Below are 141,094 nucleotides of genomic sequence, written 5' to 3'. Positions count from 1 at the left end.
ATGAAATGATAGCATTGGGATAACACACCTATGTTCTAGGACCAACATCATGGGCAGAGGGGCAACGGCTTCCAGGTGGGGAAGGGGGTGGGGGTGGCGGTGGGGGTGGGGGGAGGGGCATGGCCGGGAAACATGGTGTGTGTGTTAGACTGACATTTAGTCTCTGAAATGAACAGTCACATATTTTACAGAAGAGGCCCAGTTGTTCTTTTCTAATCTAGACTTGCCTGATATTATAGACTTGTATGGGCTGCATTGGATATATTTGTTTCAGGGTCTGTTTGATATGACAGACAATGTGTGTGGACGTGGATGAGTGTGTGGATTGTCTGTACGTGGATGAGTTTGTGTGGATTTGGATGAGTGTGTGTGTGTATGTATGTGTAAGTGTGTGTGTGTGTGTGTGTGTGTGTGTGTGTGTGTGTGTGTGTGTGTGTGTGTGTGTGTGTGTGTGTGTGTGTGTGTGTGTGTGTGTGTGTGTGTGTGTGTGTGTGTGTGCCTGGATATGTGTGTGTGTGGACCTGGATATGTGTGTGTGGACCTGGATATGTGTGTGTTGTCCTGGATATGTGTGTGTGTGTGTGTGTGTGTTGACCTGGATGTGTGTGTGTGTGCGTGCGTGCGTGCGTGCGTGCGTGCGTGCGTGCGCGTGCGTGCGTGTGTGCGTGTGTGCGTGTGTGCGTGTGTTGGTGTGTGTTGGTGTGTGTTGGTGTGAGTGGGTGATAGGATAAGGATAATCTCGTTACATAGAACTGTTGGTAGCGACAATAGCAGATATTTGCATGATCACTTACTAAATCATCTTTATCTCAGCCGGGAGTTTTTACCGTTTCTGAACCACACACGTCCCAGTCACGATTCTAACAACTGTGCCATAGCAAAGGAAAACTGTAATCACATAGCAATTTCTTTTCAAACAGGGTAGGGAGAATGAACTTGGTAGAATACGCGCAGAGTACAAGGGGAGATAAGTCTGTAGACGCGGCGCCTACAGTTATGGGCGCTGTGTATAGTAAGGTTTCACGTTTCCATGCAGATTATATCGGGTTATCAACAGCGTGGAGGGCGTCTTCTGTATATACACGGGGCTGACAGTAAGGGGACAGGACCAGACAAAACACTGTAAGCAGATAAACCACTTAGACTGGCTAAAGTAATACGGAACCTAGAATACGTATATCTGTACGTAGCGCTCAGAAACGGTGCAGTAACTCTTCCAATGTTGGTTCACTAGATTGTAACTGTATCTTGTCGTCTCTACCTCCCATCCTGAACAAACAATAGCACTGCAGTTCATCAAACTGTGTATCACACGTGTATTTGATATGGGGAGTATTTTACAACCAAACTCAATTTATAGCTCCAGCATAGATATAATCTGGGAACATGATATGGTTTATATCCCTGGCAGATACAGCGGTGATACATACACGGAGCTGATGGAGATTTAATACCAGGGTCAGATAAATGTATAGTAACAATATTATCATGACACTAAGTAAGGATTCACGCTAGAATCTCAGCGACTCTCACAGCGGACAATACAGATCCAGTTTGACATCACAGAGGAACACACAAGTAGTGTGTAGGAAATCATATAGTCTGTGAGCCTAAAAAAGCGATTTATTATACGTGTTAATACGTTTGAATTTCGGGAGTATCTGTTCCCTCACTGACAGAAATATTTAGTGAACTTTCCAAATTTAGTGAATTTCACTGTCCACACTGACACTAACACGTCAGTAGAGCTTACTAACTGGTTTGTACAGTTAGTGTAGTGTAGTGTTAGTGTACTAACCAGTTAGTAAATATGTGCTCATTAGACAGGTAGGTGGCCTTTCGTAGATTAGTACAATTTACTAATCAGTTAGTAGAGATTGCTGTCCTTATTTGAAAGAATCTTCTTATATTAACTAATTACGATAGTATATTTCCTAAGCTTGTTTATAAGTTAAATAAAGGCTCGTTTCTTGGTTCTTTTGCGATCCCTGTTGACAGCTGCTGAATATAATTTGCCAAAAAAAATCAACATTAACAATACAGGTGAAAGATTTTCAGTGACACTTTAACTTATTTACACAATACAGTGTACTACGAAAAAGTAATTTATAGGTAAATTAAACAAACAGTCTTTGTTTTACACTGGCAAAGGTAACAAACCTTCCTTCTTCCTTCAGTTCAACATTTCATGAAAACAAAGCATTAACAACTATACAAAGCCAATGTATACCTAACACTCTGACTCATAATCGTTTTCTTTCTCAACATTGTGAGCGTGACACTGAACAAGGCGGAAGTGAGGAATGTCACGTGGCCTTGACGCCGAAACTGAACTATGATACCATTCTCTGCACCGCTGTCGCGTGATATCTACCAGGCAGGATATGTTTTGTTTTTTGTTTGTTGTTTAACGCTGCACTCAGCAATATTCTGGCTATATGACGGCGGTCTGTAAATAATCCAGTCTGGAGCAGAGAATCCAGTGATTGACATCATAAGCATCGATCCGCGCAAATGGGATCCGATGACATGCATCAACGAAGTAAGTTCGTGGTTTACTAACGTTCTGGTCGCGGTTACTAAGTAAGTTAGTAGCATTCACTCGACATTTTTCTCAGTGCTGCTACCTATGTTGGATGATGTAATGGATCGAGTGGTCGGGCTAGAGACTTGGTTGCCTGCGTGTGATCGTTAGACATGATCTTATACCGGAGCTGTGGGTAGTAGCAGTACCATTGTTGCTTTCATCGTTAAAGAGGTCGCCTTAGCAATTTCGGCTGACCTGTCCCTCTTTGGGACTCATGTGAGAATAGGGTACACATATCTGATATGAGTTTTAGTATTCATAAAATATCTGTTTTTGTATTCATACAATTTCTATTTTCGGATATTGAAATGATTTCATTTTTTTATCTTCGGCTGCTCTGTTTATAATGCATGTGGTGTACTACATACCACGGTGTGTTGACCTGAAACATCTACCGGAGCTGTAGGTGGCGGCAGTGGTGGCATGTGGCGTACTATATACCTGGGGTGTTGACCACACACATCTACCGGAGCTATAGGTTGTGCTGTACCTAGCATGTGGTGTACTATATATACCTCGGTGTGTTGACCTGGCACATCTTTCTGAGCTGTAGGTAGCAGCAATACCAAACATATGATGTACTATATACATGGTGTGTTGACCAGACACATCTACCGGAGCTGTAGGTAGTGGCAATACCTTTCATATTCTGCACTATATACCTCGGTGTATTGACCTGACATATCTACCGGAGCTGTAGGTAGTGGCAATACCTGCCATGTGGTGTACTATATACCTCGGTGTGTTGACCAGACATATCTACCGGAGCTGTAGGTAGCAGCAATACCTGACATGTGGTGTACTATATACCTGGTGTGTTGGCCAGATATATCTACCGGAGCTGTAGGTAGCGGCAATACCTGCCATGTGGTGTACTTCATACCTCGGTGTGTTAAACAGACATATCTACCGGAGCTGTAGGTAGCGTCAATATCTGACATGTGGTGTACTATACGTATAAACCTGGTATGTTGACCAGACGTATCTACCGGAGCTGTAGGTAGCGTCAATATCTGACATGTGGTGTACTATATATACCTGGTGTGTTGACCAGACATATCTACCGGAGCTGTAGGTAGCGGCAATACCTGCTATGTGGTGTACCATACACCTGGTGTGATGACCAGACATATCTACCGGAGCTGTAGGTAGAAGCAATAACTGACATATGGTGTACTATATATACCTGGTGTGTTGGCCAGATATATCTACCGGAGCTGTAGGTAGCGGCAATACCTGCTATGTGGTGTACCATACACCTGGTGTGATGACCAGACATATCTACCGGAGCTGTAGGTAGCGGCAATACCTGCCATGTGGTGTACTATATATACCTGGCGTGTTGACCAGACATATCTACCGGAGCTGTAGGTAGCGGCAATACCTGCCATGTGGTGTACCATACACCTGGCGTGTTGACCAGAGGAAAGAGAGCACATGTTTGGATGATGGAAGAGTAAATAAACACCAAATTCTCTCACTCCCCCTCCGAGATGAAGTGCTCTACTTGTCAGGGATTACCAGCTCTATCCCCACATAAGCCACACAATTAGTGAAAGCTTAGGAAGGTGAACGGGTAAACATAAATACTAAATTAATTTCAGTCTATATAATGAGTGATAAAGACTTCCTATTGATGTTGATGAATTCATTGGATTTAGATATAAGTAGATTATGCTTGCTTCCTTTCCGAGAGCTATTAACAATTACCAAGCGCCCATGGACCAGCATACTTCTAGGACGCACTGCCGTCGAGTTATGCTGACGATGCCGTTTCTCTCGTGTAACTGACTGAAAGAAATATCATATTCATAGTATAATTAAAAATAGATTATTCCTGACTTCATTAATTATTTAAAATGTGCACATTAAGATGAATCTAAATCCGTGTTGAAAATAGCCGCCTCACTGTCTTCTGAGAACAATTAATTAACACATGGTTCTTATCTCATTGGTCAGAGGAAATCCTTCACTCCATGGAGTGCATATAATGTTTCTCTTGGTCAAACGTTGGCCGAAGTAAGGTCAAAGGTAACAAATGAGGAACGTCCTTTTACAATCAGAGACCTGGAACATGTGGCTCTGATAGGGGCAATAACTCTTAAATGTCATGTTATCGCCGACAGGTGGCGCTGGACATCACGTGACCGTTTGTTGCAGTCCACATAGTCTACATCGTTGTAATAGTCTCAACACATGGCTGTCTGTTGTAGACCATAGATAAAACAAATACGGTAATAGACTGCAAGGGTAGAATGTCTCTCTATTCAGTGTCTCAACTATATCATATCCTGTCTATTTATTTTCAAAGAAACATCTTCCCATCGATTCTATTTAGATGTTGCCGAGATAAACAAACACTTATACTGCTGCAAACAACTGCGGACAACGTGCTTTGTAAATGTTGATGTTCACAGTTTTAGGGAGAAAAAAATCAGTTGTAAAGGAGGGAATCTGGAACTAAGAACTGAGTGAGTGAGTTGAAAAATGTTCCACTTTATATCACGGGTGTCAGCTTAATGTGGAGGAAAGCCCGTAGTGATGCGGGTCTCAGACGTTTACCACTTTGGTGAAACCCACGAGCATGGGTATGATGCTGACAAACATGATTCGAACCCACAATCATAGGTTTCTTGCGTGCCCAAGGGACGCAACTCTGCACAGCGAATTGTGGTTCTTTAGACGACTGGGCCCCCGTGCCCCTGGTACTAAAACAAGTTTATGGTATAGAAAGTGTGCTTCACTCATCTGAGGTGTTTCTACTGACTTAAAAGCGGGCCTTCCCCGAAAGTATAAAGAGAGATGTGTATATTTGTATGGCGTCACGAAAGGATCAAGGTTGCACAACGTTATTTACACTGGTTTGTTGACCAATAAATATATTACCCTTGAAATGTAGACAGTTCAAAACATCGTTTACATTGAGTATTCTAATTATACAAACCAACACATACCAGAGACATCGTAGGTACAAGATCGAAACATTTGCACCAGCCAACTGTAGATGTATCCTGCGGAAGCAGTATATACAATGGTGCGGGTTAAAATATGGAAGTAAATCGGGAATCCGACACGTAAATATCACACAACAGAATAAAAGCGACAAAACCCTTATCACATTCATAAGAAATCTCCACCAAAAGTAGAGTCGTTTGTTATTCCAACTTTTCCCTGGGCATGTGAGAATTATCTTTGAATTTTGTAACCATTTTAGCGTAAATGCATGATAAACTAGGATTTACCCGCTACCGTAGCCCGAAAGATGGTCAGCTGTTCTGTCATACATGTACCTTTACGGAACGTTTCTGAAGTTAGTTAAACGCTACACTTATTTTCTGTTCAGTTCAACGTGAACAAATGTAAAAACAGCAGATATGATATTTCAAAACATTCTTGCGTGCCGAAACCTTGCGTCAGCACATATAAGACTAGCTGGAACTATACCAGCTAGAACTATGGTGGAGCCATGTTGGAACTGCGCTGGAACGTTGTAACCAGATGCATGCCGGTTTTAGTCTGTTTTTACGAAACTCTTAATTACTGCTCTTCACGCCTGTCGGTGTTTTCCTGTTTTAAGAAGGTGGGTTACACGTACAGATATATATCATAGATGTTAACGATCTACGATGGCTCCCGCGTATCTTCAGGTGTGAAACTATGTGTTAGGTAAATAAATAAATGGCGATATTTAACCATCAATTCCCCAATGTAAATAACGTTTATTATATCTGTATGACTGTGACGTATGAGATGGCGTTCTCCCAGAGTACAGTTCTGAATGCAAGGTAAAACTGGCGGGCTGCTTCCAACAACCATTTCTCTGCATTCGTGATCACTCGTGTCATTCCGGGACAGGCCGAAAGGTGACATTCAATTCATAATTAACATGATATATTGCCTTAGACTATGGCCGTGCATTACAAATTAATGTGATTCACTTAAAGTTTTGTTGAATGGCAATGTTAGTGGCAGTAGCTGTAGCAGTAGTGTCAGCAACAGTAGTAGCAGTAGTATCAGCAAAAGTTAGTAACAGCAATAGTAGCAGCAGCAGTAGTAATAGTAGCAGTAGTACTAGTAGTAGTAGCAGCAGCAGCAGTTGTAGTATTAGCAGCAGTATTAGTATTGGTAGTAGTATAAGTATAGTATAGTAGTAGTAGTAGTAGTAGCAGCAGCAGCAGCAGTAGTAGTAGTAGAAGACGAATTTCGGGCCAGCTTGGACTACAATGAGGCTTACAATTATTACAATTATGTTAAACCTCCGTTTATATTTTGTGCTGTCTCTTATCATAGCTTTGCGACACGAAATTATATATTTTTTATATCTCGTAATATTTCACAATTTCCAGATAATAGAATTTATTCTAGAAACTTATTCAGGGTTAGATATTGACAATGCATTTTAGAATTATATACCTCAAATGTGTTGGGTTTAGAACCTCACTAAGGTATGAAGTCTAACACAAAACGAAGTGGCGCCCAGCTGCAATGTAAGTCAGCAATGTTTATACAGAGAAATGCGATTCCCCTGCCCAGTCAACTACAGACTGACTACAGACAGGTATATATGTAGATATATCTGTTTACACATACACACGTCAAGGTAAGCTCTTTAGCTTGAAGGCTGGACGCATTTGATGGACAGTGGCTATCGGGTTGTTAGCCGGACAGTGACCAGCGGGTACTTGATACAGTGTCTAGTTGACAGCTGACAGGTTGGTCAGTGTTTGTGACAGACAGACAGACAGATACACACACACAGTGGTCGGTTGATGGACGAGGATGACAATATCAGTTTCGCCTTGTAATGTACGCCCCTGTGAAGTGGTGGGGCGGGTGTCTAGAGGCACCAATGTAGATATATCATTTGTCACGCTGCGGACAAAACATGGTCAGTAAAGTTGATTCTTTAAAAGAAAGGAGTGAGTGAGTGATTGAGTTGGGTTTAACGCCGCTTTTAACAGTATTCCAGTTATATCGCGGCGTGTCAGCTTAATGTGGGAGGAAAGCCCGAAGTGATGCAGGTCTCCGACGTTTACCACTTCGGTGAAACCCACGAGCACGGGTATGGTGCTGATAAACCTAGAAACATAATTGGGTCGAACCGGGATTCGAACCCGCAATCATAGGTTTCTGGCGTGCCCAAGGGAATCGCGGCGCCTTAGACACTGGGCCACACGTGCCCCCTAAAAGAAAGGATATGTCAAATATAATGTATCACATCGAGAAGATGGAAGGATATTATTTCCTCGATATTTAGCACTTAACATGTAATATGTGTTGGTATATATTTGACGAACGATTAAGTAAAATGATTAATTTATTATTTTGTGCTCCAGTTTTTGGTACACTGACAATCAAAATCAATATTACTTAAATTATTCTAGTATTTCAATTGATGTTACGAAAATGCATTAATTTTTGTTGTTATCCACCCGTAATTAAATTTAATTATATCGGAACTGGATATTACATAGTCAATATTGATAAGCTGCAGGCCCTCTGATGTTGTTCATATACACTCATGTCTGTATGTTGCTTTGGGTTAGTCATATACTCCAGACTTCTACGTCCGTGGGATCCCATTGACATATGCACAACATTGGGTTATATGGTAAAGGTCGGATTTCACAACCACTACAAAAAAGACGCTCTTAACTGGTGTTTTTACAAGACTCGATTATCCGTTAACTACCGCATGTCCATACAGTTAAACGCAGTACGGGCGTCCATGGGAGATTTGACAACGTCAGGATTTATCCACTCAAAGAGATCCTGGGTGTTTGACAAAGGCAGTGCGGGTTAAGGCGGGGTCATGGTGTGTGTGGTGTGGTGTGTGTGTGTGTGTGTGTGTGTGTGGTGGTGGTGGTGGTGTGTGTGGTGTGTGGTGCGGGTGTGGATGGGGTGTGGGTCTGTGTCTCATATGGGTACTACAGTTAGACTAAGTGTTATTGTGTGAGGCTTTAAATACTCGCGTGTTAAACAACAAAAAGTGGTTACTAGTGTCGTAACTGCGCCCCGGCTGCCAAGGGTCCCTGCAACATTTACCTAGGCGTATTGTTCTAGTGTTCTTGAAATGACGTAAACACTGAAGGACTACTTTATGCCCTCGGAAACCCCTGGAAATTCCTTTGCACGAAAACATATAGTCTGTCTTACAGACCCTGATACAAATATATCAAATACAGCCCATGCAAGTCTATAATGTTTGGCATGTCTAGATTACTGCAGTATCTGAAAATGAAGAGAGTCTCTGGGATCCTTTTTATTACATTTTTCTTAAGATAATTCAACAACTGTTTTTTTTTTGCTGTACGATATGTTCATTTCAGAGACTAGATGTTAGTCTGAACATGAAGAGAGTCTCTGGGCTCCTTTTTATTATATTTTTATTGAGATAATTTAACAACTGTTTTTTTCTGTACGATATGTTCATTTCAGAGACTAGATGTTAGTTTAGAAAACATACAAAAGCGTTGTTTCTGATTATTTAGACTCTTTAATCTTGAACTGAGCGTTTTAGCATACCGTGCGAAACGGCGGAGAGTTTGAATGTATGATCTTTCACGAATATCCTCGCTACGACCCATCTTAGTGAACAAAACGTAGACATGCACCTCTACTAGGCTATTGTAGTATCGACTTGATCCGTGTCTGGACTGACAGTTACAGTCCACAGCAATCTATCAATTTACCTTCTTATCTATTTAACACATCTTTATAATTACCTTTGAATGATCACCGTAAGCTCCGACGTTCAACAGCTTGCCTCGCTCCATGAAGGTAATCTCCAGTGAACTCATACAACGTGAAAGTCTATTCTTAATTTAGTGTAAAAAGTAGAACTAACCAGTTTCAGTGGCTGAGTGGTAAGTGATGTCATTTGTTTGTGACGTCATGGTAACCGATGACAGCATACTTTTTGAAACAATGTTGAAACAAATAAAGCAACAACTGTGGTTCACCTTTCAACACAGACAATAAGAGAATGGCGACCCGATGCAAATATGTTTACGTCCCGAAAATGCTATTTACGTGATGATATTTACCGTTATCATCGTCTAAAGTCTGAACTGTATATAACATTGCGAGCGGCCGTGATCAGTGCCATGTTTTTGGACAACATAGACATTACCTTTCTGTCGCCTACTGTACATATGGAGATTTTGATTTGAAATAAGATATTTTGGAAAAAATGCGTATGAGAAAAAAGCTACCACATGTGAACTAAAACATGGCCGTGCCGTGGGTCCTCTGTTGTAGCTATTCCAGCCCTCGCCCCTTCTCTGCAGTGGGCTAATTGTCTTGGGTGGGACTCCTTCAAGTGTAGTGTTACCACTTAGACGGGTCAGAGAACAAGAGACCTTTGTCGACCAACAATCGTATAGTTTCAAGGAGACATATTCTGTATTAGCGCTTGGAATGAGGGACGGGAGTCTTAGGGAATGCACCAGCTTGGACGTTAATAGGTTTAGGGTACGGGGTTGAGATAATCTGGCGTAATTTCAGTAGATGTTGAAAGCTGATATTTGTCTGGCGGCCAAAGTTCAAGAAGAACAATATACAATGCTTTGTTTGTTTAGTATTAGCACGTGTAATATTAATCTCAATACATCCGATGTAGATTAACATGAAATAAAAGTCAACATTGTTTTTTGTGTAATGATAGCTTATACATATCGTTTACGTATACGATTATGTCTTGCAATTAAGAAGTGTTTATTATTACGGGATTTAGGAATTGAGGGGGCCCACTGTATAAACAATTCATGTAGATTCACCACTTGGGGCGCAATGCGTGGGACTTCAGACAACACCTGGCCAGTTCCAAACACGATTAAACAGTCTTACAATTAAATCATTTGTAATAAACTAAAAAATACCGTTAAACCAAAAAGTCTTGTGAAATCTTAAAAATGACTATTCTGATTCAAAAGATCACGGCTACTGAGTTTTCATTTACACTTATATGGTCTCTATATTTTTCCGGTAAGCGAATCAAAGTGATTTTACTGTTACAGTAAACTACGGTTATAACGAACACGCTTATAACGAACTAACGGATATAACGAACTAACTATTTAGTCCCGATTATTTGCTGTAGCTATGCTGTATATATGCTTATAACGAATTACGGTTATAACGAACTAAAATTAGTAGTCCCTTTGAGTTCGTTATAACCGTAGTTTACTGTATATAGTTTTTTTTTGCACAGACAGTCATCGTGGAGATCCTGCTTGGTGCAACCGAAATGCACAGTCTGCATCCACAGGGGTACGTCTTTGTTTCTGTACATCCATAAATGCAACAAAACCCTTTCCATGATGAAAAGAAATGGAGTGAGTTTGGTTTACTGTCGCATTGAAAAAGTGTTCAGTAATACCATGGCCTTCAAATTCTACGATTCCGACTATTCCATTAGCATGTCATTATGAATTAATGTCAAATAGTGATGCCACCAGGTGTTCTCGAAAAGATGAACGTATCCAACCCAGTCGGTAGCACTATCACAAACACATGCAAAGTCAAGTCAATTGTTCACCTGAAACCAATAAAAATAACAAAAGAACATGCAGGCTCGAATCCAGGAACGTGTCTTGAACAGCCAAATATACACAACAGAGCCACCCAACCTGTATTGCGCGGGGCAGAGCAACATGCACCCATTTATTACCCACACAGATGTATGAAGCCGCCGTTTGAAACACACACTGTTGGAAGCAATACATTACATACTCCCATCATAATAAACATGCCGACATGAATGATATACGTTCCTGCCGCCGATACAAAGGGATGGACCATACAGTTAAGAACTTTGAGTGCACGCTACTGGATCTGGCGCGCACCTGGCACATTGCAACATGCTCTCCGGTGCAGACCGCTAAGCAATCAGCGGGACACTAAAGTGGCCCAGGATCTGTGTCGTCCATTCCATTTAACACTTGTGCATACTTTGTTTTCCAGTCTATGGGTCGAACGGTAAGATAGGCTTTCTTGATTGCAAAATGTGGAATGAAATACACGATGCCTTGTCCCTGACCCCAATCAGCCGAGGGGCGGTCGGGTAGCCTAGTGGTTAAAGCGTTCGCTCGTCACGCCGATGACCCGGGTTCGATTCCCGACATGGGTACTATGTGTAAAGCCCATTTCTGGTGTTCACCGCCGTGATATTGCTGGAATAATGCTAACAACCCGTGAAAAGAAACTCACTCACTCCGAATCAGCCGCATAGTGCTGTTATGTAGACGAAGACCCATAAGGCTGATTCTTAGTGTTCCCATCGTCATGGCTGGAATGTTTCCAGATGCGACGTAAAACAATATTCAATCATTCCCGGTCAGCTGTTTAAGTTTAGAAAGAGCATGGTCACCATTGGAAATTTCAATTACAGAGCACAAAACAAGGGTTGGGGTGTTTAGAAGTGAGCGAGTGAATATTATTTTACGTCGTACCAGCAATTTTAATCTATTCGGGGGATGTTGAGGCATTTGGTACATCTTAGGAATCCATGTAGTGTAGAAAGCAATACACCCAACAAGACTATGTCCCACAATTATATTTCGATTGCATGAAGCCAAGGTTGATTGTTAAAGATAAGTGCATGTTCTCGTTAGCTGGCGGATGTTTTGAAGTATCCAAAATAATATGCCATGACATTTGGAAAGCTGTGGCACTGGATAGTAATAAGTGCCGAAAATACATTTTGTAGCATTTTATCTGCATGTGACTGACAGCTGTGTGCCTGTGTGTTGTGTAATGCTTGTATAACCACGGCTGGATCTATTTCTGGAATGTTACTATAGGAACACGGGGCACAGATATCTGAGTCTTCCATGCAGTTTGCAGAGTTGCGTCCCTTATGCCTACCAGAATCCGATGATAGTCAACAGACCAAACTTCGTTCATCTGGGCTTTCCTCCTTCACTGAGCTGACACCACATGAAATTATTGAAATAATGTTCAAAGTGACGTGTAACCAAATTTACCCACACTCTTAAGAGAAGTGGCGACATGACACCACTAGGGGCCACCCGAACAAGGGTATGTAGTTCGGGGTGAGTGAGTATGGTTTTACGCCGCTTTTAGCAATATTACAGCAATATCATGGCGGGGGACACCAGAAATGGGCTTTACACATTGTACCCATGTCGGGAATCGAATCCAGGTCTTCGGTGTGACGAGCGAACGCTTTAACTATTAGGCTACCCGACCGCCCCGTAGTTCGGGGAATTTCACTTAGTCTAGTACATTCTCCGATATAGCATTTATGCATGGATGGCAATATGTTTAATTTCTCCGCCCTGTTCCAGTGAACGGAGATTGTACACTTGATGGTACGCACATTACATATTTAGGTTAGTTGTGCCACTGTGATAATAAACACAGGAAATTGGATCTTCAGATTATATCTGTTTTATTTTATCCGGTTATATCACTTACCTAAAACTGGGACAGTTTATGTTACCGTCAGTTTCAATGTAAACAATACCAATATTATGAAAACGCATTGAGTTTACAGACAGTTCAGCTGGGATATGTTCAAGATAATCTGATAGACATACACCCAGTTTTTAAAAACAGCGCTGCTGGCGTAGGACAAACATATAGTTTTCATAATTTCACAAAATTATATATCTATTTCTAATTTGTATCAATAATTTGCAGTAATGCCAACTTTCGAGATAAAAGTACAAAATTCTATCGTCAAGTAAAAGAGATTGTGAAATGTAATGTTATCTCGATTTCGAAAAGTGCGGGAAAGTTTTATAAACAAATGTCAAAAAGAAACTATACCCAGTAAAGTGTTTTCAATTTTGATAACTTAAAAAATAAACATAAATTAAGACTTAAATATATGTAATAGATAACCAAATGTATTCGGTGACAAAAGCAGTCTAATTTGACCACTTTTGTGAAAATCGAGCATTTTGCCCAAACGACTTTGGGCTACGTAGACTGATATGAACGTGCAAAAATAACTGTATAAAACTGATGACAAGGCACGTTATGAACACATCAATCAAGAGCACCAAGAAGATATGCCACGTTTAAACGCTATACAGAGGAAGATAGCCGGTATGGTGCAACGGGGAGCCACGCAATAACGTTTCAATGCACCCGTGTCACCATCATCAGATAGATGCAACGTTTACAACAGATAGGACAGACATCAGACAGGCGTAGAAGCTGGAGACCACGGGTGACAACGCCCATTGAAGACCGCCACACCCGGACTCTGCATCTCCGAAACAGCTTCATTACAGCGACGGTAACGACAGCGACGGCACAGAGACACAGGGTCAGTAGACAGACAGTGTATAAGATATCAAGAGAACGCGGTATATGGTATATGGATATAGATATGGTCTCTGGTGGTACAGTGCATTACCCTACCGAGGAGTAATGTTAACAACTCAACACCGACGTATGAGGTTGACATTTGCCAAGCGAGTTCGGCGTTGGCAAGTGCAAGACCATGAACGCGTCATGTTCTCTGATGAGAGTAGATATTGCTTGTACAGAAATGATGGCAGCGAGGATACAGACGAGTAGGTGAAAGTTAAGAGCCAAATTGTGTTCAACAAGTTCAACCATTTGGAGGCGCTAGCGTCATGGTCCGGGGAGGTATCTGTGGTGATGTCAACACGAAGCTCGCTATTATTCAGGGAAACCTGCATGTCCAGAGATATCGGGATGAAGTTTACAAACCCGTTGTGCAATCATTAATTCAGCAACAGCCACGTGCCTTCAACACAGCTAGGGTCACACATAACTTTCTGAACAACAGGAACATTCACGTTTTTCTCTGGACGACATGGTCTACTGACATGAACCCCGTCGAACATTTATGGGATCACCCTGATCGACAGATCGGAAGACGACCAGCGGCACCAGTCAACTGTCAGGAACTGGAACAATGTCTCCTTGAGGAATGGCAGCGGATTACGTCAGTGCGTCGCCGTGTTCTGACGTGCATTAATGCACAGGATGGACATATTCTCAAAAAGTGACGAACACAGTCTGTCTGTTTGTTGTTTAACGCCGCACTCAGCAATGTTCCAGCTATATGACGGCTGTATGTAAATAATCGAGTCTGGACCAGACAATCCAGTGAATGACATCAAGAGAATCGATCCACGCAATTGGGATACGATGACATGCATCAGCCGAGTCTGCCAGACTGACCACCCGATCCCGTTACTCGCCTCTTACGACAAACATTGGTTGCTGAAGAACTATTCTAACCCGAATGTTCACGGGTCGCATTAACTCTTTGTGAATCAAGTATATTTACGTAAAAGACAAAACGCGGCTGCTAATAAGTCAATCATTTATTATCAAAACCGCTCACCATCGTTAAAGGACATATTTTTCAGAATATTTACAACTATATACATAATTACACGCGATGAAATACCACATAAATACAGGTATGAGATACATTATTTTTGTTAAAAAGTATAGCGAGAATAATCGAAATAAAATTAGAAAGTTTTTTTCTGCTTGGGAAGAACACACGTTTATATACAAATACGCTGGGCAAAGTAAAACCCTTTTTCTCTTACTACATATATCTATAATAGCTAAAAAAGGATATTTAAAACAGACAGTGAAATTCCTCTGAAAGAGATGGACAGTGTGGCCTGAGTAAGCTTTAAGAGTGTGAGTGAGTTGGGGTTAACACCGCTTTTAACAGTATTACTGTTATTTCACGGCGTGTCATTCTAATGTGGGAGGAAAGCCCGAAGTGATGCAGGTCTCAGACGTTTACCACTTTGGTGAAACAAACGAGCACGGTTATGGTGCTGACAAACCTAGAAACATAATCCGGGCGAACCGGGATTCGAACCCACAAGCATAGGTTTCTGGCGCGCCCAAGGGACGCAACTCTGCACAGCGAATCGCGGCGCCTTAGACGACTGGGCCACCCGTGCCCCCTAAGCTTTAAGAACTGAGTCAACCATTAGCCTGTCTTTGTTTCTCAGCATGCGTTACACGTCATGCCCAACCCTCGCCTATCCTTTGTTTGTAGGACATTAAAATTGGCATTTCGGGGTCCTGGCACGGCGGTAAAATTGTGTAATTGTACATGTATACATTTGATAATTTTGACCCTAGAGCACACCTATCAAGTTGTCTCAGATAAAAATCGGATAATTAGAATTATTAATGCCTACAATGTTAACTTAAACGAGTGAGGGGACCGCGTGTTTGGGGATATTGAAATATCTCTAAAGGTTTGACATTTTGGCGAGTTGTGCAGCACACGTTTTCCCCACACTTAGCTCACACAGCTCAGCCTTGACAGAAATACGTAACATTTGTTGCATTACTTGAATGCTATATGCGCACATGCTGTTTTCATTGTGTTTTTTCTTAACACCAGAACCAAAGGTGTAAGTTTGAGATGGAGTCGATTAACATGGAGGCGAACAGGCTTGGATAGACTAAAAGATGGGATGGTAGCTTGTCCGTATGCTTGGAGGGATCCAGCACACAGCGAGATAACATTGCAAGGAGATGACTGTTCTTTGTAGATATAGATCTTGAGAATATACCACCGTGTTAGTCTTGCTGATTAGTAGGGGTTTACACCCATGCATGATTCCGCTTTGGGGCGTTAAACGTGTGCCAATTTACATGTGGTATATTAATTACATGTGATTGGACTGGATAATTCTGTTTTAAAGACGGTGATGATTCTCTCGAGGAATGGAATCACGGTACATTTGATGAACAGGAAATTCACTTTAGTTTGATTAGACTCGAAGCTTAATTTTTGTGAACAGGTGTCATTTTGGCCTTTTGCAATTAGTTGGTGTCCAAACCATAGGGTCGGTGGTCAAAACAAAATTTGAAAACTATGTTTTAATGTGATGTTTTGAATAAAGAACAAATTAAGAAGTCAAAGAATTTGGTAAACAAGGGGATTATAATTCGCCGGGGTAAAAAAGTAAACACTTGGATTTGACCAACAATTTTCGAAACGTTACAGTCGGTGGAACACTGCAAGCTTAAGGTCCATAATGAAACTATGATACCCGTATTACATACATCACTATTGAATAGCCATTTAGCCACCATTTGAATTCTTTATTTTGCCAAGCACTTTGTGTAGCATTATCAGATATGGGTATGACTAGTCATGACTACATCATCCCATGACAATTAACAGGAAGAGGAGTGTCTGGTGATTGTAGCAAGAAGTTACATGGATGACCATCTAGGAATACCAAGTACCAGCTGCCCGCTGGTTGTGTTAGTGTGTCATCGTACCCCGGCGGCTTGTGTTGACTGATTGATTTATCGATGATTGTGCGTAAGCTCTACTCTCATTCGTGGCCATCGTGATAACCAATCTCATTTAAAAAATTGATAAAAATAAAACATAATTATGTTTTAATTGTATTGTCCTGATGTGCTGACTGTAGAGTACAGAAGAGCTACACCTGACAGAGCCCAATCCGGCGTTCACACAGCTGGTTCCTAGCTGTTGTCTGTATAAAGAGAGAAATCACCCAAGTAGACGGGAACACCAGCAGAGGCTGAGTCAGAGGATGTTCTTTTATGCCGCAGTCATCAATGCTACAGCTATAACTATATCACGGCGGACTGTAATCAACCGAGCAACCCAGGATAAGGAACTCGGGGTACGATGTCACACAATCAGGCACATACTTTAACGACTTAATTGCCATTTGTCGACTCTTAGACAAACATACGTAGCGATCGTAGCGCTAAGATGATCGTAACTTCCATACTTAACATAAACTTACGACAGTCGTAGCGCTACGATCGCTTTGTAGAATCGGGCCCTGGTTACCTATCTAAAACTTAGTAGTCGTTATAGGCATTTTGTGAGTGAGTGAGTTGGGTTGGGTTTAACGCCGCTTTTAACAGTATTGCAGTTATATCGCGGCGTATCAGCTTAATGTGGGAGGAAAGCCCGAAGTGATGCAGGTCTCCGACGTTTACCACTTCGGTGAAATCCACGAGCACGGGTATGGTGCTGACACACATAGAAACATAATCGGGGTAAATGGGATTTGAACCCACAATCATAGGTTTATACGTGCCCAAGGGACGCAACTCTGCACAGCGAATCGTGGCGCCTTAGACGACCGGGCCACCCTCGACGCCTATAGGCATTTAGAAGATCACGAAAAGGAATATAATGTATAATATAGACGTTGTTATCCACAATACCCCATGTCGTTATCTATAACTTATATATATAATTCAGTATCCACGCAGACAATAAAAGAGGAATACACCCCCATACCCAGGTGTGTGTACCGGAATGATAAAGAGACGATATATGGTTACCGTATATATACTACAAAGACGAGCGTATGTGTGAAATGTTTTAATAAAATGACGACAATCATACGTGTGCATACAAAATTAGTCATGAAATCACAAAGAAAACATATTTTACATTAACATTTAATGATATTTACATGACTAAAAGTGGTGTGGTTCATTGACGACGCCACAGTGTTCACTGATTCGTTTGGAAACACAACACCCTCTGTCGAACGATACTGAATCCGCTCAGCTTATGCTCGCCATTTCGTGTAAGTCCACACCCTACCAAAGCCTCCAGCCAAAGTTCGCGCTGATTCATGCAGCATGTACACGCTCTCGGTACAGGTCACTCTGTATGACATATCAGGCGAATAGGAAAGGATTGAAGCATTGAAGGATTCTAATAGATTTATTGAAAGACGTAATGAAGTTGAACAAAAACATTTTATGTGTGCACCGAAGGATTAAGATAATATATTCGAGTCCTTGCAACCAAGGATTACCATGATTACTGGATATCAAAACTCCAGGGGATTCTGTATACACTCGAATAAACCATCATAGATGTGTTGGTCGAACCTTTGGTCAAAATTGGGGAGCTGCCAGATTATTTCTTTACAATGACAGCAATATCCTCTAGAACGAGACACAATATACTGGCTTGGTGTAGGCAACGACCTCCTCCTATAACACATACTATTCCTGCTCGGTGTATTCGCCCTTTGCTATTGTCCCAGATTGTACTTAACAGAAAACACTATTTTTTTTGTGGATTAACATGGCATTGTGTGTCTTATCGTAAATCTCTAAACATGATTAAAAACAATGTTAAGGTCGAGGGCAATGTTTATGAACACATAATCAATTTGATTGTAGCGTTAACTTATTTCAAATGATAACCTTGCGTAGATAAAATACCTGTATGGCACACGATGACTTGGTTCTTTGTGAGATCTGCACCGTGTCTGGTAGATTGGCCAATAGATGATATCTGTAGTAGATGAGGTGAAATCGCGTCCAAGATTATTGCACTTATATAGCGACATGCATACGTGCGTGCGTGCGAGCGTGCGTGCGTGCGTGCGTGCGTGCGTGAATGAGTGTGCGTGAGTGTGTGTGTGTGTGTGTGTGTGTGTGTGTGTGTGTGTGTGTGTGTGTCTGCTTGTACTAGTCCGGACTAATGCCGATTTTAAAGAGCTAGCCCACTAAGATACCATGACTCAGCTTAACACGAATCCCCAACTCATTCACAGTTTTTGTTTTTTTATTATTTTAGGCGGGGATAGGGGAGGGGTATTGGTGGTGGTTGAGGGTCAGTATCGATGTTTGTGTTTATGAGAGCAGAGGGTGTGCTGGGTGTACAGTTAGAGAGGTCATGATGGTGATGCATGTGTGCGTACGGCGGGTGGATGGGTGGGTTGTATGGAGATTGATGATTGTAAATTAAGGATGTTTGAAAATAAAGGCAGAGTGGTTGTTGCTGGTGAATTCTTAAAACCACTAACGCTGCCTCCACGGGGAATAATTTAGTGCCACCGTGAGCACAAGCGGAGGTCATCACATGAAACCTTGTTATGGAACAATAACAAGTCATCGCCATAATCCCACATCAGAGGTCAGGAGGTCTGGGTCTGACGTGGAAACAGGACGCTAGGTAAATGCCCGAGCACGCGCCAGACCAAGTGACTCCCGCTATCTGTGACCCTCCAGTAGACTCAGCCATCTGTCACACAACCACTGCTGACTGCACATATCAGGGGGACGGGACAATAGGTATGACCCTCATTACATCCAGTGTCCTCTACCAGTCCACGTAGTTATTGTAATATCCTGCCATGGTGTGTGTAGGAATACATTCAGAGATTTTATATATTGTAGCAATCTGACGAGACTATCAGTTAGTCTATGAAAACGTTTCTTTAAACTAACTTTTTTTTCTTCAAAGGAATCTTTCCTCTTTTGCTGTTTTCATGTGGATTCAAGGAAACTAGACTTGGCACAGTTTGATCTAGACTTGCCCAGGCTTTTAGTACTATATATGGCGCAGGACTACATTCTGACGTTAGCAGCGGGTTAGATTTTAGTATTGGGATACGTTGCCATGCATCAACCAAATCAGCGAGCCAGACCACCCGATCCCGTCAGTTGCCGTGTATGACAAACATGGCTTGTTGAAGACCAATTCTAACCTGAAATCTTCGCGGGTGAAATATTGTCGGGGATGTAGTAAAATAAAAACAGTAAAACCTCAGTCGTGTTACTCATAGTTCGAGATAAACGTAGTGTTAATTTTAAACCAAACAGTTACAACATGTCTGCTTACCGATATATAAAGTCGAGTTTAGGTGGATTCACAGCATTGTATATATTCTGGTTATTCCATTAATTTCGCTACCTTCGTTTAAACTCAGCGAAAATGACCCTCGACGTACGACTGAGTGAACAGCGGTTATTTATATATAGTAGGCTGGACTAAGTCTCGCATGCCGTATAGTTCACCAGTGGTGTGAACTCCATGCTGAATACTTGGAATTATTTCTACAACGCCCTGGTAACCGCCACGCCTTTCAGAAAGTATTAATGGTGGGAAGCAAAAACAGGAAATAGTCCAAGTGCATATTTTATGGTTATCAATAAAAGTAATGAAATGATAACAGACTTAAGTGTATATCGCTGAAAATTGGGTTACGCATAACCCTACGCGCCATGGCTGATCGTTGTGTGTTTGCATCTCTGTGTGTGTGGTTTTTGACGTTTAGTACCACAAATAAAGTTTTAAAATATATTATCAACAAAATAAAAAGTAAAGTCAAAAGGATCTAGACTTGTCAAACCATTCTAGACTTGAGTTGGATCTCTAGAGTCTGGGATACAAACTACTAGAGGGTATATGATAGGCGCGTTAGTTGAGAAATTGAAATGAACGTAAAATTGTTGATATATTTGATATAAAGGTTTATGAAGGGTATATTATACATGTACGCCTTGTCGTGTTTAGTGTTAATGAGTGAGTGAACAGTATTTCAGTTATGTTACAGCGTGTAAACTGGATGTGGGGAAACATCCCGTATCGACGCAGATCTTAGACGTTTACCACTTGGATGAATACACGAACACTGGAGTGGTGCTGACAAACCAAAAAATCAGGGTCAATTTGGGATTCGAACCAAGGATCATAGGTTCCTAGACGACTAAGGGGCGCAATTCTGCACAACGCATTTACAGACCGGACACCCGTTCCCTTACATATTAAGTACAGTATATACAAAAGTCATGTAAGTTGGGTATTAACACAGCGAAAGGCAACGGTAGTCTCACTTGATCTGAAATCTCACCTCACATTACTCGTATCCAGCTACAAGTATAATATATGCCTTGAGAAAATGAGCTTTTTCGTTTCTGTTGTAACAGATTAAATGCTCTACTGGCTAGAAGCTAAGGAATTTCACCCGTTTTACCATTTAAATAGCACTGTAACTATGAAATAAAGTGAAACACAATACAGGCAATCTCGTATTTACGTAAAGAAATGATTTTCGCACATCTCTGAGCCTGGTTCCCTGAGGGCTAATAGCCTCCCTCTGCACTTACAAGCCAGATCCCGGCCGCCCATGCTGTGGCGTCAAATAAACACATTATCATATGTTAAAGCTGCTGACTCGCTGACAATCAACGTCGGTACTTGGCAGACAATTACTCAATGTTTAGATGTGATAATTTGTAACTTGTGCCATGTGAACTAGTATTTGATGTGGTGTGCTCATGTGAGTTTGTGTTTATATAACATGTATTAATCGGGTAATGTTAGTGTCTCATAGTCCTTGAACCATATTATTTTCCCTTCAGCTCAGCCCACCACTGGGTTTCTTTCAACTTGAAGTGCACAGTTGAAACTAGACTAACATCTAGTCTCTGAAATCTTATATTACACAATATCCTTCTTGACTCTAAAAAAAATATTTCCTATGCTGATTAAATATATTCCACGGTCATGGTGCAGGACCAAGTTGACACTTGAAAAGATAAATGTAAATGGTTTCATAGACGTTATTTTATTAGGACCAGTGTATCAACAGCTAGTACTTGCTAGATTGTGAGAGACGGGGCAAGCTGGCCTATGGCTACTAAATGTCTCATTAGTTATCTAGTTGTTCACGGCAATTGAACCTTAATCCTCGCCAGTCAACTTTGATGCGTAACTCAATCTGGGAATCAAAATATGCTGACAGATGCAAAATAGTGAACTGCACTAGTTTCCAGACCTGGGAGTCTACCTGGCCGCTGGAGCTATCATCATTCAGGCGTTGGTAAGCTACTTAGACTGGTGCATTAGGAGGTAACGCCAGGGTAACGGCGGTCGAGGGGAGATGTAGAGATTGAAACCACTTGTCACTTGAGATACGTACTCACAACCATCCTTGCACTAGCCGTTCTGGTTAAGTCATCATATTCAAACATGAATGGCGTATGTGTGGTTTGACTTGAAAGAGAAGTGAGTCTTAACAAAGGAGCATTGACGCTTCAGGCGCAGTAGTGTGAAAGATGTGTTAATTGAATCATACATACCGACAAGTATAGGCGGAAAGCCCGAGAACAATTCAAATGGCGTTAAGAATGAACGTTAAACCATTCCAGATGGAAGAGTTATTTCAACATCAGAGGCTGTATGCATACTTTTGCTTGTGTTTTCACATTTGTGGTTTAAATACAAAGTCCCAGGTCACTATATGACATAAACTTGAAACTAGTTACCGTCACTCCATAGACCTAATAAACTGTTGATTCGTGTGTAGGGGTGGCGGGTTCGCAATAGCGTTTACGAAAATCAAACGAACAAAAAAACTTATCTACAGATAATTCTCCTGTAATTATTTGGCCACCGACTATTTGATATTCGGGTGGTGGGGGTGGTGAGAGGGGTTGGGGTTGTAGATTAGTTATCTTTTTTCAAAAAGATATTTTCAAAAAATAAAACTATGAGCCTGTATGTTTAATTTCTGAAAAAACACCTTTGCAACAATGTCATTTTTGTGGCAGACAGATTTTTATCAACATTTTATAGCAAAATACCCCCCCCCCCCCCCCCCCCTCCGAATATCAAATGGTCAGCCCCTTGCATTTTATCGCTGTGCGTGGAAAGGGAACACATTCATTAATGTGTTTCAAATTACTGGTTAAGTAATCTTAAACAGCTTTTGTACAAAACATATATTTATCATTCTGTCCATAAAACAAAAACGTCTAATTATCATGATTGATTGCAAGGAGTCAGCCCTGCCTCTTTAAACATGTGCTTAACACTATACATGTGCTGAGAGGGAAACAAACACGATCCCCTACCTCCGTTTAGTCACACATGCCGATCAACGTAATAATCAAACTCACACATCACCCCGTTAAAAGCATTTATCTTGCAGATAACGTCAGATGTTCAATTCTCACAACCATCTCCGAAGCGACCATGAAGCAGGGGTCTGAAGATAAGAACAGTTTCACATACGGACGTAACTCAATCCCGTTGTCCCAGCTTGCTAGTCAATATTTACCGATGACCTTTGTCACTCTGTTCCTTTGATATGTAATAAGTGTTGACGCTCCTTCACATCGCGATCCGATACACTCAACAAGTAATCCACTGAACGGTTCACCCCGATTAACTCTAGGTCGATCCTTTAAACGTTCTTGTTGCGAACACACGGGCCACAAGTGCTTGTTCTTCCTGTTGGCAGAATATCAGAGGAATGGCATAAATGCTTGTGGGAATAAACAGGCACTTCAGTTTGACATGATAATGTTATAACAAATGGAAAGTCTGCAATGTCGAGTTTTCATTGTACGTTAACAGTCCTGGTCTATTGGCAATAAGTCAAGGTTGGATGAAACAAACACTCGCTGACTATCACATATACACATTTCCACTGTTGTTCAATGATATGAGACAGCGAATGATGACGACTCGATTAAACTTCCTCCTTTTCGTCTAAAAACCAGCTTAGAATGCGGCCGTTAACTCGAAGAGTCTCGTTAACACCTTGACGCACTATAGTCCTGGATACAAAAGGAAACTTGTCCATCAGAAGCGAACATGGCACTGATTTCCTAAATAATGACGGAACTGAATTTTCTCGTCTATGGTCATAAATATTAGATTCACACGTATCTGGATTGTAGTTTTGGTATAAAAAAGATTCTATATCCCGCGGTGCAGGTATTGTCATATCTGCGAATGGGCGCATTTTCAAGGGGAATATGATGTCTTTGTCATACACGAATGTGTCTGAATAAACAGGATCTCCATCCCAAATATGAGTGGAATTTTCCTCGAAAAAACTTATATCCAGAAATGGCCAGTCCCAGGTGTAGCCCCTGATGGGCCTGGACAACACGGAATAGAATTTCCATCTTGTCTTTTGTTTCACGTCCAGAAAATAATGTGGTTTTAGTTGGCTCAGAAGTTTATATACCAGCTGCCTCTCACGCCTTGAAACAATGAAATCTGCGTCATCATCCCAAGGTATGACGTCATGGTGACGATAAGAACCAAGAAGCGTTCCTCCGTACATGAAATAGGTAATATCGTTGTTATACATCACACTAACGAAGCGATGGATGATGGAGGAAAGAAGTCGAGATTCCTTCAAGGTCACCGTTGGTCGAAATGCCTGTAACAGCCTTAATATTTTCTCTCTTTTAAGCAGTAAGTTTCTGTTACCATGAAAACGTTTTGTATCATTAACAAGAGGTATATGTAAGGAATGCGAGAACATTGGAATCTGTCCTGAGGAATGTGGAATGACGTATGGCCCTTCCTGGTGAGCATGTGCATTCTTTTTAGAAGAATGCTCTGGCAGATGCAAGTTAGTTGATGATGCCTTCTCGATCAATTGAATAGAGTTTGCTCTCAGCAGCCATCCTGAATACAAACACACAAAATTGGTGACCGCCACAATAAGAAAATATGTGACAGTCTTCGTCCACCTCAGAGTCCGCATGGCGGATGGTGTGGTCGCTGACACTAGAGGTATGTATGTACACGCAACACTAACTTACTACAGAGGTACTCCACAGGTGTAGACGTACGTTACGGGACAGCCCAGCAGGGGTGCGTCAATTCATCGCCGTCATGACGAGCACAATAATATCCAGTGTGCACATGATAAAGCCTACGATTAATGTCCATCATCTTCCTCCTGCTTCGCGTTCATCGAGCAGGCAGGCACATCTTCCTCTTCTTTCACTTCTCCACTTCAGAATATTCCGCATCTCTATTCATCATATCGGAACATTTTTTTATGTCTGGGAAGCAACTGTCCTCAAACAGAGTAATCCGATTCCATGACATCAAGTTGCGTTTTAAAACAGCATGTCATCTATAAACTACCGTATATAACAGCAGTCATGCTGTAACATCGCTGATAAAACATTAGAGCTGGACATTTTCTAATCTGTCTTCGTGTAACGCAGCATAGGGCAGATCGTATCGGTGTTCATACACTACGACACAACTGATCGCTTACACACGTGCAGACTTCCTCCCGCCCGCCGCTTCCTATCGTCTGCTGTTGTCGGCTGTTTCTGCCACAAGCAGACGACTCTCCCGCCTCGCGCTGGCAGCGGTCACGTGGGGTCCTGCGGTGAGAACATGCACTCGCAAGGGAGATCAGAGGTCACTCAAGGATTGCTGACGAGGAAATAAGATAATTGAGTGATTATTTTCTCAGCATTTGATTGGAGATTTACTATAATTGTGTACAAAGGATCACATTTCGTGATAAAGTTCAGAGGATATTCAGTGTAACACCCATAGTCGTCTCTCCTTCCTTCCATTTCAACGCCGAATTCCCGCATTTCCTGTTTTCTCTCCAAACTTTGAGTTTGACAGTCAAATATTGTTGTTTAAGTTGCATGTTAAAGCGTATTCTCTCCACACTATCAGAAAACAACAGATCGCACGGAGAGACAGAATCGGAGACAGGTAGTCTTCCTATTACAAGGTGGTACATCACTTGCCATGTGTCTAGGAGGGCTATATTTAGTGTCCCATTACCAGTGTGGCAGTTCATCAGTGACAACTCTCTACAGTTACATCCACCCCCCTCCCATCCCTACCCACCCGTAGGAGGTGGGTGAGGTGAAATGGGATTTAACGTCGCGTCAAAGATTATTGCACTTATTATGCACGTGTGTGTGTGTGTGTGTGTGTGTGTGTGTGTGTGTGTGTGTTTGTGTGTGGCTGCTTGTACTAGTCCGTACTGATGCCGATTTGTAGTGCTAGCCAACTGAGATACCATGCCGCAGTTTAACATGAATGCCCCACTCAGACACAGTAAACTGACTCCGAGACGACCAGTCCTTGTGAATGCACGGTATGTTATTTACAACTCTTCAACTCTGCTTCAAACTCAATAATGATAATAACAACAACAACAACAACAACAACAACAACAACAATAACAACAATACACACATAATTCCAGAAACATGACGCAGGACTAGGTGAACCCCCTTGTGGGTGTCCTGCACCGTGTTATAGCTACGTAAAGCGGCGTAAACCTCAACTCACTCACGCACATCAACCAACCGACAGCAGATTGGCGATAGAAGTACTAATATATTTATACGTAACTGACCGACCTTTGGAAAGTCAATTATAAAACATTGCGTTCCCTTTAGTGATTTAGATTATATTGACACTGATGACAAATGTGTAAATTTTATATGAAACTTTACACGAAAAGAATCTTATGTAAATTCGATACCACTGACATACCTCTCATGATGCCACCCTCTCAGTTAACGCCAATATATCAGCAATTTAATCGAATACCCATAAACATGTCTATTTAGAAATATAGTATCTTCCTATAGGGTAAAGATAATTTGCCTCTGAACAATCATTAACATACATCGGCCGAATATCAGTGAGTGCTTAAGACCTACATAACCCCAACCCCTCAGCATGATCATACGCCCGTATACACTGCATTGTATAGGGCCGGGTCAGTTGAATAAAAGTTGCTGGCCTAACACAGAACACAGAACGACGTATCGCATAATTATGTATGATCGACAACCTATATCTGAATGAGGCCAACAGTTATATTCTACCTGTACCGAGGTAGCTAAACTACACACATAGGCAAATACTAACACTAATAGTACATATAAGACAGAAAATAAATAAATAAATAAATAAATAAATAAATAAATAAATAAATAAATAAATAAATAAATAAATGCGGTGATAGACATACTCATATCCTCTCACCCCTTCGCGCACCCAAAGACAAATTAGTCAGCCCTATAATACGTAAAATGACGTCCTCGTCAATCAATTACTTCAAATTGTAACAATCCCCATTCATTACACACAAAGCGAGCCTTATGTCCCCAGTGTTCCACTGCTGCTGCATTGTGTGTAATCATGGATGATTGTTGAACAGGCCAACCCACCACCGTCAGCTACTGTAACACAATAGGACAGTCACCAGCAGATTACTGGTCATGGGGACAGGGGACCCCCTTTCCTGGTAGAGCTGCTGGGGTGTCCGGGTTAAGATGAGTCAAACTGATGAATAGAAACAATCGTTTATCCCGGTTGACTTCCTATTGCGTTAAACTGACACATAGGATGAGGCACACTGTGTTCTCTCTCAATGGACTATGTTTATTTCGTATGGTTTGTCTGAGAGACAGTGATGCACGAACATTTTATTTCTTAGACTGAAGTATCATCTTTGCTTTAACCATTTAACGTTGTCTAAGTTCATTTCCATCCCGATGTTTCACGTATGACAGATTAACTATAGTAATATGAAAGAGTCAGGTGTTTTTTTAACTTTTTTTGAGTAGTATATATGATGTGATTGGAAGTGAAATAAAATAACCAAGTTTATACACCAATAATGATTTTAATTTGTCCTGTGCTTACAAACACCTCTGTTCTGTGCTAACGCCATCTTGCGCCACACATGTAGATATTTAACGACATCAAGATAAGCCTCTGTCTGAGGTCCATCACAGCCGTAGGATGAATAGTATCTGCATCACCTATATCAGGTACAGTTATCACACGGGGGCAGCTGCGACACCACACACATGCACACACAATAAACACACATCACATGCACACATACGGACCACACACATACACACAGGTACTACACACTCACTACACACACATGCACCACAGACACGCTATATACAAACACACACACCTTATACACACATACTACACACACATTAAACACATACACCACACACTTCACACGCTGTACACAACACACGCGGACACAACACACACACACATACTATATACATCACATAGACACACTACACACAAACCCACCTCAAACGCGCAGCCACGACACACATACACACATACACCACACACCCACACACACATTACACCCCCCCCCCCCCCCCCCCACACACACACACACACACACACACACACACTACACACAAACACACACACATTACACACACACACACATTACACACGCAGACACACACGCACGCACGAACGCACGCGTGCACGTGCGCACAATCATATAATAGCCTTTTGGTATTTCATGACGGTGTAATATTAATGACATTTTCAGTTGAATGGTGTGTGAAACATAATAATACACCGTCTAATCTAGTTACATGTAATGGTCGATACTTGCTCTCTTCATAATAAAACCACACATGAGTAAGTTTGTACTGTGAGTCCAAGTGTTTGTCTTCTACTGCTGTGTTTACTTGTGTTAAGCACGACTGAAACTTACACTGCAGACATTCATGATGTCTTCCATACAGGGTAACGAAACAATGTCACACGGTAGAAACCATTCAGAATAACCTGAACATCAGCTAATATGTGAGAAACTCGCAGTTACATTTACCAACGAATTGTGTCTAGCATTTGTTTCTCACGAAGTGGACCTTTGAATGTATACCTTACTGTAACCATCGTGCAATGTCAATTTTCTGACTATTGTCTCGTTATCATGAGATCTACATTACAGCTGGTCGTGATTGAACTTTAAGAAAGATGTTATTAAATATGCATGTGTTTGTGACGAGTGCCACCGGTGGGGCAGGACACACTCACGTTTTCGCAACCACCTGGTATTATCACTATTTGATAGTGATTCATAAACACATGCTCATGTTATAGTGGAAATCGTACAATGGACTCTGCGTTCGGCAAAGAATACTAAGGACTATGGTAAGGGTTCTCTCACATTTAATATTAACGGTAAACGTGCTTCACACACACACACATCTGGGCCATATCTAGGTTAAACCGGTTCGGGTAATTGTCAATGATATAGCGTCCAGTTACCTGTAACGACTGTGAAGCGTTCCTCAGTGGTCATTAGGGTAACCGATACCATATAATTGTAGTTTTTGTAGAATTTGAGCAAGTTGAATAATACGCAATCCATCAAAAGAACATAGATGCGGATAGAGTCTTTTTATCTAAATGAACAAGGCAAATAATCCAGTGACTGACATCATGAGCATCGATCCACGCAAGTAGGATACGATGACATGCATCAACCAAGAAAGCGAGCCTGTCCACCCGATCACGTTAGTCGCCTCTTACGACAAGCATAGTCGCCTGTTACGGCAAGTTTGGGTTGCTGAAGGCCCATTCTACCCCGGATCTTCAGTGGAGTAGTTACATAATAATGAAGCATTAAACACTGCTGGAGAGACATTGCAGTCTAAATGTAGGCTTAACCATCTTGATCTAACTCGCTTCTAGAGATGTTAAGATACCCTACACATATTGGACGTACACACAGCAATAATGCAGTGTCACTTCTTTCTCAACAGTCAAATACATCAAAGTTTAAGTGCTTCAAATCCATGCCGCTATTTAACATAAATCATCACCATTTCAGGCAGATAACAAATTCTCTTCTTCAAAACATAAAGTAATTACAGGCTGAAGTAAAGTCTGCCTCCACCAATTGTGCTCTTCCACATTCCTAAACGAGCTGACACCCTGCTATAGTAACCATTAACAATCAAATACGGATTTATGTGATTGCGGCCATTTCTACGTTAAATAGCATTATTACAGCCGTCCACACCTAAGTAGTAATCCCGCAGCTGGGCGTTACGACGCTGGGCGTCCTGCTCACAGAAGCGGTCAAATGAAGCTGTAGGTCAGGACTGGTCAAGTAGGCCAGATTATGACTCTTCTGACACCTCTGTTCACTGCCGTGGCGATATAAACCACTGTAAGAAGATTGGCTTGTAATAAAGCGTGCTGTGATAATGACTCGGTCGAATAAAACGTGAAAAGAAATGAAGCTTTGTCATATTATTATTTCACTCTCCTGTTTTCTGCTACCGCATTGAATGTTGCTACTGAAATGTGTGCCTTCAAATTCGGGAAGGAATTCTTTAAGCAGGTACATTGTTTTAGACATACGCCATATTCCCGCTAATAACTCACTGGCAGCCACAGAACTGAACAGGCAAATGCGATGCAAGGTATGCTGATTTCAGGGTTTCTACCGAAATGACTTATGACGGTTTGCTCTGCACTTTGCATGCCGTTCAGATAAACATATGTTCTATGCCTATTGGCTCCCACCACAAAGAAACGCCAGAGCAGACAATAAGGAATGGACAGGAATGCCACAAAGTCTGTGATGGTTGCGGAGAGGGTTCACGTTTTCATGCACATTCTATTCTGTTTGACAGAGCCTTTCAGTACTTTACAAAACTACACGTGTGCATCGTGGCATATATCGGAAAAACAAAGTCCTGAACCGATGTTTTAATGTTGCTTAATGAAGTAAACAGTGTTTTCATTTAACAGCAAGTTTATGTCAAATGACATAAGGAAATCTATTTGAATAACTGTTGTGTTGCCGATAAATCAAACAATGTTATTTGATGCGGTCTGTTTATTCCAAGGATTGAAAGTACTCACAACAACCATCCGTCATAAGCCAAAGTCGTTGTTTTCACATCCATCCGAAGGTTGGAATGAAAAAACCGACACTGAACGTCATCATAAACAACATCAACAGAGACTACCACAACTTTGAACCCTGCTACGGTCAATATATTCCGTTCATATATAACTAAAAACATGTTAAAAGAGAAGTTCTGATCACACACAGACGTCACGATTTGTATCGTAGATTCTTTAAAGGAATTTTGTTCGCTAGGTTGTGTGTTTCTCTGACCCGACACACTGGAGTTTACTAATTGCTGTATGTACCTTCAATATTGCTGACGAACAATAAACAGTATGGCAAAAGAGAGTATACACTCATGTTTGATGGTGGCTAAAATGAAACAAACAAGAAATGGTTCTTCGATGGTGATGTATTTGATACGGGTATCATAGCTGAGTTTTGGACCTTACATTTGTACTGTTACGGCGACTGTTTTCAGCATAGTAACGCTTCGATAACGTTTATATTGTAATTTTTGGTTAAGTCCAATTTTCAAGTGTATACTGTCTAGTGCCCAGCAGTCTATCTACAGTAATATTTGGCCATATTCCTTGTATCATTTAGCCAGTGGTCAGCTGATTGTGTTTGGAGTAGGTATGGAGATGATCAGACTGGTCAGTGCAATAACCTTGACCATTCCTGTAGTAAGGAGGGTACATAATATACAGGGGGAAGCTGGATGAAAAACGGTGTGGCAGGAGCACTGGGGTCCTCATCAAACATAGTGAGAGGGATGATTGTGTGGGAGGATTACTGTTCGTGCTGGTTATGTCGATGTCTGAAGACTATTATGAAGAAGAAGAACAATAAGAAGTTTATTCGGTATGATGCAACATGGCCAAGAGTACAATAAATTAAAAAAAAAAGAACAACCTTTGTACATGGACAGGTGGGACAAATGCTATATTATTTCAATAAAATATTTTGTTACATTGAACAGGCAGATTTCATTTCATGATCAGGTATATAGCAATGTTTATTGTTGCTAATAGCTGATTAAATTTGTTCGTGATGGATACATGTACTAGTAACGAGGGATGTAGACTATCATATATCTTGTCTATGACGTGTAGAGGACGCGCATTGTACATGTTTAAGTTTTGAAATAAACCTCCTGCATTTACTATTTGATGAGTGAGGCTCGTAGTATCATTATCGACGTTACAAAAGTACTAAATAACCACCTTTTAATCACAAATATAGACAAGTTCAGACGGAACCACGAAGTAATATCGCCTTAACGATTTGAGGAGTTATAAACGTAATTGGGTTTAACTCTATATGCTTTCCGTGACTGTGTACGCATACCGAGGTCAGCTGTGCTTATATAGAACCAACAGTCAGCCATCGAAGCAAGACACATTCAAGGGGCAAGTTCAAACGCCAACGTTTCATAAACTTTACTGAATTAACTCCTCAGATATCAAGAACCCATTTCCTTTCTGGTTTTTCTAGACATGAGTTCACCGGGGTAAAACATTAAATCTCGTAAACTAGAACACCATTTCCTCTTTATCTCGTTTATTACGATATAACGTTCTTAAAGTCAGTATTGGATTGACACAATGACTTTATGTCGGCAATCCGCTTAAACATTGCCATGTGTTCGATGATCCTGAGGACAGAACGTCTCGTTTTGCCAATGTATGTGTGATAACTAAGTTCCCCCGTGGAGATTAGGTTAGAATGGGTCCCCGGCAAACCTTGCTAGTTGGTTGGTTGGTTGGTTGTTTAACGCCGCACTCAGCAATCTTCCAGCTATATGACGGCGGTCTGTAAATAATCGAGTCTGGACCAGACAACCCAGTGATTGATATCATAAGCATCGATCCACGCAATTGGGATCGATGACATGCATCAACCAAGACAGCGAGCCTGACCACCCGATCCCGTTAGTTGCCTCTTACGACAAGCTTGGGTTGCTGAAGACCTATTCCAACCCTGATGCATGTCCTCGTATCCCAATTGCATGAATGATGCTGATGATGTCAATCACTGGAATGTCTGGTCCAGATTCGATTATTTACAGACCGCCGTCATAGAGCTGGAATACTGCTGAGTGCGGAATTAAACAACAAACAAACAAACAAACAATCGATTATTTACAGGGGCCATAAAGCTGTGAGAGTGCGGCGATAAACAACATAAAAAAACAAATTGAGACATGTGCCATAACTTTTCTTTGAATGAACTAAACAGCTGTTTGCCAATGCCACATTTCGTGTCATTTCTGTTATCAGGGTTATATGTGTTATCAGCCGTTGTTTTATATACAAAGAATTCTCTTATTTCCAATTATTGCACGCAGCTGATGGACGCATGGGGGAGCACACGTGTCATACAGTTCGCGCACCCACTTTACTGATAACATCAGCAGTAGGATGCTGATAGTGACATCGTCATCACAGACATTGTAGTGCACTGCTTGCAACAATGCAGAGGGACAGTGGTACCCAAAGTATGTTGGATATTTGGGCGAGATGAATAGCACCTTTCAAAAAGTACTCTCGTCTAATGTCAATAGCGACACATGCTGCCTACAAACACGGTATATCTCATACCATGGGCAACCCGCAGTGGCAGGCAATTTGTACATTCAAGACAAATGACCACACGTTAACAAATGGCTTGAGTAGCCGATCCATTCATCTTTATATGACAAAACATCTGACGGGAACATTTGGTAAATCTATATGGATGGTATATCATACACGTTGGAGTGTTGAATGAAGATCACGAAGTGCCAGCTTTATGTGAGGGAAAGACCGAAGTGTCGGGTACGGTGCACAAGCATGGGTATGGTGCTGGGAAGAAATTGTAATAAAAAGTAAAAGTACATCCAGTAAAAGATGGAACGAAATAATAAATCCTCGGGTTTAACCATAGACATATCTCGTTCTTGGTTGATGGTTAGTAAGTCAAAAACATTTTTCGTTCATCCTCCTGGAGAGAAAAATGTATGGATGTGTAAAGCGCTGATTTATATTTTTTAGGCTGTATCAGACAAAGCAAACATCCAATACCCACTTTCCAGACATTTAACAAACGGCACTTTGGAAAAGTGTATTATATGTATATAGTACATATATAATACATGTTTATTATCTGGTACATTATTGCTTGATGCATGGTTAAGTGATCAGTTGTATTATATAGTACATGTACATTATACATAATGCTTAAGTGCATTATATGATACATATACATGATAAGGTTTATAGAAAGGGACACAAATACAGGATACCTGGTAAGTGTATTGTGCAAACATGATACATAACTGAGTGATATATATTACAGCTTGGCCCTCACTCTATGAAGGTTCACACTCCAATGAACTCACACAAAATCAAATGTTAAGTGTATTATATGGGTCATGTAAATATTGCACAGTATAAATTATGTACCATGCGATACATTGAGAAAGGACATGTGCATATTAGTTTGTATGCTACGCGGATCCTACAGTTTGCACGTCGGTTTTTCGATTCAACTCAATGAACCGAAAATGTACAGTCAATTCTTAAATGATACTTAGTAAAATGGGTTACGTGGTAGAATAAAGGATGGATTACCTATGGGGTGACTGGTGGAGATTTGATTAATAACATAAAACTTCTGAAATTGCTGTATTGAGTGTATGTCTTGGTTAATCCGAGAGAGTTAACATTTAGTTTTGTTCAAACCATTCTGAAGTTTTGAAGAATTTGATATAAACATGAAATAAGAAGTTAACGTACACACCAATACCTGTGGCCTGTTCATGTGGACGGAGTTCTACCACGTGAAGGCGCCCAACTGACACTGAAGGGGAAGCTGGCTACTTGCTGTGGTATTTGGCAGCTCATTATATGGTAACAGATACTGAAGACAAACACACGAGATACTAGGTTAATGAACAGGTAAGTGTTAAATACTGAATATATTCCACTGTAGAAGAGTAGGTGTCAGGAAGTGCTGTGTTTAGATGGTGTGGAATGACTGAACTACTTAAAGACTGGCCCAACGATAGTCAGGGAAAATACTTACCGATGCCACGAGTGATAGATGATTTGTATTCTGCAAGTACTCTCTGAGCCTATGTTGACTTATACAAGTCATGGTGAATATGTGCTTACTTATATTCTTGATTGCTTATCAAGAATATGAACCGTCAACACCAGAGATTAACCAGTCTTGATTATCGGCCGAAGATGATTTCAGTGGGCGTGAAAGACAAAATCGCGGTGACAGTTCTATGAAAGGATCATTGGAAATCAGTTATGACACCAGGTGTTCGCGAAGAGGGTAAGAGTGTCCTGCCCTACCAGTAGCACCCGTGTCCGAACTAACAAAGTCCGGATTAACGAGGTCTCACTTTATACAAGTACGCCTTCAATGCCGAGATTACATAGTTGTCATGGGAGAAGGGTGATGAATCTGTTACTCGGGCACTGACAAGAATCCCCATAACAATAACACAGATGTGAAAACACAGGGCTCCTGCACTGCATAAGGCGGAATATTTCTTGCCATTATTATACAGAGAAAATATACCGTCAGAAGGCAACAGTAGGATCCTTATAACAACACTGGAGTTGAAGGTATCACCCTGTGACATTTGATAATGATAGACACGTGTGGACGTGTACCAGGGTCAGTGGAAACGCTATAGTAAACACTGCGCCCCTATTGAGTAAGAGGTTACCTACCATTCAGTCTTTACAAGAGTCACCAAGTTCACATATACTGTGGTGAACCCCATGCCTCGGCTTCAGTTGTGCATATTCCGTGGTGTGACAAGACAGGGAGGTGTTTTGTTGGGAACCAGTTTACATTTAAATATAAAACGTCCAGGGAATGTTCAGTTTCGATTATTTTTCGAAACAAATTCCATCTGGCGTAAATGAAGAAATAGCTGTATGACTAAAAAAAGTGATGACACCAGGTGTTCGCGAAAAGGGTAAGCATGTACCGCTAGCACCGCCACTCACACGACCTTTATGTGTCTATGTTTAGAATCAATTTGTTTACAGATAACTGTCAGGACAAATCCACATTGCTTAGCTTTTGTGAAGTCATTAAGTCATATCCAAGTCATTGATATCATGAGCAGCGATCCACGCCGTCAAACAAGTCAACGTCCAAGTCCAAAGAATTATAACAAATGTCACCAATTGCCACGTTGGAATTTATGGAGACCTTTTTAATAATCTATGACCCTGGATGTTGATGCATGCGAAACCCTTGCGAAATATATGCGTGTCTTTGATTCATGATAGTGTTGAACTAATTTGATCTTGTCCTGCCATATGGGCTTGTCAACGTGTGGTCTGCTTCCTTCAGATGTTCACACACGTCACAGTCTCCAACCTCTCCCAATAACTTTCCCACAACCAGAGACGAAGGAGAAACATTATACGAGCACATATAAATATTCCCTGTTTTGCATAAACACAACAAGGAACACCAGCTGGTGAGGCATGGGAGTCTTTGAGTCTCATCTGAGTGGTTCACACCTTGCCCAAACTTCCGTATACAGAGTCCAACGTTCAAGGTTCGTGTTTTCGGTTTGATTTAAAGACACATTGCCCAAAGCGAAGAAGTTTAAGGTCAAATTCAATTTTGGATCTTTAGCATTGTTCTGAAATGAGTTTACTAATCGAGGGGAAGCCATAGACTCCAGAGGTTGAGCCATCACAACATGGACAAGCCACCACTGAGAGTGGATGTTTGTGTCAGGAGATGTGTTCCCACTTTGCGCCGGTGGCGGTCAAGGGAAAGGCGACACCAGTGTGCTCTTTCGTAAATTTCTCCCACTGTTTTACAGAAATATTATGCTCGACTCCAACAAATAAATGACCGATTTACTCAGAAACCCACCATCTGTGGGACGACTCTACCATCTGTTAAACGTGAGGGGTGAAACTTGATAAAGTCACATCTTGTCCTGCTCCCACAGCCAATACCGGTGTCTGATTCTCAACTGTGTCCGATTCCCTACTATTCCCGATTCGCCTAGTGTGACCCTCACACCCGTTGTGCTCGAGACGCATCTCCGAAGCATGTAGATACGTAACTACTACCTGTGATTTAATCACAACTTAATAAAATTTATTAGAAAATAAATTGTTTAAATCCACGACATTGCTTTCAACTTAATCATGAACACTGAGCAGGGATGGCGGGAGATATGTGGGTGACACTTCATTTATCTAGGTCCATCACTAACTTGACAACCGTAACCCAACACATGCACACGTGCACCTCATTACCAGGTGTGGGTTGGCTGTGCTGTGGTAACGACCAGTACTTGTTGTAAGACTGTCTGTAGTAACGCTTTCTCCAGCAGTGCCTGAACGTCTGATGTGAAGAGTCTTTCATCTCATTAGCTGTTTGTTATTGTATGCTTTGTAGTCACGATACCAACATTTAATTCTTCATTTTCCTAATTATAGAAATGGTTCGTGTTCTAAACGGTTTATGTCCCATCATTTCCATAGCAACTTCAGGCATCTTTCCAAACTACTGGTATTTACAAAGTATTAACTTAGTGTCGACAACTTGGTATTCATTCTACTTGCCGCAAGTCACTTCCCCACCCCTGTCGGTTCACACCTCCTTCATTCGCACCATCTGGCGGTCTTTAATCGTAACAAATATACCTCTGTGTTCAATGCATTACATTTCACACACAGCTGCATTTGGAACATCAGCACCTCCTTATCGTGCATTGTTTTGCTCTCAGGTAATCTAGTGGTGTATATAGCGATTTTCTTAAAACTGGTATTTATAGGCGTGTCTACAGACTATTAGTGTTTTGAATTTAAAGCATCATTGGCATGTGAATGTTTGTAATGTAAGGTGCAAACGTGTATTTGCATTGCTATTTTATGATATATCTATCGTTTGTCGGAATCTATTTTTTTTAGAAAGTGTTCCTCTCAGAATAACACGTTAGAATCAATCATACGATGCGACACGAAGTAGCCAATGTACGGAATGACACAAAGAAACCAATTCTCGAAATGACACGAAAACGGTTTCCAAATACCCGGAAGGACATAAAAGGGGTCAATCAAAGCCTGGAATGACAGGAGAAGAAACCTGTGCTCGGAATGACAAAGAAACCAGTGCCCGGAATGACACAAATAAACCAGTGCCCAGAATGACATAAAGATACCAGTGCCCGGAATGACACAAAGACACCAGTGCCCGGAATGACACAAAGACACCAGTGCCCGGAATGGCACAGAGAAACCAGTGCCCGGAATGGCACAGAGAAACCACTTCCAGGAATGACATGAAGAAACCAGTGCCCGGAATGGCACAGAGAAACCAGTGCCCGGAATGACACAAAGACACCAGTGCCCAGAATGGCACAAAGACACCAGTGCCCAGAATGGCACAAAGACACCAGTGCCCGGAATGACGTGAAGAAACCAGTGCCCTGAATGACGTGAAGAAACCGGTGCCCAGAATGACACTAAGACACCAGTGCCCAGAATGGCACAGAGAAACCAGTGCCCAGAATGGCACAGAGAAACCAGTGCCCAAAATGGCACAGAGAAACCAGTGCCCAGAATGGCACAGAGACACCAGTGCCCAGAATGGCACAGAGAAACCAGTGCCCAGAATGGCACAGAGACACCAGTGCCCAGAATGGCACAGAGAAACCAGTGCCCAGAATGGCACAGAGAAACCAGTGCCCAGAATGGCACAGAGAAACCAGTGCCCAAAATGGCACAGAGAAACCAGTGCCCAGAATGGCACAGAGACACCAGTGCCCAGAATGGCACAGAGAAACCAGTGCCCAGAATGGCACAGAGAAACCAGTGCCCAAAATGGCACAGAGAAACCAGTGCCCAGAATGGCACAGAGACACCAGTGCCCAGAATGGCACAGAGAAACCAGTGCCCAGAATGGCACAGAGAAACCAGTGCCCAGAATGGCACAGAGAAACCAGTGCCCAGAATGGCACAGAGAAACCAGTGCCCAGAATGGCACAGAGAAACCAGTGCCCGGAATGACGCAAAGAAACCGCGAAGATGCATGTACTTTCCAAGTAATGGATCTCATTTCTGTTCCAATCTTACGCATGGGTTAAAGCGGAGCCAGTCTTGTGTAACACTATACAATCACACAGATACTGACATATCTAAGTGTTCCTTCGTATTTCTCGTAACATGATTTGCAATTAACGATGAAATTTAACAGAACTGTTCATACATATAATCGCCTCTCCTGGCCACCAGTATGGCAATTCTAAACAGGTTTCAGCTTGGTAAGCAAATATACGACTGTTAATACATCGAGAAGCAGATGCGTCAACTCCCTTGGGTATTTGATATTGCAATATTTACATAAAAACCGCAAGAATCTAAACGTTTGATGTGTGTTAAGTGACAAAACAGCTGCCCTTTCTGATAAATCTGACACAGTCATTAAATATCAGTAAACATTAACAGGTGCGAGATACGATATTTGGACAGAGTGTCGAAGAGTTCAGGGATGTGAGACATGTGTTCTCATATTCCGACATTTGAGCAAGTATTAAAAAATATAAAAAAGACATCAGGGTTGAAATACATTTGTGAAATGTCAAAGTTTTTTTATTAAAGCGAAAACACAAGTTCTGTGATACATTTGTATCTTTAGCTGAGTATTTACATAGATATGACACTTCATTAGTTTACCTTATGAGTGAGTGAGTTTGGTTTTACGCCTCTTTGAAAACTATTTCAGATACATCAGGAAGTGATATGGGGCGAAAGGCCCAAGTGATGTTGGTCTTAGACGAAGCCACGACCACGGGTATAGTGCTGACAAACCTAAAACATAATCAGGGCGAACCGGGATTCTTGCAATAAAGGCAACCGCCTTGGAATGGACTTGCAAGGGCAAGTCATTTGTTCAACAAGGGAACAAGATCAAAACAAGGAAATGTGACCAAAACATTCATCATCTTGAGGTGTATCGATGATCTGATATCTTTCAATTTTCCATCTTCATAAGAGGTGTCTGCGAGAGGCAGCGTCCAATGTATCCGTACTTTATACACATGTGTATGACAAACAAACCAGTGTTCAAAATGACACAAACAAACCAGTGTCCAAAATGACACAAAGAAACCAGTGCCCAGAGCGACAAAGAAAACAGTGCCCGGGATGACACAAAGAAACCTTCTTTTATGAATCGCTATCAAATAGTGATGACACCAGGTGTTCGCGAAAAGACGAGAGTATCCTGGCCCATCGGTGGCACCCGTCACAAACGCATGACAGGACAAGTTAATTGATCACCTGAAACACGAAAACATATGGTACATGTCAAAATAGGGATTTGCGCTATTATTGTCTCTGAAGAGTCAAATTGGAAATGTCCTCCAAATATCTATCGTAAAACCTTTTGAAAGTCTCAGAAAGGCCTCGAATGCCGTAGCCAAAACAACTTTTGAGCAATAGTCGTTAGATGCTCTTTGACGAAAGAAATACTTGATTGTACTTAAAATGTTGTGAAATGTAGACACCAAAGACTGGAGCTGCTGGAATATTGCTGGACATATTGAGAAAGTTGACTATTGGTCTTGTGGATACTTTATTGTTACTGAATATTTATGCATAGAACTAGATATGACCCAGGTGAGTCGGTTTCACAAGTCTAATGTATTTCCACATGTAATTCATGTGGGTAAATCAGTGGACACGAATTAGCTTTTGACTTTATTTCTACAAATTATGTTTGTTATTAATTCAGTATTGTTGTATAACACATCATATTTATTAATAACCGCGCATGAATGTGTACAAATAATATTTGTTGGAAATACTGATTTTGATATTTTTACTTTTGTTAGAAGCAAAGACATGATCAGCGAAGTGTACCAAATGTTCCGCTAGTATGGCCCCGCCTCCTGGCGACCACGTGTAAGATCGCTAGATTCAAATCAACTCCGACGCGATCTCGTATTATTCTTCTCGTGTGACGCCGAGCTGTAAAATTGTTGTCACGTTCGTGAACGGAACTGTTTTAATCTACTGCCGGTATGACAGCACGTACGTCACAAACTTTGCCGGCACGTGACATGTGGTCAGGGCAAAATGACTTCCTCTCTTGTAATAGGTTGATTTGATCCATGTTTCCCCCGTCTGTCGGCCTGCCAAGAATGCGATAGTGATTAACAAAATAAATAACCCGGATAAAAGTTCCAGCTAAATGAATACAAATACTCCCTGTTTGATAAAAGGAATCGCTGTTTATACATTGATATTTTCGTTTTGATAACGGGTTTTTTGTAAACAATGTAGGTAATGTTTTCCCACAGCGGGAGGTTGAATGTACACAAGGCATACTATACAGTAAACCATTAACGGAATGACTTCCACTGTAGACGCCACTATACTGTTGACGCTACCATACTGTTAACCCTACTCTATTGTTGACGCTACCATATTGTTTACCATACTATGCTGTTGACGCTGCCATACTGTTTACCATACTACACTGTTGACGCTACCATACTGTTAACCTTACTATAATGTTGACGCTACCATATTGTTTATCATACCATACTGTTGACGCTACCATACTGTTAACCCTACTATACTGTTGACGCTACCATATTGTTTACCATACTACACTGTTGACGCTACCATACTGTTAACCTTACTATACTGTTGACGCTACCATATTGTTTACCATACTATACTGTTGACGCTACCATACTGTAAACCCTACTATACTGTTGACGCTACCATACTGTTTACCATACTACACTGTTGACGCTACCATACTGTTAACCTTACTATAATGTTGACGCTACCATATTGTTTACCATACCATACTGTTGACGCTACCATACTGTTAATCCTACTATACTGTTGACGCTACCATATTGTTTACCATACTACACTGTTGACGCTACTATACTGTTAACCCTACTATACTGTTGACGCTACCATATTGTTAACCTTACCATACTGTTGACGCTACCATATTGTTAACCCTACTGTAATGTTGACGCTACCATACTGTTAACCCTACTATAATGTTGACACTACCATATTGTTAACACTATTATAATGTTGACGTTACCATATTGTTAACCCTACTATACTGTTGACGCTTCAATATTGTTAACCTTATTATACTGTTGACGCTACCATATTGTTAACCTAACTATACTGTTGACGCTACCATATTATTTACCATACCATACTGTTGACGCTACCATACTGTTTATCTTACTATAATGTTGACGCTACCATATTATTTACCATACCATACTGTTGACGTTACCATACTGTTAACCCTACTATACTGTTGACGCTACCATATTGTTAACCCTACTATACTGTTGACGCTAGCATATTGTTAACCTTACTATACTGTTGACGCTACCATTTTATTTACCATACTATACTGTTGACGCTACCATATTGTTTACCATACTATACTGTTGACGCTACCATACTGTTAACCCTACTATAATGTTGACGCTACCATATTATTTACCATACTATACTGTTGACGCTACCATATTGTTAACCTTACTATCCTGTTGACGCTACCATATTATTTACCATACTATTCTGTTGACGCTACCATATTATTTACCATACTATTCTGTTGACGCTACCATATTGATAACCCTACTATAATGTTGACGCTACCATATTGTTAACCCTACTAGACTGTTGACGCTACCATATTGTTAACCCTACTATACTGTTGACGCTTCCATATTGTTAACCCTACTATTATGTTGACGCTACCATATTGTTAACCCTACTGTTATGGTGACGCTACCATATTGTTAACCCTACTATACTGTTGACGCTTCCATATTGTTAACCCTACTATAATGTTGACGCTACCATATTGTTAACCCTACTATAATGTTGACGCTACCATACTGTTAACCCTACTATACTGTTGACGCTACCATATTGTTAACCTTACTATACTGTTGACGCTACCATATTGTTAGCCCTACTATACTGTTGACGCTACCATATTGTTAACCTTACTATACTGTTAATGGTGACGCTACTGTATTGTTGACGCTACTATTCTGGTGACGCCACTATATTATTATTGACGCTACTTAACATGTAAACACATCACCAAAAATCACGAAGCTAGAAGAAGGGCAGCCATGAATACATGTTTGGCAGCCGAATCGTGCATTTTGGACAGAACAATATGATTTTACGAGCGTTTCTAGTTTTATTTGGCTAGACCTCTCCGTCAGTGTTGTGTGATTTGTGTTGTTTGCCATCATTAACTGCGTTACGTGTAAGTACCCTGGATTATATAAACCAGTGGTTGATAGTGGGAGCAATGCTCCGTGCTCCTGAGGTACGATGACACACAATCAGCCAGGTGAAAGTGTAAGATGGTATTCACTAGTTTTCAATCTGAGGACGTGTCTTCCTGAGAGGTGGGGGCACGGGGGGGCACGGGGGGCCCAGTCGCATTAGGCGCCGCGTTTCGCCGTGCAGAGTTGCGTCCCATGGGGACTCCAGAAACCTATGATTGTGGGTTCGAATCCCGGTTCGCCCCGATTATGTTTCTAGGTTTGTTAGCACCATACCCGTGCTCGTGGGTTTCACCGACGTGGTAAACGTCTGAGACCTACATCACTTCGGGCTTTCCTCCGACATGAAGCTGACACGCCGCAATATAACTGGAATATTGTTAAAAGCGGCGTTAAACCCAACTCACTCACTTACTTAGAAGTCAACGTGAACATCTGAACCTCCTTTAGTAGCTTCTCATGAAAAACATTGGGCTGTTCGCCCGAAGTTCAAACTAGTGATGCAACTCGACAAATCCCATACACATGAAATGATTTCTTTGGATGGTAATGAAAATAATAGACGACGTCGCCATCATTTGTAGAAAACTTTCTCCACCCAAGCTATGCTCATTATAATTATTATCCACTTCAACGGATCAGTGTACACTTACTTTTCATTCTCAACTCCCTGGAGAGTATACAAAGACTCCGCATATATGACATACACATTCACGTCTATAAGAAGGAAACGCAACCTTGACATACAGGCATTACGGAATAACCTTAAATGTTATGTTTTATACATTGTCATTTCATAACGAAGTGCATTTTAGATTACTATAATACTGCTAAATGATTATGCCCTGATATAGATAGGATAATTACATGACTTTGTGGTTCATTCTTAAATGTTGCGATACTCCTAAGGCTAGTAAGTGTTAAATGGCGTAATATTTACCATCGAAAAGTGATGTGCAACGTTTTGTCCAGCCACATGTACATTTATTCAAGCTGTGATCTACTAGTATAATATTCAGTAGTATATAAAAAACACCTCTCAATTCACAAACTCTATATACTACAATGAGGCGAAATGGGGTTAACATCGTGTCCAAGGTTATGGCCGTTATATAGCGACGTGTGTGTGTGTGTGTGTGTGTGTGTGTGTGTGTGTGTGTGTGTGTGTGTGTGTGTGTGTGCTTGTACTCGTCATACAATGCCGCAGATTGACATGAATACCCCACTCAGACACAGTATGCTGACTCCGAGCCGACCAGTCCTTGTTTCAGTCCCTTACTGCCAAGCGCCAGACAGGGTAACAACAAGTACCATCTTTTAACGCCTTTGGTATCGAACCCCCGACCTTCCGCTATCCGGGCGGACGCTCTACCACTAGACCACGGAGGCGGTCCTTATAACCAGCTCTATGTTGTGTTATAAACACCACTTACAACCAGCTCTATGTTGTATAATAAACACTCTTCAAACCAGCTCAATGTTGTATAATAAACACCCCTTATAACCAGCCAAATTTTGTGTAATAAACACCCCTTATAACCAGATCAATGTTATATAATAAACATCCCTTATAACCAGCCCAATGTTGTATAATAAACACTCCTTATAACCAGATCAATGTTATATAATAAAGACCCATTATAACCAACTCAATGTTGTGTAATAAACACCCCTTATAACCAGCTCTATGTTGTATACTAAACACCCTAAAACCAGCTCTATGTTGTATAATAAACACCCCCTATAACCAGCTCTAAGAGGTGCAATAAATACCCCTTATAACCAGCCCAATGTTGTGTAATAAACACCCCTTATAACCAGATCAATGTTATATAATAAACACCCCCTTATAACCAGCCCAATGTTGTGTAATAAACACCCCTTATAACAGCTCGATTTTATTTAATAAACACCCCTTATAACGAGCTCTAAGGGGTGCAATAAACACCCCTTATAACCAGCCCAATGTTGTGTAATAAACACCCCTTATAACCAACTCAATGTTGTGTAATAAACACCCCTTATAACAGCTCAAGATAAGATAAGATAAGATAATATTTATTGCAGAAACGTTCCATTACGGGACAGATGCAATTTTAAAAGACAAGACATTATGATTTATATATACATATATACAGACAAACATAATCTACATTTCTGTAGACACATACAAAACAAAATAATCAATATTACATATTTTATACATAAAATGTCGACGGTTGATTATGAGGGGGTATTTATTGTTTGAAATTATAGATGTGGAAACAAATGCAGTTGATATTGACTGCTTCATTATTTGACAGGATGTATTGAAATAATTTGTCTTCATGACTATGGACATTTACATTTACATTTTGTCTGGATAGTTTTTCAAATAGTATATTTCTTTCTCGAGTGTGTTTAATACAATGAAGTAAGTAATGTTTTTCGTTATCAATGATTGAACATGTAGAGCATAGCCTCTGATGTAGTGGGGTTGGTGGCTTTGTGTGTCTTCCAAGTTCAATATTTAATTTATGGTTACTTAATCTTAGTTTAGAAAAGTGAACTCGATATTTTTTTACTTTACAGTTGCTGAGATAGGGTTCTAATTTTATTTCATTTTTAACTAGCCTATATGTCCTAAGTTTGTTTCCTGTGCCTCTTGTTGTATTTACATCTTGAAGAGATTCCTTGAAGAGGGAGTTGAATTTAGATTTGATTGTCTCTTTGAATATTGGTGAAAGCAAAGCTGAAATACTCAAATTGTGTTTTCCTAAGAATATATTTAGCTGGTAAACCCATCCTAATCGTTTTTTCACCAAATATGTACTTTCTGTAAAAGCGTTCTGAAGTATTATGTTTTTGGAAGAACAGACATGGTGATAAAAATTTGCTATTTTGATTAATACTGTGTAGATAAGGGGGTAGAGTCCTAGTTCAGCTCGGCTTGCCCAGTTATGTGTTGTTTTGTTGACACCTAATATGGATTTACAAAATTTGAGCTGCAGCTCAATGTTATATAACAAACACCCTTATAACCAGCTCTATGTTGTATAATAAACGCCTATCACACGCCTGCTCTATGTTATATTATAATTGTCTTGTTGTGAAAACCCCACTCTATGCTACATCTGTAATCTCAATCTTACAACCTCCGTGCACTATGCCATGTACATGTAGTCACACTCATCTACATCCCAATCCCAGTGACGTAACTATCTAGAATAGACTAGACGTTAAAGTTAACTGACAGTAGCCGGACATGTCCGCAGTCACGTCGTCAAACGCAAGTCTTCACTGATATTTCGTACAACTGAGAATAAACAAACCGGTTTCGGTTCCACACATACCGGTTGGCTGATGCAATCAGCCTTGACCTTTATAGTAGGAAGTAGAGACTGTACATGCAGTAAGGCACAGTTGTTGACAGTTACGCCGCTGTCGATAAGAGATGAAGACAAGCGAAGAACAAATTGATGTTGGATTGAATCACTAGTAGACAGGAGAATTATAAAGGTTAGTACGTGTAATTATCTCGTGTACGTAACTGATACACAGTGAAAATGAGTGATATCATTTGGATTGATTCGCAGACCCCTTAATTATATTGGCTATTATAGAACGTGGTGAATACACAACAAACAACTGATGAAGCGTTTATTGTGTGCCCGTATGTGGGATTATCACATCAAGTTGATGTGCTAATACACATGAATAGGTGTAACTGAAATACCCTTCACAGCGGCGATAAGGCCCGTGAAGATGCAGGGTAGAATAGGTCTTCAGCATCACATGAGGTGACTGTGCTTGTCGTAAGAGGCGACTAACGGGATCAGGTGGTCAGTCTCGCTGACTTGGTTGATGCATGTCATCTTATCCAAATTGCGTGGATCGATGCTCATGATGTCAATCACTTGATTGTCTGGTCCAGACTCGATAAAAGAATCACCAACTTAAAACCACTCCATTTCTCTTATTGACAAATATGAGCGTTAGACAAAATTTCCCGATTTGAAATAAATGTATATTATAGCGTGTTTTCTGTGAAATACGTGCAGGTATCGCGACAGACATTAACAAATCTGCCTTGGATACATGGCAGATATCTTTTGATAATATTTTATATGCCTTTTGGTCAATGTAGCTTCAGATCACTAGGCCTGCACAGTGTCATGTATGTGTTTAATAATCGATACAATACAAACTATTAGTGCAATCATCTTTATTAACGATGTAAGATGTAAGAGTTTTTCATTTTCATCAGTGTGAACTCTTAATTAGGAGAGATAAGATTATAGCACTTACAATGTGTGTGTGTGTGTGTGTGTGTGTGTGTGTGTGTGTGTGTGTGTGTGTGTGTGTGCTTGTACTGGTCCAGACTAATGCCAATGTTATAGTGCAAGTCCACTGAGATACCATACAGCTCTATTATAGTTACTAACTTCAGTTAGTACATTATCAAACTAACTACTGTTCAAACAACCAAGAGACCCGTGAAGATCCGGGGTAGAATAGGTCATGCTTGCTGTGTAAAAAGCGACTATGCCTGTGGTAAGAGGCGACAAAAGGGATCGGCTGATCAGGCTCGCTGACTTGGTTCATGCATGTCATCGTATCCCAATTGTGTAGATTGATGCTCAGGATGTCAATCTCTGGATTACCTGGTCCAGACTCGATTATTTACAGACCGCCGTGTCATTGCTGGAATATTGCTGATTGCGGCGTTAAACCAAAAAACAAAACAAACCCAAACAGAAGAAAACTACCAAGACTTATGTTCTAAATGAGGTGACATATAGTTCCAGTTTTGTCTAGGTTCCCGATGAAGATTTATCCGTGTCTCCCGATCATCCAGAGGTCAATATAATGTAGGTTATATAAATAACGAAGACCCGTATTAAACAATAACAAAGTTGAATTGATTATGACAATATTGCAGATAAAGGCACATTATGGCCAACCATTTATATGTTAATCATTCAGGACATTCAGGTGTGTGATGAGAATGTACGTGAGTTACATTAATATGTAAACCCTATTAATGGAAGTCGAGAATTACCATGACGCAGGTGTTCTGAATGGCTCTGCAGCTCTACAGCATACAGGCTTATACACCCAGTTGGTAATGTACTCAATAGATCTATGTGTTTGGTTTTCAGATTGAGCAGACAATGGCGAAGACCTACACAGTGAGTGACCCTCAAGACTGGCAGTCTGCCACTGACTTTGCTGAGACGAATTTGACGATGTTGACACACAAGATTGCTTGTGACGTCAGTTTCCGCGTTGGTCTTAAAAGGGAGATAATAATGGCGCACAAGTACATTCTGGTCAGCAGGAGTTCTGTGTTTTTTTCCATGTTTTATGGTCCCCTGGCGGAGAAAGCTGAAGTTGAGATTCCAGAAATTGACTCGGATGTGTTTCACAGTTTCTTAAGGTATGATGCTGTTTGTGAATAACCTAAACGAAAAATACAAAGAATGAATTTGTGCGGTTTTACACCGCGTTCAGCGCAATGTTCCAGCAATATCACATTGAGGGACACCAGGAATAGGCTTCACTCATTGTAAGAAATACAAAGAGGTATCGAGTGACGGTAATGACTGGATATGACAAATGAAAAACTAAAGTACTCACGGAAATAAAAAACCCCTGTTTTTCTCAATTTAAAAATCGACACAAAGTGTTACGTAGCTGTAAATACGAAATAACAAAACAACTCGAAAAGTACTAGTCTGGATTTGCTAGTTTGATCTCAGTGAACAATACAAAATGTACTTTACAGGAGGTAATTTGTCGGCACTTTCAACATTAAAAAATAAAACTAAGTCCAAATTGACATAGCAGAAACAGACTATAGGCATTATGCACCTGTTCTCACCTGTCGTCAAGGTGTCATAGGTCACCTTGATCCACTTACACCTGGTTATGCCCTGTTTCACAATAGTCTGTTATATTCACATTTTTACACACATTTACGTGTAAAAAGGCATAAAAACATTTGATACGCTGTATTTGTGCCACGGCCCAATTAGTACTAATTTAGTTGTTTGAATATTTACATATTTTGTATATTAACTGCATTTATTTAAGATCTGAGGTCGAAAAAACAGTTTTTTTTCATTTCCGTGAGTACTTTAGGTGTAACATGACAGTCAACATTAAAGGGGGTAACCAAGGAAGACGACAGTGGTGGGCAATGTCTTTGGATGTTTTGGGGTTTAGAGTTTGGTTCCGAAGTCTGTGGCACTCATTTTTGAAGCTGATCCTTTTTCTGACGACCGATAATAATATAGGTATTTCAGAATATATTTAGATAATTAAGGCTTATACTGATACTAATGTGATAGATGATTAATATATGCGAACAGAGATTCGTAGCTTACACGTAGACGTGATTATGAATCTGTAATAATATTTATTTATGTTCGTCCTCAACATGTGCTAAAAGGAATGATAACTAAAAAACCGTTCGAGGCGACGTTGAACCGAACTCACCCGATATTATCCCCTGTATCCTCTGAAGAGAAACAAGGCTGTTTTAGAGAGTTGACGCGTAATTGCTAATATTAGATTTTAAACGCACATCTTTGAGTTTACTACCAATGCAGTGTATGTTAGCTATTGACGGCGACGTGTGGTCAAGTGTTCGTCGTCACGCCGAAAACTCAGGTTCGATTCTCAACATGGGGAAAACGTGTGAATTCATTTATTATATCTCTGTCGTTTATGACTGGAATGTAAACTGAATAAATCGTCGTAAAACCACACTACTTTACTCGTACTTTTATATAACTCCCTAAGAAACGCCAGGAATCTGTGATTGTAGGTTCAAATCTCGGTTCGTCCTGATCATGTTTCTAGGTTTGTCAGCACCATACCTGATGTAGTAAACGTCCGTATGGCTTCGAGCTTTCCTCCCTAAATGAAGCTAACACGCTGTGATATAACTGAAATACTTTTAAAAGCGGCGTTAAACAAACTTACCCTCTCAATGTTATATATAACAAATTGGGGTACTTTTAAGCATATCCGGGGGCACGGGTGGCCCAGTTGTCTAAGGCGCCGCGATTCGCTGTGCAGAGTTGCGTCCCTTGGGCACGCCAGAAACCTATGATTGTGGGTTCGAATCCCGGTTCGCCCCAATTATGTTTCTAGGTTTGTCAGCACCATACCCGTGCTCGTGGGTTTCACCGAAGTGGTAAACGTCCGAGACCTACATCACTTCGGGCTTTCCTCACACATTAAGCTAACACGCCGTGATATAACTGGAAGACTGTTAAAGGGGCGTTAAACCCAACTCACTCACTCAATTTTAAGCATATCCGTGGTCAATGAATACAATGTCCTGTCTCCTTTCAGGTACCTGTACACCAACAGCGTGGAATTGACCACCGACAGCGTTACCGGTTTATTGTATGCTGCGAAGAAGTACTCCGTGAAGTCCCTTAGTGAAAAATGTGTGAGTTTCTTAGACTCCGCCCTCAATGCCGACAATGCGTGTGACATCTTAGAACAAGCGCATCTCTACAATGAGGAAGACCTTGCTGGCACGGCACTACGAGTCATCACTGTCAACGCTCTGGACGTCTTCAAGTCTTTAAGCTTTAAGGAAATGTCAAGACAATGTCTCAACAGAATACTCGAATCAGACGATTTGCGAGCAGACGAAATGAGCGTGTTTTGTGCTGTCCTCTGGTGGTCGGAGGCTGAATGCGTGAGACAGGGAAGGGAGATAACTCCTGATTCAAAATGTGATGTGTTAGGAGATTCTATCAACTACGTGCGATTTCCACTGATTGGACTGAAGTCGTTTGAACTGTGCATAGGAATATTAGATAAAGACTGGCTTAGTCTACTACGACCTTTCTTTGACACTAGAATTGACATTGATGAATGTACCGCATCATCTATGTCGGCACGACCTCGTAAACAGCTTCCAACCAGAGTAAACCGGTTTTTGAAGACAGAGGAATCTCTTTCGTGGACATTCAATGAGAAACGGAGTGACGCCATATCATTCTCGTGCGACACGCCAGTGGAACTGCTGGGTGTCATGCTATATGGAGCTTTCCCAACCCCAGATGCAAACCGCATTATTTCGTATTCAGTCGAATGCAGTATTGAAGAGGATCTACGACAAGATTATCTGTCCCATACGTTTTTCAAAGGCGGGAATGTATTGGAGGGGTCTTATGTGGAGAAAACAGTTTTGGTCAGCGCCCAAGAGCACTTCATGGACGTGCTTTTTGAGACCCCATTGCATTTGACCAAGGATTTGAAATATACAATTGTGTTGAATGTTTGCGGGCCTGATTCTAGAAGGGGGTGCAGGGGACGATCTACATGCGTCAAAGACGAAGTCTGCTGGACGTTTAATTCATCCTCAAAGAGCAAGAACAGTACAGACGTGGAACACGGACAGATTCCAGGTCTCATCTACAGTTGTTTGTGAAAGAACACTGCCGCACTGTTCACTGCCAGCTGCCACCTGCTCATAGTTCGCAGTTCATCTACTACACCTCAGCTTTTTCGTACGATTATGCAATTCCTGACGCACTTGTCTCCATAGTGTCACATTTCTGTATATTTATCACTGAATTGTACCAAGTGCAATAAATATTTTATACTGTTTCTATACGCGTCTTGCCAATCCAATGATAAGTGTTATGTCATTGTGAGATTAATATCGTACTAGTCTAGTGAAATTGCCAAATTCCTACCATTTGGTTTTGTCGTTTAATGTAGTCACAGTAAATATATTAATAAATTTGCATGTAATATATGAGGTAATTGTTATTATATAAGCGAACCTTCTTTTTTGATAATGGCTGCGAATTGGATCATTATTTAATGTTATCAAATCGCTAATTTTCTATGCAAACTAGACAATTGAAAACCGGCCGCTAAGTGGTATTATAGAAGCTTCCGTTTATGGAAATTATCCGAAAACATGCAGATCTGGAACCGCGTCCCTTCTATGTTCCCCTGTAAACCCGAATGAGTAAGTTTTGTTTAAAGTTACTATGAACAATTATTATCAATACTATTTCAGTTATCTTTCAATGAAACACAGCGTGGATGAAAGCGCAAAGTTGTGCAGGTCCGAGATTTTGGGCTCTTTTGTGAAGCAAACTCAGAATCAGGACCAATCTGGGTTTGGAAACCATGACCACAAGATTCTGGAACGCCTGAGGGAGGCTACTCTGCAGAGTGAATAGTCGCACCTTGACCGACTAGGCTATCTCCGCTATTCAGTAAACGGGCAAGCAAATGAATGTGTTGGCTTGACTTTGAAGTAGTCTAAATATATATCCTTCACTGATATTTACCAAACCTTTCTTACTGTACCAGTTACTGTAGGCGTGTAAGGTATTTTCTACCTTGGCGGTATCTATATTGTCGTAACTTAGTTGACAGAAAAATTCCACTCACCTGTATTGTTGAACACCACTTGGCAATAACGGAGCTTCTTGCTTTCACTGTCATTGGTGACGAACTAACTTCATGTGGAAATAACAATGACATCTTTATTAACATCAATATGTTAACCTGTTTATGTACGAGGATATTTGTATTTTATTCAGTATACCATTCTCTACATTGAACGTGTAATTTTGGAACCAGTGCTTTGTTGCTCGTAATAGACTCATCATCATGGTGAGGTGAGGTGAGGTGAGGTGAAATTGGGTTTAACGTCGGGTCCAAGATTGTTATACTAAAATAGCGACGTGCATGCACGTGTGTGTGTGTGTGGCTGCTTGTACTAGTCCGGACTAATGCCGATTTATAGTGGTAGCCCACTGAGATACCATGCCGCAGTTTAACATGAATACCCCACTAAGACACGGTACACTGACTCCGAGACGACCAGTCCTTGTTTTATGTCCTTTTGCCGAGCGCCAGACAGGGTAACAACAAGTACCATCTTTTAACGTCTTTTGGTATGACGCGGCCGGGCATCGAACCCCGGACCTTCCGCTCTTCGGGCAGACGCATTACCACAAGACCACGGAGGCGGTCTCATCATCATGAACACTGAATTAAAAGAGTACATGATATGAAACCATGGAGTCGTTGAAATATGGTCAGTAAGCCATTTTTAACATTCTAAACCGTGACCAGTTACATTTTCTGATAATTTTTATTCTGATATATTTTTGTTGTCGGAAGGGGTAAATGCCAATAAACTTAGTCGCGATGGTACGATGACACACAGACAGCCAGGTCACAACCAGTGACAAATATTTCAGTGGAACGTCATGTACATGCAAAGAGTAAACAAACTATGGGTAGCCCGAAACCCAAGCTCTATGTCCAGCCACAGGATACTCAACACACCGACCACAGTTCTTTACCAAATGGAACCCATTGCAATTTATCTGTGTAGACAAACATCACAATTTTGGATAAGCAGTTCAGGAGTATATACTGAAACATATTTAGCCTTTCATTATCACTGGGTAGACATAGTTATATAACTATCCAAACCTAACACAATATAATCAAATCATAGCTTGTACAATCATTATTGAACATGCGTCCTCAATCTATCAATGAAATCAAGGAACAAGCAACCAATTACATTCTATAGTCCCTGGGGGCATAGGGAAACGGAATTCTGTTAGCAATGATTCTTAAAAGGTGTTGCAAATTGGTGCTGCATTAGATAATATACTTGTAATTAGTCAGTTCCGGGTTTGGACCGAATACAGGTGTATATAAGCGTCTTGTTTTCAAGCACCAGCTATCACTGCTGTCGCCTCTCTTCACGTTTAGATCCAGTCTAATCAACACACTCTGTGAGTATCAGTTGTTTTGTGTTTTACGGGGTATTCAGCCTGTCCCTGTTAACGCTGTATTTTACGTTGCCGTTTTATGAGTGTTAGTCAGTAGTTGTTGCTGTAATGCTATTTCAAACTTTTACTGATTTCTATTTGTAATATTGATTGAATCCTCCAAATGTGTTTGTAGTTTTCAAATCAGATAAAGTTCTACTTTAAGCAACAAAATAAAAAAGTGTAGAATAGCGACCACAAGTTGGTACAGAAACGGATTTTCTTACAGACTTGAATAATGAATGAAAAACTCCTTTTCAGCCTTCCAAAATGATGAAAGTTATCGCCCTTGTTGCCTGTCTGGCTGTCGCTGCCTTTGCTGAGCCTGTGAGCTATGGTCTGCACGGAGGCTTCGGAAAGGGTGGTCTGTACGGAGGCTACGGAATGGGTGGTCTGTACGGAGGCTTCGGAATGGGAGGTCTGTACGGAGGTTACGGTTTGGGAGGACTGTACGGAGGCTACGGAATGGGTGGTCTATACGGAGGCTACGGAATGGGTGGTCTATACGGAGGCCACGGACTAGGAGGACTGTACGGAGGAATCGGAGGTTTCGGAAAAGGTAAATGCAAATACAATCATGCCGAGAATATTATTGACCCTCACATATACCTAATACTTTGACAGATTATAAGTAAGCTAATTACACCAAACTTATTTTGCACCTTCATTGGACACATGCAGCATAACTAACCTATCGATATATTGAATATAGAAATTATTACGAGACGTAGAAATGACTTTGTACGGAAAATATTCTTAAACAAAAACCTCTTCTTTTTGTTGCAGGTATTGGATATGGCTACTACTAAGGTTGTCGCTCCAGTGTCACAATTCATCTGCATCATCAATATGTACATTATTTATTGTATCCGGTTTGAAATATGTCACATAAAACACAATCATTGAAACAATGTCTTACGTTTTTTATTCATAGTAGTGTTGGGGCTATGTTACAAAAGGAAAAAAATGTTATTAAGAGAGTTGTATCGGAACAGTGAGATATAAATCATCAAAATGAAAGAGAAACGCGTATACTAGTTTACTGGCATGAGCGAATGAGTGGGTGAATGAGAGAGTGTTGTTTGACGCTACAGTCAGCCTTTGTCAAATTACACCATGGCAGAGGCACAAAACCATGCGGCACGGTGACGCACAATCAGTCAGGTCACACACAATAAACATCTGGTCGCCTTCATAAGTCAGCTCTTACGACAAGCATGTGGCACCGAGCACCTGTTATTGACAGAAATAGCGTAGGATTCTAAAAAAGTGTCATTCATTCGCACGTGAAAGTTGTTTGTATGCAATATGGAGGTTCAGATATGTATATTCCTCAATGACATTGATCAACTTTACAGTGTTGACTTTCGTCCCTGCAGCCCGGATCCGTGAGCATCCGGTTTAGAATATAGGTCTTCAGCAACCCATGCTTGCTGTAAGAGGCGACTAACGGGATCGGGTGGTCAGGCTTGCTGACTTGGTTGATGCATGTTATTGTATCCCGATTGCATAGATCGATGCTCATAGTGTCAATCACTGGATTGTCTGGTCCAGACTGGAATATTTACAGACCGCCGTAATTTAGCTGAAATATTGTCGAGTGCGGCGTTAAACAAACAAACAAACAAACAAACAAACAAACAAACAAAGCGACAAGCACTTAGTCTGGAAAACAACAAGAACAGAAGTTGGCAATTAATGTTCCATAACAAGGTCACATATTCATATATAATAGCCACCTGATCGTGTGCCTTCGGTAACACACAAACAAATGTTTACCATTAGTCTTCTGTAGTATCCAACACTCTCTGTCCATGATGAAATTTACAAAAATGCAAATGTCGGCATTCTTTATACGTGAGAAGCACCTAAACCTATATGCCATCTGTAAAAGTAAGGATTATTATTAAGCTTTCTTGGGAAAGTAGTAAACGACTCGACAGGTTTTTGGTAATGGCAAGAATGGACAGTCACAAGGTTTGAAATGTGCCCCCATACAGTCGTACCATTCCGTGGCTGCATAGTCAAGCCATTCCGTAGCTTTAGTTACCATCCTACATTTATCCCTTTCCCGTATGCTCTTTACATACAACTGGACCGCCTCCGTGGTCTAATGGTAGAGCGTCCGCCCGGAGAGCGGAAGGTCCGGGGTTCGATCCCCAGCCGCGTCATACCAAAAGACGTTAAAAGATGATACTTGTTGTTACCCTGTCTGGCGCTCGGCATTAAGGGGCTAAAACAAGGACTGGTCGGCTCGGAGTCAATATACTCCGTCTGAGTCGGGTATTCATGTTAAACTGCGGCATGGTATCTCAGTGGGCTAGCACTATAAATCGGCATCAGTCCGGACTAGTACAAGCAGCCACACACACACATACACGTGCATGCACGTCGCTATATAAGTGCAATAATCTTGGACGCGACGTTAAACCCCATATCACCTCACCTCACCTTACATACAACTCCTTGATTAGCCATACTCCCCACTGCACATTCCTCTTTTTCAGTATTAATGATATAGGAAGACCCTTTCAGAGCTCCGATGTTGTTACATTGTAATCAATGATATATTTCTTTCTATGAAATGCAGGTTCCATTTGTAGATCACACTACATATGAAATACATTGAGATCTGTTCTTTAACAGGAACTGTTTCAACAGGTTTTTTAACCGTGTTACTAGAGGCGTGCGTGAAGAGTCACTGCTGAAATGTGAACATTAAATCTGCACTGACTTTTCTTCATGACCGTAACATGGAGCATCATTACATTAAATATAATTATCATTTGCAGTTATCATCCAGATAGTGAAGTATAAATAAATGAATTGATAGGAAATATATAGGGCTTGCATGCCTTAATCAAATTATGAGTAGAATGTTCGTTTGTCAATGTTGTTCTTAATAAAAGTATACCATGGGCTATGCAAAAGTATATGATGACACCTTGTCGTTCAAGAGTTTCAAGAATGTTTTAGCAGAGGGCGTACATATATACAGAGAAAGAGAGAGAGAGAGAGAGAGAGAGATAGAGAGAGAGAGAGAGAGAGAGAGAGAGAGAGAGAGAGAGAGAGAGAGAGAGAGAGAGAATAAGTCTGTGTTTTGAATTAAGTAATTTATGATTAGGAGCAGATACGATGTAAGTCAGCGAATCCTTATTTAAATGTCAGAGATGAGATGAATATCAAATATAAGGATCCACAGCGCAGCAACAACGACCCATCCCAAACCGATGCCTAGAAATGGGGAAAGTTATAAGCTTTTAGGAAAGCCATGTATATTATACATACACATGTCGAAAAAGAATGGTGGTAAAATGGATCGAAGCACCATGTTCGGAAGGTAACCTGCTCTCCATGTATGTTTGGGAAGACTTTCCTTTAAGAGATATTACTTTATAGAGTAACCATCTAGGAGGTGAAATGAATTACACACTGTCTTTTATTATTACAATTATAACAATACCCGTTACTGGGTCATTGTGATAGAATTGGGTTTTTTTCAAAGACCACATAGGAAAAGACTGGCTATGCTCATCTGTATCGGTATTTATACACGAATCTACGCATATCGACGCAATTTCATCACGGGTCATTTGTCAGTGATGTAATTACTTCCCTAATCATTCGCCCGCACCTACACACATACATTGCATTGGACATAGTCCCTGGGGGCATAGGGAAACGGAATTCTGTTAGCAATGATTCTTAAAAGGTGTTGCAAATTGGTGCTGAATTAGATAATATACTTGTAATTAGTCAGTTCCGGGTGTGGACCGAATACAGGTGTATATAAGCGTCTTGTTTTCAAGCACTAGCTATCACTGCTGTCGCCTCTCTTCACGTTTAGATCCAGTCTAATCAACACACTCTGTGAGTATCAGTTGTTTTGTGTTTTACGGGGTATTCAGCCTGTCCCTGTTAACGCTGTATTTTACGTTGCCGTTTTATGAGTGTTAGTCAGTAGTTGTTGCTGTAATGCTATTTCAAACTTTTACTGATTACTATTTGTAATATTGATTGAATCCTCCAAATGTGTTTTTAGTTTTCAAATCAGATAAAGTTCTACTTAAAGCAACAAAATAAAAAAGTGTAGAATAGCGACCACAAGTTGGTACAGAAACGGATTTTCTTACAGACTTGCATAATGAATGAAAAACTCCTTTTCAGCCTTCCAAAATGATGAAAGTTATCGCCCTTGTTGCCTGTCTGGCTGTCGCTGCCTTTGCTGAGCCTGTGAGCTATGGTCTGCACGGAGGCTTCGGAAAGGGTGGTCTGTACGGAGGCTACGGAATGGGTGGTCTGTACGGAGGCTTCGGAATGGGAGGTCTGTACGGAGGTTACGGTTTGGGAGGACTGTACGGAGGCTACGGAATGGGTGGTCTATACGGAGGCTACGGAATGGGTGGTCTATACGGAGGCCACGGACTAGGAGGACTGTACGGAGGAATCGGAGGTTTCGGAAAAGGTAAATGCAAATACAATCATGCCGAGAATATTATTGACCCTCACATATACCTAATACTTTGACAGATTATAAGTAAGCTAATTACACCAAACTTATTTTGCACCTTCATTGGACACATGCAGCATAACTAACCTATCGATATATTGAATATAGAAATTATTACGAGACGTAGAAATGACTTTGTACGGAAAATATTCTTAAACAAAAACCTCTTCTTTTTGTTGCAGGTATTGGATATGGCTACTACTAAGGTTGTCGCTCCAGTGTCACAATTCATCTGCATCATCAATATGTACATTATTTATTGTATCCGGTTTGAAATATGTCACATAAAACACAATCATTGAAACAATGTCTTACGTTTTTTATTCATAGTAGTGTTGGGGCTATGTTACAAAAGGAAAAAAATGTTATTAAGAGAGTTGTATCGGAACAGTGAGATATAAATCATCAAAATGAAAGAGAAACGCGTATACTAGTTTACTGGCATGAGCGAATGAGTGGGTGAATGAGAGAGTGTTGTTTGACGCTACAGTCAGCCTTTGTCAAATTACACCATGGCAGAGGCACAAAACCATGCGGCACGGTGACGCACAATCAGTCAGGTCACACACAATAAACATCTGGTCGCCTTCATAAGTCAGCTCTTACGACAAGCATGTGGCACCGAGCACCTGTTATTGACAGAAATAGCGTAGGATTCTAAAAAAGTGTCATTCATTCGCACGTGAAAGTTGTTTGTATGCAATATGGAGGTTCAGATATGTATATTCCTCAATGACATTGATCAACTTTACAGTGTTGACTTTCGTCCCTGCAGCCCGGATCCGTGAGCATCCGGTTTAGAATATAGGTCTTCAGCAACCCATGCTTGCTGTAAGAGGCGACTAACGGGATCGGGTGGTCAGGCTTGCTGACTTGGTTGATGCATGTTATTGTATCCCGATTGCATAGATCGATGCTCATAGTGTCAATCACTGGATTGTCTGGTCCAGACTGGAATATTTACAGACCGCCGTAATGTAGCTGAAATATTGTCGAGTGCGGCGTTAAACAAACAAACAAACAAACAAACAAACAAACAAACAAACAAAGCGACAAGCACTTAGTCTGGAAAACAACAAGAACAGAAGTTGGCAATTAATGTTCCATAACAAGGTCACATATTCATATATAATAGCCACCTGATCGTGTGCCTTCGGTAACACACAAAAAAATGTTTACCATTAGTCTTCTGTAGTATCCAACACTCTCTGTCCATGATGAAATTTACAAAAATGCAAATGTCGGCATTCTTTATACGTGAGAAGCACCTAAACCTATATGCCATCTGTAAAAGTAAGGATTATTATTAAGCTTTCTTGGGAAAGTAGTAAACGACTCGACAGGTTTTTGGTAATGGCAAGAATGGACAGTCACAAGGTTTGAAATGTGCCCCCATACAGTCGTACCATTCCGTGGCTGCATAGTCAAGCCATTCCGTAGCTTTAGTTACCATCCTACATTTATCCCTTTGCCGTATGCTCTTTACATACAACTGGACCGCCTCCGTGGTCTAATGGTAGAGCGTCCGCCCGGAGAGCGGAAGGTCCGGGGTTCGATCCCCAGCCGCGTCATACCAAAAGACGTTAAAAGATGATACTTGTTGTTACCCTGTCTGGCGCTCGGCATTAAGGGGCTAAAACAAGGACTGGTCGGCTCGGAGTCAATATACTCCGTCTGAGTCGGGTATTCATGTTAAACTGCGGCATGGTATCTCAGTGGGCTAGCACTATAAATCGGCATCAGTCCGGACTAGTACAAGCAGCCACACACACACATACACGTGCATGCACGTCGCTATATAAGTGCAATAATCTTGGACGCGACGTTAAACCCCATATCACCTCACCTCACCTCACCTTACATACAACTCCTTGATTAGCCATACTCCCCACTGCACATTCCTCTTTTTCAGTATTAATGATATAGGAAGACCCTTTCAGAGCTCCGATGTTGTTACATTGTAATCAATGATATATTTCTTTCTATGAAATGCAGGTTCCATTTGTAGATCACACTACATATGAAATACATTGAGATCTGTTCTTTAACAGGAACTGTTTCAACAGGTTTTTTAACCGTGTTACTAGAGGCGTGCGTGAAGAGTCACTGCTGAAATGTGAACATTAAATCTGCACTGACTTTTCTTCATGACCGTAACATGGAGCATCATTACATTAAATATAATTATCATTTGCAGTTATCATCCAGATAGTGAAGTATAAATAAATGAATTGATAGGAAATATATAGGGCTTGCATGCCTTAATCAAATTATGAGTAGAATGTTCGTTTGTCAATGTTGTTCTTAATAAAAGTATACCATGGGCTAAGCTTTTAGGAAAGCCATGTATATTATACATACACATGTCGAAAAAGAATGGTGGTAAAATGGATCGAAGCACCATGTTCGGAAGGTAACCTGTTCTCCATGTATGTTTGGGAAGACTTTCCTTTAAGAGATATTACTTTATAGAGTAACCATCTAGGAGGTGAAATGAATTACACACTGTCTTTTATTATTACAATTATAACAATACCCGTTACTGGGTCATTGTGATAGAATTGTTTTTTTTCACAGACCACATAGGAAAAGACTGGCTATGCTCATCTGTATCGGTATTTATACACGAATCTACGCATATCGACGCAATTTCATCACGGGTCATTTGTCAGTGATGTAATTACTTCCCTAATCATTCGCCCGCACCTACACACATACATTGCATTGGACATAGTCCCTGGGGGCATAGGGAAACGGAATTCTGTTAGCAATGATTCTTAAAAGGTGTTGCAAATTGGTGCTGAATTAGATAATATACTTGTAATTAGTCAGTTCCGGGTGTGGACCGAATACAGGTGTATATAAGCGTCTTGTTTTCAAGCACTAGCTATCACTGCTGTCGCCTCTCTTCACGTTTAGATCCAGTCTAATCAACACACTCTGTGAGTATCAGTTGTTTTGTGTTTTACGGGGTATTCAGCCTGTCCCTGTTAACGCTGTATTTTACGTTGCCGTTTTATGAGTGTTAGTCAGTAGTTGTTGCTGTAATGCTATTTCAAACTTTTACTGATTACTATTTGTAATATTGATTGAATCCTCCAAATGTGTTTTTAGTTTTCAAATCAGATAAAGTTCTACTTAAAGCAACAAAATAAAAAAGTGTAGAATAGCGACCACAAGTTGGTACAGAAACGGATTTTCTTACAGACTTGAATAATGAATGAGAAACTCCTTTTCAGCCTTACAAAATGATGAAAGTTATCGCCCTTGTTGCCTGTCTGGCTGTCGCTGCCTTTGCTGAGCCTGTGAGCTATGGTCTGCACGGAGGCTTCGGAAAGGGTGGTCTGTACGGAGGCTACGGAATGGGTGGTCTGTACGGAGGCTTCGGAATGGGAGGTCTGTACGGAGGTTACGGTTTGGGAGGACTGTACGGAGGCTACGGAATGGGTGGTCTATACGGAGGCTACGGAATGGGTGGTCTATACGGAGGCCACGGACTAGGAGGACTGTACGGAGGAATCGGAGGTTTCGGAAAAGGTAAATGCAAATACAATCATGCCGAGAATATTATTGACCCTCACATATACCTAATACTTTGACAGATTATAAGTAAGCTAATTACACCAAACTTATTTTGCACCTTCATTGGACACATGCAGCATAACTAACCTATCGATATATTGAATATAGAAATTATTACGAGACGTAGAAATGACTTTGTACGGAAAATATTCTTAAACAAAAACCTCTTCTTTTTGTTGCAGGTATTGGATATGGCTACTACTAAGGTTGTCGCTCCAGTGTCACAATTCATCTGCATCATCAATATGTACATTATTTATTGTATCCGGTTTGAAATATGTCACATAAAACACAATCATTGAAACAATGTCTTACGTTTTTTATTCATAGTAGTGTTGGGGCTATGTTACAAAAGGAAAAAAATGTTATTAAGAGAGTTGTATCGGAACAGTGAGATATAAATCATCAAAATGAAAGAGAAACGCGTATACTAGTTTACTGGCATGATCGAATGAGTGGGTGAATGAGAGAGTGTTGTTTAACGCTACAGTCAGCCTTTGTCAAATTACACCATGGCAGAGGCACAAAACCATGCGGCACGGTGACGCACAATCAGTCAGGTCACACACAATAAACATCTGGTCGCCTTCATAAGTCAGCTCTTACGACAAGCATGTGGCACCGAGCACCTGTTATTGACAGAAATAGCGAAGGATTCTAAAAAAGTGTCATTCATTCGCACGTGAAAGTTGTTTGTATGCAATATGGAGGTTCAGATATGTATATTCCTCAATGACATTGATCAACTTTACAGTGTTGACTTTCGTCCCTGCAGCCCGGATCCGTGAGCATCCGGTTTAGAATATAGGTCTTCAGCAACCCATGCTTGCTGTAAGAGGCGACTAACGGGATCGGGTGGTCAGGCTTGCTGACTTGGTTGATGCATGTTATTGTATCCCGATTGCATAGATCGATGCTCATAGTGTCAATCACTGGATTGTCTGGTCCAGACTGGAATATTTACAGACCGCCGTAATTTAGCTGAAATATTGTCGAGTGCGGCGTTAAACAAACACACAAAGAAACAAACAAACAAAGCGACAAGCACGTAGTCTGGAAAACAACAAGAACAGAAGTTGGCAATTAATGTTCCATAACAAAGTCACATATTCATATATAATAGCCACCTGATCGTGTGCCTTCGGTAACACACAAACAAATGTTTACCATTAGTCTTCTGTAGTATCCAACACTCTCTGTCCATGATGAAATTTACAAAAATGCAAATGTCGGCATTCTTTATACGTGAGAAGCACCTAAACCTATATGCCATCTGTAAAAGTAAGGATTATTATTAAGCTTTCTTGGGAAAGTAGTAAACGACTCGACAGGTTTTTGGTAATGGCAAGAATGGACAGTCACAAGGTTTGAAATGTGCCCCCATACAGTCGTACCATTCCGTGGCTGCATAGTCAAGCCATTCCGTAGCTTTAGTTACCATCCTACATTTATCCCTTTCCCGTATGCTCTTTACATACAACTGGACCGCCTCCGTGGTCTAATGGTAGAGCGTCCGCCCGGAGAGCGGAAGGTCCGGGGTTCGATCCCCAGCCGCGTCATACCAAAAGACGTTAAAAGATGATACTTGTTGTTACCCTGTCTGGCGCTCGGCATTAAGGGGCTAAAACAAGGACTGGTCGGCTCGGAGTCAATATACTCCGTCTGAGTCGGGTATTCATGTTAAACTGCGGCATGGTATCTCAGTGGGCTAGCACTATAAATCGGCATCAGTCCGGACTAGTACAAGCAGCCACACACACACATACACGTGCATGCACGTCGCTATATAAGTGCAATAATCTTGGACGCGACGTTAAACCCCATATCACCTCACCTCACCTTACATACAACTCCTTGATTAGCCATACTCCCCACTGCACATTCCTCTTTTTCAGTATTAATGATATAGGAAGACCCTTTCAGAGCTCCGATGTTGTTACATTGTAATCAATGATATATTTCTTTCTATGAAATGCAGGTTCCATTTGTAGATCACACTACATATGAAATACATTGAGATCTGTTCTTTAACAGGAACTGTTTCAACAGGTTTTTTAACCGTGTTACTAGAGGCGTGCGTGAAGAGTCACTGCTGAAATGTGAACATTAAATCTGCACTGACTTTTCTTCATGACCGTAACATGGAGCATCATTACATTAAATATAATTATCATTTGCAGTTATCATCCAGATAGTGAAGTATAAATAAATGAAGTGATAGGAAATATATAGGGCTTGCATGCCTTAATCAAATTATGAGTAGAATGTGCGTTTGTCAATATTGTTCTTAATAAAAGTATACCATGGGCTATGCAAAAGAATATGGTGACACCTTGTCGTTCAAGAGTTTCAAGAATGTTTTAGCAGAGGGCGTACATATATACAGAGAGAGAGATAGAGAGAGAGAGAGAGAGAGAGAGAGAAAGAAAGAGAGAGAGAGAGAGAGAGAGAGAGAGAGAGAGAGAGAGAGATAGAGAGAGAGAGAGAGAGAATAAGTCTGTGTTTTGAATTAAGTAATTTATGATTAGGAGCAGATACGATGTAAGTCAGCGAATCCTTATTTAAATGTCAGAGGTGAGACGAATATCAAATATAAGGATCCACAGCGCAGCAACAACGACCCATCCCAAACCGATGCCTAGAAATGGGGAAAGTTATAAGCTTTTAGGAAAGCCATGTATATTATACATACACATGTCGAAAAAGAATGGTGGTAAAATGGATCGAAGCACCATGTTCGGAAGGTAACCTGTTCTCCATGTATGTTTGGGAAGACTTTCCTTTAAGAGATATTACTTTATAGAGTAACCATCTAGGAGGTGAAATGAATTACACACTGTCTTTTATTATTACAATTATAACAATACCCGTTACTGGGTCATTGTGATAGAATTGGTTTTTTTCACAGACCACATAGGAAAAGACTGGCTATGCTCATCTGTATCGGTATTTATACACGAATCTACGCATATCGACGCAATTTCATCACGGGTCATTTGTCAGTGATGTAATTACTTCCCTAATCATTCGCCCGCACCTACACACATACATTGCATTGGACATAGTCCCTGGGGGCATAGGGAAACGGAATTCTGTTAGCAATGATTCTTAAAAGGTGTTGCAAATTGGTGCTGAATTAGATAATATACTTGTAATTAGTCAGTTCCGGGTGTGGACCGAATACAGGTGTATATAAGCGTCTTGTTTTCAAGCACTAGCTATCACTGCTGTCGCCTCTCTTCACGTTTAGATCCAGTCTAATCAACACACTCTGTGAGTATCAGTTGTTTTGTGTTTTACGGGGTATTCAGCCTGTCCCTGTTAACGCTGTATTTTACGTTGCCGTTTTATGAGTGTTAGTCAGTAGTTGTTGCTGTAATGCTATTTCAAACTTTTACTGATTACTATTTGTAATATTGATTGAATCCTCCAAATGTGTTTTTAGTTTTCAAATCAGATAAAGTTCTACTTAAAGCAACAAAATAAAAAAGTGTAGAATAGCGACCACAAGTTGGTACAGAAACGGATTTTCTTACAGACTTGAATAATGAATGAGAAACTCCTTTTCAGCCTTACAAAATGATGAAAGTTATCGCCCTTGTTGCCTGTCTGGCTGTCGCTGCCTTTGCTGAGCCTGTGAGCTATGGTCTGCACGGAGGCTTCGGAAAGGGTGGTCTGTACGGAGGCTACGGAATGGGTGGTCTGTACGGAGGCTTCGGAATGGGAGGTCTGTACGGAGGTTACGGTTTGGGAGGACTGTACGGAGGCTACGGAATGGGTGGTCTATACGGAGGCTACGGAATGGGTGGTCTATACGGAGGCCACGGACTAGGAGGACTGTACGGAGGAATCGGAGGTTTCGGAAAAGGTAAATGCAAATACAATCATGCCGAGAATATTATTGACCCTCACATATACCTAATACTTTGACAGATTATAAGTAAGCTAATTACACCAAACTTATTTTGCACCTTCATTGGACACATGCAGCATAACTAACCTATCGATATATTGAATATAGAAATTATTACGAGACGTAGAAATGACTTTGTACGGAAAATATTCTTAAACAAAAACCTCTTCTTTTTGTTGCAGGTATTGGATATGGCTACTACTAAGGTTGTCGCTCCAGTGTCACAATTCATCTGCATCATCAATATGTACATTATTTATTGTATCCGGTTTGAAATATGTCACATAAAACACAATCATTGAAACAATGTCTTACGTTTTTTATTCATAGTAGTGTTGGGGCTATGTTACAAAAGGAAAAAAATGTTATTAAGAGAGTTGTATCGGAACAGTGAGATATAAATCATCAAAATGAAAGAGAAACGCGTATACTAGTTTACTGGCATGATCGAATGAGTGGGTGAATGAGAGAGTGTTGTTTAACGCTACAGTCAGCCTTTGTCAAATTACACCATGGCAGAGGCACAAAACCATGCGGCACGGTGACGCACAATCAGTCAGGTCACACACAATAAACATCTGGTCGCCTTCATAAGTCAGCTCTTACGACAAGCATGTGGCACCGAGCACCTGTTATTGACAGAAATAGCGAAGGATTCTAAAAAAGTGTCATTCATTCGCACGTGAAAGTTGTTTGTATGCAATATGGAGGTTCAGATATGTATATTCCTCAATGACATTGATCAACTTTACAGTGTTGACTTTCGTCCCTGCAGCCCGGATCCGTGAGCATCCGGTTTAGAATATAGGTCTTCAGCAACCCATGCTTGCTGTAAGAGGCGACTAACGGGATCGGGTGGTCAGGCTTGCTGACTTGGTTGATGCATGTTATTGTATCCCGATTGCATAGATCGATGCTCATAGTGTCAATCACTGGATTGTCTGGTCCAGACTGGAATATTTACAGACCGCCGTAATTTAGCTGAAATATTGTCGAGTGCGGCGTTAAACAAACACACAAAGAAACAAACAAACAAAGCGACAAGCACGTAGTCTGGAAAACAACAAGAACAGAAGTTGGCAATTAATGTTCCATAACAAAGTCACATATTCATATATAATAGCCACCTGATCGTGTGCCTTCGGTAACACACAAACAAATGTTTACCATTAGTCTTCTGTAGTATCCAACACTCTCTGTCCATGATGAAATTTACAAAAATGCAAATGTCGGCATTCTTTATACGTGAGAAGCACCTAAACCTATATGCCATCTGTAAAAGTAAGGATTATTATTAAGCTTTCTTGGGAAAGTAGTAAACGACTCGACAGGTTTTTGGTAATGGCAAGAATGGACAGTCACAAGGTTTGAAATGTGCCCCCATACAGTCGTACCATTCCGTGGCTGCATAGTCAAGCCATTCCGTAGCTTTAGTTACCATCCTACATTTATCCCTTTCCCGTATGCTCTTTACATACAACTGGACCGCCTCCGTGGTCTAATGGTAGAGCGTCCGCCCGGAGAGCGGAAGGTCCGGGGTTCGATCCCCAGCCGCGTCATACCAAAAGACGTTAAAAGATGATACTTGTTGTTACCCTGTCTGGCGCTCGGCATTAAGGGGCTAAAACAAGGACTGGTCGGCTCGGAGTCAATATACTCCGTCTGAGTCGGGTATTCATGTTAAACTGCGGCATGGTATCTCAGTGGGCTAGCACTATAAATCGGCATCAGTCCGGACTAGTACAAGCAGCCACACACACACATACACGTGCATGCACGTCGCTATATAAGTGCAATAATCTTGGACGCGACGTTAAACCCCATATCACCTCACCTCACCTTACATACAACTCCTTGATTAGCCATACTCCCCACTGCACATTCCTCTTTTTCAGTATTAATGATATAGGAAGACCCTTTCAGAGCTCCGATGTTGTTACATTGTAATCAATGATATATTTCTTTCTATGAAATGCAGGTTCCATTTGTAGATCACACTACATATGAAATACATTGAGATCTGTTCTTTAACAGGAACTGTTTCAACAGGTTTTTTAACCGTGTTACTAGAGGCGTGCGTGAAGAGTCACTGCTGAAATGTGAACATTAAATCTGCACTGACTTTTCTTCATGACCGTAACATGGAGCATCATTACATTAAATATAATTATCATTTGCAGTTATCATCCAGATAGTGAAGTATAAATAAATGAAGTGATAGGAAATATATAGGGCTTGCATGCCTTAATCAAATTATGAGTAGAATGTGCGTTTGTCAATATTGTTCTTAATAAAAGTATACCATGGGCTATGCAAAAGAATATGGTGACACCTTGTCGTTCAAGAGTTTCAAGAATGTTTTAGCAGAGGGCGTACATATATACAGAGAGAGAGATAGAGAGAGAGAGAGAGAGAGAGAGAGAAAGAAGAGAGAGAGAGAGAGAGAGAGAGAGAGAGAGAGAGAGAGAGATAGAGAGAGAGAGAGAGAGAATAAGTCTGTGTTTTGAATTAAGTAATTTATGATTAGGAGCAGATACGATGTAAGTCAGCGAATCCTTATTTAAATGTCAGAGGTGAGACGAATATCAAATATAAGGATCCACAGCGCAGCAACAACGACCCATCCCAAACCGATGCCTAGAAATGGGGAAAGTTATAAGCTTTTAGGAAAGCCATGTATATTATACATACACATGTCGAAAAAGAATGGTGGTAAAATGGATCGAAGCACCATGTTCGGAAGGTAACCTGCTCTCCATGTATGTTTGGGAAGACTTTCCTTTAAGAGATATTACTTTATAGAGTAACCATCTAGGAGGTGAAATGAATTACACACTGTCTTTTATTATTACAATTATAACAATACCCGTTACTGGGTCATTGTGATAGAATTTTTTTTTTTCACAGACCACATAGGAAAAGACTGGCTATGCTCATCTGTATCGGTATTTATACACGAATCTACGCATATCGACGCAATTTCATCACGGGTCATTTGTCAGTGATGTAATTACTTCCCTAATCATTCTCCCGCACCTACACACATACATTGCATTGGACATAGTCCCTGGGGGCATAGGGAAACGGAATTCTGTTAGCAATGATTCTTAAAAGGTGTTGCAAATTGGTGCTGAATTAGATAATATACTTGTAATTAGTCAGTTCCGGGTGTGGACCGAATACAGGTGTATATAAGCGTCTTGTTTTCAAGCACTAGCTATCACTGCTGTCGCCTCTCTTCACGTTTAGATCCAGTCTAATCAACACACTCTGTGAGTATCAGTTGTTTTGTGTTTTACGGGGTATTCAGCCTGTCCCTGTTAACGCTATATTTTACGTTGCCGTTTTATGAGTGTTAGTCAGTAGTTGTTGCTGTAATGCTATTTCAAACTTTTACTGATTACTATTTGTAATATTGATTGAATCCTCCAAATGTGTTTTTAGTTTTCAAATCAGATAAAGTTCTACTTAAAGCAACAAAATAAAAAAGTGTAGAATAGCGACCACAAGTTGGTACAGAAACGGATTTTCTTACAGACTTGAATAATGAATGAAAAACTCCTTTTCAGCCTTCCAAAATGATGAAAGTTATCGCCCTTGTTGCCTGTCTGGCTGTCGCTGCCTTTGCTGAGCCTGTGAGCTATGGTCTGCACGGAGGCTTCGGAAAGGGTGGTCTGTACGGAGGCTACGGAATGGGTGGTCTGTACGGAGGCTTCGGAATGGGAGGTCTGTACGGAGGTTACGGTTTGGGAGGACTGTACGGAGGCTACGGAATGGGTGGTCTATACGGAGGCTACGGAATGGGTGGTCTATACGGAGGCCACGGACTAGGAGGACTGTACGGAGGAATCGGAGGTTTCGGAAAAGGTAAATGCAAATACAATCATGCCGAGAATATTATTGACCCTCACATATACCTAATACTTTGACAGATTATAAGTAAGCTAATTACACCAAACTTATTTTCCACCTTCATTGGACACATGCAGCATAACTAACCTATCGATATATTGAATATAGAAATTATTACGAGACGTAGAAATGACTTTGTACGGAAAATATTCTTAAACAAAAACCTCTTCTTTTTGTTGCAGGTATTGGATATGGCTACTACTAAGGTTGTCGCTCCAGTGTCACAATTCATCTGCATCATCAATATGTACATTATTTATTGTATCCGGTTTGAAATATGTCACATTAAACACAATCATTGAAACAATGTCTTACGTTTTTTATTCATAGTAGTGTTGGGGCTAGGTTACAAAAGGAAAAAAATGTTATTAAGAGAGTTGTATCGGAACAGTGAGATATAAATCATCAAAATGAAAGAGAAACGCGTATACTAGTTTGCTGGCATGAGCGAATGAGTGGGTGAATGAGAGAGTGTTGTTTAACGCTACAGTCAGCCTTTGTCAAATTACACCATGGCAGAGGCACAAAACCATGCGGCACGGTGACGCACAATCAGTCAGGTCACACACAATAAACATCTGGTCGCCTTCATAAGTCAGCTCTTACGACAAGCATGTGGCACCGAGTACCTGTTATTGACAGAAATAGCGTAGGATTCTAAAAAAGTGTCATTCATTCGCACGTGAAAGTTGTTTGTATGCAATATGGTGGTTCAGATATGTATATTCCTCAATGACATTGATCAACTTTACAGTGTTGACTCTCGTCCCTGCAGCCCGGATCCGTGAGCATCCGGTTTAGAATATAGGTCTTCAGCAACCCATGCTTGCTGTAAGAGGCGACTAACGGGATCGGGTGGTCAGGCTTGCTGACTTGGTTGATGCATGTTATTGTATCCCGATTGCGTAGATCGATGCTCATAGTGTCATCACTGGATTGTCTGGTCCAGACTGGAATATTTACAGACCGCCGTAATTTAGCTGAAATATTGTCGAGTGCGGCGTTAAACAAACAAACAAACAAACAAACAAACAAAGCGACAAGCACGTAGTCTGGAAAACAACAAGAACAGAAGTTGGCAATTAATGTTCCATAACAAGGTCACATATTCATATATAATAGCCACCTGATCGTGTGCCTTCGGTAACACACAAACAAATGTTTACCATTAGTCTTCTGTAGTATCTAACACTCTCTGTCGATGATGAAATTTACAAAAATGCAAATGTCGGCATTCTTTATACGTGAGAAGCACCTAAACCTATATGCCATCTGTAAAAGTAAGGATTATTATTAAGCTTTCTTGGGAAAGTAGTAAACGACTCGACAGGTTTTTGGTAATGGCAAGAATGGACAGTCACAAGGTTTGAAATGTGCCCCCATACAGTCGTACCATTCCGTGGCTGCATAGTCAAGCCATTCCGTAGCTTTAGTTATCATCCTACATTTATCCCTTTGCCGTATGCTCTTTACATACAACTGGACCGCCTCCGTGGTCTAATGGTAGAGCGTCCGCCCGGAGAGCGGAAGGTCCGGGGTTCGATCCCCAGCCGCGTCATACCAAAAGACGTTAAAAGATGATACTTGTTGTTACCCTGTCTGGCGCTCGGCATTAAGGGGCTAAAACAAGGACTGGTCGGCTCGAAGTCAATATACTCTGTCTGAGTGGGGTATTCATGTTAAACTGCGGCATGGTATCTCAGTGGGCTAGCACTATAAATCGGCATCAGTCCGGACTAGTACAAGCAGCCACACACACACATACACGTGCATGCACGTCGCTATATAAGTGCAATAATCTTGGACACGACGTTAAACCCCATATCACCTCACCTCACCTTACATACAACTCCTTGATTAGCCATACTCCCCACTGCACATTCCTCTTTTTCAGTATTAATGATATAGGAAGACCCTTTCAGAGCTCCGATGTTGTTACATTGTAATCAATGATATATTTCTTTCTATGAAATGCAGGTTCCATTTGTAGATCACACTACATATGAAATACATTGAGATCTGTTCTTTAACAGGAACTGTTTCAACAGGTTTTTTAACCGTGTTACTAGAGGCGTGCGTGAAGAGTCACTGCTGAAATGTGAACATTAAATCTGCACTGACTTTTCTTCATGACCGTAACATGGAGCATCATTACATTAAATATAATTATCATTTGCAGTTATCATCCAGATAGTGAAGTATAAATAAATGAATTGATAGGAAATATATAGGGCTTGCATGCCTTAATCAAATTATGAGTAGAATGTTCGTTTGTCAATGTTGTTCTTAATAAAAGTATACCATGGGCTATGCAAAAGTATATGGTGACACCTTGTCGTTCAAGAGTTTCAAGAATGTTTTAGCAGAGGGCGTACATATATACAGAGAGAGAGAGAGAGAGAGAGAGAGAGAGAGAGAGAGAGAGAGAGAGAGAGAGAGAGAGAGAGAGAGAGAGAGAGAAAGAGAATAAGTCTGTGTTTTGAATTAAGTAATTTATGATTAGGAGCAGATACGATGTAAGTCAGCGAATCCTTATTTAAATGTCAGAGGTGAGATAAATATCAAATATAAGGATCCACAGCGCAGCAACAACGACCCATCCCAAACCGATGCCTAGAAATGGGGAAAGTTATAAGCTTTTAGGAAAGCCATGTATATTATACATACACATGTCGAAAAAGAATGGTGGTAAAATGGATCGAAGCACCATGTTTGGAAGGTAACCTGCTCTCCATGTATGTTTGGGAAGACTTTCCTTTAAGAGATATTACTTTATAGAGTAACCATCTAGGAGGTGAAATGAATTACACACTGTCTTTTATTATTACAATTATAACAATACCCGTTACTGGGTCATTGTGATAGAATTGGGGTTTTTTCACAGACCACATAGGAAAAGACTGGCTATGCTCATCTGTATCGGTATTTATATACGAATCTACGCATATCGACGCAATTTCATCACGGGTCATTTGTCAGTGATGTAATTACTTCCCTAATCATTCTCCCGCACCTACACACATACATTGCATTGGACATAGTCCCTGGGGGCATAGGGAAACGGAATTCTGTTAGCAATGATTCTTAAAAGGTGTTGCAAATTGGTGCTGAATTAGATAATATACTTGTAATTACTCAGTTCCGGGTGTGGACCGAATACAGGTGTATATAAGCGTCTTGTTTTCAAGCACTAGCTATCACTGCTGTCGCCTCTCTTCACGTTTAGATCCAGTCTAATCAACACACTCTGTGAGTATCAGTTGTTTTGTGTTTTACGGGGTATTCAGCCTGTCGCTGTTAACGCTGTATTTTACGTTGCCGTTTTATGAGTGTTAGTCAGTAGTTGTTGCTGTAATGCTATTTCAAACTTTTACTGATTACTATTTGTAATATTGATTGAATCCTCCAAATGTGTTTTTAGTTTTCAAATCAGATAAAGTTCTACTTAAAGCAACAAAATAAAAAAGTGTAGAATAGCGACCACAAGTTGGTACAGAAACGGATTTTCTTACAGACTTGAATAATGAATGAAAAACTCCTTTTCAGCCTTCCAAAATGATGAAAGTTATCGCCCTTGTTGCCTGTCTGGCTGTCGCTGCCTTTGCTGAGCCTGTGAGCTATGGTCTGCACGGAGGCTTCGGAAAGGGTGGTCTGTACGGAGGCTACGGAATGGGTGGTCTGTACGGAGGCTTCGGAATGGGAGGTCTGTACGGAGGTTACGGTTTGGGAGGACTGTACGGAGGCTACGGAATGGGTGGTCTATACGGAGGCTACGGAATGGGTGGTCTATACGGAGGCCACGGACTAGGAGGACTGTACGGAGGAATCGGAGGTTTCGGAAAAGGTAAATGCAAATACAATCATGCCGAGAATATTATTGACCCTCACATATACCTAATACTTTGACAGATTATAAGTAAGCTAATTACACCAAACTTATTTTGCACCTTCATTGGACACATGCAGCATAACTAACCTATCGATATATTGAATATAGAAATTATTACGAGACGTAGAAATGACTTTGTACGGAAAATATTCTTAAACAAAAACCTCTTCTCTTTGTTGCAGGTATTGGATATGGCTACTACTAAGGTTGTCGCTCCAGTGTCACAATTCATCTGCATCATCAATATGTACATTATTTATTGTATCCGGTTTGAAATATGTCACATAAAACACAATCATTGAAACAATGTCTTACGTTTTTTATTCATAGTAGTGTTGGGGCTAGGTTACAAAAGGAAAAAAATGTTATTAAGAGAGTTGTATCGGAACAGTGAGATATAAATCATCAAAATGAAAGAGAAACGCGTATACTAGTTTACTGGCATGAGCGAATGAGTGGGTGAATGAGAGAGTGTTGTTTAACGCTACAGTCAGCCTTTGTCAAATTACACCATGGCAGAGGCACAAAACCATGCGGCACGGTGACGCACAATCAGTCAGGTCACACACAATAAACATCTGGTCGCCTTCATAAGTCAGCTCTTACGACAAGCATGTGGCACCGAGTACCTGTTATTGACAGAAATAGCGCAGGATTCTAAAAAAGTGTCATTCATTCGCACGTGAAAGTTGTTTGTATGCAATATGGAGGTTCAGATATGTATATTCCTCAATGACATTGATCAACTTTACAGTGTTGACTTTCGTCCCTGCAGCCCGGATCCGTGAGCATCCGGTTTAGAATATAGGTCTTCAGCAACCCATGCTTGCTGTAAGAGGCGACTAACGGGATCGGGTGGTCAGGCTTGCTGACTTGGTTGATGCATGTTATTGTATCCCGATTGCATAGATCGATGCTCATAGTGTCAATCACTGGATTGTCTGGTCCAGACTGGAATATTTACAGACCGCCGTAATTTAGCTGAAATATTGTCGAGTGCGGCGTTAAACAAACAAACAAACAAACAAACAAACAAAGCGACAAGCACTTAGTCTGGAAAACAACAAGAACAGAAGTTGGCAATTAATGTTCCATAACAAGGTCACATATTCATATATAATAGCCACCTGATCGTGTGCCTTCGGTAACACACAAACAAATGTTTACCATTAGTCTTCTGTAGTATCCAACACTCTCTGTCCATGATGAAATTTACAAAAATGCAAATGTCGGCATTCTTTATACGTGAGAAGCACCTAAACCTATATGCCATCTGTAAAAGTAAGGATTATTATTAAGCTTTCTTGGGAAAGTAGTAAACGACTCGACAGGTTTTTGGTAATGGCAAGAATGGACAGTCACAAGGTTTGAAATGTGCCCCCATACAGTCGTACCATTCCGTGGCTGCATAGTCAAGCCATTCCGCAGCTTTAGTTATCATCCTACATTTATCCCTTTCCCGTATGCTCTTTACATACAACTGGACCGCCTCCGTGGTCTAATGGTAGAGCGTCCGCCCGGAGAGCGGAAGGTCCGGGGTTCGATCCCCAGCCGCGTCATACCAAAAGACGTTAAAAGATGATACTTGTTGTTACCCTGTCTGGCGCTCGGCATTAAGGGGCTAAAACAAGGACTGGTCGGCTCGGAGTCAATATACTCTGTCTGAGTGGGGTATTCATGTTAAACTGCGGCATGGTATCTCAGTGGGCTAGCACTATAAATCGGCATCAGTCCGGACTAGTACAAGCAGCCACACACACACATACACGTGCATGCACGTCGCTATATAAGTGCAATAATCTTGGACGCGACGTTAAACCCCATATCACCTCACCTCACCTTACATACAACTCCTTGATTAGCCATACTCCCCACTGCACATTCCTCTTTTTCAGTATTAATGATATAGGAAGACCCTTTCAGAGCTCCGATGTTGTTACATTGTAATCAATGATATATTTCTTTCTATGAAATGCAGGTTCCATTTGTAGATCACACTACATATGAAATACATTGAGATCTGTTCTTTAACAGGAACTGTTTCAACAGGTTTTTTAACCGTGTTACTAGAGGCGTGCGTGAAGAGTCACTGCTGAAATGTGAACATTAAATCTGCACTGACTTTTCTTCATGACCGTAACATGGAGCATCATTACATTAAATATAATTATCATTTGCAGTTATCATCCAGATAGTGAAGTATAAATAAATGAATTGATAGGAAATATATAGGGCTTGCATGCCTTAATCAAATTATGAGTAGAATGTTCGTTTGTCAATGTTGTTCTTAATAAAAGTATACCATGGGCTATGCAAAAGTATATGGTGACACCTTGTCGTTCAAGAGTTTCAAGAATGTTTTAGCAGAGGGCGTACATATATACAGAGAGAGAGAGAGAGAGAGAGAGAAAGAAAGAGAGAGAGAGAGAGAGAGAGAGAGAGAGAGAGAGAGAGAGAATAAGTCTGTGTTTTGAATTAAGTAATTTATGATTAGGAGCAGATACGATGTAAGTCAGCGAATCCTTATTTAAATGTCAGAGGTGAGATGAATATCAAATATAAGGATCCACAGCGCAGCAACAACGACCCATCCCAAACCGATGCCTAGAAATGGGGAAAGTTATAAGCTTTTAGGAAAGCCATGTATATTATACATACACATGTCGAAAATGAATGGTGGTAAAATGGATCGAAGCACCATGTTCGGAAGGTAACCTGCTCTCCATGTATGTTTGGGAAGACTTTCCTTTAAGAGATATTACTTTATAGAGTAACCATCTAGGAGGTGAAATGAATTACACACTGTCTTTTATTATTACAATTATAACAATACCCGTTACTGGGTCATTGTGATAGAATTGTTTTTTTTCACAGACCACATAGGAAAAGACTGGCTATGCTCATCTGTATCGGTATTTATACACGAATCTACGCATATCGACGCAATTTCATCACGGGTCATTTGTCAGTGATGTAATTACTTCCCTAATCATTCTCCCGCACCTACACACATACATTGCATTGGACATAGTCCCTGGGGGCATAGGGAAACGGAATTCTGTTAGCAATGATTCTTAAAAGGTGTTGCAAATTGGTGCTGAATTAGATAATATACTTGTAATTAGTCAGTTCCGGGTGTGGACCGAATACAGGTGTATATAAGCGTCTTGTTTTCAAGCACTAGCTATCACTGCTGTCGCCTCTCTTCACGTTTAGATCCAGTCTAATCAACACACTCTGTGAGTATCAGTTGTTTTGTGTTTTACGGGGTATTCAGCCTGTCGCTGTTAACGCTGTATTTTACGTTGCCGTTTTATGAGTGTTAGTCAGTAGTTGTTGCTGTAATGCTATTTCAAACTTTTACTGATTACTATTTGTAATATTGATTGAATCCTCCAAATGTGTTTTTAGTTTTCAAATCAGATAAAGTTCTACTTAAAGCAACAAAATAAAAAAGTGTAGAATAGCGACCACAAGTTGGTACAGAAACGGATTTTCTTACAGACTTGAATAATGAATGAAAAACTCCTTTTCAGCCTTCCAAAATGATGAAAGTTATCGCCCTTGTTGCCTGTCTGGCTGTCGCTGCCTTTGCTGAGCCTGTGAGCTATGGTCTGCACGGAGGCTTCGGAAAGGGTGGTCTGTACGGAGGCTACGGAATGGGTGGTCTGTACGGAGGCTTCGGAATGGGAGGTCTGTACGGAGGTTACGGTTTGGGAGGACTGTACGGAGGCTACGGAATGGGTGGTCTATACGGAGGCTACGGAATGGGTGGTCTATACGGAGGCCACGGACTAGGAGGACTGTACGGAGGAATCGGAGGTTTCGGAAAAGGTAAATGCAAATACAATCATGCCGAGAATATTATTGACCCTCACATATACCTAATACTTTGACAGATTATAAGTAAGCTAATTACACCAAACTTATTTTCCACCTTCATTGGACACATGCAGCATAACTAACCTATCGATATATTGAATATAGAAATTATTACGAGACGTAGAAATGACTTTGTACGGAAAATATTCTTAAACAAAAACCTCTTCTTTTTGTTGCAGGTATTGGATATGGCTACTACTAAGGTTGTCGCTCCAGTGTCACAATTCATCTGCATCATCAATATGTACATTATTTATTGTATCCGGTTTGAAATATGTCACATAAAACACAATCATTGAAACAATGTCTTACGTTTTTTATTCATAGTAGTGTTGGGGCTAGGTTACAAAAGGAAAAAAATGTTATTAAGAGAGTTGTATCGGAACAGTGAGATATAAATCATCAAAATGAAAGAGAAACGCGTATACTAGTTTACTGGCATGAGCGAATGAGTGGGTGAATGAGAGAGTGTTGTTTAACGCTACAGTCAGCCTTTGTCAAATTACACCATGGCAGAGGCACAAAACCATGCGGCACGGTGACGCACAATCAGTCAGGTCACACACAATAAACATCTGGTCGCCTTCATAAGTCAGCTCTTACGACAAGCATGTGGCACCGAGTACCTGTTATTGACAGAAATAGCGTAGGATTCTAAAAAAGTGTCATTCATTCGCACGTGAAAGTTGTTTGTATGCAATATGGAGGTTCAGATATGTATATTCCTCAATGACATTGATCAACTTTACAGTGTTGACTTTCGTCCCTGCAGCCCGGATCCGTGAGCATCCGGTTTAGAATATAGGTCTTCAGCAACCCATGCTTGCTGTAAGAGGCGACCAACGGGATCGGGTGGTCAGGCTTGCTGACTTGGTTGATGCATGTTATTGTATCCCGATTGCATAGATCGATGCTCATAGTGTCAATCACTGGATTGTCTGGTCCAGACTGGAATATTTACAGACCGCCGTAATTTAGCTGAAATATTGTCGAGTGCGGCGTTAAACAAACAAACAAACAAACAAACAAACAAAGCGACAAGCATGTAGTCTGGAAAACAACAAGAACAGAAGTTGGCAATTAATGTTCCATAACAAGGTCACATATTCATATATAATAGCCACCTGATCGTGTGCCTTCGGTAACACACAAACAAATGTTTACCATTAGTCTTCTGTAGTATCCAACACTCTCTGTCCATGATGAAATTTACAAAAATGCAAATGTCGGCATTCTTTATACGTGAGAAGCACCTAAACCTATATGCCATCTGTAAAAGTAAGGATTATTATTAAGCTTTCTTGGGAAAGTAGTAAACGACTCGACAGGTTTTTGGTAATGGCAAGAATGGACAGTCACAAGGTTTGAAATGTGCCCCCATACAGTCGTACCATTCCGTGGCTGCATAGTCAAGCCATTCCGCAGCTTTAGTTACCATCCTACATTTATCCCTTTGCCGTATGCTCTTTACATACAACTGGACCGCCTCCGTGGTCTAATGGTAGAGCGTCCGCCCGGAGAGCGGAAGGTCCGGGGTTCGATCCCCAGCCGCGTCATACCAAAAGACGTTAAAAGATGATACTTGTTGTTACCCTGTCTGGCGCTCGGCATTAAGGGGCTAAAACAAGGACTGGTCGGCTCGGAGTCAATATACTCTGTCTGAGAGGGGTATTCATGTTAAACTGCGGCATGGTATCTCAGTGGGCTAGCACTATAAATCGGCATCAGTCCGGACTAGTACAAGCAGCCACACACACACATACACGTGCATGCACGTCGCTATATAAGTGCAATAATCTTGGACGCGACGTTAAACCCCATATCACCTCACCTCACCTTACATACAACTCCTTGATTAGCCATACTCCCCACTGCACATTCCTCTTTTTCAGTATTAATGATATAGGAAGACCCTTTCAGAGCTCCGATGTTGTTACATTGTAATCAATGATATATTTCTTTCTATGAAATGCAGGTTCCATTTGTAGATCACACTACATATGAAATACATTGAGATCTGTTCTTTAACAGGAACTGTTTCAACAGGTTTTTTAACCGTGTTACTAGAGGCGTGCGTGAAGAGTCACTGCTGAAATGTGAACATTAAATCTGCACTGACTTTTCTTCATGACCGTAACATGGAGCATCATTACATTAAATATAATTATCATTTGCAGTTATCATCCAGATAGTGAAGTATAAATAAATGAATTGATAGGAAATATATAGGGCTTGCATGCCTTAATCAAATTATGAGTAGAATGTTCGTTTGTCAATGTTGTTCTTAATAAAAGTATACCATGGGCTATGCAAAAGTATATGGTGACACCTTGTCGTTCAAGAGTTTCAAGAATGTTTTAGCAGAGGGCGTACATATATACAGAGAGAGAGAGAGAGAGAGAGAGGGAGAGAGAAAGAAAGAGAGAGAGAGAGAGAGAGAAAGAAAGAGAGAGAGAGAGAGAGAGAGAGAGAGAGAGAGAGAGAGAGAGAGAGAGAGAGAGAGAGAGAGAGAGAGAGAGAGAATAAGTCTGTGTTTTGAATTAAGTAATTTATGATTAGGAGCAGATACGATGTAAGTCAGCGAATCCTTATTTAAATGTCAGAGGTGAGATGAATATCAAATATAAGGATCCACAGCGCAGCAACAACGACCCATCCCAAACCGATGCCTAGAAATGGGGAAAGTTATAAGCTTTTAGGAAAGCCATGTATATTATACATACACATGTCGAAAATGAATGGTGGTAAAATGGATCGAAGCACCATGTTCGGAAGGTAACCTGCTCTCCATGTATGTTTGGGAAGACTTTCCTTTAAGAGATATTACTTTATAGAGTAACCATCTAGGAGGTGAAATGAATTACACACTGTCTTTTATTATTACAATTATAACAATACCCGTTACTGGGTCATTGTGATAGAATTGTTTTTTTTCACAGACCACATAGGAAAAGACTGGCTATGCTCATCTGTATCGGTATTTATACACGAATCTACGCATATCGACGCAATTTCATCACGGGTCATTTGTCAGTGATGTAATTACTTCCCTAATCATTCTCCCGCACCTACACACATACATTGCATTGGACATAGTCCCTGGGGGCATAGGGAAACGGAATTCTGTTAGCAATGATTCTTAAAAGGTGTTGCAAATTGGTGCTGAATTAGATAATATACTTATAATTAGTCAGTTCCGGGTGTGGACCGAATACAGGTGTATATAAGCGTCTTGTTTTCAAGCACTAGCTATCACTGCTGTCGCCTCTCTTCACGTTTAGATCCAGTCTAATCAACACACTCTGTGAGTATCAGTTGTTTTGTGTTTTACGGGGTATTCAGCCTGTCGCTGTTAACGCTGTATTTTACGTTGCCGTTTTATGTGTGTTAGTCAGTAGTTGTTGCTGTAATGCTATTTCAAACTTTTACTGATTACTATTTGTAATATTGATTGAATCCTCCAAATGTGTTTTTAGTTTTCAAATCAGATAAAGTTCTACTTAAAGCAACAAAATAAAAAAGTGTAGAATAGCGACCACAAGTTGGTACAGAAACGGATTTTCTTACAGACTTGAATAATGAATGAAAAACTCCTTTTCAGCCTTCCAAAATGATGAAAGTTATCGCCCTTGTTGCCTGTCTGGCTGTCGCTGCCTTTGCTGAGCCTGTGAGCTATGGTCTGCACGGAGGCTTCGGAAAGGGTGGTCTGTACGGAGGCTACGGAATGGGTGGTCTGTACGGAGGCTTCGGAATGGGAGGTCTGTACGGAGGTTACGGTTTGGGAGGACTGTACGGAGGCTACGGAATGGGTGGTCTATACGGAGGCTACGGAATGGGTGGTCTATACGGAGGCCACGGACTAGGAGGACTGTACGGAGGAATCGGAGGTTTCGGAAAAGGTAAATGCAAATACAATCATGCCGAGAATATTATTGACCCTCACATATACCTAATACTTTGACAGATTATAAGTAAGCTAATTACACCAAACTTATTTTCCACCTTCATTGGACACATGCAGCATAACTAACCTATCGATATATTGAATATAGAAATTATTACGAGACGTAGAAATGACTTTGTACGGAAAATATTCTTAAACAAAAACCTCTTCTTTTTGTTGCAGGTATTGGATATGGCTACTACTAAGGTTGTCGCTCCAGTGTCACAATTCATCTGCATCATCAATATGTACATTATTTATTGTATCCGGTTTGAAATATGTCACATAAAACACAATCATTGAAACAATGTCACACGTTTTTTATTCATAGTAGTGTTGGGGCTAGGTTACAAAAGGAAAAAAATGTTATTAAGAGAGTTGTATCGGAACAGTGAGATATAAATCATCAAAATGAAAGAGAAACGCGTATACTAGTTTACTGGCATGAGCGAATGAGTGGGTGAATGAGAGAGTGTTGTTTAACGCTACAGTCAGCCTTTGTCAAATTACACCATGGCAGAGGCACAAAACCATGCGGCACGGTGACGCACAATCAGTCAGGTCACACACAATAAACATCTGGTCGCCTTCATAAGTCAGCTCTTACGACAAGCATGTGGCACCGAGTACCTGTTATTGACAGAAATAGCGTAGGATTCTAAAAAAGTGTCATTCATTCGCACGTGAAAGTTGTTTGTATGCAATATGGAGGTTCAGATATGTATATTCCTCAATGACATTGATCAACTTTACAGTGTTGACTTTCGTCCCTGCAGCCCGGATCCGTGAGCATCCGGTTTAGAATATAGGTCTTCAGCAACCCATGCTTGCTGTAAGAGGCGACCAACGGGATCGGGTGGTCAGGCTTGCTGACTTGGTTGATGCATGTTATTGTATCCCGATTGCATAGATCGATGCTCATAGTGTCAATCACTGGATTGTCTGGTCCAGACTGGAATATTTACAGACCGCCGTAATTTAGCTGAAATATTGTCGAGTGCGGCGTTAAACAAACAAACAAACAAACAAACAAACAAAGCGACAAGCACGTAGTCTGGAAAACAACAAGAACAGAAGTTGGCAATTAATGTTCCATAACAAGGTCACATATTCATATATAATAGCCACCTGATCGTGTGCCTTCGGTAACACACAAACAAATGTTTACCATTAGTCTTCTGTAGTATCCAACACTCTCTGTCCATGATGAAATTTACAAAAATGCAAATGTCGGCATTCTTTATACGTGAGAAGCACCTAAACCTATATGCCATCTGTAAAAGTAAGGATTATTATTAAGCTTTCTTGGGAAAGTAGTAAACGACTCGACAGGTTTTTGGTAATGGCAAGAATGGACAGTCACAAGGTTTGAAATGTGCCCCCATACAGTCGTACCATTCCGTGGCTGCATAGTCAAGCCATTCCGCAGCTTTAGTTACCATCCTACATTTATCCCTTTGCCGTATGCTCTTTACATACAACTGGACCGCCTCCGTGGTCTAATGGTAGAGCGTCCGCCCGGAGAGCGGAAGGTCCGGGGTTCGATCCCCAGCCGCGTCATACCAAAAGACGTTAAAAGATGATACTTGTTGTTACCCTGTCTGGCGCTCGGCATTAAGGGGCTAAAACAAGGACTGGTCGGCTCGGAGTCAATATACTCTGTCTGAGAGGGGTATTCATGTTAAACTGCGGCATGGTATCTCAGTGGGCTAGCACTATAAATCGGCATCAGTCCGGACTAGTACAAGCAGCCACACACACACATACACGTGCATGCACGTCGCTATATAAGTGCAATAATCTTGGACGCGACGTTAAACCCCATATCACCTCACCTCACCTTACATACAACTCCTTGATTAGCCATACTCCCCACTGCACATTCCTCTTTTTCAGTATTAATGATATAGGAAGACCCTTTCAGAGCTCCGATGTTGTTACATTGTAATCAATGATATATTTCTTTCTATGAAATGCAGGTTCCATTTGTAGATCACACTACATATGAAATACATTGAGATCTGTTCTTTAACAGGAACTGTTTCAACAGGTTTTTTAACCGTGTTACTAGAGGCGTGCGTGAAGAGTCACTGCTGAAATGTGAACATTAAATCTGCACTGACTTTTCTTCATGACCGTAACATGGAGCATCATTACATTAAATATAATTATCATTTGCAGTTATCATCCAGATAGTGAAGTATAAATAAATGAATTGATAGGAAATATATAGGGCTTGCATGCCTTAATCAAATTATGAGTAGAATGTTCGTTTGTCAATGTTGTTCTTAATAAAAGTATACCATGGGCTATGCAAAAGTATATGGTGACACCTTGTCGTTCAAGAGTTTCAAGAATGTTTTAGCAGAGGGCGTACATATATACAGAGAGAGAGAGAGAGAGAGAGAGGGAGAGAGAAAGAAAGAGAGAGAGAGAGAGAGAGAGAAAGAAAGAGAGAGAGAGAGAGAGAGAGAGAGAGAGAGAGAGAGAGAGAGAGAGAGAGAGAGAATAAGTCTGTGTTTTGAATTAAGTAATTTATGATTAGGAGCAGATACGATGTAAGTCAGCGAATCCTTATTTAAATGTCAGAGGTGAGATGAATATCAAATATAAGGATCCACAGCGCAGCAACAACGACCCATCCCAAACCGATGCCTAGAAATGGGGAAAGTTATAAGCTTTTAGGAAAGCCATGTATATTATACATACACATGTCGAAAATGAATGGTGGTAAAATGGATCGAAGCACCATGTTCGGAAGGTAACCTGCTCTCCATGTATGTTTGGGAAGACTTTCCTTTAAGAGATATTACTTTATAGAGTAACCATCTAGGAGGTGAAATGAATTACACACTGTCTTTTATTATTACAATTATAACAATACCCGTTACTGGGTCATTGTGATAGAATTGGGGTTTTTTCACAGACCACATAGGAAAAGACTGGCTATGCTCATCTGTATCGGTATTTATACACGAATCTACGCATATCGACGCAATTTCATCACGGGTCATTTGTCAGTGATGTAATTACTTCCCTAATCATTCGCTCGCACCTACACACATACATTGCATTGGACATAGTCCCTGGGGGCATAGGGAAACGGAATTCTGTTAGCAATGATTCTTAAAAGGTGTTGCAAATTGGTGCTGAATTAGATAATATACTTATAATTAGTCAGTTCCGGGTGTGGACCGAATACAGGTGTATATAAGCGTCTTGTTTTCAAGCACTAGCTATCACTGCTGTCGCCTCTCTTCACGTTTAGATCCAGTCTAATCAACACACTCTGTGAGTATCAGTTGTTTTGTGTTTTACGGGGTATTCAGCCTGTCGCTGTTAACGCTGTATTTTACGTTGCCGTTTTATGAGTGTTAGTCAGTAGTTGTTGCTGTAATGCTATTTCAAACTTTTACTGATTACTATTTGTAATATTGATTGAATCCTCCAAATGTGTTTTTAGTTTTCAAATCAGATAAAGTTCTACTTAAAGCAACAAAATAAAAAAGTGTAGAATAGCGACCACAAGTTGGTACAGAAACGGATTTTCTTACAGACTTGAATAATGAATGAAAAACTCCTTTTCAGCCTTCCAAAATGATGAAAGTTATCGCCCTTGTTGCCTGTCTGGCTGTCGCTGCCTTTGCTGAGCCTGTGAGCTATGGTCTGCACGGAGGCTTCGGAAAGGGTGGTCTGTACGGAGGCTACGGAATGGGTGGTCTGTACGGAGGCTTCGGAATGGGAGGTCTGTACGGAGGTTACGGTTTGGGAGGACTGTACGGAGGCTACGGAATGGGTGGTCTATACGGAGGCTACGGAATGGGTGGTCTATACGGAGGCCACGGACTAGGAGGACTGTACGGAGGAATCGGAGGTTTCGGAAAAGGTAAATGCAAATACAATCATGCCGAGAATATTATTGACCCTCACATATACCTAATACTTTGACAGATTATAAGTAAGCTAATTACACCAAACTTATTTTCCACCTTCATTGGACACATGCAGCATAACTAACCTATCGATATATTGAATATAGAAATTATTACGAGACGTAGAAATGACTTTGTACGGAAAATATTCTTAAACAAAAACCTCTTCTTTTTGTTGCAGGTATTGGATATGGCTACTACTAAGGTTGTCGCTCCAGTGTCACAATTCATCTGCATCATCAATATGTACATTATTTATTGTATCCGGTTTGAAATATGTCACATAAAACACAATCATTGAAACAATGTCTTACGTTTTTTATTCATAGTAGTGTTGGGGCTAGGTTACAAAAGGAAAAAAATGTTATTAAGAGAGTTGTATCGGAACAGTGAGATATAAATCATCAAAATGAAAGAGAAACGCGTATACTAGTTTACTGGCATGAGCGAATGAGTGGGTGAATGAGAGAGTGTTGTTTAACGCTACAGTCAGCCTTTGTCAAATTACACCATGGCAGAGGCACAAAACCATGCGGCACGGTGACGCACAATCAGTCAGGTCACACACAATAAACATCTGGTCGCCTTCATAAGTCAGCTCTTACGACAAGCATGTGGCACCGAGTACCTGTTATTGACAGAAATAGCGTAGGATTCTAAAAAAGTGTCATTCATTCGCACGTGAAAGTTGTTTGTATGCAATATGGAGGTTCAGATATGTATATTCCTCAATGACATTGATCAACTTTACAGTGTTGACTTTCGTCCCTGCAGCCCGGATCCGTGAGCATCCGGTTTAGAATATAGGTCTTCAGCAACCCATGCTTGCTGTAAGAGGCGACCAACGGGATCGGGTGGTCAGGCTTGCTGACTTGGTTGATGCATGTTATTGTATCCCGATTGCATAGATCGATGCTCATAGTGTCAATCACTGGATTGTCTGGTCCAGACTGGAATATTTACAGACCGCCGTAATTTAGCTGAAATATTGTCGAGTGCGGCGTTAAACAAACAAACAAACAAACAAACAAACAAAGCGACAAGCACGTAGTCTGGAAAACAACAAGAACAGAAGTTGGCAATTAATGTTCCATAACAAGGTCACATATTCATATATAATAGCCACCTGATCGTGTGCCTTCGGTAACACACAAACAAATGTTTACCATTAGTCTTCTGTAGTATCCAACACTCTCTGTCCATGATGAAATTTACAAAAATGCAAATGTCGGCATTCTTTATACGTGAGAAGCACCTAAACCTATATGCCATCTGTAAAAGTAAGGATTATTATTAAGCTTTCTTGGGAAAGTAGTAAACGACTCGACAGGTTTTTGGTAATGGCAAGAATGGACAGTCACAAGGTTTGAAATGTGCCCCCATACAGTCGTACCATTCCGTGGCTGCATAGTCAAGCCATTCCGCAGCTTTAGTTACCATCCTACATTTATCCCTTTGCCGTATGCTCTTTACATACAACTGGACCGCCTCCGTGGTCTAATGGTAGAGCGTCCGCCCGGAGAGCGGAAGGTCCGGGGTTCGATCCCCAGCCGCGTCATACCAAAAGACGTTAAAAGATGATACTTGTTGTTACCCTGTCTGGCGCTCGGCATTAAGGGGCTAAAACAAGGACTGGTCGGCTCGGAGTCAATATACTCTGTCTGAGAGGGGTATTCATGTTAAACTGCGGCATGGTATCTCAGTGGGCTAGCACTATAAATCGGCATCAGTCCGGACTAGTACAAGCAGCCACACACACACATACACGTGCATGCACGTCGCTATATAAGTGCAATAATCTTGGACGCGACGTTAAACCCCATATCACCTCACCTCACCTTACATACAACTCCTTGATTAGCCATACTCCCCACTGCACATTCCTCTTTTTCAGTATTAATGATATAGGAAGACCCTTTCAGAGCTCCGATGTTGTTACATTGTAATCAATGATATATTTCTTTCTATGAAATGCAGGTTCCATTTGTAGATCACACTACATATGAAATACATTGAGATCTGTTCTTTAACAGGAACTGTTTCAACAGGTTTTTTAACCGTGTTACTAGAGGCGTGCGTGAAGAGTCACTGCTGAAATGTGAACATTAAATCTGCACTGACTTTTCTTCATGACCGTAACATGGAGCATCATTACATTAAATATAATTATCATTTGCAGTTATCATCCAGATAGTGAAGTATAAATAAATGAATTGATAGGAAATATATAGGGCTTGCATGCCTTAATCAAATTATGAGTAGAATGTTCGTTTGTCAATGTTGTTCTTAATAAAAGTATACCATGGGCTATGCAAAAGTATATGGTGACACCTTGTCGTTCAAGAGTTTCAAGAATGTTTTAGCAGAGGGCGTACATATATACAGAGAGAGAGAGAGAGAGAGAGGGAGAGAGAAAGAAAGAGAGAGAGAGAGAGAGAGAGAGAAAGAAAGAGAGAGAGAGAGAGAGAGAGAGAGAGAGAGAGAGAGAGAATAAGTCTGTGTTTTGAATTAAGTAATTTATGATTAGGAGCAGATACGATGTAAGTCAGCGAATCCTTATTTAAATGTCAGAGGTGAGATGAATATCAAATATAAGGATCCACAGCGCAGCAACAACGACCCATCCCAAACCGATGCCTAGAAATGGGGAAAGTTATAAGCTTTTAGGAAAGCCATGTATATTATACATACACATGTCGAAAATGAATGGTGGTAAAATGGATCGAAGCACCATGTTCGGAAGGTAACCTGCTCTCCATGTATGTTTGGGAAGACTTTCCTTTAAGAGATATTACTTTATAGAGTAACCATCTAGGAGGTGAAATGAATTACACACTGTCTTTTATTATTACAATTATAACAATACCCGTTACTGGGTCATTGTGATAGAATTGGGGTTTTTTCACAGACCACATAGGAAAAGACTGGCTATGCTCATCTGTATCGGTATTTATACACGAATCTACGCATATCGACGCAATTTCATCACGGGTCATTTGTCAGTGATGTAATTACTTCCCTAATCATTCGCTCGCACCTACACACATACATTGCATTGGACATAGTCCCTGGGGGCATAGGGAAACGGAATTCTGTTAGCAATGATTCTTAAAAGGTGTTGCAAATTGGTGCTGAATTAGATAATATACTTATAATTAGTCAGTTCCGGGTGTGGACCGAATACAGGTGTATATAAGCGTCTTGTTTTCAAGCACTAGCTATCACTGCTGTCGCCTCTCTTCACGTTTAGATCCAGTCTAATCAACACACTCTGTGAGTATCAGTTGTTTTGTGTTTTACGGGGTATTCAGCCTGTCGCTGTTAACGCTGTATTTTACGTTGCCGTTTTATGAGTGTTAGTCAGTAGTTGTTGCTGTAATGCTATTTCAAACTTTTACTGATTACTATTTGTAATATTGATTGAATCCTCCAAATGTGTTTTTAGTTTTCAAATCAGATAAAGTTCTACTTAAAGCAACAAAATAAAAAAGTGTAGAATAGCGACCACAAGTTGGTACAGAAACGGATTTTCTTACAGACTTGAATAATGAATGAAAAACTCCTTTTCAGCCTTCCAAAATGATGAAAGTTATCGCCCTTGTTGCCTGTCTGGCTGTCGCTGCCTTTGCTGAGCCTGTGAGCTATGGTCTGCACGGAGGCTTCGGAAAGGGTGGTCTGTACGGAGGCTACGGAATGGGTGGTCTGTACGGAGGCTTCGGAATGGGAGGTCTGTACGGAGGTTACGGTTTGGGAGGACTGTACGGAGGCTACGGAATGGGTGGTCTATACGGAGGCTACGGAATGGGTGGTCTATACGGAGGCCACGGACTAGGAGGACTGTACGGAGGAATCGGAGGTTTCGGAAAAGGTAAATGCAAATACAATCATGCCGAGAATATTATTGACCCTCACATATACCTAATACTTTGACAGATTATAAGTAAGCTAATTACACCAAACTTATTTTGCACCTTCATTGGACACATGCAGCATAACTAACCTATCGATATATTGAATATAGAAATTATTACGAGACGTAGAAATGACTTTGTACGGAAAATATTCTTAAACAAAAACCTCTTCTTTTTGTTGCAGGTATTGGATATGGCTACTACTAAGGTTGTCGCTCCAGTGTCACAATTCATCTGCATCATCAATATGTACATTATTTATTGTATCCGGTTTGAAATATGTCACATAAAACACAATCATTGAAACAATGTCTTACGTTTTTTATTCATAGTAGTGTTGGGGCTAGGTTACAAAAGGAAAAAAATGTTATTAAGAGAGTTGTATCGGAACAGTGAGATATAAATCATCAAAATGAAAGAGAAACGCGTATACTAGTTTACTGGCATGAGCGAATGAGTGGGTGAATGAGAGAGTGTTGTTTAACGCTACAGTCAGCCTTTGTCAAATTACACCATGGCAGAGGCACAAAACCATGCGGCACGGTGACGCACAATCAGTCAGGTCACACACAATAAACATCTGGTCGCCTTCATAAGTCAGCTCTTACGACAAGCATGTGGCACCGAGTACCTGTTATTGACAGAAATAGCGTAGGATTCTAAAAAAGTGTCATTCATTCGCACGTGAAAGTTGTTTGTATGCAATATGGAGGTTCAGATATGTATATTCCTCAATGACATTGATCAACTTTACAGTGTTGACTCTCGTCCCTGCAGCCCGGATCCGTGAGCATCCGGTTTAGAATATAGGTCTTCAGCAACCCATGCTTGCTGTAAGAGGCGACTAACGGGATCGGGTGGTCAGGCTTGCTGACTTGGTTGATGCATGTTATTGTATCCCGATTGCATAGATCGATGCTCATAGTGTCAATCACTGGATTGTCTGGTCCAGACTGGAATATTTACAGACCGCCGTAATTTAGCTGAAATATTGTCGAGTGCGGCGTTAAACAAACAAACAAACAAACAAACAAACAAAGCGACAAGCACGTAGTCTGGAAAACAACAAGAACAGAAGTTGGCAATTAATGTTCCATAACAAGGTCACATATTCATATATAATAGCCACCTGATCGTGTGCCTTCGGTAACACACAAACAAATGTTTACCATTAGTCTTCTGTAGTATCCAACACTCTCTGTCCATGATGAAATTTACAAAAATGCAAATGTCGGCATTCTTTATACGTGAGAAGCACCTAAACCTATATGCCATCTGTAAAAGTAAGGATTATTATTAAGCTTTCTTGGGAAAGTAGTAAACGACTCGACAGGTTTTTGGTAATGGCAAGAATGGACAGTCACAAGCTTTGAAATGTGCCCCCATACAGTCGTACCATTCCGTGGCTGCATAGTCAAGCCATTCCGCAGCTTTAGTTACCATCCTACATTTATCCCTTTGCCGTATGCTCTTTACATACAACTGGACCGCCTCCGTGGTCTAATGGTAGAGCGTCCGCCCGGAGAGCGGAAGGTCCGGGGTTCGATCCCCAGCCGCGTCATACCAAAAGACGTTAAAAGATGGTACTTGTTGTTACCCTGTCTGGCGCTCGGCATTAAGGGGCTAAAACAAGGACTGGTCGGCTCGGAGTCAATATACTCTGTCTGAGTGGGGTATTCATGTTAAACTGCGGCATGGTATCTCAGTGGGCTAGCACTATAAATCGGCATCAGTCCGGACTAGTACAAGCAGCCACACACACACATACACGTGCATGCACGTCGCTATATAAGTGCAATAATCTTGGACGCGACGTTAAACCCCATATCACCTCACCTCACCTTACATACAACTCCTTGATTAGCCATACTCCCCACTGCACATTCCTCTTTTTCAGTATTAATGATATAGGAAGACCCTTTCAGAGCTCCGATGTTGTTACATTGTAATCAATGATATATTTCTTTCTATGAAATGCAGGTTCCATTTGTAGATCACACTACATATGAAATACATTGAGATCTGTTCTTTAACAGGAACTGTTTCAACAGGTTTTTTAACCGTGTTACTAGAGGCGTGCGTGAAGAGTCACTGCTGAAATGTGAACATTAAATCTGCACTGACTTTTCTTCATGACCGTAACATGGAGCATCATTACATTAAATATAATTATCAGTTGCAGTTATCATCCAGATAGTGAAGTATAAATAAATGAATTGATAGGAAATATATAGGGCTTGCATGCCTTAATCAAATTATGAGTAGAATGTTCGTTTGTCAATGTTGTTCTTAATAAAAGTATACCATGGGCTATGCAAAAGTATATGGTGACACCTTGTCGTTCAAGAGTTTCAAGAATGTTTTAGCAGAGGGCGTACATACATACAGAGAGAGAGAGAGAGAGAGAGAGAGAGCTAGAGAGAGAGAGAGAGAGAGAGAGAGAGAGAGAGAGAGAGAGAGAGAGAAAGAAAGAGAGAGAGAGAGAGAATGAGTCTGTGTTTTGAATTAAGTAATTTATGATTAGGAGCAGATACGATGTAAGTCAGCGAATCCTTATTTAAATGTCAGAGATGAGATGAATATCAAATATAAGGATCCACAGCGCAGCAACAACGACCCATCCCAAACCGATGCCTAGAAATGGGGAAAGTTATAAGCTTTTAGGAAAGCCATGTATATTATACATACACATGTCGAAAAAGAATGGTGGTAAAATGGATCGAAGCACCATGTTCGGAAGGTAACCTGCTCTCCATGTATGTTTGGGAAGACTTTCCTTTAAGAGATATTACTTTATAGAGTAACCATCTAGGAGGTGAAATGAATTACACACTGTCTTTTATTATTACAATTATAACAATACCCGTTACTGGGTCATTGTGATAGAATTGGTTTTTTTCACAGACCACATAGGAAAAGACTGGCTATGCTCATCTGTATCGGTATTTATACACGAATCTACGCATATCGACGCAATTTCATCACGGGTCATTTGTCAGTGATGTAATTACTTCCCTAATCATTCGCCCGCACCTACACACATACATTGCATTGGACATAGTCCCTGGGGGCATAGGGAAACGGAATTCTGTTAGCAATGATTCTTAAAAGGTGTTGCAAATTGGTGCTGAATTAGATAATATACTTGTAATTACTCATTTCCGGGTGTGGACCGAATAGAGGTGTATATAAGCGTCTTGTTTTCAAGCACTAGCTATCACTGCTGTCGCCTCTCTTCACGTTTAGATCCAGTCTAATCAACACACCCTGTGAGTATCAGTTGTTTTGTGTTTTACGGGGTATTCAGCCTGTCGCTGTTAACGCTGTATTTTACGTTGCCGTTTTATGAGTGTTAGTCAGTAGTTGTTGCTGTAATGCTATTTCAAACTTTTACTGATTACTATTTGTAATATTGATTGAATCCTCCAAATGTGTTTTTAGTTTTCAAATCAGATAAAGTTCTACTTAAAGCAACAAAATAAAAAAGTGTAGAATAGCGACCACAAGTTGGTACAGAAACGGATTTTCTTACAGACTTGAATAATGAATGAAAAACTCCTTTTCAGCCTTCCAAAATGATGAAAGTTATCGCCCTTGTTGCCTGTCTGGCTGTCGCTGCCTTTGCTGAGCCTGTGAGCTATGGTCTGCACGGAGGCTTCGGAAAGGGTGGTCTGTACGGAGGCTACGGAATGGGTGGTCTGTACGGAGGCTTCGGAATGGGAGGTCTGTACGGAGGTTACGGTTTGGGAGGACTGTACGGAGGCTACGGAATGGGTGGTCTATACGGAGGCTACGGAATGGGTGGTCTATACGGAGGCCACGGACTAGGAGGACTGTACGGAGGAATCGGAGGTTTCGGAAAAGGTAAATGCAAATACAATCATGCCGAGAATATTATTGACCCTCACATATACCTAATACTTTGACAGATTATAAGTTAGTTAATGACACCAAACTTATTTTCCACCTTCATTGGACACATGCAGCATAACTAACCTATCGATATATTGAATATAGAAATTATTACGAGACGTAGAAATGACTTTGTACGGAAAATATTCTTAAACAAAAACCTCTTCTTTTTGTTGCAGGTATTGGATATGGCTACTACTAAGGTTGTCGCTCCAGAGTCACAATTCATCTGCATCATCAATATGTACATTATTTATTGTATCCGGTTTGAAATATGTCACATAAAACACAATCATTGAAACAATGTCTTACGTTTTTTATTCATAGTAGTGTTGGGGCTAGGTTACAAAAGGAAAAAAATGTTATTAAGAGAGTTGTATCGGAACAGTGAGATATAAATCATCAAAATGAAAGTGAAACGCGTATACTAGTTTACTGGCATGAGCGAATGAGTGGGTGAATGAGAGAGTGTTGTTTAACGCTACAGTCAGCCTTTGTCAAATTACACCATGGCAGAGGCACAAAACCATGCGGCACGGTGACGCACAATCAGTCAGGTCACACACAATAAACATCTGGTCGCCTTCATAAGTCAGCTCTTACGACAAGCATGTGGCACCGAGTACCTGTTATTGACAGAAATAGCGTAGGATTCTAAAAAAGTGTCATTCATTCGCACGTGAAAGTTGTTTGTATGCAATATGGAGGTTCAGATATGTATATTCCTCAATGACATTGATCAACTTTACAGTGTTGACTCTCGTCCCTGCAGCCCGGATCCGTGAGCATCCGGTTTAGAATATAGGTCTTCAGCAACCCATGCTTGCTGTAAGAGGCGACTAACGGGATCGGGTGGTCAGGCTTGCTGACTTGGTTGATGCATGTTATTGTATCCCGATTGCATAGATCGATGCTCATAGTGTCAATCACTGGATTGTCTGGTCCAGACTGGAATATTTACAGACCGCCGTAATTTAGCTGAAATATTGTCGAGTGCGGCGTTAAACAAACAAACAAACAAACAAACAAACAAACAAACAAAGCGACAAGCACGTAGTCTGGAAAACAACAAGAACAGAAGTTGGCAATTAATGTTCCATAACAAGGTCACATATTCATATATAATAGCCACCTGATCGTGTGCCTTCGGTAACACACAAACAAATGTTTACCATTAGTCTTCTGTAGTATCCAACACTCTCTGTCCATGATGAAATTTACAAAAATGCAAATGTCGGCATTCTTTATACGTGAGAAGCACCTAAACCTATATGCCATCTGTAAAAGTAAGGATTATTATTAAGCTTTCCTGGGAAAGTAGTAAACGACTCGACAGGTTTTTGGTAATGGCAAGAATGGACAGTCACAAGGTTTGAAATGTGCCCCCATACAGTCGTACCATTCCGTGGCTGCATAGTCAAGCCATTCCGCAGCTTTAGTTACCATCCTACATTTATCCCTTTGCCGTATGCTCTTTACATACAACTGGACCGCCTCCGTGGTCTAATGGTAGAGCGTCCGCCCGGAGAGCGGAAGGTCCGGGGTTCGATCCCCAGCCGCGTCATACCAAAAGACGTTAAAAGATGATACTTGTTGTTACCCTGTCTGGCGCTCGGCATTAAGGGGCTAAAACAAGGACTGGTCGGCTCGGAGTCAATATACTCTGTCTGAGTGGGGTATTCATGTTAAACTGCGGCATGGTATCTCAGTGGGCTAGCACTATAAATCGGCATCAGTCCGGACTAGTACAAGCAGCCACACACACACATACACGTGCATGCACGTCGCTATATAAGTGCAATAATCTTGGACGCGACGTTAAACCCCATATCACCTCACCTCACCTTACATACAACTCCTTGATTAGCCATACTCCCCACTGCACATTCCTCTTTTTCAGTATTAATGATATAGGAAGACCCTTTCAGAGCTCCGATGTTGTTACATTGTAATCAATGATATATTTCTTTCTATGAAATGCAGGTTCCATTTGTAGATCACACTACATATGAAATACATTGAGATCTGTTCTTTAACAGGAACTGTTTCAACAGGTTTTTTAACCGTGTTACTAGAGGCGTGCGTGAAGAGTCACTGCTGAAATGTGAACATTAAATCTGCACTGACTTTTCTTCATGACCGTAACATGGAGCATCATTACATTAAATATAATTATCATTTGCAGTTATCATCCAGATAGTGAAGTATAAATAAATGAATTGATAGGAAATATATAGGGCTTGCATGCCTTAATCAAATTATGAGTAGAATGTTCGTTTGTCAATGTTGTTCTTAATAAAAGTATACAATGGGCTATGCAAAAGTATATGGTGACACCTTGTCGTTCAAGAGTTTCAAGAATGTTTTAGCAGAGGGCGTACATATATACAGAGAGAGAGAGAGAGAGAGAGAGAGAGAGAGAGAGAGAGAGAGAGAGAGAGAGAGAGAGAAAGAAAGAGAGAGAGAGAGAGAGAGAGAGAGAGAGAGAATAAGTCTGTGTTTTGAATTAGGTAATTTATAATTAGGAGCAGATACGATGTAAGTCAGCGAATCCTTATTTAAATGTCAGAGGTGAGATGAATATCAAATATAAGGATCCACAGCGCAGCAACAACGACCCATCCCAAACCGATGCCTAGAAATGGGGAAAGTTATAAGCTTTTAGGAAAGCCATGTATATTATACATACACATGTCGAAAAAGAATGGTGGTAAAATGGATCGAAGCACCATGTTCGGAAGGTAACCTGCTCTCCATGTATGTTTGGGAAGACTTTCCTTTAAGAGATATTACTTTATAGAGTAACCATCTAGGAGGTGAAATGAATTACACACTGTCTTTTATTATTACAATTATAACAATACCCGTTACTGGGTCATTGTGATAGAATTGGGTTTTTTCACAAAACTCATAGGAAAAGACTGGCTATGCTCATCTGTATCGGTATTTATACACGAATCTACGCATATCGACGCAATTTCATCACGGGTCATTTGTCAGTGATGTAATTACTTCCCTAATCATTCGCCCGCACCTACACACATACATTGCATTGGACATAGTCCCTGGGGGCATAGGGAAACGGAATTCTGTTAGCAATGATTCTTAAAAGGTGTTGCAAATTGGTGCTGAATTAGATAATATACTTGTAATTACTCAGTTCCGGGTGTGGACCGAATACAGGTGTATATAAGCGTCTTGTTTTCAAGCACTAGCTATCACTGCTGTCGCCTCTCTTCACGTTTAGATCCAGTCTAATCAACACACTCTGTGAGTATCAGTTGTTTTGTGTTTTACGGGGTATTCAGCCTGTCCCTGTTAACGCTGTATTTTACGTTGCCGTTTTATGAGTGTTAGTCAGTAGTTGTTGCTGTAATGCTATTTCAAACTTTTACTGATTACTATTTGTAATATTGATTGAATCCTCCAAATGTGTTTTTAGTTTTCAAATCAGATAAAGTTCTACTTAAAGCAACAAAATAAAAAAGTGTAGAATAGCGACCACAAGTTGGTACAGAAACGGATTTTCTTACAGACTTGAATAATGAATGAAAAACTCCTTTTCAGCCTTCCAAAATGATGAAAGTTATCGCCCTTGTTGCCTGTCTGGCTGTCGCTGCCTTTGCTGAGCCTGTGAGCTATGGTCTGCACGGAGGCTTCGGAAAGGGTGGTCTGTACGGAGGCTACGGAATGGGTGGTCTGTACGGAGGCTTCGGAATGGGAGGTCTGTACGGAGGTTACGGTTTGGGAGGACTGTACGGAGGCTACGGAATGGGTGGTCTATACGGAGGCTACGGAATGGGTGGTCTATACGGAGGCCACGGACTAGGAGGACTGTACGGAGGAATCGGAGGTTTCGGAAAAGGTAAATGCAAATACAATCATGCCGAGAATATTATTGACCCTCACATATACCTAATACTTTGACAGATTATAAGTAAGCTAATTACACCAAACTTATTTTCCACCTTCATTGGACACATGCAGCATAACTAACCTATCGATATATTGAATATAGAAATTATTACGAGACGTAGAAATGACTTTGTACGGAAAATATTCTTAAACAAAAACCTCTTCTTTTTGTTGCAGGTATTGGATATGGCTACTACTAAGGTTGTCGCTCCAGAGTCACAATTCATCTGCATCATCAATATGTACATTATTTATTGTATCCGGTTTGAAATATGTCACATAAAACACAATCATTGAAACAATGTCTTACGTTTTTTATTCATAGTAGTGTTGGGGCTATGTTACAAAAGGAAAAAAATGTTATTAAGAGAGTTGTATCGGAACAGTGAGATATAAATCATCAAAATGAAAGTGAAACGCGTATACTAGTTTACTGGCATGAGCGAATGAGTGGGTGAATGAGAGAGTGTTGTTTAACGCTACAGTCAGCCTTTGTCAAATTACACCATGGCAGAGGCACAAAACCATGCGGCACGGTGACGCACAATCAGTCAGGTCACACACAATAAACATCTGGTCGCCTTCATAAGTCAGCTCTTACGACAAGCATGTGGCACCGAGTACCTGTTATTGACAGAAATAGCGTAGGATTCTAAAAAAGTGTCATTCATTCGCACGTGAAAGTTGTTTGTATGCAATATGGTGGTTCAGATATGTATATTCCTCAATGACATTGATCAACTTTACAGTGTTGACTCTCGTCCCTGCAGCCCGGATCCGTGAGCATCCGGTTTAGAATATAGGTCTTCAGCAACCCATGCTTGCTGTAAGAGGCGACTAACGGGATCGGGTGGTCAGGCTTGCTGACTTGGTTGATGCATGTTATTGTATCCCGATTGCATAGATCGATGCCCTTAGTGTCAATCACTGGATTGTCTGGTCCAGACTGGAATATTTACAGACCGCCGTAATTTAGCTGAAATATTGTCGAGTGCGGCGTTAAACAAACAAACAAACAAACAAACAAACAAACAAACAAAGCGACAAGCACGTAGTCTGGAAAACAACAAGAACAGAAGTTGGCAATTAATGTTCCATAACAAGGTCACATATTCATATATAATAGCCACCTGATCGTGTGCCTTCGGTAACACACAAACAAATGTTTACCATTAGTCTTCTGTAGTATCCAACACTCTCTGTCCATGATGAAATTTACAAAAATGCAAATGTCGGCATTCTTTATACGTGAGAAGCACCTAAACCTATATGCCATCTGTAAAAGTAAGGATTATTATTAAGCTTTCTTGGGAAAGTAGTAAACGACTCGACAGGTTTTTGGTAATGGCAAGAATGGACAGTCACAAGGTTTGAAATGTGCCCCCATACAGTCGTACCATTCCGTGGCTGCATAGTCAAGCCATTCCGCAGCTTTAGTTACCATCCTACATTTATCCCTTTGCCGTATGCTCTTTACATACAACTGGACCGCCTCCGTGGTCTAATGGTAGAGCGTCCGCCCGGAGAGCGGAAGGTCCGGGGTTCGATCCCCAGCCGCGTCATACCAAAAGACGTTAAAAGATGATACTTGTTGTTACCCTGTCTGGCGCTCGGCATTAAGGGGCTAAAACAAGGACTGGTCGGCTCGGAGTCAATATACTCTGTCTGAGTGGGGTATTCATGTTAAACTGCGGCATGGTATCTCAGTGGGCTAGCACTATAAATCGGCATCAGTCCGGACTAGTACAAGCAGCCACACACACACATACACGTGCATGCACGTCGCTATATAAGTGCAATAATCTTGGACGCGACGTTAAACCCCATATCACCTCACCTCACCTTACATACAACTCCTTGATTAGCCATACTCCCCACTGCACATTCCTCTTTTTCAGTATTAATGATATAGGAAGACCCTTTCAGAGCTCCGATGTTGTTACATTGTAATCAATGATATATTTCTTTCTATGAAATGCAGGTTCCATTTGTAGATCACACTACATATGAAATACATTGAGATCTGTTCTTTAACAGGAACTGTTTCAACAGGTTTTTTAACCGTGTTACTAGAGGCGTGCGTGAAGAGTCACTGCTGAAATGTGAACATTAAATCTGCACTGACTTTTCTTCATGACCGTAACATGGAGCATCATTACATTAAATATAATTATCATTTGCAGTTATCATCCAGATAGTGAAGTATAAATAAATGAATTGATAGGAAATATATAGGGCTTGCATGCCTTAATCAAATTATGAGTAGAATGTTCGTTTGTCAATGTTGTTCTTAATAAAAGTATACAATGGGCTATGCAAAAGTATATGGTGACACCTTGTCGTTCAAGAGTTTCAAGAATGTTTTAGCAGAGGGCGTACATATATACACAGAGAGAGAGAGAGAGAGAGAGAGAGAGAGAGAGAGAGAGAGAGAGAGAGAGAGAGAGAGAGAGAGAGAGAGAGAGAGAGAGAGAGAGAGAGAGAGAGAGAGAATAAGTTTGTGTTTTGAATTAAGTAATTTATGATTAGGAGCAGACACGATGTAAGTCAGCGAATCCTTATTTAAATGTCAGAGGTGAGATGAATATCAAATATAAGGATCCACAGCGCAGCAACAACGACCCATCCCAAACCGATGCCTAGAAATGGGGAAAGTTATAAGCTTTTAGGAAAGCCATGTATATTATACATACACATGTCGAAAAAGAATGGTGGTAAAATGGATCGAAGCACCATGTTCGGAAGGTAACCTGCTCTCCATGTATGTTTGGGAAGACTTTCCTTTAAGAGATATTACTTTATAGAGTAACCATCTAGGAGGTGAAATGAATTACACACTGTCTTTTATTATTACAATTATAACAATACCCGTTACTGGGTCATTGTGATAGAATTGGGTTTTTTCACAAAACTCATAGGAAAAGACTGGCTATGCTCATCTGTATCGGTATTTATACACGAATCTACGCATATCGACGCAATTTCATCACGGGTCATTTGTCAGTGATGTAATTACTTCCCTAATCATTCGCTCGCACCTACACACATACATTGCATTGGACATAGTCCCTGGGGGCATAGGGAAACGGAATTCTGTTAGCAATGATTCTTAAAAGGTGTTGCAAATTGGTGCTGAATTAGATAATATACTTGTAATTACTCAGTTCCGGGTGTGGACCGAATACAGGTGTATATAAGCGTCTTGTTTTCAAGCACTAGCTATCACTGCTGTCGCCTCTCTTCACGTTTAGATCCAGTCTAATCAACACACTCTGTGAGTATCAGTTGTTTTGTGTTTTACGGGGTATTCAGCCTGTCCCTGTTAACGCTGTATTTTATGTTGCCGTTTTATGAGTGTTAGTCAGTAGTTGTTGCTGTAATGCTATTTCAAACTTTTACTGATTACTATTTGTAATATTGATTGAATCCTCCAAATGTGTTTTTAGTTTTCAAATCAGATAAAGTTCTACTTAAAGCAACAAAATAAAAAAGTGTAGAATAGCGACCACAAGTTGGTACAGAAACGGATTTTCTTACAGACTTGAATAATGAATGAAAAACTCCTTTTCAGCCTTCCAAAATGATGAAAGTTATCGCCCTTGTTGCCTGTCTGGCTGTCGCTGCCTTTGCTGAGCCTGTGAGCTATGGTCTGCACGGAGGCTTCGGAAAGGGTGGTCTGTACGGAGGCTACGGAATGGGTGGTCTGTACGGAGGCTACGGAATGGGAGGTCTGTACGGAGGCTTCGGAATGGGAGGTCTGTACGGAGGCTACGGTTTGGGAGGACTGTACGGAGGCTACGGAATGGGTGGTCTATACGGAGGCTACGGAATGGGTGGTCTATACGGAGGCCACGGACTAGGAGGACTGTACGGAGGAATCGGAGGTTTCGGAAAAGGTAAATGCAAATACAATCATGCCGAGAATATTATTGACCCTCACATATACCTAATACTTTGACAGATTATAAGTAAGCTAATTACACCAAACTTATTTTCCACCTTCATTGGACACATGCAGCATAACTAACCTATCGATATATTGAATATAGAAATTATTACGAGACGTAGAAATGACTTTGTACGGAAAATATTCTTAAACAAAAACCTCTTCTTTTTGTTGCAGGTATTGGATATGGCTACTACTAAGGTTGTCGCTCCAGAGTCACAATTCATCTGCATCATCAATATGTACATTATTTATTGTATCCGGTTTGAAATATGTCACATAAAACACAATCATTGAAACAATGTCTTACGTTTTTTATTCATAGTAGTGTTGGGGCTATGTTACAAAAGGAAAAAAATGTTATTAAGAGAGTTGTATCGGAACAGTGAGATATAAATCATCAAAATGAAAGTGAAACGCGTATACTAGTTTACTGGCATGAGCGAATGAGTGGGTGAATGAGAGAGTGTTGTTTAACGCTACAGTCAGCCTTTGTCAAATTACACCATGGCAGAGGCACAAAACCATGCGGCACGGTGACGCACAATCAGTCAGGTCACACACAATAAACATCTGGTCGCCTTCATAAGTCAGCTCTTACGACAAGCATGTGGCACCGAGTACCTGTTATTGACAGAAATAGCGTAGGATTCTAAAAAAGTGTCATTCATTCGCACGTGAAAGTTGTTTGTATGCAATATGGTGGTTCAGATATGTATATTCCTCAATGACATTGATCAACTTTACAGTGTTGACTCTCGTCCCTGCAGCCCGGATCCGTGAGCATCCGGTTTAGAATATAGGTCTTCAGCAACCCATGCTTGCTGTAAGAGGCGACTAACGGGATCGGGTGGTCAGGCTTGCTGACTTGGTTGATGCATGTTATTGTATCCCGATTGCATAGATCGATGCTCATAGTGTCAATCACTGGATTGTCTGGTCCAGACTGGAATATTTACAGACCGCCGTAATTTAGCTGAAATATTGTCGAGTGCGGCGTTAAACAAACAAACAAACAAACAAACAAACAAACAAACAAAGCGACAAGCACGTAGTCTGGAAAACAACAAGAACAGAAGTTGGCAATTAATGTTCCATAACAAGGTCACATATTCATATATAATAGCCACCTGATCGTGTGCCTTCGGTAACACACAAACAAATGTTTACCATTAGTCTTCTGTAGTATCCAACACTCTCTGTCCATGATGAAATTTACAAAAATGCAAATGTCGGCATTCTTTATACGTGAGAAGCACCTAAACCTATATGCCATCTGTAAAAGTAAGGATTATTATTAAGCTTTCCTGGGAAAGTAGTAAACGACTCGACAGGTGTTTGGTAATGGCAAGAATGGACAGTCACAAGGTTTGAAATGTGCCCCCATACAGTCGTACCATTCCGTGGCTGCATAGTCAAGCCATTCCGCAGCTTTAGTTACCATCCTACATTTATCCCTTTGCCGTATGCTCTTTACATACAACTGGACCGCCTCCGTGGTCTAATGGTAGAGCGTCCGCCCGGAGAGCGGAAGGTCCGGGGTTCGATCCCCAGCCGCGTCATACCAAAAGACGTTAAAAGATGATACTTGTTGTTACCCTGTCTGGCGCTCGGCATTAAGGGGCTAAAACAAGGACTGGTCGGCTCGGAGTCAATATACTCTGTCTGAGTGGGGTATTCATGTTAAACTGCGGCATGGTATCTCAGTGGGCTAGCACTATAAATCGGCATCAGTCCGGACTAGTACAAGCAGCCACACACACACATACACGTGCATGCACGTCGCTATATAAGTGCAATAATCTTGGACGCGACGTTAAACCCCATATCACCTCACCTCACCTTACATACAACTCCTTGATTAGCCATACTCCCCACTGCACATTCCTCTTTTTCAGTATTAATGATATAGGAAGACCCTTTCAGAGCTCCGATGTTGTTACATTGTAATCAATGATATATTTCTTTCTATGAAATGCAGGTTCCATTTGTAGATCACACTACATATGAAATACATTGAGATCTGTTCTTTAACAGGAACTGTTTCAACAGGTTTTTTAACCGTGTTACTAGAGGCGTGCGTGAAGAGTCACTGCTGAAATGTGAACATTAAATCTGCACTGACTTTTCTTCATGACCGTAACATGGAGCATCATTACATTAAATATAATTATCATTTGCAGTTATCATCCAGATAGTGAAGTATAAATAAATGAATTGATAGGAAATATATAGGGCTTGCATGCCTTAATCAAATTATGAGTAGAATGTTCGTTTGTCAATGTTGTTCTTAATAAAAGTATACAATGGGCTATGCAAAAGTATATGGTGACACCTTGTCGTTCAAGAGTTTCAAGAATGTTTTAGCAGAGGGCGTACATATATACACAGAGAGAGAGAGAGAGAGAGAGAGAGAGAGAGAGAGAGAGAGAGAGAGAGAGAGAGAGAGAGAGAGAGAGAGAGAGAGAATAAGTTTGTGTTTTGAATTAAGTAATTTATGATTAGGAGCAGACACGATGTAAGTCAGCGAATCCTTATTTAAATGTCAGAGGTGAGATGAATATCAAATATAAGGATCCACAGCGCAGCAACAACGACCCATCCCAAACCGATGCCTAGAAATGGGGAAAGTTATAAGCTTTTAGGAAAGCCATGTATATTATACATACACATGTCGAAAAAGAATGGTGGTAAAATGGATCGAAGCACCATGTTCGGAAGGTAACCTGCTCTCCATGTATGTTTGGGAAGACTTTCCTTTAAGAGATATTACTTTATAGAGTAACCATCTAGGAGGTGAAATGAATTACACACTGTCTTTTATTATTACAATTATAACAATACCCGTTACTGGGTCATTGTGATAGAATTGGTTTTTTTCACAGACCACATAGGAAAAGACTGGCTATGCTCATCTGTATCGGTATTTATACACGAATCTACGCATATCGACGCAATTTCATCACGGGTCATTTGTCAGTGATGTAATTACTTCCCTAATCATTCGCCCGCACCTACACACATACATTGCATTGGACATAGTCCCTGGGGGCATAGGGAAACGGAATTCTGTTAGCAATGATTCTTAAAAGGTGTTGCAAATTGGTGCTGAATTAGATAATATACTTGTAATTAGCCAGTTCCGGGTGTGGACCGAATACAGGTGTATATAAGCGTCTTGTTTTCAAGCACTAGCTATCACTGCTGTCGCCTCTCTTCACGTTTAAATCCAGTCTAATCAACACACCCTGTGAGTATCAGTTGTTTTGTGTTTTACGGGGTATTCAGCCTGTCCCTGTTAACGCTGTATTTTACGTTGCCGTTTTATGAGTGTTAGTCAGTAGTTGTTGCTGTAATGCTATTTCAAACTTTTACTGATTACTATTTGTAATATTGATTGAATCCTCCAAATGTGTTTTTAGTTTTCAAATCAGATAAAGTTCTACTTAAAGCAACAAAATAAAAAAGTGTAGAATAGCGACCACAAGTTGGTACAGAAACGGATTTTCTTACAGACTTGAATAATGAATGAAAAACTCCTTTTCAGCCTTCCAAAATGATGAAAGTTATCGCCCTTGTTGCCTGTCTGGCTGTCGCTGCCTTTGCTGAGCCTGTGAGCTATGGTCTGCACGGAGGCTTCGGAAAGGGTGGTCTGTACGGAGGCTACGGAATGGGTGGTCTGTACGGAGGCTTCGGAATGGGAGGTCTGTACGGAGGTTACGGTTTGGGAGGACTGTACGGAGGCTACGGAATGGGTGGTCTATACGGAGGCTACGGAATGGGTGGTCTATACGGAGGCCACGGACTAGGAGGACTGTACGGAGGAATCGGAGGTTTCGGAAAAGGTAAATGCAAATACAATCATGCCGAGAATATTATTGACCCTCACATATACCTAATACTTTGACAGATTATAAGTAAGCTAATTACACCAAACTTATTTTCCACCTTCATTGGACACATGCAGCATAACTAACCTATCGATATATTGAATATAGAAATTATTACGAGACGTAGAAATGACTTTGTACGGAAAATATTCTTAAACAAAAACCTCTTCTTTTTGTTGCAGGTATTGGATATGGCTACTACTAAGGTTGTCGCTCCAGAGTCACAATTCATCTGCATCATCAATATGTACATTATTTATTGTATCCGGTTTGAAATATGTCACATAAAACACAATCATTGAAACAATGTCTTACGTTTTTTATTCATAGTAGTGTTGGGGCTATGTTACAAAAGGAAAAAAATGTTATTAAGAGAGTTGTATCGGAACAGTGAGATATAAATCATCAAAATGAAAGTGAAACGCGTATACTAGTTTACTGGCATGAGCGAATGAGTGGGTGAATGAGAGAGTGTTGTTTAACGCTACAGTCAGCCTTTGTCAAATTACACCATGGCAGAGGCACAAAACCATGCGGCACGGTGACGCACAATCAGTCAGGTCACACACAATAAACATCTGGTCGCCTTCATAAGTCAGCTCTTACGACAAGCATGTGGCACCGAGTACCTGTTATTGACAGAAATAGCGTAGGATTCTAAAAAAGTGTCATTCATTCGCAGGTGAAAGTTGTTTGTATGCAATATGGTGGTTCAGATATGTATATTCCTCAATGACATTGATCAACTTTACAGTGTTGACTCTCGTCCCTGCAGCCCGGATCCGTGAGCATCCGGTTTAGAATATAGGTCTTCAGCAACCCATGCTTGCTGTAAGAGGCGACTAACGGGATCGGGTGGTCAGGCTTGCTGACTTGGTTGATGCATGTTATTGTATCCCGATTGCATAGATCGATGCTCATAGTGTCAATCACTGGATTGTCTGGTCCAGACTGGAATATTTACAGACCGCCGTAATTTAGCTGAAATATTGTCGAGTGCGGCGTTAAACAAACAAACAAACAAACAAACAAACAAAGCGACAAGCACGTAGTCTGGAAAACAACAAGAACAGAAGTTGGCAATTAATGTTCCATAACAAGGTCACATATTCATATATAATAGCCACCTGATCGTGTGCCTTCGGTAACACACAAACAAATGTTTACCATTAGTCTTCTGTAGTATCCAACACTCTCTGTCCATGATGAAATTTACAAAAATGCAAATGTCGGCATTCTTTATACGTGAGAAGCACCTAAACCTATATGCCATCTGTAAAAGTAAGGATTATTATTAAGCTTTCTTGGGAAAGTAATAAACGACTCGACAGGTTTTTGGTAATGGCAAGAATGGACAGTCACAAGGTTTGAAATGTGCCCCCATACAGTCGTACCATTCCGTGGCTGCATAGTCAAGCCATTCCGCAGCTTTAGTTACCATCCTACATTTATCCCTTTGCCGTATGCTCTTTACATACAACTGTACCGCCTCCGTGGTCTAATGGTAGAGCGTCCGCCCGGAGAGCGGAAGGTCCGGGGTTCGATCCCCAGCCGCGTCATACCAAAAGACGTTAAAAGATGATACTTGTTGTTACCCTGTCTGGCACTCGGCATTAAGGGGCTAAAACAAGGACTGGTCGGCTCGGAGTCAATATACTCTGTCTGAGTGGGGTATTCATGTTAAACTGCGGCATGGTATCTCAGTGGGCTAGCACTATAAATCGGCATCAGTCCGGAGTAGTACAAGCAGCCACACACACACATACACGTGCATGCACGTCGCTATATAAGTGCAATAATCTTGGACGCGACGTTAAACCCCATATCACCTCACCTCACCTTACATACAACTCCTTGATTAGCCATACTCCCCACTGCACATTCCTCTTTTTCAGTATTAATGATATAGGAAGACCCTTTCAGAGCTCCGATGTTGTTACATTGTAATCAATGATATATTTCTTTCTATGAAATGCAGGTTCCATTTGTAGATCACACTACATATGAAATACATTGAGATCTGTTCTTTAACAGGAACTGTTTCAACAGGTTTTTTAACCGTGTTACTAGAGGCGTGCGTGAAGAGTCACTGCTGAAATGTGAACATTAAATCTGCACTGACTTTTCTTCATGACCGTAACATGGAGCATCATTACATTAAATATAATTATCATTTGCAGTTATCATCCAGATAGTGAAGTATAAATAAATGAATTGATAGGAAATATATAGGGCTTGCATGCCTTAATCAAATTATGAGTAGAATGTTCGTTTGTCAATGTTGTTCTTAATAAAAGTATACAATGGGCTATGCAAAAGTATATGGTGACACCTTGTCGTTCAAGAGTTTCAAGAATGTTTTAGCAGAGGGCGTACATATATACAGACAGAGAGAGAGAGAGAGAGAGAGAGAGAGAGAGAGAGAGAGAGAGAGAGAGAGAGAAAGAAAGAGAGAGAGAGAGAGAGAGAGAGAGAGAGAGAGAGAGAATAAGTCTGTGTTTTGAATTAGGTAATTTATAATTAGGAGCAGATACGATGTAAGTCAGCGAATCCTTATTTAAATGTCAGAGGTGAGATGAATATCAAATATAAGGATCCACAGCGCAGCAACAACGACCCATCCCAAACCGATGCCTAGAAATGGGGAAAGTTATAAGCTTTTAGGAAAGCCATGTATATTATACATACACATGTCGAAAAAGAATGGTGGTAAAATGGATCGAAGCACCATGTTCGGAAGGTAACCTGCTCTCCATGTATGTTTGGGAAGACTTTCCTTTAAGAGATATTACTTTATAGAGTAACCATCTAGGAGGTGAAATGAATTACACGCTGTCTTTTATTATTACAATTATAACAATACCCGTTACTGGGTCATTGTGATAGAATTGTTTTTTTTCACAAAACTCATAGGAAAAGACTGGCTATGCTCATCTGTATCGGTATTTATAGACGAATCTACGCATATCGACGCAATTTCATCACGGGTCATTTGTCAGTGATGTAATTACTTCCCTAATCATTCGCCCGCACCTACACACATACATTGCATTGGACATAGTCCCTGGGGGCATAGGGAAACGGAATTCTGTTAGCAATGATTCTTAAAAGGTGTTGCAAATTGGTGCTGAATTAGATAATATACTTGTAATTAGTCAGTTCCGGGTGTGGACCGAATACAGGTGTATATAAGCGTCTTGTTTTCAAGCACTAGCTATCACTGCTGTCGCCTCTCTTCACGTTTAGATCCAGTCTAATCAACACACTCTGTGAGTATCAGTTGTTTTGTGTTTTACGGGGTATTCAGCCTGTCCCTGTTAACGCTGTATTTTACGTTGCCGTTTTATGAGTGTTAGTCAGTAGTTGTTGCTGTAATGCTATTTCAAACTTTTACTGATTACTATTTGTAATATTGATTGAATCCTCCAAATGTGTTTTTAGTTTTCAAATCAGATAAAGTTCTACTTAAAGCAACAAAATAAAAAAGTGTAGAATAGCGACCACAAGTTGGTACAGAAACGGATTTTCTTACAGACTTGAATAATGAATGAAAAACTCCTTTTCAGCCTTCCAAAATGATGAAAGTTATCGCCCTTGTTGCCTGTCTGGCTGTCGCTGCCTTTGCTGAGCCTGTGAGCTATGGTCTGCACGGAGGCTTCGGAAAGGGTGGTCTGTACGGAGGCTACGGAATGGGTGGTCTGTACGGAGGCTTCGGAATGGGAGGTCTGTACGGAGGTTACGGTTTGGGAGGACTGTACGGAGGCTACGGAATGGGTGGTCTATACGGAGGCTACGGAATGGGTGGTCTATACGGAGGCCACGGACTAGGAGGACTGTACGGAGGAATCGGAGGTTTCGGAAAAGGTAAATGCAAATACAATCATGCCGAGAATATTATTGACCCTCACATATACCTAATACTTTGACAGATTATAAGTAAGCTAATTACACCAAACTTATTTTCCACCTTCATTGGACACATGCAGCATAACTAACCTATCGATATATTGAATATAGAAATTATTACGAGACGTAGAAATGACTTTGTACGGAAAATATTCTTAAACAAAAACCTCTTCTTTTTGTTGCAGGTATTGGATATGGCTACTACTAAGGTTGTCGCTCCAGTGTCACAATTCATCTGCATCATCAATATGTACATTATTTATTGTATCCGGTTTGAAATATGTCACATAAAACACAATCATTGAAACAATGTCTTACGTTTTTTATTCATAGTAGTGTTGGGGCTATGTTACAAAAGGAAAAAAATGTTATTAAGAGAGTTGTATCGGAACAGTGAGATATAAATCATCAAAATGAAAGAGAAACGCGTATACTAGTTTACTGGCATGAGCGAATGAGTGGGTGAATGAGAGAGTGTTGTTTGACGCTACAGTCAGCCTTTGTCAAATTACACCATGGCAGAGGCACAAAACCATGCGGCACGGTGACGCACAATCAGTCAGGTCACACACAATAAACATCTGGTCGCCTTCATAAGTCAGCTCTTACGACAAGCATGTGGCACCGAGTACCTGTTATTGACAGAAATAGCGTAGGATTCTAAAAAAGTGTCATTCATTCGCACGTGAAAGTTGTTTGTATGCAATATGGTGGTTCAGATATGTATATTCCTTAATGACATTGATCAACTTTACAGTGTTGACTCTCGTCCCTGCAGCCCGGATCCGTGAGCATCCGGTTTAGAATATAGGTCTTCAGCAACCCATGCTTGCTGTAAGAGGCGACTAACGGGATCGGGTGGTCAGGCTTGCTGACTTGGTTGATGCATGTTATTGTATCCCGATTGCATAGATCGATGCTCATAGTGTCAATCACTGGATTGTCTGGTCCAGACTGGAATATTTACAGACCGCCGTAATTTAGCTGAAATATTGTCGAGTGCGGCGTTAAACAAACAAACAAACAAACAAAGCGACAAGCACGTAGTCTGGAAAACAACAAGAACAGAAGTTGGCAATTAATGTTCCATAACAAGGTCACATATTCATATATAATAGCCACCTGATCGTGTGCCTTCGGTAACACACAAACAAATGTTTACCATTAGTCTTCTGTAGTATCCAACACTCTCTGTCCATGATGAAATTTACAAAAATGCAAATGTCGGCATTCTTTATACGTGAGAAGCACCTAAACCTATATGCCATCTGTAAAAGTAAGGATTATTATTAAGCTTTCTTGGGAAAGTAGTAAACGACTCGACAGGTTTTTGGTAATGGCAAGAATGGACAGTCACAAGGTTTGAAATGTGCCCCCATACAGTCGTACCATTCCGTGGCTGCATAGTCAAGCCATTCCGCAGCTTTAGTTACCATCCTACATTTATCCCTTTGCCGTATGCTCTTTACATACAACTGGACCGCCTCCGTGGTCTAATGGTAGAACGTCCGCCCGGAGAGCGGAAGGTCCGGGGTTCGATCCCCAGCCGCGTCATACCAAAAGACGTTAAAAGATGATACTTGTTGTTACCCTGTCTGGCGCTCGGCATTAAGGGGCTAAAACAAGGACTGGTCGGCTCGGAGTCAATATACTCTGTCTGAGTGGGGTATTCATGTTAAACTGCGGCATGGTATCTCAGTGGGCTAGCACTATAAATCGGCATCAGTCCGGAGTAGTACAAGCAGCCACACACACACATACACGTGCATGCACGTCGCTATATAAGTGCAATAATCTTGAACGCGACGTTAAACCCCATATCACCTCACCTCACCTTACATACAACTCCTTGATTAGCCATACTCCCCACTGCACATTCCTCTTTTTCAGTATTAATGATATAGGAAGACCCTTTCAGAGCTCCGATGTTGTTACATTGTAATCAATGATATATTTCTTTCTATGAAATGCAGGTTCCATTTGTAGATCACACTACATATGAAATACATTGAGATCTGTTCTTTAACAGGAACTGTTTCAACAGGTTTTTTAACCGTGTTACTAGAGGCGTGCGTGAAGAGTCACTGCTGAAATGTGAACATTAAATCTGCACTGACTTTTCTTCATGACCGTAACATGGAGCATCATTACATTAAATATAATTATCATTTGCAGTTATCATCCAGATAGTGAAGTATAAATAAATGAATTGATAGGAAATATATAGGGCTTGCATGCCTTAATCAAATTATGAGTAGAATGTTCGTTTGTCAATGTTGTTCTTAATAAAAGTATACAATGGGCTATGCAAAAGTATATGGTGACACCTTGTCGTTCAAGAGTTTCAAGAATGTTTTAGCAGAGGGCGTACATATATACAGAGAGAGAGAGAGAGAGAGAGAGAGAGAGAAAGAAAGAGAGAGAGAGAGAGAGAGAGAGAGAGAGAGAGAGAGAGAGAGAGAGAGAGAGAGAGAGAATAAGTCTGTGTTTTGAATTAGGTAATTTATAATTAGGAGCAGATACGATGTAAGTCAGCGAATCCTTATTTAAATGTCAGAGGTGAGATGAATATCAAATATAAGGATCCACAGCGCAGCAACAACGACCCATCCCAAACCGATGCCTAGAAATGGGGAAAGTTATAAGCTTTTAGGAAAGCCATGTATATTATACATACACATGTCGAAAAAGAATGGTGGTAAAATGGATCGAAGCACCATGTTCGGAAGGTAACCTGCTCTCCATGTATGTTTGGGAAGACTTTCCTTTAAGAGATATTACTTTATAGAGTAACCATCTAGGAGGTGAAATGAATTACACACTGTCTTTTATTATTACAATTATAACAATACCCGTTACTGGGTCATTGTGATAGAATTGGGTTTTTTCACAAAACTCATAGGAAAAGACTGGCTATGCTCATCTGTATCGGTATTTATACACGAATCTACGCATATCGACGCAATTTCATCACGGGTCATTTGTCAGTGATGTAATTACTTCCCTAATCATTCGCCCGCACCTACACACATACATTGCATTGGACATAGTCCCTGGGGGCATAGGGAAACGGAATTCTGTTAGCAATGATTCTTAAAAGGTGTTGCAAATTGGTGCTGAATTAGATAATATACTTGTAATTAGTCAGTTCCGGGTGTGGACCGAATACAGGTGTATATAAGCGTCTTGTTTTCAAGCACTAGCTATCACTGCTGTCGCCTCTCTTCACGTTTAGATCCAGTCTAATCAACACACTCTGTGAGTATCAGTTGTTTTGTGTTTTACGGGGTATTCAGCCTGTCGCTGTTAACGCTGTATTTTACGTTGCCGTTTTATGAGTGTTAGTCAGTAGTTGTTGCTGTAATGCTATTTCAAACTTTTACTGATTACTATTTGTAATATTGATTGAATCCTCCAAATGTGTTTTTAGTTTTCAAATCAGATAAAGTTCTACTTAAAGCAACAAAATAAAAAAGTGTAGAATAGCGACCACAAGTTGGTACAGAAACGGATTTTCTTACAGACTTGAATAATGAATGAAAAACTCCTTTTCAGCCTTCCAAAATGATGAAAGTTATCGCCCTTGTTGCCTGTCTGGCTGTCGCTGCCTTTGCTGAGCCTGTGAGCTATGGTCTGCACGGAGGCTTCGGAAAGGGTGGTCTGTACGGAGGCTACGGAATGGGTGGTCTGTACGGAGGCTTCGGAATGGGAGGTCTGTACGGAGGTTACGGTTTGGGAGGACTGTACGGAGGCTACGGAATGGGTGGTCTATACGGAGGCTACGGAATGGGTGGTCTATACGGAGGCCACGGACTAGGAGGACTGTACGGAGGAATCGGAGGTTTCGGAAAAGGTAAATGCAAATACAATCATGCCGAGAATATTATTGACCCTCACATATACCTAATACTTTGACAGATTATAAGTAAGCTAATTACACCAAACTTATTTTCCACCTTCATTGGACACATGCAGCATAACTAACCTATCGATATATTGAATATAGAAATTATTACGAGACGTAGAAATGACTTTGTACGGAAAATATTCTTAAACAAAAACCTCTTCTTTTTGTTGCAGGTATTGGATATGGCTACTACTAAGGTTGTCGCTCCAGTGTCACAATTCATCTGCATCATCAATATGTACATTATTTATTGTATCCGGTTTGAAATATGTCACATAAAACACAATCATTGAAACAATGTCTTACGTTTTTTATTCATAGTAGTGTTGGGGCTATGTTACAAAAGGAAAAAAATGTTATTAAGAGAGTTGTATCGGAACAGTGAGATATAAATCATCAAAATGAAAGAGAAACGCGTATACTAGTTTACTGGCATGAGCGAATGAGTGGGTGAATGAGAGAGTGTTGTTTAACGCTACAGTCAGCCTTTGTCAAATTACACCATGGCAGAGGCACAAAACCATGCGGCACGGTGACGCACAATCAGTCAGGTCACACACAATAAACATCTGGTCGCCTTCATAAGTCAGCTCTTACGACAAGCATGTGGCACCGAGTACCTGTTATTGACAGAAATAGCGTAGGATTCTAAAAAAGTGTCATTCATTCGCAGGTGAAAGTTGTTTGTATGCAATATGAAGGTTCAGATATGTATATTCCTCAATGACATTGATCAACTTTACAGTGTTGACTCTCGTCCCTGCAGCCCGGATCCGTGAGCATCCGGTTTAGAATATAGGTCTTCAGCAACCCATGCTTGCTGTAAGAGGCGACTAACGGGATCGGGTGGTCAGGCTTGCTGACTTGGTTGATGCATGTTATTGTATCCCGATTGCATAGATCGATGCTCATAGTGTCAATCACTGGATTGTCTGGTCCAGACTGGAATATTTACAGACCGCCGTAATTTAGCTGAAATATTGTCGAGTGCGGCGTTAAACAAACAAACAAACAAACAAACAAACAAACAAACAAACAAACAAACAAAGAAAGCGACAAGCACGTAGTCTGGAAAACAACAAGAACAGAAGTTGGCAATTAATGTTCCATAACAAGGTCACATATTCATATATAATAGCCACCTGATCGTGTGCCTTCGGTAACACACAAACAAATGTTTACCATTAGTCTTCTGTAGTATCCAACACTCTCTGTCCATGATGAAATTTACAAAAATGCAAATGTCGGCATTCTTTATACGTGAGAAGCACCTAAACCTATATGCCATCTGTAAAAGTAAGGATTATTATTAAGCTTTCTTGGGAAAGTAGTAAACGACTCGACAGGTTTTTGGTAATGGCAAGAATGGACAGTCACAAGGTTTGAAATGTGCCCCCATACAGTCGTACCATTCCGTGGCTGCATAGTCAAGCCATTCCGCAGCTTTAGTTACCATCCTACATTTATCCCTTTGCCGTATGCTCTTTACATACAACTGGACCGCCTCCGTGGTCTAATGGTAGAGCGTCCGCCCGGAGAGCGGAAGGTCCGGGGTTCGATCCCCAGCCGCGTCATACCAAAAGACGTTAAAAGATGATACTTGTTGTTACCCTGTCTGGCGCTCGGCATTAAGGGGCTAAAACAAGGACTGGTCGGCTCGGAGTCAATATACTCTGTCTGAGTGGGGTATTCATGTTAAACTGCGGCATGGTATCTCAGTGGGCTAGCACTATAAATCGGCATCAGTCCGGACTAGTACAAGCAGCCACACACACACATACACGTGCATGCACGTCGCTATATAAGTGCAATAATCTTGGACGCGACGTTAAACCCCATATCACCTCACCTCACCTTACATACAACTCCTTGATTAGCCATACTCCCCACTGCACATTCCTCTTTTTCAGTATTAATGATATAGGAAGACCCTTTCAGAGCTCCGATGTTGTTACATTGTAATCAATGATATATTTCTTTCTATGAAATGCAGGTTCCATTTGTAGATCACACTACATATGAAATACATTGAGATCTGTTCTTTAACAGGAACTGTTTCAACAGGTTTTTTAACCGTGTTACTAGAGGCGTGCGTGAAGAGTCACTGCTGAAATGTGAACATTAAATCTGCACTGACTTTTCTTCATGACCGTAACATGGAGCATCATTACATTAAATATAATTATCATTTGCAGTTATCATCCAGATAGTGAAGTATAAATAAATGAATTGATAGGAAATATATAGGGCTTGCATGCCTTAATCAAATTATGAGTAGAATGTTCGTTTGTCAATGTTGTTCTTAATAAAAGTATACAATGGGCTATGCAAAAGTATATGGTGACACCTTGTCGTTCAAGAGTTTCAAGAATGTTTTAGCAGAGGGCGTACATATATACAGAGAGAGAGAGAGAGAGAGAGAGAGAGAGAGAGAGAGAGAAAGAAAGAGAGAGAGAGAGAGAGAGAGAGAGAGAGAGAGAGAGAGAGAGAGAGAGAGAGAGAGAGAGAGAGAGAGAGGGAATAAGTCTGTGATTTGAATTAGGTAATTTATAATTAGGAGCAGATACGATGTAAGTAAGCGAATCCTTATTTAAATGTCAGAGGTGAGATGAATATCAAATATAAGGATCCACAGCGCAGCAACAACGACCCATCCCAAACCGATGCCTAGAAATGGGGAAAGTTATAAGCTTTTAGGAAAGCCATGTATATTACACATACACATGTCGAAAAAGAATGGTTGTAAAATGGATCGAAGCACCATGTTCGGAAGGTAACCTGCTCTCCATGTATGTTTGGGAAGACTTTCCTTTAAGAGATATTACTTTATAGAGTAACCATCTAGGAGGTGAAATGAATTACACACTGTCTTTTATTATTACAATTATAACAATACCCGTTACTGGGTCATTGTGATAGAATTGGGTTTTTTTCACAGACCACATAGGAAAAGACTGGCTATGCTCATCTGTATCGGTATTTATACACGAATCTACGCATATCGACGCAATTTCATCACGGGTCATTTGTCAGTGATGTAATTACTTCCCTAATCATTCGCCCGCACCTACACACATACATTGCATTGGACATAGTCCCTGGGGGCATAGGGAAACGGAATTCTGTTAGCAATGATTCTTAAAAGGTGTTGCAAATTGGTGCTGAATTAGATAACATACTTGTAATTAGTCAGTTCCGGTAGTGGACCGAATACAGGTGTATATAAGCGTCTTGTTTTCAAGCACTAGCTATCACTGCTGTCGCCTCTCTTCACGTTTAGATCCAGTCTAATCAACACACCCTGTGAGTATCAGTTGTTTTGTGTTTTACGGGGTATTCAGCCTGTCCCTGTTAACGCTGTATTTTACGTTGCCGTTTTATGAGTGTTAGTCAGTAGTTGTTGCTGTAATGCTATTTCAAACTTTTACTGATTACTATTTGTAATATTGATTGAATCCTCCAAATGTGTTTTTAGTTTTCAAATCAGATAAAGTTCTACTTAAAGCAACAAAATAAAAAAGTGTAGAATAGCGACCACAAGTTGGTACAGAAACGGATTTTCTTACAGACTTGAATAATGAATGAAAAACTCCTTTTCAGCCTTCCAAAATGATGAAAGTTATCGCCCTTGTTGCCTGTCTGGCTGTCGCTGCCTTTGCTGAGCCTGTGAGCTATGGTCTGCACGGAGGCTTCGGAAAGGGTGGTCTGTACGGAGGCTACGGAATGGGTGGTCTGTACGGAGGCTTCGGAATGGGAGGTCTGTACGGAGGTTACGGTTTGGGAGGACTGTACGGAGGCTACGGAATGGGTGGTCTATACGGAGGCTACGGAATGGGTGGTCTATACGGAGGCCACGGACTAGGAGGACTGTACGGAGGAATCGGAGGTTTCGGAAAAGGTAAATGCAAATACAATCATGCCGAGAATATTATTGACCCTCACATATACCTAATACTTTGACAGATTATAAGTAAGCTAATTACACCAAACTTATTTTCCACCTTCATTGGACACATGCAGCATAACTAACCTATCGATATATTGAATATAGAAATTATTACGAGACGTAGAAATGACTTTGTACGGAAAATATTCTTAAACAAAAACCTCTTCTTTTTGTTGCAGGTATTGGATATGGCTACTACTAAGGTTGTCGCTCCAGTGTCACAATTCATCTGCATCATCAATATGTACATTATTTATTGTATCCGGTTTGAAAAATGTCACATAAAACACAATCATTGAAACAATGTCTTACGTTTTTTTATTCATAGTAGTGTTGGGGCTATGTTACAAAAGGAAAAAAATGTTATTAAGAGAGTTGTATCGGAACAGTGAGATATAAATCATCAAAATGAAAGAGAAACGCGTATACTAGTTTACTGGCATGAGCGAATGAGTGGGTGAATGAGAGAGTGTTGTTTAACGCTACAGTCAGCCTTTGTCAAATTACACCATGGCAGAGGCACAAAACCATGCGGCACGGTGACGCACAATCAGTCAGGTCACACACAATAAACATCTGGTCGCCTTCATAAGTCAGCTCTTACGACAAGCATGTGGCACCGAGTACCTGTTATTGACAGAAATAGCGTAGGATTCTAAAAAAGTGTCATTCATTCGCACGTGAAAGTTGTTTGTATGCAATATGGAGGTTCAGATATGTATATTCCTCAATGACATTGATCAACTTTACAGTGTTGACTCTCGTCCCTGCAGCCCGGATCCGTGAGCATCCGGTTTAGAATATAGGTCTTCAGCAACCCATGCTTGCTGTAAGAGGCGACTAACGGGATCGGGTGGTCAGGCTTGCTGACTTGGTTGATGCATGTTATTGTATCCCGATTGCATAGATCGATGCTCATAGTGTCAATCACTGGATTGTCTGGTCCAGACTGGAATATTTACAGACCGCCGTAATTTAGCTGAAATATTGTCGAGTGCGGCGTTAAACAAACAAACAAACAAACAAACAAAGCGACAAGCACGTAGTCTGGAAAACAACAAGAACAGAAGTTGGCAATTAATGTTCCATAACAAGGTCACATATTCATATATAATAGCCACCTGATCGTGTGCCTTCGGTAACACACAAACAAATGTTTACCATTAGTCTTCTGTAGTATCCAACACTCTCTGTCCATGATGAAATTTACAAAAATGCAAATGTCGGCATTCTTTATACGTGAGAAGCACCTAAACCTATATGCCATCTGTAAAAGTAAGGATTATTATTAAGCTTTCTTGGGAAAGTAGTAAACGACTCGACAGGTTTTTGGTAATGGCAAGAATGGACAGTCACAAGGTTTGAAATGTGCCCCCATACAGTCGTACCATTCCGTGGCTGCATAGTCAAGCCATTCCGCAGCTTTAGTTACCATCCTACATTTATCCCTTTGCCGTATGCTCTTTACATACAACTGGACCGCCTCCGTGGTCTAATGGTAGAGCGTCCGCCCGGAGAGCGGAAGGTCCGGGGTTCGATCCCCAGCCGCGTCATACCAAAAGACGTTAAAAGATGATACTTGTTGTTACCCTGTCTGGCGCTCGGCATTAAGGGGCTAAAACAAGGACTGGTCGGCTCGGAGTCAATATACTCTGTCTGAGTGGGGTATTCATGTTAAACTGCGGCATGGTATCTCAGTGGGCTAGCACTATAAATCGGCATCAGTCCGGACTAGTACAAGCAGCCACACACACACATACACGTGCATGCACGTCGCTATATAAGTGCAATAATCTTGGACGCGACGTTAAACCCCATATCACCTCACCTCACCTTACATACAACTCCTTGATTAGCCATACTCCCCACTGCACATTCCTCTTTTTCAGTATTAATGATATAGGAAGACCCTTTCAGAGCTCCGATGTTGTTACATTGTAATCAATGATATATTTCTTTCTATGAAATGCAGGTTCCATTTGTAGATCACACTACATATGAAATACATTGAGATCTGTTCTTTAACAGGAACTGTTTCAACAGGTTTTTTAACCGTGTTACTAGAGGCGTGCGTGAAGAGTCACTGCTGAAATGTGAACATTAAATCTGCACTGACTTTTCTTCATGACCGTAACATGGAGCATCATTACATTAAATATAATTATCATTTGCAGTTATCATCCAGATAGTGAAGTATAAATAAATGAATTGATAGGAAATATATAGGGCTTGCATGCCTTAATCAAATTATGAGTAGAATGTTCGTTTGTCAATGTTGTTCTTAATAAAAGTATACAATGGGCTATGCAAAAGTATATGGTGACACCTTGTCGTTCAAGAGTTTCAAGAATGTTTTAGCAGAGGGCGTACATATATACAGAGAGAGAGAGAGAGAGAGAGAGAGAGAGAGAGAGAGAGGGAAAGAAAGAGAGAGAGAGAGAGAGAGAGAGAGAGAGAGAGAGAGAGAATAAGTCTGTGTTTTGAATTAGGTAATTTATAATTAGGAGCAGATACGATGTAAGTCAGCGAATCCTTATTTAAATGTCAGAGTTGAGATGAATATCAAATATAAGGATCCACAGCGCAGCAACAACGACCCATCCCAAACCGATGCCTAGAAATGGGGAAAGTTATAAGCTTTTAGGAAAGCCATGTATATTATACATACACATGTCGAAAAAGAATGGTGGTAAAATGGATCGAAGCACCATGTTCGGAAGGTAACCTGCTCTCCATGTATGTTTGGGAAGACTTTCCTTTAAGAGATATTACTTTATAGAGTAACCATCTAGGAGGTGAAATGAATTACACACTGTCTTTTATTATTACAATTATAACAATACCCGTTACTGGGTCATTGTGATAGAATTGGTTTTTTTCACAGAGCACATAGGAAAAGACTGGCTATGCTCATCTGTATCGGTATTTATACACGAATCTACGCATATCGACGCAATTTCATCACGGGTCATTTGTCAGTGATGTAATTACTTCCCTAATCATTCGCCCGCACCTACACACATACATTGCATTGGACATAGTCCCTGGGGGCATAGGGAAACGGAATTCTGTTAGCAATGATTCTTAAAAGGTGTTGCAAATTGGTGCTGAATTAGATAATATACTTGTAATTAGTCAGTTCCGGGTGTGGACCGAATACAGGTGTATATAAGCGTCTTGTTTTCAAGCACTAGCTATCACTGCTGTCGCCTCTCTTCACGTTTAGATCCAGTCTAATCAACACACTCTGTGAGTATCAGTTGTTTTGTGTTTTACGGGGTATTCAGCCTGTCCCTGTTAACGCTGTATTTTACGTTGCCGTTTTATGAGTGTTAGTCAGTAGTTGTTGCTGTAATGCTATTTCAAACTTTTACTGATTACTATTTGTAATATTGATTGAATCCTCCAAATGTGTTTTTAGTTTTCAAATCAGATAAAGTTCTACTTAAAGCAACAAAATAAAAAAGTGTAGAATAGCGACCACAAGTTGGTACAGAAACGGATTTTCTTACAGACTTGAATAATGAATGAAAAACTCCTTTTCAGCCTTCCAAAATGATGAAAGTTATCGCCCTTGTTGCCTGTCTGGCTGTCGCTGCCTTTGCTGAGCCTGTGAGCTATGGTCTGCACGGAGGCTTCGGAAAGGGTGGTCTGTACGGAGGCTACGGAATGGGTGGTCTGTACGGAGGCTACGGAATGGGAGGTCTGTACGGAGGTTACGGTTTGGGAGGACTGTACGGAGGCTACGGAATGGGTGGTCTATACGGAGGCTACGGAATGGGTGGTTTATACGGAGGCCACGGACTAGGAGGACTGTACGGAGGAATCGGAGGTTTCGGAAAAGGTAAATGCAAATACAATCATGCCGAGAATATTATTGACCCTCACATATACCTAATACTTTGACAGATTATAAGTAAGCTAATTACACCAAACTTATTTTCCACCTTCATTGGACACATGCAGCATAACTAACCTATCGATATATTGAATATAGAAATTATAACGAGACGTAGAAATGACTTTGTACGGAAAATATTCTTAAACAAAAACCTCTTCTTTTTGTTGCAGGTATTGGATATGGCTACTACTAAGGTTGTCGCTCCAGTGTCACAATTCATCTGCATCATCAATATGTACATTATTTATTGTATCCGGTTTGAAATATGTCACATAAAACACAATCATTGAAACAATGTCTTACGTTTTTTATTCATAGTAGTGTTGGGGCTATGTTACAAAAGGAAAAAAATGTTATTAAGAGAGTTGTATCGGAACAGTGAGATATAAATCATCAAAATGAAAGAGAAACGCGTGTACTAGTTTACTGGCATGAGCGAATGAGTGGGTGAATGAGAGAGTGTTGTTTAACGCTACAGTCAGCCTTTGTCAAATTACACCATGGCAGAGGCACAAAACCATGCGGCACGGTGACGCACAATCAGTCAGGTCACACACAATAAACATCTGGTCGCCTTCATAAGTCAGCTCTTACGACAAGCATGTGGCACCGAGTACCTGTTATTGACAGAAATAGCGTAGGATTCTAAAAAAGTGTCATTCATTCGCACGTGAAAGTTGTTTGTATGCAATATGGAGGTTCAGATATGTATATTCCTCAATGACATTGATCAACTTTACAGTGTTGACTCTCGTCCCTGCAGCCCGGATCCGTGAGCATCCGGTTTAGAATATAGGTCTTCAGCAACCCATGCTTGCTGTAAGAGGCGACTAACGGGATCGGGTGGTCAGGCTTGCTGACTTGGTTGATGCATGTTATTGTATCCCGATTGCATAGATCGATGCTCATAGTGTCAATCACTGGATTGTCTGGTCCAGACTGGAATATTTACAGACCGCCGTAATTTAGCTGAAATATTGTCGAGTGCGGCGTTAAACAAACAAACAAACAAACAAACAAACAAAGAAACAAACAAACAAAGCGACAAGCACGTAGTCTGGAAAACAACAAGAACAGAAGTTGGCAATTAATGTTCCATAACAAGGTCACATATTCATATATAATAGCCACCTGATCGTGTGCCTTCGGTAACACACAAACAAATGTTTACCATTAGTCTTCTGTAGTATCCAACACTCTCTGTCCATGATGAAATTTACAAAAATGCAAATGTCGGCATTCTTTATACGTGAGAAGCACCTAAACCTATATGCCATCTGTAAAAGTAAGGATTATTATTAAGCTTTCTTGGGAAAGTAGTAAACGACTCGACAGGTTTTTGGTAATGGCAAGAATGGACAGTCACAAGGTTTGAAATGTGCCCCCATACAGTCGTACCATTCCGTGGCTGCATAGTCAAGCCATTCCGCAGCTTTAGTTACCATCCTACATTTATCCCTTTGCCGTATGCTCTTTACATACAACTGGACCGCCTCCGTGGTCTAATGGTAGAGCGTCCGCTCGGAGAGCGGAAGGTCCGGGGTTCGATCCCCAGCCGCGTCATACCAAAAGACGTTAAAAGATGATACTTGTTGTTACCCTGTCTGGCGCTCGGCATTAAGGGGCTAAAACAAGGACTGGTCGGCTCGGAGTCAATATACTCTGTCTGAGTGGGGTATTCATGTTAAACTGCGGCATGGTATCTCAGTGGGCTAGCACTATAAATCGGCATCAGTCCGGACTAGTACAAGCAGCCACACACACACATACACGTGCATGCACGTCGCTATATAAGTGCAATAATCTTGGACGCGACGTTAAACCCCATATCACCTCACCTCACCTTACATACAACTCCTTGATTAGCCATACTCCCCACTGCACATTCCTCTTTTTCAGTATTAATGATATAGGAAGACCCTTTCAGAGCTCCGATGTTGTTACATTGTAATCAATGATATATTTCTTTCTATGAAATGCAGGTTCCATTTGTAGATCACACTACATATGAAATACATTGAGATCTGTTCTTTAACAGGAACTGTTTCAACAGGTTTTTTAACCGTGTTACTAGAGGCGTGCGTGAAGAGTCACTGCTGAAATGTGAACATTAAATCTGCACTGACTTTTCTTCATGACCGTAACATGGAGCATCATTACATTAAATATAATTATCATTTGCAGTTATCATCCAGATAGTGAAGTATAAATAAATGAATTGATAGGAAATATATAGGGCTTGCATGCCTTAATCAAATTATGAGTAGAATGTTCGTTTGTCAATGTTGTTCTTAATAAAAGTATACCATGGGCTATGCAAAAGTATATGGTGACACCTTGTCGTTCAAGAGCTTCAAGAATGTTTTAGCAGAGGGCGTACATATATACAGAGAGAGAGAGAGAGAGAGAGAGAGAGAGAGAGAGAGAGAGAGAGAGAGAGAGAGAGAGAGAGAGAGAGAATAAGTCTGTGTTTTGAATTAAGTAATTTATGATTAGGAGCAGATACGATGTAAGTCAGCGAATCCTTATTTAAATGTCAGAGGTGAGATGAATATCAAATATAAGGATCCACAGCGCAGCAACAACGACCCATCCCAAACCGATGCCTAGAAATGGGGAAAGTTATAAGCTTTTAGGAAAGCCATGTATATTATACATACACATGTCGAAAAAGAATGGTGGTAAAATGGATCGAAGCACCATGTTCGGAAGGTAACCTGCTCTCCATGTATGTTTGGGAAGACTTTCCTTTAAGAGATATTACTTTATAGAGTAACCATCTAGGAGGTGAAATGAATTACACACTGTCTTTTATTATTACAATTATAACAATACCCGTTACTGGGTCATTGTGATAGAATTGTTTTTTTTCACAGAGCACATAGGAAAAGACTGGCTATGCTCATCTGTATCGGTATTTATACACGAATCTACGCATATCGACGCAATTTCATCACGGGTCATTTGTCAGTGATGTAATTACTTCCCTAATCATTCGCCCGCACCTACACACATACATTGCATTGGACATAGTCCCTGGGGGCATAGGGAAACGGAATTCTGTTAGCAATGATTCTTAAAAGGTGTTGCAAATTGGTGCTGAATTAGATAATATACTTGTAATTAGTCAGTTCCGGGTGTGGACCGAATACAGGTGTATATAAGCGTCTTGTTTTCAAGCACTAGCTATCACTGCTGTCGCCTCTCTTCACGTTTAGATCCAGTCTAATCAACACACTCTGTGAGTATCAGTTGTTTTGTGTTTTACGGGGTATTCAGCCTGTCCCTGTTAACGCTGTATTTTACGTTGCCGTTTTATGAGTGTTAGTCAGTAGTTGTTGCTGTAATGCTATTTCAAACTTTTACTGATTACTATTTGTAATATTGATTGAATCCTCCAAATGTGTTTTTAGTTTTCAAATCAGATAAAGTTCTACTTAAAGCAACAAAATAAAAAAGTGTAGAATAGCGACCACAAGTTGGTACAGAAACGGATTTTCTTACAGACTTGAATAATGAATGAAAAACTCCTTTTCAGCCTTCCAAAATGATGAAAGTTATCGCCCTTGTTGCCTGTCTGGCTGTCGCTGCCTTTGCTGAGCCTGTGAGCTATGGTCTGCACGGAGGCTTCGGAAAGGGTGGTCTGTACGGAGGCTACGGAATGGGTGGTCTGTACGGAGGCTTCGGAATGGGAGGTCTGTACGGAGGTTACGGTTTGGGAGGACTGTACGGAGGCTACGGAATGGGTGGTCTATACGGAGGCTACGGAATGGGTGGTCTATACGGAGGCCACGGACTAGGAGGACTGTACGGAGGAATCGGAGGTTTCGGAAAAGGTAAATGCAAATACAATCATGCCGAGAATATTATTGACCCTCACATATACCTAATACTTTGACAGATTATAAGTAAGCTAATTACACCAAACTTATTTTCCACCTTCATTGGACACATGCAGCATAACTAACCTATCGATATATTGAATATAGAAATTATTACGAGACGTAGAAATGACTTTGTACGGAAAATATTCTTAAACAAAAACCTCTTCTTTTTGTTGCAGGTATTGGATATGGCTACTACTAAGGTTGTCGCTCCAGTGTCACAATTCATCTGCATCATCAATATGTACATTATTTATTGTATCCGGTTTGAAATATGTCACATAAAACACAATCATTGAAACAATGTCTTACGTTTTTTATTCATAGTAGTGTTGGGGCTAGGTTACAAAAGGAAAAAAATGTTATTAAGAGAGTTGTATCGGAACAGTGAGATATAAATCATCAAAATGAAAGAGAAACGCGTATACTAGTTTACTGGCATGAGCGAATGAGTGGGTGAATGAGAGAGTGTTGTTTAACGCTACAGTCAGCCTTTGTCAAATTACACCATGGCAGAGGCACAAAACCATGCGGCACGGTGACGCACAATCAGTCAGGTCACACACAATAAACATCTGGTCGCCTTCATAAGTCAGCTCTTACGACAAGCATGTGGCACCGAGCACCTGTTATTGACAGAAATAGCGTAGGATTCTAAAAAAGTGTCATTCATTCGCACGTGAAAGTTGTTTGTATGCAATATGGAGGTTCAGATATGTATATTCCTCAATGACATTGATCAACTTTACAGTGTTGACTTTCGTCCCTGCAGCCCGGATCCGTGAGCATCCGGTTTAGAATATAGGTCTTCAGCAACCCATGCTTGCTGTAAGAGGCGACTAACGGGATCGGGTGGTCAGGCTTGCTGACTTGGTTGATGCATGTTATTGTATCCCGATTGCATAGATCGATGCTCATAGTGTCAACCACTGGATTGTCTGGTCCAGACTAGAATATTTACAGACCGCCGTAATTTAGCTGAAATATTGTCGAGTGCGGCGTTAAACAAACAAACAAACAAACAAACAAACAAAGCGACAAGCACGTAGTCTGGAAAACAACAACACAGAAGTTGGCAATTAATGTTCCATAACAAGGTCACATATTCATATATAATAGCCACCTGATCGTGTGCCTTCGGTAACACACAAACAAATGTTTACCATTAGTCTTCTGTAGTATCCAACACTCTCTGTCCATGATGAAATTTACAAAAATGCAAATGTCGGCATTCTTTATACGTGAGAAGCACCTAAACCTATATGCCATCTGTAAAAGTAAGGATTATTATTAAGCTTTCTTGGGAAAGTAGTAAACGACTCGACAGGTTTTTGGTAATGGCAAGAATGGACAGTCACAAGGTTTGAAATGTGCCCCCATACAGTCGTACCATTCCGTGGCTGCATAGTCAAGCCATTCCGCAGCTTTAGTTACCATCCTACATTTATCCCTTTGCCGTATGCTCTTTACATACAACTGGACCGCCTCCGTGGTCTAATGGTAGAGCGTCCGCCCGGAGAGCGGAAGGTCCGGGGTTCGATCCCCAGCCGCGTCATACCAAAAGACGTTAAAAGATGATACTTGTTGTTACCCTGTCTGGCGCTCGGCATTAAGGGGCTAAAACAAGGACTGGTCGGCTCGGAGTCAATATACTCTGTCTGAGTGGGGTATTCATGTTAAACTGCGGCATGGTATCTCAGTGGGCTAGCACTATAAATCGGCATCAGTCCGGACTAGTACAAGCAGCCACACACACACATACACGTGCATGCACGTCGCTATATAAGTGCAATAATCTTGGACGCGACGTTAAACCCCATATCACCTCACCTCACCTTACATACAACTCCTTGATTAGCCATACTCCCCACTGCACATTCCTCTTTTTCAGTATTAATGATATAGGAAGACCCTTTCAGAGCTCCGATGTTGTTACATTGTAATCAATGATATATTTCTTTCTATGAAATGCAGGTTCCATTTGTAGATCACACTACATATGAAATACATTGAGATCTGTTCTTTAACAGGAACTGTTTCAACAGGTTTTTTAACCGTGTTACTAGAGGCGTGCGTGAAGAGTCACTGCTGAAATGTGAACATTAAATCTGCACTGACTTTTCTTCATGACCGTAACATGGAGCATCATTACATTAAATATAATTATCATTTGCAGTTATCATCCAGATAGTGAAGTATAAATAAATGAATTGATAGGAAATATATAGGGCTTGCATGCCTTAATCAAATTATGAGTAGAATGTTCGTTTGTCAATGTTGTTCTTAATAAAAGTATACAATGGGCTATGCAAAAGTATATGGTGACACCTTGTCGTTCAAGAGTTTCAAGAATGTTTTAGCAGAGGGCGTACATATATACAGAGAGAGAGAGAGAGAGAGAGAGAGAGAGAGAGAGAAAGTGAGAGAGAGAGAGAGAGAGAGAGAGAGAGAGAGAGAGAGAGAGAGAGAGAGAGAGAGAATAAGTCTGTGTTTTGAATTAAGTAATTTATAATTAGGAGCAGATACGATGTAAGTCAGCGAATCCTTATTTAAATGTCAGAGGTGAGATGAATATCAAATATAAGGATCCACAGCGCAGCAACAACGACCCATCCCAAACCGATGCCTAGAAATGGGGAAAGTTATAAGCTTTTAGGAAAGCCATGTATATTATACATACACATGTCGAAAAAGAATGGTGGTAAAATGGATCGAAGCACCATGTTCGGAAGGTAACCTGCTCTCCATGTATGTTTGGGAAGACTTTCCTTTAAGAGATATTACTTTATAGAGTAACCATCTAGGAGGTGAAATGAATTACACACTGTCTTTTATTATTACAATTATAACAATACCCGTTACTGGGTCATTGTGATAGAATTGTTTTTTTTCACAGAGCACATAGGAAAAGACTGGCTATGCTCATCTGTATCGGTATTTATACACGAATCTACGCATATCGACGCAATTTCATCACGGGTCATTTGTCAGTGATGTAATTACTTCCCTAATCATTCGCCCGCACCTACACACATACATTGCATTGGACATAGTCCCTGGGGGCATAGGGAAACGGAATTCTGTTAGCAATGATTCTTAAAAGGTGTTGCAAATTGGTGCTGAATTAGATAATATACTTGTAATTAGTCAGTTCCGGGTGTGGACCGAATACAGGTGTATATAAGCGTCTTGTTTTCAAGCACTAGCTATCACTGCTGTCGCCTCTCTTCACGTTTAGATCCAGTCTAATCAACACACTCTGTGAGTATCAGTTGTTTTGTGTTTTACGGGGTATTCAGCCTGTCCCTGTTAACGCTGTATTTTACGTTGCCGTTTTATGAGTGTTAGTCAGTAGTTGTTGCTGTAATGCTATTTCAAACTTTTACTGATTACTATTTGTAATATTGATTGAATCCTCCAAATGTGTTTTTAGTTTTCAAATCAGATAAAGTTCTACTTAAAGCAACAAAATAAAAAAGTGTAGAATAGCGACCACAAGTTGGTACAGAAACGGATTTTCTTACAGACTTGAATAATGAATGAAAAACTCCTTTTCAGCCTTCCAAAATGATGAAAGTTATCGCCCTTGTTGCCTGTCTGGCTGTCGTTGCCTTTGCTGAGCCTGTGAGCTATGGTCTGCACGGAGGCTTCGGAAAGGGTGGTCTGTACGGAGGCTACGGAATGGGTGGTCTGTACGGAGGCTTCGGAATGGGAGGTCTGTACGGAGGTTACGGTTTGGGAGGACTGTACGGAGGCTACGGAATGGGTGGTCTATACGGAGGCTACGGAATGGGTGGTCTATACGGAGGCCACGGATTAGGAGGACTGTACGGAGGAATCGGAGGTTTCGGAAAAGGTAAATGCAAATACAATCATGCCGAGAATATTATTGACCCTCACATATACCTAATACTTTGACAGATTATAAGTAAGCTAATTACACCAAACTTATTTTCCACCTTCATTGGACACATGCAGCATAACTAACCTATCGATATATTGAATATAGAAATTATTACGAGACGTAGAAATGACTTTGTACGGAAAATATTCTTAAACAAAAACCTCTTCTTTTTGTTGCAGGTATTGGATATGGCTTCTACTAAGGTTGTCGCTCCAGTGTCACAATTCATCTGCATCATCAATATGTACATTATTTATTGTATCCGGTTTGAAATATGTCACATAAAACACAATCATTGAAACAATGTCTTACGTTTTTTATTCATAGTAGTGTTGGGGCTATGTTACAAAAGGAAAAAAATGTTATTAAGAGAGTTGTATCGGAACAGTGAGATATAAATCATCAAAATGAAAGAGAAACGCGTATACTAGTTTACTGGCATGAGCGAATGAGTGGGTGAATGAGAGAGTGTTGTTTAACGCTACAGTCAGCCTTTGTCAAATTACACCATGGCAGAGGCACAAAACCATGCGGCACGGTGACGCACAATCAGTCAGGTCACACACAATAAACATCTGGTCGCCTTCATAAGTCAGCTCTTACGACAAGCATGTGGCACCGAGTACCTGTTATTGACAGAAATAGCGTAGGATTCTAAAAAAGTGTCATTCATTCGCACGTGAAAGTTGTTTGTATTCAATATGGAGGTTCAGATATGTATATTCCTCAATGACATTGATCAACTTTACAGTGTTGACTCTCGTCCCTGCAGCCCGGATCCGTGAGCATCCGGTTTAGAATATAGGTCTTCAGCAACCCATGCTTGCTGTAAGAGGCAACTAACGGGATCGGGTGGTCAGGCTTGCTGACTTGGTTGATGCATGTTATTGTATCCCGATTGCATAGATCGATGCTCATAGTGTCAATCACTGGATTGTCTGGTCCAGACTGGAATATTTACAGACTGCCGTAATTTAGCTGAAATATTGTCGAGTGCGGCGTTAAACAAACAAACAAAGAAACAAACAAACAAAGCGACAAGCACGTAGTCTGGAAAACAACAAGAACAGAAGTTGGCAATTAATGTTCCATAACAAGGTCACATATTCATATATAATAGCCACCTGATCGTGTGCCTTCGGTAACACACAAACAAATGTTTACCATTAGTCTTCTGTAGTATCCAACACTCTCTGTCCATGATGAAATTTACAAAAATGCAAATGTCGGCATTCTTTATACGTGAGAAGCACCTAAACCTATATGCCATCTGTAAAAGTAAGGATTATTATTAAGCTTTCTTGGGAAAGTAGTAAACGACTCGACAGGTTTTTGGTAATGGCAAGAATGGACAGTCACAAGGTTTGAAATGTGCCCCCATACAGTCGTACCATTCCGTGGCTGCATAGTCAAGCCATTCCGCAGCTTTAGTTACCATCCTACATTTATCCCTTTGCCGTATGCTCTTTACATACAACTAGACCGCCTCCGTGGTCTAATGGTAGAGCGTCCGCCCGGAGAGCGGATGGTCCGGGGTTCGATCCCCAGCCGCGTCATACCAAAAGACGTTAAAAGATGATACTTGTTGTTACCCTGTCTGGCGCTCGGCATTAAGGGGCTAAAACAAGGACTGGTCGGCTCGGAGTCAATATACTCTGTCTGAGTGGGGTATTCATGTTAAACTGCGGCATGGTATCTCAGTGGGCTAGCACTATAAATCGGCATCAGTCCGGACTAGTACAAGCAGCCAAACACACACATACACGTGCATGCACGTCGCTATATAAGTGCAATAATCTTGGACGCGACGTTAAACCCCATATCACCTCACCTCACCTTACATACAACTCCTTGATTAGCCATACTCCCCACTGCACATTCCTCTTTTTCAGTATTAATGATATAGGAAGACCCTTTCAGAGCTCCGATGTTGTTACATTGTAATCAATGATATATTTCTTTCTATGAAATGCAGGTTCCATTTGTAGATCACACTACATATGAAATACATTGAGATCTGTTCTTTAACAGGAACTGTTTCAACAGGTTTTTTAACCGTGTTACTAGAGGCGTGCGTGAAGAGTCACTGCTGAAATGTGAACATTAAATCTGCACTGACTTTTCTTCATGACCGTAACATGGAGCATCATTACATTAAATATAATTATCATTTGCAGTTATCATCCAGATAGTGAAGTATAAATAAATGAATTGATAGGAAATATATAGGGCTTGCATGCCTTAATCAAATTATGAGTAGAATGTTCGTTTGTCAATGTTGTTCTTAATAAAAGTATACCATGGGCTATGCAAAAGTATATGGTGACACCTTGTCGTTCAAGAGTTTCAAGAATGTTTTAGCAGAGGGCGTACATATATACAGAGAGAGAGAGAGAGAGAGAGAGAGAGAGAGAGAGAGAGAGAGAGAGAGAGAGAGAGAGAGAGAGAATAAGTCTGTGTTTTGAATTAAGTAATTTATGATTAGGAGCAGATACGATGTAAGTCAGCGAATCATTATTTAAATGTCAGAGGTGAGATGAATATCAAATATAAGGATCCACAGCGCAGCAACAACGACCCATCCCAAACCGATGCCTAGAAATGGGGAAAGTTATGAGCTTTTAGGAAAGCCATGTATATTATACATACACATGTCGAAAAAGAATGGTGGTAAAATGGATCGAAGCAACCATGTTCGGAAGGTAACCTGCTCTCCATGTATGTTTGGGAAGACTTTCCTTTAAGAGATATTACTTTATAGAGTAACCATCTAGGAGGTGAAATGAATTACACACTGTCTTTTATTATTACAATTATAACAATACCCGTTACTGGGTCATTGTGATAGAATTGTTTTTTCACAGACCACATAGGAAAAGACTGGCTATGCTCATCTGTATCGGTATTTATACACGAATCTACGCATATCGACGCAATTTCATCACGGGTCATTTGTCAGTGATGTAATTACTTCCCTAATCATTCGCCCGCACCTACACACATACATTGCATTGGACATAGTCCCTGGGGGCATAGGGAAACGGAATTCTGTTAGCAATGATTCTTAAAAGGTGTTGCAAATTGGTGCTGAATTAGATAATATACTTGTAATTAGTCAGTTCCGGGTGTGGACCGAATACAGGTGTATATAAGCGTCTTGTTTTCAAGCACTAGCTATCATTGCTGTCGCCTCTCTTCACGTTTAGATCCAGTCTAATCAACACACTCTGTGAGTATCAGTTGTTTTGTGTTTTACGGGGTATTCAGCCTGTCCCTGTTAACGCTGTATTTTACGTTGCCGTTTTATGAGTGTTAGTCAGTAGTTATTGCTGTAATGCCATTTCAAACTTTTACTGATTACTATTTGTAATATTGATTGAATCCTCCAAATGTGTTTGTAGTTTTCAAATCAGATAAAGTTCTACTTAAAGCAACAAAATAAAAAAGTGTAGAATAGCGACCACAAGTTGGTACAGAAACGGATTTTCTTACAGACTTGAATAATGAATGAAAAACTCCTTTTCAGCCTTCCAAAATGATGAAAGTTATCGCCCTTGTTGCCTGTCTGGCTGTCGCTGCCTTTGCTGAGCCTGTGAGCTATGGTCTGCACGGAGGCTTCGGAAAGGGTGGTGTGTACGGAGGCTACGGAATGGGTGGTCTGTACGGAGGCTTCGGAATGGGAGGTCTGTACGGAGGTTACGGTTTGGGAGGACTGTACGGAGGCTACGGAATGGGTGGTCTATACGGAGGCTACGGAATGGGTGGTCTATACGGAGGCCACGGATTAGGAGGACTGTACGGAGGAATCGGAGGTTTCGGAAAAGGTAAATGCAAATACAATCATGCCGAGAATATTATTGACCCTCACATATACCTAATACTTTGACAGATTATAAGTAAGCTAATTACACCAAACTTATTTTCCACCTTCATTGGACACATGCAGCATAACTAACCTATCGATATATTGGATATAGAAATTATTACAAGACGTAGAAATGACTTTGTACGGAAAATATTCTTAAACAAAAACCTCTTCTTTTTGTTGCAGGTATTGGATATGGCTACTACTAAGGTTGTCGCTCCAGTGTCACTATTCATCTGCATCATCAATATGTACATTATTTATTGTATCCGGTTTGAAATATGTCACATAAAACACAATCATTGAAACAATGTCTTCCGTTTTTTATTCATAGTAGTATTGGGGTTATGTTACAAAAGGAAAATAAATGCTATTAAGAGAGTTGTATCGGAACAGTGAGATAAAATTGATCAACATGAAAGAGAAACACTTATACTAGTTTACTGGCATGAGCGAATGAGTGGGTGAATGAGAGAGTATTGTTTAACGCTACAGTCAGCCTTTGTCAAATTACACCACGGCAGAGGCACAAAACCATGCGGGACGGTGACGCACAATCAGTCAGGTCACACACAATAAAGATCTGGTCGCCTTCATAAGTTGGCTCTTACGACAAGCATGTGGCACCGAGGACCTGATTTTGACAGAAATAGCGTAGGAATCTGAAAAAGTGTCATTCATTTGCATGTGAAAGTTGTTTGTATGCAATATGGAGGTTCAGATATGTATATTCCTCAATGACATTGATCAACTTTATAGTGTTGACTATACTTTATAGTTTCGTCCCTTCCGCCCGGATGTTGTGCATTAGGTAACCCACAAAGAAATGTTTACCATTAGTCCTCTGTAGTATCCAACACTGTCTGTCTATGATGAAATCCACAAAAATGCAAATATCGGCATTCTTTATACGTGAGAAGCACCTAAACCTTTATGCCATCTGTAAAAGTAAGGATTATTATTAAGCGGCCTGTCATCGGAGAGAGAATCTTGGGAAAGTAGTTAATAATATACCTGCACTGTCAAGACGAAACCGCTGGATAAGTTCCGTGTCTGAATACACACTGAAAATGTTTTTCCTTGGCCTGAAAGTTCTCAGCTGATGAGGCTGCGGTGCCCCAGCTGCCGCCATATTGGATACTGAGGAAATTCTTAGATAACTAAAAGTCCTCTTGGGTACTCTTAACTTTGGGAGTACTCTTAGTGCTAAAAGTATTTATGAATATGACTTAGGACAATTATTCGATGTAAGAGTAACTTTTGGTATTTCTAAGAATTTTCTCAGACTTAAGACCTCTTTTGCACTTTGAGAATGTTTATGAATACCGCCCCTTTGCTTGAACAGGGACAATTTCCACAGGTTATTTCACCGTGTTGTTTGAGGTGTGCGTGAAAAGTCACAGCTGACACGTCAACATCAAATGTGCACACATTCTTCTTGATGACAGTAGTCATAGAGCATTATGACATTAAAACTAATTATAACTTGCAGTTATCATCCAGATTGTGCACTGTAAAGAAATGAATTGATAGAAAACATATAGGACTTGGATGCCTTAATCAAAATACCATGTAGCATGTTCGTTTGTCAATGTTGTTAATAGATGTATGCCATGGGGTATGCATAAAATATATGGCAACTCCTCGTCGTTGCATAGTTTCAAGAATGTTTTAGTTGAGGGCGTACAGATATATAGAGAAAACTGTTTTTGTAGTGTAAGTCTGCCTTTGATAATTTATGATTGACGACTGGTGACCTTATTTCTACGCGACAAGCACCTAAAGTGAATGTAAGTCCTTGGGATTGACATTACTTTCAAATTCTGGTTGTCCTTGTCTTTCGTCCACTTGGGATATAGTATTAATGAAGATGTTTATTTCAGTTTCAGATGGGAATGCATTTGCCGTGAGTCACAGAATTAATTTTTAAACAAAGAGAAAGAGATACAAGAATGTAACTAACCAAGGTGGCCATTCCCTTCACTGGCATCAGTATTGAAGTGGACGTAAAATATACATTTAACGTCAATGTCAAACTTCACACTTTGGTTCACAATAGGATTCAGATTCGAGAGGTGGGAGTATATAATAAAACACACAACGCTAAAAGCAATAATAACTTTAAAAAGGGTAATCTGTTAAGAATTTAGGAGGATTCAATTTTCCATAGCGTCTTGATTATAACTGCCGGTACTTTTTGTCGATGTAATCGTAAAAAGAGAAGATTTTGTGAATAGGTCCGATCATTGTTAAAGATCTCACGTAAACCTTTGAGTTTTGTTGTTAACGACGCACTCAGCAATATTCAAGCAATATGACGGTGGTCTGTAAATAATAGAGACAGCCCAGTGATTGACATCATGAGCCTCGATCTTAGCAAGTGGGATACGATGACAAGCATCAACCGAAACATCGAGGTCCCGTCTTCCGATCCCGTTAGCCGCCACTTACCAATTTATAAAAGCGTTAAAACTCTTTCCATATTCATACGAAATCTATGCCAAAAAGAGTCGATTGTTGGAATCCAACTATATCTTGAGCATGTGTTTATGAATCACTGTCAAAGAGTGATGATACCAGGTGTTCGCGAAATGCTCAGCCCTTCCTGTCCCACCAGGTGGCACTCGTCACAAACACATGCAATTGTACACCTAAAAAACGCCGGAACGCAAGGTGCAAATTAAACCAGGGAATTGCATCGGACATCATTTTTATCACTGGTGCGTCAAATTTGGAAATGTCCTCCACATGTCTACCATAAAACTTTTTGAAAGCTTTACTAAGGCCTTGAATGTTGTCACCTTATCAAACAACTGCTGGGCAAGTGTTGTATGGCGCTCCTTGAAATCGTGGCATGCTCGATTGTACCTCAAAAGTTGGGAAATGTAGACACCAAGGGCTGGAACGGCAGGCACATTGCTCGACATAAGGGAAAGTTGACTATTGGGTAGTTGGAGTCATCCCTCTTGTCATAATGACAACAGTCTTGTGGAGAGTAATTTGTCACTCTGAATCTTTATGCATAGATCTAAATACGAAACCGATGAAGCAACCTTACTGGTCTCCTTTATTTCTAGTTAAGGTGGGTAAATCAGGGGAAGAGATTTGGCTATTTCATGGTTTTTGAACGATATCAGATCATTGATATACCCAAACCTTAAGTTACATTTCTTGGCCAAATTAGCTTAATTTGACTCTACCAATCCTATTCATATGCATAAAGAAACAGATCCGCCAGAAGGGGAGCCCAATTGGTGTCCATGGGGATGTCTACGTCGTTTCTAAATGTCATACCCTAAAAATTTACATAGATGTTATAGATTGTTTTCTCAGTAAAATTCAGATTTCATTTAGTTTCATTTTTTCACAAATTGACCCGAAAATCTGAAGATAGATATGACACTATACCTATGGACACCACGTTTTGTAACAAAAGCCTCGTGTATCACGGAATTAACATGTCCAAAGTTGAAAAATCAAATGTTACGACAGCATTGAACCTGGTTCTTTTCTGAGGTTGTAAAAAGTCAAGCAATTCCTTTGAGTTTTTGAGAATCCCCATGGTATTAATTCCTCTTGTCTCAAATACTTTCTATGAATATAAAAATGTCCTTCCTTGATTGTATTAAGGATTATAGTAATCATAGAGACGGGACTTTGGTGGTCACACGTTTTATGTACCCGATGCTCACTTGTATCGAGTCTTACGACACGCATGGGCCATGGGATCTATTTAAGGAACCACTACGAAGTGCATGTGTATCTGCATGTGCTTCTGCGAGTGTTTTTGAAAGACCTATTGTATAACAAAATACCATTATATCTGTATTTAAATTGATATAACATCGATATTTTGATTCATAATCTTTACGTTAGATGTAGCTTAGTAATGAATACAGCTGAACTATTAAACAGCAGACAAACAAGTGATGTATGGACACATTAATAAGACTTTAATAATGATGTACTTAACACAGAAATAACTAGCCATTGACAATAACATATGTGTGTCCGGCAAACAGACTTGTGTCGTTATTTGGATTAGGAATCAGAGAAAATGAACTATGGATATCCTTCACATATTGCGGACACTCACGGTATATTCATTTTGTTATTCTCGATGTATCGATAAAGCTAATGGTTCACACAACTAATAGAAGCGTTAACAAAATCATAAATTTCCAGCTGTTATAACTGAAGACATATATTTGTAAAGTGGCGTATGTGTTGAAGTGATACGTAATTCATAAACTCATTCTTATAATTTAGTCGGAATCTGATAATGAGACACTGCTTTTAGTAGAGATTTCTTAGGATTATGGTAAAGAGTGTGTCGCTTTAATACACATGCTGCAGAAGTTCTGTTGAATGTAGCGCTGCACAGATGCCTAGCACACACAATACATGCATACGATAATGTGTTTTCATTTGTTTTGGAGTTATTTAGCGTACGCTGATATAGTGTTTCCAAGCATATTGCATGTACACCTCTGCCATCGCCGTAATGTTGGAATAACGTCACCATACGTCGAGACGTGAAATCGGGTTCAGTACGTTTCCGTTTATCCCATCTTTATCGAGAACATGTGGCAATTTATTACAAATACATGTAGGGGAAACTTTATCCAATAAAGTTTAATTATGCTTATTTTTAAAGATTATCTTAAATATCACCTTACATAACCTTAAACTATGCTAATGACTCATCATCTTATTTCTTGAAGTCGTCAAGGCGCCGCAATTCGCTCAGCAGAGTTGCGTCCCTTAGGCGAGCCAGAAACCTATGATCGTTGTTCTGATGTTTCTAGACTTGTCAGTACCTCCAAACTCACTCAACAAAGTTTTAATAATTTTAATGTTTTAATGGTTTTAATGTCATGACCTGCATCACTTTCCTCCCTCATCATCCTGACAATCTGTGATGTATATGTATAATGTATAATATTATGTATGTGTGTGTGTGTGTGTGTGTGTTGTTATATTTTCTCATTACTTGTATATAATTTCTCTGCGCTGTACATTTATTCTGCACTATCATTATTCACATGTAATGAAATGTATGAAGGAGAAGGCCTGGTAAGTGTCACTTGTGCCCAATCCATTTGTTTTTCCGCAATAAAATATATTTAAATCAAATATAAAATCAAACAATCCGTGATGCAACTGAAACACTGTTTAAAGCGGCGTTAGACCAAAACACCCACTCACTCATTAAATCATCGCGTCTTCATTCATGAGTTCACTCTGAAGCCGGCATTTTTTAGTTGATCAAGCAAAACGAGTTAACCAGAGTGTGTTCAGTCATTTAAAGAGTCATTACTCCTATCCATCAGACTATTTCCCAACACAACTACTCGTGGGTCCGTATGTCGGTCTGCGTTACTGTGTTTCCTGGAATGGCCTATTAAAGTGGCCACACACGTCGACTCTAGTTGAGCTTTGCGCGTTAGATAAAAAATCCTAATTGTGTTTTGAATATCTTTTTGTTCTTTTCCGGCAATAAATTATATGTAAGAATGGAAAATATGGTGATTAATCATATCACGGCTTGCCTGCTTGTTTGTTGTTTAACGACGCACTCAGTAATAATCAAGCTGATTAAGCGAATCTGGAGCATACAGACCAGTGATTGGTATTATAAGTAACGATCCACTTCACTGGAATACGATGGCGCGCAATAAACCAAGTCACCGAGCCTGACCATACAATCCATCCATTCTCCTCTTACAAACATGAGCTGGGGACTCCAGTCTATCAGTATTTATGAAAGAAACGTGGTACTGGCGGCTGTAAGGGCAACATAGATAGTGTTGTCATACAACCTACCATGGTATATATTTAACATCACCTGAGGGTTTAAATTTTGTCGAACTTACATATATTCTGTCATGAGGTTTATAGGAGGCGGTCGGGTAGCCTAGTGGTTAAAGCGTTCACTCGTCGCGCCGAAGACCCGGGTTCAATTCCCGACATGGGTACAATGTGTGAAGCCCGTTTCTGGTGTTCCCTGCCGTGATGTTGCCGGAATATTGCTTAAAGCGGCGTAAAACCAAACTCACTCACTCACGGGGTTTATCCTCTGTTCAGTTGGCAACGCGGCGTCGAACGTAATAGAATAAGTTCGCAGTGACGTCCATCTTACTTGGGAACAGTAGGTTAAGAAAGATGGTATATTATGCGCCAAATTCCATTCTCCAGGTGAATTCTCATGGCGCTACAATATTATTACCAGGTCTTTGGATCAGCGTACACACAAATTGTCAGCCTCTGAAACTGTCTGATGAGGAGCCACAAGGTTTACAGTCACATTACCGTCTCATCCTCCTGGGTACCCATTCACTGCTAGGTGAACACAGTCATATTTCGAAGAAAGCCTCTTGCTTGTGGTTATACTACATAACCAGTGTTCCAGTGTGCCATTGAAACTCTCGGGAGTCAGCCCTATCCAACTCTTCTCCGCGTCCAGCGCTGCCTAACCTTGCTGCTTGTTTGTGACCTGTGTGCAGTACACGGGACAACGGGACCACGTGACCGCAGCTAGAAATACTATTGTCAGCTGCAAACAGAACAACGTTCGTAGTCAGAATTGAAGAAACATGTGTTTAAGTACTGAATTCAAATAATTTTTTGCGAAATGGATTTACGCAAAGTGTGCACATCGATTTTTTCGTTTTTCCTCCAGATACGCAAAAACATATTGAAGTCAATTCTCTTATGAATAAATGCGGCAACAATGAGCTTACTGCGTAATCAGCGACATGATCAGCGCAATAATGCGACACAACCGCTCATTCTATTATCAACCAATGAAGAAACAGGAGTCCGCTATTTGACGTGGCCCAATGTTTTTTCGGTTTATGGAAACATAAACGCAAAATAAATAGCTTGGTAAGCCAAACAAATGTCACATAATCACTTTTGAATCAAATTTATTTATGTGATAATGCATCCAATTTTCCAATTCCGTTACTACAAGAAGCCTTGCGCAAAATTGCACAAAATGAAACATCAATTTATTCCCGGGTAATTCAATCACTTAGAATTGTGCACAGATGTTTAGGACGTTGATGTCATGCAAATGGACTGTATGACAATCAGCACCATGCCGTTGCTCCTGGGTTTCACGACCGCCTCCGTGGTCTAATGGTAGAGTGTCCGCCCGGAGATCGGAAGGTCCGGGGTTCGATCCCCAGCCGCGTCATACCAAAAGACGTTAAAAGATGGTACTTGTTGTTACCCTGTCTGGCGCTCGGCATTAAGGGGCTAAACCAAGCACTGGTCGGCTCGGTATACTGTGTCTGAGTGGGGTATTCATGTTAAACTGTAGCATGGTAACTCAGTGTGCTAGCACTATAAATCGGCATCAGTCCGGACTAGTACAAGCAGCCACACACACACACTCACACACACACACACACACACACACACACACACACACACACATACACGTGCATGCACGTCGCTATATGAGTGCAATAATCTTTAAACCGCATTTCACCTCACCTCACCTCCAGGGTTTCACCAAAGTGGTAAACGTCTAAGACCTGCATCACTTCGGGCTTTCCTCCCACATCAAGCTGCCGTGAAATAACTGGAATACTGTTCAAAGCGGCACTGAGCCAAATTCACTCACTGTTAACAGTGGCTATATGACGACTTTTCGAAGAGACATTTTGGCCTGCAGCTATCAATCGAGTAATTTTCATTGATCTATTTATAAAAGTGTGACACGATTATTCAGTGCAAGTGGTTTCATTCCTTTGATCACATGTCACGTATGTTACCATGACAATGGAGCGCATGTGTTGAACTACGGCCGGAAGACCAGCATGGTACATCTACAGCCGGAAGTAGGCCATAAATCGAACTGACGTCCGTTATTGCGAGCTTGGCCGGAACCACTGACGACGTGTCGTGAGCTGTAGAGAACAATCAATTCAATCTTAGTGATAATTTCGGTGCTGTCTCGACTGCCTGAGTCAGGGTATGAATCAATAGCCCGTTTTCGATGTAATATCCCCACGTCATTGAAACCAAGTCCCATTTGCGACAGTACTTCCTGTTCACACCGGATATACCATCCCTGACGTCACTAATGGCCGTCTCGAACTTCCGGCGATGAAAAGCAACGTGACCTGGCAGAAAATCATAAGGAAGTAATAAATACGATGGGACGGCAACATACAATCCTAGCACTCGTAAAGAGCTGGTGTAAAATGAATAATGTGAGTGGTTTAGGAGCTGTAACACAACCTAAGGGCAAAAGCACTCGAATTCAGCAATGTTACGTCTTGCCTAATTCATAAGCTATTACACATGTCATCTAGAGGTTATATCGCCAACGACCTACGTAAAACCTATACATTCATGTATATGTGTCCAAAAGCATAATAGTATAATAAAATTCATTTCAAGTTTATTTCATGGTAAGAAGGTATGCCTAGCTGTTGAAACCATTTTGCATTTTTTACGTTTGGTGTATACTCAACGTTCTTAACAGTAGATCCTAACAAAGGAATATCTGCATAGGTATCGTTTTGTCAGCAGAAGTAAAACTGTAATACTTCAGGTCTCTGTAACATTCTCACAGGTTGAATCTACGTAACAGGACTTACTTGAAAACGTAAACCGTATACCGTATACGGAATTCTTTGTATCCTGA

General features: G+C 40.7%; 23 protein-coding genes across 23 annotated transcripts; 22 read left to right on the top strand and 1 right to left on the bottom strand.

Annotated features, from left to right (window-relative positions):
• Positions 1-23,288: 23,288 nt before the first annotated feature.
• Positions 23,289-25,485, bottom strand: LOC124136877 (uncharacterized protein RT0683-like). The gene has a single exon (XM_046502901.2). The coding sequence runs from the start codon at positions 24,886-24,888 to the stop codon at positions 23,857-23,859; it is 1,032 nt and encodes a 343-aa protein (XP_046358857.1). The 5' UTR covers positions 24,889-25,485; the 3' UTR covers positions 23,289-23,856.
• A 21,041-nt stretch (positions 25,486-46,526) lies between these two features.
• On the top strand, positions 46,527-51,778 carry LOC124136878 (BTB/POZ domain-containing protein 6-like). Its single transcript, XM_046502902.2, has 3 exons — positions 46,527-46,660; positions 48,304-48,581; positions 50,507-51,778. Exons 2-3 carry the CDS (start codon positions 48,316-48,318, stop codon positions 51,597-51,599), a joined length of 1,359 nt encoding a protein of 452 aa, XP_046358858.2. The 5' UTR covers positions 46,527-46,660; positions 48,304-48,315; the 3' UTR covers positions 51,600-51,778.
• Positions 51,779-53,867: 2,089 nt separating this feature from the next.
• On the top strand, positions 53,868-54,890 carry LOC124136968 (acanthoscurrin-1-like). The gene is made up of 3 exons (XM_046503050.1): positions 53,868-53,946; positions 54,244-54,541; positions 54,769-54,890. Exons 2-3 carry the CDS (start codon positions 54,253-54,255, stop codon positions 54,789-54,791), a joined length of 312 nt encoding a protein of 103 aa, XP_046359006.1. The 5' UTR covers positions 53,868-53,946; positions 54,244-54,252; the 3' UTR covers positions 54,792-54,890.
• A 2,836-nt stretch (positions 54,891-57,726) lies between these two features.
• LOC125372488 (acanthoscurrin-1-like) lies at positions 57,727-58,796 on the top strand. The gene is made up of 3 exons (XM_048382668.1): positions 57,727-57,852; positions 58,150-58,447; positions 58,675-58,796. Exons 2-3 carry the CDS (start codon positions 58,159-58,161, stop codon positions 58,695-58,697), a joined length of 312 nt encoding a protein of 103 aa, XP_048238625.1. The 5' UTR covers positions 57,727-57,852; positions 58,150-58,158; the 3' UTR covers positions 58,698-58,796.
• A 2,946-nt stretch (positions 58,797-61,742) lies between these two features.
• On the top strand, positions 61,743-62,378 carry LOC125372487 (acanthoscurrin-1-like). Its single transcript, XM_048382660.1, has 2 exons — positions 61,743-62,029; positions 62,257-62,378. The coding sequence occupies exons 1-2, from the start codon at positions 61,744-61,746 to the stop codon at positions 62,277-62,279; spliced, it is 309 nt and encodes a 102-aa protein (XP_048238617.1). The 5' UTR covers position 61,743; the 3' UTR covers positions 62,280-62,378.
• Positions 62,379-65,655: 3,277 nt separating this feature from the next.
• Positions 65,656-66,291, top strand: LOC125372485 (acanthoscurrin-1-like). The gene is made up of 2 exons (XM_048382658.1): positions 65,656-65,942; positions 66,170-66,291. The coding sequence occupies exons 1-2, from the start codon at positions 65,657-65,659 to the stop codon at positions 66,190-66,192; spliced, it is 309 nt and encodes a 102-aa protein (XP_048238615.1). The 5' UTR covers position 65,656; the 3' UTR covers positions 66,193-66,291.
• Positions 66,292-69,132: 2,841 nt separating this feature from the next.
• Positions 69,133-70,203, top strand: LOC125372483 (acanthoscurrin-1-like). The gene is made up of 3 exons (XM_048382654.1): positions 69,133-69,259; positions 69,557-69,854; positions 70,082-70,203. Exons 2-3 carry the CDS (start codon positions 69,566-69,568, stop codon positions 70,102-70,104), a joined length of 312 nt encoding a protein of 103 aa, XP_048238611.1. The 5' UTR covers positions 69,133-69,259; positions 69,557-69,565; the 3' UTR covers positions 70,105-70,203.
• A 2,837-nt stretch (positions 70,204-73,040) lies between these two features.
• LOC125372481 (acanthoscurrin-1-like) lies at positions 73,041-74,092 on the top strand. The gene is made up of 3 exons (XM_048382651.1): positions 73,041-73,148; positions 73,446-73,743; positions 73,971-74,092. The coding sequence occupies exons 2-3, from the start codon at positions 73,455-73,457 to the stop codon at positions 73,991-73,993; spliced, it is 312 nt and encodes a 103-aa protein (XP_048238608.1). The 5' UTR covers positions 73,041-73,148; positions 73,446-73,454; the 3' UTR covers positions 73,994-74,092.
• A 2,808-nt stretch (positions 74,093-76,900) lies between these two features.
• LOC125372480 (acanthoscurrin-1-like) lies at positions 76,901-77,971 on the top strand. The gene is made up of 3 exons (XM_048382644.1): positions 76,901-77,027; positions 77,325-77,622; positions 77,850-77,971. The coding sequence occupies exons 2-3, from the start codon at positions 77,334-77,336 to the stop codon at positions 77,870-77,872; spliced, it is 312 nt and encodes a 103-aa protein (XP_048238601.1). The 5' UTR covers positions 76,901-77,027; positions 77,325-77,333; the 3' UTR covers positions 77,873-77,971.
• A 2,895-nt stretch (positions 77,972-80,866) lies between these two features.
• Positions 80,867-81,918, top strand: LOC125372479 (acanthoscurrin-1-like). The gene is made up of 3 exons (XM_048382641.1): positions 80,867-80,974; positions 81,272-81,569; positions 81,797-81,918. Exons 2-3 carry the CDS (start codon positions 81,281-81,283, stop codon positions 81,817-81,819), a joined length of 312 nt encoding a protein of 103 aa, XP_048238598.1. The 5' UTR covers positions 80,867-80,974; positions 81,272-81,280; the 3' UTR covers positions 81,820-81,918.
• A 2,878-nt stretch (positions 81,919-84,796) lies between these two features.
• On the top strand, positions 84,797-85,848 carry LOC125372478 (acanthoscurrin-1-like). The gene is made up of 3 exons (XM_048382638.1): positions 84,797-84,904; positions 85,202-85,499; positions 85,727-85,848. The coding sequence occupies exons 2-3, from the start codon at positions 85,211-85,213 to the stop codon at positions 85,747-85,749; spliced, it is 312 nt and encodes a 103-aa protein (XP_048238595.1). The 5' UTR covers positions 84,797-84,904; positions 85,202-85,210; the 3' UTR covers positions 85,750-85,848.
• A 2,862-nt stretch (positions 85,849-88,710) lies between these two features.
• LOC124143823 (acanthoscurrin-1-like) lies at positions 88,711-89,762 on the top strand. The gene is made up of 3 exons (XM_048382635.1): positions 88,711-88,818; positions 89,116-89,413; positions 89,641-89,762. The coding sequence occupies exons 2-3, from the start codon at positions 89,125-89,127 to the stop codon at positions 89,661-89,663; spliced, it is 312 nt and encodes a 103-aa protein (XP_048238592.1). The 5' UTR covers positions 88,711-88,818; positions 89,116-89,124; the 3' UTR covers positions 89,664-89,762.
• A 2,910-nt stretch (positions 89,763-92,672) lies between these two features.
• On the top strand, positions 92,673-93,669 carry LOC125372475 (acanthoscurrin-1-like). Its single transcript, XM_048382629.1, has 3 exons — positions 92,673-92,725; positions 93,023-93,320; positions 93,548-93,669. Exons 2-3 carry the CDS (start codon positions 93,032-93,034, stop codon positions 93,568-93,570), a joined length of 312 nt encoding a protein of 103 aa, XP_048238586.1. The 5' UTR covers positions 92,673-92,725; positions 93,023-93,031; the 3' UTR covers positions 93,571-93,669.
• A 2,861-nt stretch (positions 93,670-96,530) lies between these two features.
• On the top strand, positions 96,531-97,582 carry LOC124143813 (acanthoscurrin-1-like). The gene is made up of 3 exons (XM_048382621.1): positions 96,531-96,638; positions 96,936-97,233; positions 97,461-97,582. The coding sequence occupies exons 2-3, from the start codon at positions 96,945-96,947 to the stop codon at positions 97,481-97,483; spliced, it is 312 nt and encodes a 103-aa protein (XP_048238578.1). The 5' UTR covers positions 96,531-96,638; positions 96,936-96,944; the 3' UTR covers positions 97,484-97,582.
• Positions 97,583-100,449: 2,867 nt separating this feature from the next.
• Positions 100,450-101,528, top strand: LOC125372474 (neuropeptide-like protein 31). Its single transcript, XM_048382605.1, has 3 exons — positions 100,450-100,557; positions 100,855-101,179; positions 101,407-101,528. Exons 2-3 carry the CDS (start codon positions 100,864-100,866, stop codon positions 101,427-101,429), a joined length of 339 nt encoding a protein of 112 aa, XP_048238562.1. The 5' UTR covers positions 100,450-100,557; positions 100,855-100,863; the 3' UTR covers positions 101,430-101,528.
• Positions 101,529-104,450: 2,922 nt separating this feature from the next.
• LOC124143814 (acanthoscurrin-1-like) lies at positions 104,451-105,423 on the top strand. Its single transcript, XM_048382597.1, has 3 exons — positions 104,451-104,479; positions 104,777-105,074; positions 105,302-105,423. The coding sequence occupies exons 2-3, from the start codon at positions 104,786-104,788 to the stop codon at positions 105,322-105,324; spliced, it is 312 nt and encodes a 103-aa protein (XP_048238554.1). The 5' UTR covers positions 104,451-104,479; positions 104,777-104,785; the 3' UTR covers positions 105,325-105,423.
• Positions 105,424-108,261: 2,838 nt separating this feature from the next.
• LOC125372473 (acanthoscurrin-1-like) lies at positions 108,262-109,332 on the top strand. Its single transcript, XM_048382588.1, has 3 exons — positions 108,262-108,388; positions 108,686-108,983; positions 109,211-109,332. The coding sequence occupies exons 2-3, from the start codon at positions 108,695-108,697 to the stop codon at positions 109,231-109,233; spliced, it is 312 nt and encodes a 103-aa protein (XP_048238545.1). The 5' UTR covers positions 108,262-108,388; positions 108,686-108,694; the 3' UTR covers positions 109,234-109,332.
• Positions 109,333-112,157: 2,825 nt separating this feature from the next.
• On the top strand, positions 112,158-113,227 carry LOC125372472 (acanthoscurrin-1-like). The gene is made up of 3 exons (XM_048382580.1): positions 112,158-112,283; positions 112,581-112,878; positions 113,106-113,227. Exons 2-3 carry the CDS (start codon positions 112,590-112,592, stop codon positions 113,126-113,128), a joined length of 312 nt encoding a protein of 103 aa, XP_048238537.1. The 5' UTR covers positions 112,158-112,283; positions 112,581-112,589; the 3' UTR covers positions 113,129-113,227.
• Positions 113,228-116,182: 2,955 nt separating this feature from the next.
• On the top strand, positions 116,183-117,172 carry LOC125372471 (acanthoscurrin-1-like). Its single transcript, XM_048382576.1, has 3 exons — positions 116,183-116,235; positions 116,533-116,830; positions 117,058-117,172. The coding sequence occupies exons 2-3, from the start codon at positions 116,542-116,544 to the stop codon at positions 117,078-117,080; spliced, it is 312 nt and encodes a 103-aa protein (XP_048238533.1). The 5' UTR covers positions 116,183-116,235; positions 116,533-116,541; the 3' UTR covers positions 117,081-117,172.
• Positions 117,173-120,000: 2,828 nt separating this feature from the next.
• On the top strand, positions 120,001-121,071 carry LOC125372469 (neuropeptide-like protein 31). The gene is made up of 3 exons (XM_048382568.1): positions 120,001-120,127; positions 120,425-120,722; positions 120,950-121,071. The coding sequence occupies exons 2-3, from the start codon at positions 120,434-120,436 to the stop codon at positions 120,970-120,972; spliced, it is 312 nt and encodes a 103-aa protein (XP_048238525.1). The 5' UTR covers positions 120,001-120,127; positions 120,425-120,433; the 3' UTR covers positions 120,973-121,071.
• A 2,823-nt stretch (positions 121,072-123,894) lies between these two features.
• Positions 123,895-124,964, top strand: LOC124143815 (acanthoscurrin-1-like). The gene is made up of 3 exons (XM_046512936.1): positions 123,895-124,020; positions 124,318-124,615; positions 124,843-124,964. The coding sequence occupies exons 2-3, from the start codon at positions 124,327-124,329 to the stop codon at positions 124,863-124,865; spliced, it is 312 nt and encodes a 103-aa protein (XP_046368892.1). The 5' UTR covers positions 123,895-124,020; positions 124,318-124,326; the 3' UTR covers positions 124,866-124,964.
• Positions 124,965-127,739: 2,775 nt separating this feature from the next.
• On the top strand, positions 127,740-128,868 carry LOC124143816 (acanthoscurrin-1-like). The gene is made up of 3 exons (XM_046512937.2): positions 127,740-127,924; positions 128,222-128,519; positions 128,747-128,868. Exons 2-3 carry the CDS (start codon positions 128,231-128,233, stop codon positions 128,767-128,769), a joined length of 312 nt encoding a protein of 103 aa, XP_046368893.2. The 5' UTR covers positions 127,740-127,924; positions 128,222-128,230; the 3' UTR covers positions 128,770-128,868.
• Positions 128,869-131,747: 2,879 nt separating this feature from the next.
• Positions 131,748-132,740, top strand: LOC124143817 (acanthoscurrin-1-like). Its single transcript, XM_046512938.2, has 3 exons — positions 131,748-131,796; positions 132,094-132,391; positions 132,619-132,740. Exons 2-3 carry the CDS (start codon positions 132,103-132,105, stop codon positions 132,639-132,641), a joined length of 312 nt encoding a protein of 103 aa, XP_046368894.2. The 5' UTR covers positions 131,748-131,796; positions 132,094-132,102; the 3' UTR covers positions 132,642-132,740.
• Positions 132,741-141,094: the final 8,354 nt, after the last annotated feature.

Source organism: Haliotis rufescens, unplaced genomic scaffold (genome assembly GCF_023055435.1).
Source record: "Haliotis rufescens isolate VD_foot unplaced genomic scaffold, xgHalRufe1.0.p SCAF_1, whole genome shotgun sequence".
NCBI lineage: Eukaryota > Metazoa > Mollusca > Gastropoda > Lepetellida > Haliotidae > Haliotis > Haliotis rufescens.
Note: the sequence above shows the minus strand (reverse complement) of the source record. Positions and strands in the feature narration are given on the sequence as shown.

Coding starts and splice junctions, on each gene's coding strand:
- LOC124136877 (XM_046502901.2), bottom strand. CDS start 24,888: ATGCGGACTCTGAGGTGGACGAAGACTGTCACATATTTTCTTATTGTG.
- LOC124136878 (XM_046502902.2), top strand. CDS start 48,316: ATGGCGAAGACCTACACAGTGAGTGACCCTCAAGACTGGCAGTCTGCC. Junction 48,582..50,506: donor GTGTTTCACAGTTTCTTAAG/GTATGATGCTGT, acceptor GTCTCCTTTCAG/GTACCTGTACACCAACAGCG.
- LOC124136968 (XM_046503050.1), top strand. CDS start 54,253: ATGATGAAAGTTATCGCCCTTGTTGCCTGTCTGGCTGTCGCTGCCTTT. Junction 54,542..54,768: donor AATCGGAGGTTTCGGAAAAG/GTAAATGCAAAT, acceptor TTTTTGTTGCAG/GTATTGGATATGGCTACTAC.
- LOC125372488 (XM_048382668.1), top strand. CDS start 58,159: ATGATGAAAGTTATCGCCCTTGTTGCCTGTCTGGCTGTCGCTGCCTTT. Junction 58,448..58,674: donor AATCGGAGGTTTCGGAAAAG/GTAAATGCAAAT, acceptor TTTTTGTTGCAG/GTATTGGATATGGCTACTAC.
- LOC125372487 (XM_048382660.1), top strand. CDS start 61,744: ATGAAAGTTATCGCCCTTGTTGCCTGTCTGGCTGTCGCTGCCTTTGCT. Junction 62,030..62,256: donor AATCGGAGGTTTCGGAAAAG/GTAAATGCAAAT, acceptor TTTTTGTTGCAG/GTATTGGATATGGCTACTAC.
- LOC125372485 (XM_048382658.1), top strand. CDS start 65,657: ATGAAAGTTATCGCCCTTGTTGCCTGTCTGGCTGTCGCTGCCTTTGCT. Junction 65,943..66,169: donor AATCGGAGGTTTCGGAAAAG/GTAAATGCAAAT, acceptor TTTTTGTTGCAG/GTATTGGATATGGCTACTAC.
- LOC125372483 (XM_048382654.1), top strand. CDS start 69,566: ATGATGAAAGTTATCGCCCTTGTTGCCTGTCTGGCTGTCGCTGCCTTT. Junction 69,855..70,081: donor AATCGGAGGTTTCGGAAAAG/GTAAATGCAAAT, acceptor TTTTTGTTGCAG/GTATTGGATATGGCTACTAC.
- LOC125372481 (XM_048382651.1), top strand. CDS start 73,455: ATGATGAAAGTTATCGCCCTTGTTGCCTGTCTGGCTGTCGCTGCCTTT. Junction 73,744..73,970: donor AATCGGAGGTTTCGGAAAAG/GTAAATGCAAAT, acceptor TCTTTGTTGCAG/GTATTGGATATGGCTACTAC.
- LOC125372480 (XM_048382644.1), top strand. CDS start 77,334: ATGATGAAAGTTATCGCCCTTGTTGCCTGTCTGGCTGTCGCTGCCTTT. Junction 77,623..77,849: donor AATCGGAGGTTTCGGAAAAG/GTAAATGCAAAT, acceptor TTTTTGTTGCAG/GTATTGGATATGGCTACTAC.
- LOC125372479 (XM_048382641.1), top strand. CDS start 81,281: ATGATGAAAGTTATCGCCCTTGTTGCCTGTCTGGCTGTCGCTGCCTTT. Junction 81,570..81,796: donor AATCGGAGGTTTCGGAAAAG/GTAAATGCAAAT, acceptor TTTTTGTTGCAG/GTATTGGATATGGCTACTAC.
- LOC125372478 (XM_048382638.1), top strand. CDS start 85,211: ATGATGAAAGTTATCGCCCTTGTTGCCTGTCTGGCTGTCGCTGCCTTT. Junction 85,500..85,726: donor AATCGGAGGTTTCGGAAAAG/GTAAATGCAAAT, acceptor TTTTTGTTGCAG/GTATTGGATATGGCTACTAC.
- LOC124143823 (XM_048382635.1), top strand. CDS start 89,125: ATGATGAAAGTTATCGCCCTTGTTGCCTGTCTGGCTGTCGCTGCCTTT. Junction 89,414..89,640: donor AATCGGAGGTTTCGGAAAAG/GTAAATGCAAAT, acceptor TTTTTGTTGCAG/GTATTGGATATGGCTACTAC.
- LOC125372475 (XM_048382629.1), top strand. CDS start 93,032: ATGATGAAAGTTATCGCCCTTGTTGCCTGTCTGGCTGTCGCTGCCTTT. Junction 93,321..93,547: donor AATCGGAGGTTTCGGAAAAG/GTAAATGCAAAT, acceptor TTTTTGTTGCAG/GTATTGGATATGGCTACTAC.
- LOC124143813 (XM_048382621.1), top strand. CDS start 96,945: ATGATGAAAGTTATCGCCCTTGTTGCCTGTCTGGCTGTCGCTGCCTTT. Junction 97,234..97,460: donor AATCGGAGGTTTCGGAAAAG/GTAAATGCAAAT, acceptor TTTTTGTTGCAG/GTATTGGATATGGCTACTAC.
- LOC125372474 (XM_048382605.1), top strand. CDS start 100,864: ATGATGAAAGTTATCGCCCTTGTTGCCTGTCTGGCTGTCGCTGCCTTT. Junction 101,180..101,406: donor AATCGGAGGTTTCGGAAAAG/GTAAATGCAAAT, acceptor TTTTTGTTGCAG/GTATTGGATATGGCTACTAC.
- LOC124143814 (XM_048382597.1), top strand. CDS start 104,786: ATGATGAAAGTTATCGCCCTTGTTGCCTGTCTGGCTGTCGCTGCCTTT. Junction 105,075..105,301: donor AATCGGAGGTTTCGGAAAAG/GTAAATGCAAAT, acceptor TTTTTGTTGCAG/GTATTGGATATGGCTACTAC.
- LOC125372473 (XM_048382588.1), top strand. CDS start 108,695: ATGATGAAAGTTATCGCCCTTGTTGCCTGTCTGGCTGTCGCTGCCTTT. Junction 108,984..109,210: donor AATCGGAGGTTTCGGAAAAG/GTAAATGCAAAT, acceptor TTTTTGTTGCAG/GTATTGGATATGGCTACTAC.
- LOC125372472 (XM_048382580.1), top strand. CDS start 112,590: ATGATGAAAGTTATCGCCCTTGTTGCCTGTCTGGCTGTCGCTGCCTTT. Junction 112,879..113,105: donor AATCGGAGGTTTCGGAAAAG/GTAAATGCAAAT, acceptor TTTTTGTTGCAG/GTATTGGATATGGCTACTAC.
- LOC125372471 (XM_048382576.1), top strand. CDS start 116,542: ATGATGAAAGTTATCGCCCTTGTTGCCTGTCTGGCTGTCGCTGCCTTT. Junction 116,831..117,057: donor AATCGGAGGTTTCGGAAAAG/GTAAATGCAAAT, acceptor TTTTTGTTGCAG/GTATTGGATATGGCTACTAC.
- LOC125372469 (XM_048382568.1), top strand. CDS start 120,434: ATGATGAAAGTTATCGCCCTTGTTGCCTGTCTGGCTGTCGCTGCCTTT. Junction 120,723..120,949: donor AATCGGAGGTTTCGGAAAAG/GTAAATGCAAAT, acceptor TTTTTGTTGCAG/GTATTGGATATGGCTACTAC.
- LOC124143815 (XM_046512936.1), top strand. CDS start 124,327: ATGATGAAAGTTATCGCCCTTGTTGCCTGTCTGGCTGTCGCTGCCTTT. Junction 124,616..124,842: donor AATCGGAGGTTTCGGAAAAG/GTAAATGCAAAT, acceptor TTTTTGTTGCAG/GTATTGGATATGGCTACTAC.
- LOC124143816 (XM_046512937.2), top strand. CDS start 128,231: ATGATGAAAGTTATCGCCCTTGTTGCCTGTCTGGCTGTCGTTGCCTTT. Junction 128,520..128,746: donor AATCGGAGGTTTCGGAAAAG/GTAAATGCAAAT, acceptor TTTTTGTTGCAG/GTATTGGATATGGCTTCTAC.
- LOC124143817 (XM_046512938.2), top strand. CDS start 132,103: ATGATGAAAGTTATCGCCCTTGTTGCCTGTCTGGCTGTCGCTGCCTTT. Junction 132,392..132,618: donor AATCGGAGGTTTCGGAAAAG/GTAAATGCAAAT, acceptor TTTTTGTTGCAG/GTATTGGATATGGCTACTAC.